This window comes from Chelonoidis abingdonii, chromosome 3 (genome assembly GCF_003597395.2).
Source record: "Chelonoidis abingdonii isolate Lonesome George chromosome 3, CheloAbing_2.0, whole genome shotgun sequence".
NCBI classification, from domain to species: domain Eukaryota; kingdom Metazoa; phylum Chordata; order Testudines; family Testudinidae; genus Chelonoidis; species Chelonoidis abingdonii.
In genome coordinates this window covers 10193012-10337190 of record NC_133771.1, presented here as the reverse complement: position 1 = coordinate 10337190, position 144179 = coordinate 10193012, and the positions used below count along the sequence as shown (strand labels likewise).

General features: G+C 46.5%; 1 protein-coding gene and 1 pseudogene across 4 annotated transcripts; both read right to left on the bottom strand.

Annotated features, from left to right (window-relative positions):
- Nucleotides 1-48046: 48046 nt before the first annotated feature.
- BLK (BLK proto-oncogene, Src family tyrosine kinase) lies at nt 48047-122758 on the bottom strand. Of its 4 annotated transcripts, none has more exons than XM_032763509.2 (13): nt 122569-122758; nt 91119-91236; nt 89223-89271; nt 82027-82120; nt 80616-80714; nt 78940-79043; nt 64391-64540; nt 63509-63661; nt 60051-60230; nt 59493-59569; nt 53259-53409; nt 49998-50129; nt 48047-48850 (listed from the first exon to the last, which is right to left on the bottom strand). In XM_032763509.2, the coding sequence occupies exons 2-13, from the start codon at nt 91233-91235 to the stop codon at nt 48642-48644; spliced, it is 1515 nt and encodes a 504-aa protein (XP_032619400.1). In that variant the 5' UTR covers nt 91236; nt 122569-122758; the 3' UTR covers nt 48047-48641. The 4 variants fall into 4 exon arrangements, with proteins under 4 accessions (XP_032619400.1, XP_032619401.1, XP_032619404.1 ...); XM_032763510.2 differs by lacking the exon at nt 122569-122758 and adding an exon at nt 105982-106310; XM_032763513.1 differs by lacking the exon at nt 122569-122758 and adding an exon at nt 102266-102301.
- Nucleotides 122759-132470: 9712 nt separating this feature from the next.
- Nucleotides 132471-136714, bottom strand: LOC116815289 (nucleolar MIF4G domain-containing protein 1 pseudogene; annotated as a pseudogene).
- Between the last annotated feature and the right edge of the window lie 7465 nt (nt 136715-144179).

Genomic DNA, 144179 nt, shown 5'->3' with positions numbered 1-144179 from the left:
CTCCAAGAATTCAGGCCTTTACCTCCTGGATGAAAGGAGTTACCACTGGTAATAGACTTCAATATCCTTTCCATGTGTAAGCCAATCGCAGACAGACAAGCTGGACAACAAGCTCACCATCCATCTATCCAGCCTTTTGATATTTATAAGCCAGACCTGGGTTCAGAGGATTTCTGTACACTCACATGGGTTGGTATGGGCTCACTGGGGACCAGAGCTGGGAGCAGTTGTCATCCTGGATGAGACCCCATGGCTTGCTCTGTACTGGTGTATTGCCACAAACACAGTCCACCAGGCTTCAAACAAAATGTCCGTGGAGCCACAGAAGTGCACAGACATGGATCAGACTCACTCCAGTGCCAATTCCAATGGCATTTGAGGTTTTAGTTGAATATTTCACACATTTCGGCAGCCAGGTCACTAGCTAGGAGCGCAACAGCCCCCAGTGTTTACCCAGCAGGGCGCTGAAATCATGGGCACTCAGCTGAAATTTCAAAAAAGGGATTTTTTTCCCGTGAGAAATTTTTGTAGGAAAAATATCTCTGTTGCAACTTGAAGGTGGAAAAATGTGAACTTCCCACAGGAAATTTCTAAACAAAAAATGTGTCATTTCAAAATGCCTTATGGAAAGTGAGGAAAAATTTTAGCTTTCCAGGTTCAATTTCGGGCCAGTGTTTAAAATAGACAGTTAATTTTTAAAAACATTTTGGGCCTCCCAGACATCTTTTCCCTCATTTCCTTTTCTCCTCCCCTACCCCCTGCCACTGGAGAAAGGGAGAGAAAAATGTGTGAAAAAATGGGAGGAAATCCACGTTCAGACCTTTTTACAATCTTCCTAATGGCAAAAGTTGGAAAATGGTCGGAGAGTGTGGGGAAAGAAACAGAGTTTTTTTGTTGTTTAATAAAAACAGCTAAAACATGAAAAAGTCCCCCCCCCTCTGTTTCACACACTTTGTTGCTGCATTCTGACTGGCAGAAGCTGGAAAACAGAAAATGGAGATAAACCTATATTTTCCCCACCTTCAGACCATTTCCCAACTTTAGACAGATGGAAAACAGTTCCAAAATTCATTTTAATTGAAAAAAATGTGAAAAACAAAGTATTTCTGTGAATTTTTTCATTTTTGTCCAACCCCAACTTTAAACAATGAACAAAAATGTGAAACATTTCAGGCAGGTCTAGTTCTCAAGTACTGGAAACTCAGTTTTTTCTCCCTTTATTAGACTAGCTGCTTTCCTTTTGCTCAGTGGTCTCCACTGCAACCTCCTTCCTATCCTAGCGATGAACGCAGTGGGCTGGCTCATGTGTAATGTCATATCCCATGCAGTGGTGGATACTGTAACCATATTGTATGGTCTACTCCAAAGCTCAGGCTTCTAGAAAATGAGCCACCACAGGATTCGAAGCAGCCCAAGTTCCACCAGGGGTAATGCAAGGACAAATGGATGGCAAACCAGAGGAAGTAACATTGGGGCCCTGACTATGGGTAGATGAGTTCATCCCTGAGCTAGGTTGGGGAAGGAAAGCAGAGAGGTCTCTGGCTGGCACAGAAAAGGTCTCTGGTGGGAAGCACTGGAATTGTGTATGTAAATATTACTCATGGAAACAAGTCTGCCAGGAAAGCAGCTGTTGTGAACCAGACTAGCGTAAACATGCCCTTTCCTTGGGATTTGGGCAGGCACTAATATCTCCCACCACGCCCAGCCAAATGGAAGTAAAAAATTACATTAAAAAAACCATCTAAAGCCAAGCCAGTGCCTCTGACTCCTAGGGAAAATGACATCATCATTTCACGCAATCTCTAGTTCTCCTTATTTGCATTAGCCTTGTCAGCGGGGCTGTGTGATGACAGATCAAAGGCAGCACAGGCAACAGAGCCCTTGTCTATATGGACCTGGGAAAAATTAAACAGCAAACTGTTGGCGACTAGAAATGCTTTCTACTCATGGGGACATAATCAGAGCTAGATATGGAGCTCAGTGGTTTCCATTCACAGGAGACTGCACTAACGTTCTCTTCTATTCCCATCCGCACAGGTACATGCCCAAAGAGTTTCGCTTGGAATGGATCCCGTGTTGTCATCTATATTAAAGTACCATCTAGAGGCCTCAACTAAGACCAACCTCTTGATGTGTAGGCACTGTACAAACGCATAGTAAGAGATGGTCTTTACCTCAAAGAACTTAGCATCTCACTAAGCAAGGCAGAATTATCATCATCAACCTCATTTTATCAGCTGGGGAACTGAGGCACAGATAATTTAGATACCCAACACCATATGTGAAACACATAGCAAAAAGAGGGATTGAATGCAGATCATCTGTATCCCAAGGTAGTGCTAAAACCACATGACCATCCTTCCCCTCCACATAAAGCCCTATACTTTGGTGAATTTGTCAAATTCTAATAATAATAATTAATTAATAGTGGGAGAATACTGAGAGGAATAGGTTTGGGGACAGTGTGATTCAGAAAATATGTGAGCTTCTCCAAAGCATTTAGATACGTCACTTGGAGTTTGTTTGCGTCACGATAACTTCGCTGTAATGGATATTCAGCCCTTGCTGGCAGGATCACAGGTGGGGGTGGTACAGAGGACACATCTTGGAAAAAATTAGATGTTAAGCTTTAAGCTGGTGCCCTCTGTGTCCACTAAACTAAGGGCATTTGGAATTGGAGGCTAAAATGTTAGGGTCTGATCATGCATTCTTTGCATTCCATAGGAATGCAGACCAATGGACACAGGATGGGGTTGTTAATTTGTACAGCACCATTCGTGCAAACTGTATCCCCAAACCCTTCACAGAGTTAAGCAACAGTGGCAGGATAGAGGGATTTAAAGGTACAAGCAAGAGAGGAAAGAACAGTTTCCAGATGGGATTTGAAAAGAGACGTGGCAACACAAGATGGAACCACTGTGGAGGAGAAGGTGCTTGCATGTAACAGAAGAGCCAGGGGTCACCCAATGAAATGAATAGGCAGCAGGTTTAAAACAAACCAAAAGGAAGGGGAAAAAACAAGGAAGGAAGGAAACAAAAGGAAACAAAAACTTCTTCACACAACACATAGTCAACCTGTGGAACTCATTGCCAGGGGATGTTGTGAAGGTGAAACGTATAACTGGATTCAAAAAATAATTAGATAAGTTCATGGAGAATAGGTCCATCAATGGCTATTAGCCAAGATGGTCAGGGATGGAACCCCATGCTCTGGGTTTCCCTAGACCGATGACTGCCAGATGCTGGGACTGGATGGCAAAGGATGGATCACTTGATGGTTGCCCTGGTCTGTTCATTCCCTTTGAAGCATTGGTCATTGGCCACTGTCATAAGACAGGATCCTGAGCTAGATGGGCCTTTGGTCTGACCCAGTACGGCTGTTCTTATGTTTATACATTTTTATGCACCAATATTCATTGTGGGAATGGGCAAAGAGGAGACTGGTGCTAGATGATCAGAGGCTACAAGGAAAGAGGAAAAAGGAGACAGTGCCCATGAGGATGGCTGGAGTGATAGGCCCACAGAAGGCTTGAAAAGCAAGGAGATCAACTTTGAACTGGATCCCAAAATGAATGGAGAAGGGGATGGTGTGGGAGCACTTCCCTGCAAACATCAGAAGGGTCCCTAAACTCAGTATGTGCGGGGCTGCAGGGGAATCTCACAAGCATATGGCATGGTCCATGGTGGAACCCCCAGGCACCCAACAGGGTGGAGTCAGGGATAGGTGAGTGAAATCCTGTGGCTTGTGCTATGCAAGAGATTAGACAAGGTGACCATAAAGGTCCTTTCTGGCCTTCCAGAATTTGAATGCACAGAACTTCAGCCTTACTTACAACACCTGTAGCAATGGAGAAGCCTGGCCTCCCACACCACCCAGCAGAATGTATGCCTCACTTGCCTAGTTGTTTCCCCTCTCTATGGAGAGCTTTCCATGGAGAGCAGTGTGGGCCAAAAAAACAATTTGTTTTAAGACTGGGCTGGATCAGTTTATGGAGGGGATGGTAAGATGAGGTTGCCTACGATGGCATGTGGCCCATCTGTGACTGCTATTACCAAATATCTCCAATGACTAGAGATGCGACACTAGATGGGGAGGACTCTGAGTTGCTACAGAGAATTCTTTCCCAGATGTCTGACTGATGGGTCTGAGTCACATGCTCAGAGTCTAACTGATCGCCGTCTTCGGGGTTGGGAAGGAATTTTTCCACCGCTCAGGTTGCCAGGGACCAGAGTGGATGTTTTTGCCTTCCTTTGCAGTGTGGGTCATGGGTCACTTGCTGGTTTGAACTAGTGTAAATGGTGCATTCTCTGAAACTTGAAGTCTTTAAATCAAGATCTGAGAACTTCAGTAACTCAGCCAGAGGTTAGGGGTCTATTACAGGAGTGGGTGGGCGAGGTTCTGTGGCCTGCTATGTGCAGGAGGTCAGACTAGCTGAACGTCATGGCCCCTTCTGGCCTTAAAGTCGATGAGTCTTTGCTTAGATTGCTCTACCCACAGCCTGCGTTTTGACCCCCAAATTGCCTGTTGGTGCTGGAATTCCCTATCACTTGGTGACTCAGCTGACAGAACGAGAGACAATGGCATTTTACATCAGCCCAGGCTATCAGGAGCCTGCCTTATCCGAGTTGTGTTTTTCTATTAGTCTAACACTCCATTGTGCATCCCCTTATCAGCTGAAATGTTGATGTAATGCCTGGCTTGGAAGTGGTTTCTGCATCCTCGCATTAGGACAGCTCGCTTTTATTTGGTGGGGGAGGGGAGGGAGCAAGAGGAGGTTTTATCAGGATTCTCATGAGATAGGAACCCTTCTTGGGTACTGTTAATGCTGAAGGGATAATAGCAAAGCTGAGTGAACTATTTGCAGCTAGTAATTTATTGGACAAATTTCTGTTTGCAAATTATCTTTGAAGGGTCCTAACTATTTTTAACCAGCTTGTTTGCTGTTCAATATAACTTTGGTTGGATCATCTAGGGAATTGTATCTGGGATCTCTGGATCAAAAAGCATAAGTTCCTAGCACTTCAGATAAGGGACCAGCTCCATTACTATAAGAGCCGTAGCAGATTTATAGGTCACTTTATGTGGTTCAGCCACTAGAGGGGGACAAAGACACACCTAGCCAATATTGGTCGTGTCAGAATTATCCAATGAATGGTTTACGTGAATGTATTTCAGCCTGTGTGAGGCTCATGGACTGTTTGCCACAAATATTGCTTTGAGTATTCGCTGTTGATAATTTGCAAAGTGTAGTTGCTCATCTGAGTCACATGAGATAGTTTCTGCTCCATGATTGGTTGATGACTATGCCCACAAAATGGTTTCAAATTGCCCAGGAGGTTGCTTCCAATCTGACTCCTCATGTGGACACATGGTCAGAGTATTGCATGCAAATACATATTCATGCCAGTGCACAAACTGTATCTGTCTGGGCTTTCACACGTCACAATGAACATTTTCAGGAGTCAATTAGCACTGTTCTACTATGACTGGGTTTCACTTCACATTCAGGTTCACACAAGCCCAGTATGTTGAAGATGAAACTGCAACCATGTCTTTATACTGTCTGTCTGTCTAGTGGACACTTGTGGGTGATATCAAACAACGAAAAAAATAACAATCACAGCTACTGTGTGTAATGCTCAGTCCCTCTACTAATGGTATCTAGGCTACAGCTGGATGGTGATGTAGCTACCACAAGATGGGCTAAGACAACTCTGTCTTTTAGTTCAGGCAGTAGAGCCTCAAAGTTTTCAATCCAGCGACCCAGGTTCAATACCTTCTGTTGATGACCTATCCAGGGGCACGGTGTTACATATAGCAAGATAGCTGTCTGTCTCACAACCCTCACTACAGTAGCTTAGCAGGTACCATGTCAGCTTGCAGTTTGTTTGATTCAGAGGATCTCACCATGTGACCAGCTGTCTCTAATTTTGTTACAAATGAACACCTAAAATTCTTCCTCCTGAAAAACAGATTTAACATCCAGCCAGAACAAACACTTCATGCTGAGAGTAGATGAGAAGTTCATGGGACTCCAGAAAGCTGCAACTCGGACTCACTGGTTTCATTTCAGAATTTGAACCCAGGACTAACTGAGTTCATACTGGCAGACAAGTACTAACCCTGGCACTGGCCCTCTGCACAGTGGTGAATTTAACCCCTAGGGAGTGGATGTAGCTCACTGAATACCAAAGAATCTTCTGTACCCTCATCCAGTCTTAGGAAGCATGAGAAGACTCACAAAAAAACCCCAAAACCCCAAACCACCTCTCACCAGAGTTGGTTGGTGATCTCTGGGCAATTCACAGCTATGAGTGTGTCTGATTTATAACTGGGAAGCCTGTGTTGTTTTGTATGATTTATTTGTATTATGGAAATGCCTGGAATGCTCAGTCAGGGATCAGGGCTCTATTATGCCAGATGTTGTACACACATATACTGAAAAAGACTGTCCCTGCCCACCAGTAACTTAACATCTGAACCTATGATGAGAGACAAACGAGTGGAGATAACCAGACATTGGGGAGAGATAAAGTAACTGGTTTCTACCCAATCATGAGCCAGAATTTATTATTCATTATTTACATCAGAGTAGTGCCTAGAAGCCCCAACCCAGCCAAGGGCCCCATTGTGCTAGGAGCTGTACAAAAGACAGAGCAAGAGAAAATCCTCCAAGAATTTATAATCCAAATGTGAAGTGAGTTGCCCAAGGGCACAAAGCAGTGCAGAGAGAGGGTGAGAGCCCAGGGGTCTAGTGGCCAGCGCTTGGGGTAAGCATCTATATTTACCTGGACCAAATATCTGAGCACATAACAATTCCCTCAGTAAGGACTTCAATGAACTCGGAGCTTCCTTTTGAACTTCTAGCAAGCCATAGGCTGGCCTGGCCATTCTGTCTGCATTGCGAGTAGTTGGGCTTTTGTCCCAGTCATCATTCCCATTGTTATCTGCACTCTATCTGATCCTCTCCCCAGCCAGACCAGGAAACTTGCTCCTGTCTCTGTCTTCGACGGCTTTCCATCCTCTTCCTCCATCAGGAAGACAAAAGCAAACCAAACTCTTAACAAATTGGACATTTCCCTTTCCCCTTTGCCTCTCATTTCCCCCTCTCATTTTTTGTTTGGACCAATTTTCTCTTTTTCCTTCTTGTTTATTGAGAATCTGCCCATAGAAGCCTGAACTGTTCTTCTTAATTCAGCATTCAGTGGGTCCCATCCTGCTCTGTTGGAATCAGTGGGAGTTTTGTTACCTTGTACTAGACCCTCAGCTGGTAGGAATCGGCATAGCTCCACTGGCTTCAGTGGAGCGTCACCATTTTCACCAGCTGAGGATCTGGCCTCCCGCAACATCAGTGGTGAGTAGAACCAAGCTCCGAGGTCTTAGTTCTTGTATGTCAAGCAGAGCTGTGCTAAATGTTCTCTGGGAAACCTATCACTTAAGAAAACTCACCTGTTTTGCGGCAGCGTTACAAGACTTGTCCAAAACAATGCAAGTAATTAACCATCAGAACAATTTGTCAAGGATCACGGTGGATTCTCCAGCACTGCCAATTTTAAAATCAAGATTGGATGTTTTTCTCTAGGAATTACTTTGGGGCAGGTATCCGGCCTGTGTTATGCAGGAGGACAGACTAGATAATCACAATATTCCTTTTTCGCCTTGGAATCTGTGAAAGTTTGCTGACTGATGTTGGGATGTTGAACCCAGATTAGCATGAACCTGGGGGCTCTGCATTGCCCAGTGGGATGCTGCCTAATATGCCGTGTAATTTGAGCAAAATGCCTCTCCAATGCTGTCCTACACCTTGGTCTGAACATTGGTCAGAAGTTCCACCTTTCCACTGGGGCAAGGAGGCTCTTAGTTTGCCTTGGACAGACAAAGATGGCGGATGCTTGCATGACGTTCTGATGGGATAAGTCGCTGCGATAAGGGGAAGAAGCTGCTGCTGCTGTGGATAGGGAATACCTGATCATACCACCAGTTAGATCTTATTTACTGGTAAAACTTTTAAAGCTCACCACTGTGGGGGAGGGCTAGCTCAATGATTTGAGCAGTGGCCTGCTAAACCCACAGTTGTGAGTGCAATCCTTGAGGGGGCCACTTAGGGGTCTGGGGCAAAAATCAGTACTTGACCCTGTTAGTGAAGGTAGGGGGCTGGACTCAATGACCTTTCAAGGTCCCTTCCAGTTCTAGGAGATAGGTATATCTCTTATTATCATGTAAGTAAAATTCCATCCAAGAATTTTTTTAAAGCAAGGAAACACAGCTAATTTGCCTTCTGTTTTATTGAAGTGCTAGATTCCACCAGAGAATGACATGGTTGTGATCTTGTGCAATCCAGTTATCTGACTCACTAAAGGACAAATGGTTTATCTTGATGGGATGAACAGGACAGAGAGAAACTGTTTCAGCAATAACAAAACAAAACATAACCACTTGCATGGGAGTCGGTGTGACGAGAAATGCTGAAAAGCACACTGTTGCGTGATAGTTGCTGGGTTAAACCTGCAGGATTCAGATCTGGATTGTGATACACATTTTCCAGACACCAGGCCTGTTAACTCCCTGTGGGAGTTAGATCAGGTCCATAGCTCAGTCCAGAACAGAGAGAGTTTTGAAATGCTGGGCCCCAAGACAGCAGCCTAGGTACTGCTGTCGCTGGAGGGTCATGTATGGATCAGGTCAGCATTTTGCATTTGAAAATATTTGTGATGGAAAATGGCTTTTTATCAAAATGGAATTTTTTTGTGGAAAATGTTCATTCCTTTTGAATTTTTCCAAAATGAAATGAAAACTGAGAACTAAAAAAAGTTCAGTTTTCAAAAACAACCAAAAATGGAAAAATGTGCAGGAGGGTGATTTTTCTTAAATACATTTTTTCCTAAATTTTGTGGGTTTTTTGAGGAAAAAAGTCAGTGAAAAATTTAGGGAAAAAACAGACAAAATTTCATTTTTTAGACATTTTTCATGGAAATATACTATTTTCCAACCAACTCTAACTACTCAGAATGGGAATTTGGGAGTTTTAGATCCACAAGTTCCTCAGCCAGTGCACAATGGGTCTGTAAAACATGTTAACTAGAAAAGTTTTCTTAATCTTTAGTGATGATTAGGAAGGGCATAGCTTGAATAGGGAGATGATATCACCTCTGTATTTGGCACGGGGGAGCCCCACACAGGAATACTGAGTACAGTTCTGGTGTCCGCATTTTAAAAAGGATGTTGAAAAATTGGAGAAGGTGCAGAAAAGAGCCACAAACATGATTGTCGACTTGAGAAAATGCCTTATGGTGGGAGACTTAAAGAGCTCAGTCTATTTAGGTTATCAGAAGGATTGAGAGGTGACTTGATTACAGCGGCTAAGTATCGTAATACGGAGAAAATACCAGGTACAAAAGGGCTCTTTTATATAATGGAGAAAGACAGAACAAGCATCAATGGTTGGAAGCGAAAGTCAATCAAATCTGAATTAGAAAAAAGGCATAAATTTTTAACAAGAAGGTTGATTAGTCATTGGAGCAAACTACTAAAGGAAGTGCTGGATTCTCCAACTATTGCTAGCTTCAGACGAATGTGAAGCCTCTATGTGATACTGTGGCCAAAAGAGCTAAAGATCCCAGGATGCATAAACAGGAGGATCTCGACTAGGAGTAGAGAGGTTATTTTACCTCTGTCCATGGCACTGATTTGACTCCTGCTGCAATATGTCCTGGTGCCGACAATTCAAGAAGGAAGTTGACAAATTGGAGAGGGCTCGGGGAAGAGCTGCAATAATGACTAAGGGATTAGAAAACATGCCTTAGAGAGAGAGATTCAGAGAGTTCAATCTATTTAGTTTAACAGAGACAAGGTTAAGGAGGGACTTGATTACAGTCTATAAGTATCTATCCGGGGAATAAATATTTATTAATGAGCTCTTCAGTCTAGCATGATCCAATGGCTAGAAGTTGCAGATGAACAAATTCAGACTGGAAATAAGGCGTACATTTTTAACAGTGAGAGTAATTAACCGTTGGAGCCATTTACCAAGGACCATGGTGGATTCTCCATCATTGACAGTTTTTAAATCAAGATTGGATGTTTTTCTGAAAGTTCTGCTCTAGGAATTATTGTGGGGAAATTATCTGGCCTTTTTACACAGGAGGTCAGACTAGATGATCAGAGTGGTTCCTTCTGGCCTTGCAACCTATGGATCTATGAAATCAAGACTGGGTTTCCTTCCAGAAGATTTGCTTTAATCAAACACGAGTTATTGGGCTCGCTACAGGGGTAAATGGGTGATCTTTAATTGCCTGTGATATATAGGAGATCAGCCTAAATGATCTAATGATCCCCCTTAAAACATATGGGTCTATGAAAAGTGGGTGTGGTGTGGCTTACAGGAGAGGTTATGAGTGGGGCCATGGGGTTTCTAGATGGCCTCTCCCTCAGCAAGAAAGGACGAGTGGAAGATATCCCTTAATAGCAGAACTAACAGAAACATTGGAGATAGTATTTAGAGCAGAATTCTAGCCTCCTGCAGTTTCAGAACATTGATCATGTGAGATATGACCGCCTGATTTGAAGAGGCAATTCCCTATTTGTTGCCCTGGAAGAAGGTGCATAGGATTGTTTTATACTTAGAGAAACTTTTAACAACTTAAGAAAATCAGGGAGATGAAGACACATGAGTAGGAATTTTTCCCAGAAGCAAAGAAACTCATTCTGAGGCAGGAAATGTATTATTGCAATTTTATTGCTGAAGTCAGAGTTACAATATCACTGAAGGGATTGCGATTCAGCATGGGCAACTCATCAGTGCTGATTCTGCATTTGTTTTCTTGCTGGAACTTGGAAAGGATACTCATTGGAAAACCACGGGAAGACAGGATTCTGGTGTCTGTGCTTCATGAGCAATAAGCGATTTTGGCAAGCAGAGTTGTGGGAAAGAGATGTGTATTGGTGGTCTTTATGCATAGAGGGCAGTGTTACATGCGGAGAGGCTGTGTTTGTCTAGTGGCAGTCTGGCCATCAGCTTACACCCCCTAAGCCCCCTGGTGCAACACTAAAATAAATCTTTCCTGAAACCTGACCCGCCTTCTTTAGTTCCATTTACCATACTATACTTTGGAATGCTCCCTTCAATCACGCAAAGAGTCCTGCTGCAAAAAACAAAATAGTCTCCCAAGACAGCTACCAAAAGAAGCAGGGAGTGCTCTGCTCTCCTACAGCAGGGCACAAAGGAGCTCCCAATGGAGGTCTCTCCTTGCCGCCAGTGTGTGAATCGAGTCCTGGATTTACACAGCCAGGTGTGATTCATTTAGAACACGCTTCCTGTGCTCCAGCAGGAGGTGCTGTGTTCCAGGCCCCGAGCCTGCACCATTGACATCTACTGAAGCAAACTTCAATGAGTGTAGGGTCAAGTGGATCGTGGTTAAATCAGGGGGCCGAGAGTCGAAATGAGTGGGTCCTTTTCCCAGCTCGTCTGTGCACTTGCAGTGTAGCAGTAAGTCATTTTGCCCTTCTTGTGTCTTTTGCTCTTTACAGTAGGATCCAAATAGCAGCGTTTACTGAATCTACACAACATGGAAGGCCTAGCTCCATACTCAGACTGCTACTCTGGTTGGGGCCTGGTGACTTCGAAAACACAGAACATGGTGGGTGCCACTCAAAGCCTCACAAATTATTTAAAGGGATACAAATCACTTCCTGTACACTACTCTTCTGTAAATGGACCTCTGTTTCCAGGCTGTAAAATGGATATAATACTTTCCTCCCTCACAGGGACCTGCTGAGGCTTGGTTACTATTTGAGATCCTTGAATGACTGGTTATAAGTGGAAGGGTGGTCTGGTGGCTAAGGCACTGCCACAGGCTTCCTTTATAAGCTTGGGAAAGTTGTATCTGGTTCAATGATCAGAGAGCTCCTATTGACATCCAGGGAAGCTGTGCATCCTAGAAGCTTTGCACATTGGGTCATTACCTTCTCTGCCCCTCACTTCCCTATCAGTGAAGTGGGGATGAACAACACTTCCCTTGTCTGTCATGTCTATTTAGACTGTAGCTCTTTGCGTAGAAAGTGTCTCTTACTATGTGTTTGTACAGCCCCTAGCACATGGAGGCCCCGATTCCAGCTGGGACCTCTAGCCACTTCTGTAAAGTAAGTAATATTAATAGCCCCTATAATAACTGCTTCAAGTGCTAAATGATTTAAAAAAGAAAGGCTCATCATTAAATCCTCCTGAATGCATTTTCCAGCCCCTCCTGCCTTGACCCCAATTGCTTATCAGCTGGGATATGTTTATCTCTCATCTTTCCTCCCCCCACTTCTTTTTTCTTTCTTCTTTCCTGCTTTCTCTCCAACTGTTTCTTTCGCCTGGGCCAGCCCACATATACTCCCTGTCTCCAAGGCCGGGCCTCAACGTGCAGAGGAGTCACAGGAGTGGAATTTCAGACTAAACTTTCCTTTTGAACACTATATTTTCAAGGGCATGAGACTTTCTTGGCTGTTGTTATGCTGCACAGTAGAACTGGAAGGTTCCAGTTTGGGCCACTGTGGATTCACGCAGAACCGGTACTAATACAGGACTCCCTCCTCACCCGCCCCCGTGGAATTTAATAAAGAACGGGCTCCTTTGACAGCATGAGTGGACCAACCTATAGAACGCTCCAGCAGGCATGATACTCTGTAGAATTCTACAGGTGTAAATAAAATCATGAGCGATGTGGAGAAAGTGAATAAGGAAAAGTTATTTTTACTTATTCCCATAATACAAGAACTAGGGGTCACCAAATTAAATTAATGGGCAGCAGGTTTAAAACAAATAAAAGGAAGTTCTTCTTCACCCAGCGCACAGTCAGCCTGTGGAACTCCTTACCTGAGGGGTTGTGAAGGCTAGGACTATAACAGCGTTTAAAAGAGAACTGGATAAATTCATGGAGGTTAAGTCCATAAATGGCTATTAGCCAGGATGGGTAAGGAATGGTGTCCCTAGCCTCTGTTTGTCAGAGGATGGAGATGGATGGCAGGAGAGAGATCACTTGATCATTGCCTGTTAGCTTCACTCCCTCTGGGGCACCTGGCATTGGCCACTGTTGGTAGACAGGATACTGGCCTAGATGGACCTTTGGTCTGACCCGGTACGGCCGTTCTTATGTTCTTATGTGTTACATGGACCATGATGGAGCTGCTTCTGGTTTCCACTGGCCTGAGGGGAGTATCAGGCCCTACTGAGCAATTGCTCGAGTACCTTATTGGGCTCTATAGGGCTTTCCCATGAAGATATATTCACCGCTCTGCTTTAGGTGGATATACCCTGCTCTGGTCTGCATTCTTCACCCGGTGACCTCAATCTCAGAATGCACACAGAGACGCTACCACGGAGGACTGGCTAGCTCAGGAGACTGGAGTATGGAGCCTTTCGCCTCTAGGTCACTACTAAGATTCCAGCTGAAAACAGTAGGAGCTGAAAGTTGTTACCGTACTACAGATATTCAGTGGCTCCCATGAAATAGTAATACTAATGCATAGCTCTTTTCAAAGGAGAACGATATCCCTATTTTACGGATGGGGAAACTGAGGCACGGAGCAGTGAAGCGACTTGCTCAAGGTCACCCAGCAGGCCAGTGGACACCCAGCAGAACCACCGACTCCTGAATCCTAGTTCAGTGCTCTAGCCACTGGACTGCATGATGCTTTTAGTCCGGGTCTTAGTGAACAAGTGTCTACACCATTAAAAACCATCACTGCAGTTGACGCCTATAGGCCCCACTCGAGGGGTGTGGAGAACGGAAAACTTTAGCAGATGGTCCCCTCCTGCTCAGGGATGAGGCGCAGAGGAGGTTGAAGCTTGCACTGTTGCTGCCCAAGAGAGAAACCTGCTCTCTGGATAAATAGAGGCCCTAGGTCCCAAACACTGTTAATCTACTGTCCTTCCCCAGGACTAAACTCAAAATCTTGTCACTCTTCCTTTCTCCAGAAGGGCAAATCAGCTCCCGTCCTCCTTAGAAATAAATAGGGAACAGGAAAAAAAACAAAGCCAAACCCAAGCTGTAAGCCAAAATCATGTGGAGCTGAATCACGCATGCAGCTCCCAGGCACTACGATAATACAAATAGGAAATAGCAACAATCATGATAACAACACACAGACTTACTTCGCTGTGTAGTCACAGGTCAGATGTTGCATTCTGTCCACCCTCTTCCTTGGTCTCTGGTTCCCAAAGCACTTGTTGTGGATCAGCAGACGGCTGGCTGGTGACAGGGCCTGACAGCTTCCCATTACTAAATGGCATTAGAGACCATTCAAACACATGCCCTGCATTCCTGTGGGTCTTTTCCACAGGGTTACCCTGCAAGTGTGAATGGGAGGGGAAGCATCCATAGGACTCTCATAGAATATCAGGGTTGGAAAGGACCTCAGGAGGTCAACTAGTCCAACCTCTGCTCAAAGCAGGACTAATCCCCAAACAGATTTTTGCCCCAGATCCCTAAATAGCCCTTTCAAGGAGGGAACTCACAACCCTGGGTTTAGCAGGCCAATGCTCAAATCACTGAGCTATCCCTCCCTGTTAATTATGAAGCTGTTCAAGGACCCCCTTGATCTCTCTTCTGTGTAGCTGCCAAGGCATTGCATTGCCAGGCACCCCACACTGCAGGGCAGGGGTGATGCAGCCCCTCACAGGTCTGGAGTGCACCCTGGAAGGTCACTGTTGGATTTGTCAAAAGTGCCTAAGAAGCTGAGGAGCGTAAGTTGCACTGAAAGTCTGTTGGCTTGGTGTTCTTATGTCATCAAGGTGCCTTTGAAAATCCCATCCCAAGCCCTTTGGGATGAAGCACATGTGAGGCATACATTGGCCTAGTGCGCTAATGGGAGACGTAGAAATAAGAGGCAGTGTGGCCTAGTGGATAGAGCTCCGATTGGGACCCAAGAAACCTGCCTTCTACCCCAGCTCTGCCACTGGCCTGCTGGACAACCTTGGGCACATGGCTGGGCGACTCTGTGCCTCAGTATCCCCAGGGGGACCAGGTAATGGATTGTGAAGTGGATGACAACAGCTAGATAGTAAGAGACTGTCTCATCCTGGGAGTGCTTGAGGTGGCCCATTGTGCCTGGGCTCACCGGCACCACTCTTGTGGAAAATCATCTGCCACCTGCTTCACCATTGACGCTGGAGGGCTCCCCTTTGGCAGGCAGGGGCCTGAGCCAGGTGCTAATCAAGCTGACTTTCAACTGAGGAGTTATGGATGCGTGCGCAAAGCAGGCCTGGTGAAGAACCTGCCTCATCCGACTTGATGGTATCTGACACTCACTCTGAGTAAGTACAAATGGATAGGCCAGGGGCCAGAGCCATGATGAATCCGGCCTGATACATCCAGCTACAGTATATCGGCCTCTATATTCTGCACAGGGACAAAGAGGGGCAAACCCCCAGTAGCGCAAATGATGCAAACCCTGTCTTGGCTTAATCTGCAGCTAATGGTCAGCAGTGGAGCAGCTGCACTGATGGCTAGCCACTGGCTGCCGCATCAGGCCTATTGCCTAGGGTGGGTGGAGTAAATCCGCGTAGCTCCAGACTGTGCCTTCCAATTTCAAATGGGCCAGGTGAGGTCAGGGCTGCAGCCCTCTGCTCTGATTTCCTCTCCCGAAGCCCCAGAGCACGGGCAAGTGAGGAAACCAGCTAACTTGCAGGGCCACTGCGCCCATTCAGTGTTGCAGAATGGCAGAGAAATTAGCCACTGGCTGCTGGCCGGCTACATTCTTCTGTCCTGCAGGGGGCACTCAGTACAGGGAAGCTTTTAATTGTTTTTACAGGCAGACATGAACTAATGACAAATGACTGCTTATTAGAACAGTAGTGAAATGATGGGCAAGTTGCGGGGGAGGTAGGATAGTCTGAGTTCTCACAGACCTGCAAAGGAGTGTGTGTGTTTATTGTATACCCAGATAGAAAAGCTACAGTATCAATATAGAATAGAATAGAATATCAGGGCTGGAAGGGACCTCAGGAGGTCATCTAGTCCAAGCCCCTGCTCAAAGCAGGACCAATCCCCAACTAAATCATCCCAGCCAGGGCTTTGTCAAGCCAGGCCTTAAAAACCTCCAAGGATGGAGATTCCACCACCTCCCTAGGTAACCCAGTGCAGTGCTTCACCACCATCCTAGTGAAATAGTGTTTCCTAATATCCAACCTAAACCTCCCCCACTGCAACTTGAGACCATTGCTCCTTGTTCTGTGTATCTAGGAGTGTGTACTGGGCTGCTGGCCCTTTGAGGTAGTGTCAGAGGCCAGTTACCCCATTCCAAGGGTCTAGAAGAAGCAACGCCGTCAGTGGGTGAGAGGAAGATGGTCCCAGGGAGTAGTTAGAGTGAGAGAGGGCAGTGGTCTGAGGGGAAACCCAGGCTATTTCTCCTTTAAAGGTCTGGGACCAGGAGCCTTGCAGAGTGTGTGGGCCCAGGCTCCCCGCTCTTTCCCAGACAGTGTAGACAGGAGTTTGGGGTTATTAGACCCACCTAGGAAGGATTGAGGGGGACTGGGCAAATGACTCAAAAGGCCTGTTGGGAAAAGAAGCCCCCCAGTGTACTAGCTGTGCAACCCCCAGATTTGATGGGTGAGTTGTGCACTAGGAAGCCATGGTTTCAGGAGGGAGGACTGTGAGATGGAAAACTTAAGGGATGAGCTACGGGCTGGGCAGGCCAGGACTGGAAGCAGAAAATGCAGCCCCAGGAAAGAAGACTGTGAAACTCCTGAACCTGCGGTGGGCTGAATCTACCGGCCACCCCAGCCTAGGAGAGCACAGGCCCCACAAAGGAGAAATTGAATTTAAAAGGAGAACAGTTTGCAAGCCAGGGGGCTGTGAAACCCTGAACTGAAAGTGGTGTGTGCAAAAGGGGCTCTCAGGGAGCCAGATGGTGTTTAGTAAGTTAGACCCCAGGAGAGGGGAATAGTATATTAAAGACTCTGGGGCTGGGTTAATTTTTGAATTTCAGGGAAAATGAGGCCTGGCTGGACAGCACCTGTCTCCACAGAGGCAGTGTTGTTCGTGTCCAGAGCTAGGCACCAGGATCCAGGCTTCTGGGGATGTGTTTATAAATGTAGGCAAGTCACTTCACTCCTCTGTGGTCAAAAGGTGCCGTATAAATTCCAGGTATTAAAACCTGAACCAAAACCCCAGAGCCCAAAATATTCTGGTGTCATGAGGGTCATAACCTGCCTTGAAATTTTGCTGCTTGATCTCCTCACTATTACGCTCACTGTTCCTCGTGCCTAGAGAAATGCCTGTGAACGCTTCATCTTATTTAGCTCAGGACAGTGCGGTATCTGTAATAAGCCAGAACGTACTGAAAATCGACTGGTTACCATGGATCCTTTTTCTTTCCATGCCCTGCCATTTGTTCAAACTCCTTTCAGCCAATCGGGGCAGTGATGGAGCTCCTGTTCATAACACGCAGGAAACGTAGCCAATGGCAGATGTAAAACACAGACTGGAAAATGCTCGAGTGACTTTTGCTGTGATTGTTTCACGCTGTAGTGTCCGAGGCTACACAGATCTCAGGGTTGGGTCCGGCTGGGTAGGGGGAGTTGTTTAGTCGTAAAACCGTTGCCTTGAATTTTTTATATAAAAGGTCTTCTTCCCCTCCCCCATGTAGTCGACTCTCTGGAGCCGTCGGAAGCAGGATGGGCGTGAGAGAGCCTCCATCCATCACAGACCTTGAAGAGTTCAGTGAGGCGCAGCAGTCCAAGAGGAGAAACATTCCTCCGAGAACTGTCTCTCGGGTGGGGTGGGAGGCAGGGGGGAGAAAGGAGGAAAAGATAAGGCCGCCTTAATTTGTCTTTTTTAATTGGCTCAGAATACTTGAACGAAAGCTGGTTTGTTATCCTTGGCTCTGGCCAAGATCCAGGGCAGCAGCGGAGGCTTCTGAAGAGTAAACCTCTTTTGAATATCCTATTAAGATTCACTCCAGTTCTTGAAAGGAAGATGTAAGTGGGAACAGAAGCGAGGGACTTCTTTCTTTTGAAGCTGGGTGTAAGGGAACAGCTGGGTGAAAAGGACACCAAGGACCATGTTTTTGTTTTCTTAGCGTCTGCCCCAGGGTTGGCTGAGTTTCTTTAATGCTGAATCGTGCACTGGTATTTCACTGATTCCTCAGTTTCCCTCTGGGGCCAAAGGACCCTTTCTGCCAGCCTTAGTCCTGGTGGGGAATATCTTACTCCACAGGCAGTTGTTTTAATGGGCCAGATCTCAGGCCTATGCAACCACATAGAGTGAGGAGTGGAAGTAAAACAATCCCCGCCCCCATCATACGCTCCTGGGCAGCTTCCCAGAATCTCTGCTGCAGGCACCATAGGATGTGGCCGTGAGGGCACGTCTCGAACTCCACCCCTGTACAGGTGGGCGGAGCCTTGGCTGGAAGACTATAAGCTCCTTTATATGTCTGGAAAGCACCAAGTCTGATTTTGACACTAATAACAGCAGGGGCGACTAGCTCCTGTAACCTGTCCTTGTAATCAGAGCATGTACGTTGGATGCAAAGGGCAATCCAGTGGCAAGGCACAAAAGCCTGGGACTCCAGAGATTCAGTTCCCTGCTCTGCTACAAACCTCCTGTGGGGTCTTTGGCAAGTCACTTAGTGTCCTGGGCCTCTGTCCTCCATCTGTAAACTGGAGATAGTAAAACTTCCCTGCATCAAAGACGGGTTGTGAGATGCTCAGATACTAGGGTAATGTGGGGCCAGATAAATCTCCTGGACTGTGCCGATTACTGTCTGATCTGTCCATGCTTGCATCCAGAGGCTTCTTCCATCTTTGCCGCTACCCGTGAAGCTGTTGAGGTAGTAACTATCTGAGTGCTCTAAATCTAAAACCTGAAGGGTAAAGGCGCATAAATATCTATCCAATTGTTTAGTCTCACCTGCTGTTTCAACCCAGGAAAAAAACCTGTTTTCCTTTCTGGAGGATCTGGGTAGTGCAGGGAGGGGAAGAAAAAACTTCCCATTAAAGTAATAATCAAGGAAGCTGGAGCAGCATGTACAGATAATGGGATATAATCCCGCTGTGTAGTGGGATAAACTAGAGCCACTGTCTTCCAGGAACTATGCAAGGACCATGTGTGAAACGATTGGAGGTCAGACTAGATGATCATACTGTTCCCTTCTGCTTTAAAATCAATGGGATAAGTTGAGTGGTCTTACTGGAGAACTGCCGACCTCACAAGCGCGACCCATTCCCTGTCCAACTGGCATCTTTGCTGGCAGTCTCAGCAGAGGTCAAGCGAGGAACCCAAACCCTGGCAGGGTGGCCCTGGGATCCTGCACTGCTGCTGTCCAGGCTGTGTCAGAGATAAGCGGAAGCCTTAATTCTCCAGGGTTACCAGCCTAACACCTCTGATGGGTGCCTGGTTTACACGAGCAAATTAAAAAGCAATTTGAAGCTAGCCGTTATGAGAGTATTGTCACGGCTCATAAAGGACCATACGCCCTCCCATCCCCTCCCCAGTGCACCACTCAAGAGTGCTTGTGCTAAGTTTCTGGGTAGGGATCTTAGAGCTCGTTCAATGCTCAGTTTTGGGATGTACAGAACCCTGCCAGTCCAAGCAAACCTAAAAATCATGAAACCTTTCAGGGTTCCGGAATGCCAACCTTAGGATATATGAGGTGAGATTAAAAAGGCTAGGACTTCTCAGCCTGGAAAAGAGGAGACTAAGGGGGAATATGATAGAGGTCTATAAAATCATGAGTGGTGTGGAGAAAGTGAATAAGGAAAAGTTATTTACTTGTTCCCATAATACAAGAACTAGGGGCCACCAAATGAAATTAATGGGCAGAAGGTTAAAACAAATAAAATGAAGTTCTTCTTCACACAGCACACAGTCAACCTGTTGAACTCCTTGCCTGAGGAGGTTGTGAAGGCTAGGACTATAACAGCGTTTAAAAGAGAACTGGATAAATTCATGGAGGTTAAGTCCATTAATGGCTATTAGCCAGGATGGGTAAGGATGTTGTCCCTAGCCTCTGTTCGTCAGGGGGTGGTGATGGACGACAGAAGAGAGATCACTTGATCATCACTCTTAGGTTCATGCCCTCTGGGGCACCTGGCATTGGCCACTGTCGGTAGACAGGATACTTGGCTGGATGGACCTTTGGTCTGAACCAGAATGACCATTCTTATCTTCTTATGTTCTTATAACATAGGCATTGCTGAGCTGGGCAAGTCCCAAGGGCCCTCTAGACAGGGGCCCACCTCTGACAGTGGGCAGCACCAGATACTTCAGAGAAAGGTATAAGAACCCCACAGCTAGTAGATGTGGGATAATCTGCCCTATGTGTTAGGTCTCTGCCTGATCTCTGATGGTTAGAGACTGACTTATGCCCTGAAGCATGCGATTCAGGAGCCCTTCCAAATTGCTTATCATTGATGATGGTAACTCTGGACATTCTCGTTAGCTATATAAATGTCCCATTCCTTTTTTTAATCTCATTTTTCTGTTGGCTGTCCCTGAGCACAGCATCTAGCTGTTGTTTCTCTTGCAGAAAAGGGCTGGCCTCAAACAGCTTGGGGCTTGGTGCAGAAAGCCCTAGAAGTTTGGAATCTTTTCTGAAGTCCTGAGGCCTGCACGCTGCAAGTGACACCTACAGAGCTAGAAAGGAAAAAGATTCCAGGCAAACGCAGTGAAGACGGGGATGCCACAGCCCAGCTCCCCCACTAGGGGCCCAGTCCAACGTCCAAGAGATTCCCATTGACCAGGCTTTGAAGAAGGCCCTGTCCCCCTGCTCAGACTGTGTAATTGGACTGTTTTACATGTTTCTTGTAAAGATGCACAAGTGGCATCTTGATGGCTAAGCACCAGCCTGGGAGTTGGGAGGCATGGGTCCGATTCCTGGCTGTGCCACAGAGTTCCTGAGAAACCTTGGACAAGTCCTTTAATCTCACCGGGCCTCAGTTTCCCCCTGTGCAAAATAGGGACAATGTGATGTACCTGCCCCATGGGCATTTTGTAAGATCCTCAGATGGAAGCTGCTAGGTACAAGCCAAGGCTTGCTGTACCAAAGCTGCCGGAATCCTAGCTACCCAGAGATGGCTTCAAAGCGCTCCCTACAGCTGAAATTTTCCAAGTTCCCTATGGGATTTGAATGCCCAGTTCCCCCTAGAAATTAATGGGGCTGAGGTGTCCAAATCTCCTAGGCAGCTCCATAGGATCCCCCTCACTGGCGCTCTTTTGAAATGTAGCATTCCCGCTTCCCGATGAGGCTCTGAGCCTGCAAACTCCTACTTATGTGCTTCACTTTACTTGCATGAGCAGTGCCATTGAGGGTATAGGGCGAACACTGTACTGCAGGTTAGCTCTGCCTCAGGTGCTTAAACAGCTCCCATTACCAGAGTTGCCGATCATCTCACAGCCTTCGATGTATTTACCCTCACAACACCCCTGGAAGGTCGGGAAGTGTTGTTATTCCCATTGTACAGATGGAAAATTGAGGCACAGAGAGATCCTCAAAGGTATTTTGGCTCCTAAGTTTCACTGATTTGACATACCTTTGAGGATCGGGCCTAAGTGACTTGCCTTCTAGACTACTAGACATCCTTCCCCCATGGCCTAGGTGTCTGTGTTTGTAGGATCAAGTCCTGAGCGAGCTGCCTTTTGTGAAGGCCAGAGGGCTGTGTGGACACCTCATCTAAAAATACCTCCCGGCCCTCCCCCCACTTATGAGCCCCTGACAGTAACCATGCCATGCCAGGCTGTCAGTCAAAGCAAACTTGGCCAATGTTCGCCACAGTTCACTGTAATCTCCACGGGGCTACGGCGGTGCCAGAAGTGACAGCTACCTTTATCCACATCTCTGGGATGTAAACAATATTGTGAAATACTGACAGGCAGAGCATTAGCATCTAATATCTTGCAGCCACTTCACCCCAGACTAAGTTACTGCAAAGCCTAGTTTCTTAATGCCCGAGGTTTCTGTACTTATTACCCTTATCTGTGGCAGCAAAGGACCTCAGTGAAAGACACATTTTGGAGCTGGTTTTGGAATGTTTTTTGTAAATCCTCTCATTTATAGGCAAAGACAAGGAGATCAAAGCCACCTGAGGTTTATAAAGCATGTCAGGCTGAAAGTTTGACATCAATTAAAGTGATATACACGTCATCCAGATTTATGAGCACACTGATATCCTCCACTCTCAACTGCCCCCCCTTCCAAAAAAATTAATGAGAGTCTTTCAAATGAATTACATTTCAAGGCATGTTGGGGGGACAGGAGAGATGGGGGCCAAAGAGCAGGAAAGGGATCAGCGATCTGATTGTCCTTCTGTTTGTGTCCAAGTCTCAGGACTGCATGAGCTGAGTTTAGTGGGCTCGTCTACACTCTTCCTGGATGGCTGCTTCCACTCAGGCCATTCCGTACGTCCGTCAAAGCTGAAATTAGGTCAGGCTGAAATTTTTTTCTGTCAACACTTCTTTTGGGCAGAAAATGGGGCTTCCACTAAACAATTTTTTTCACTGGAAGGGTCTGCTTTCTACTGCACGTTCTGATTTTCCATTGAAAACTGAAGGACTGGAGAATTTTTAGTGTTTTTGACTGAAAACGGCAATATTTTGATTCTGAAATTGTGCCTCACGGGAGTAGCGTTAGTGTCTATGGACTGAGCTCCTCAGTGGGCCTGCATCTCCCATTATGCACCATGGCCTATGACTCCTGTTATGGACCAGGTCCTCTCATCAATAAGGAGACTATGGTGCATCATGGGACATGTAGTCAGGCCTATAGGGGAGAATGGGAGCATAAGGCAGTGCAGCGGGATTTCCCAATCAAACTGCTTCAGTTCTTGGCTGAAATATTTTGTGGGGTTTTTAGTTTTGTTTTTGTTGTTTCTAAAAAGTCAAAAGTTTCCATGGAAATTTTGATAAAATAATTTTGTCAAAAATTTCCACAAGGATAAAATGTTTTCTAAGCCCAGGTCTACACTATGGGCTTAGGTAGAATTTAGCCGTGTTAGGTCGATGTAAAAATGACTGCGTCCACACAACCAACCCCGTTCCATCGACCTAAAGGGCTCTTAAAATTGACTTCTGTCCTCCTCCCCGGTGAGGGGCGTAGCACTAAAATCAACCTTGCTGGGTTGAATTTGGGGTAGTGTGGACACAAATCAATGGTATTGGTCTCTGGGAGCTATCCCAGAGTGCTCCAGTGTGTCCCCTCTGGACAGGGCCGGCTTTAGGAAGTGCGGGGCCCAATTCTAACCCTAACCTTTTAAATAGCCGCGGGAGCGCTGGGGAATGCATAGGGGAGGCGGGGCTCCGGGGACTATTTAAAGGACCGGGGTGGCAGAGGCAGCTGGAGCCCCGGGCCCTTTAAATAGGCTCTGGGGGCTATTTAAAGGGCCCAGAGCTCCAGCCGGGGTCGCGGGGCTTGCCGTGCTCTGGCCAGAGCGCTAGACGGGAGAGCCCCGTGACCCCACTCTCCCGTCCAGAAGAGCGGCAAAGCCCTGCCGCCACGTTCTCCCAGCTGGAGCCCCGGCCGGAACGCAGCAAAGCCCCGCTGCCCCGTTCTCCCGGCTGGAGCCCCGGCCAGAGTGCAGCAAGCCCCGCTGCCCCGCTCTCCCGGCCAGAAGAGGGGCAAAGCCCCGCTGCCCCGCTCTCCCGGCTGGAGCCCCGGCCGAGCATGGCAAGCCCCGCTGCCCAAGCTGGAGCTCTAGCTGGGAGAGCGAGGTTGCTCTGCTCTCCCTCGGGCGCTTCGCTCAAAGGAAGACCCCAGAGCACACCGCAGCCAGGGACCGGGGTAAGTGTAAAAAAAAAAAATTAAAAAGGTGCCTAAGGCACGTGGCCCTCTTAGGCACGTGGCCCGATTCCCCGGAATCGTGGAATCGGTCTAAAGCCGGCCCTGCCTCTAGACAGCACTTTGAACTCTAATGCACTAACCAGGTACACAGCAAAAGCCCCAAGAACTTTTGAATTGCATTTCCTGTTTGGTCAGTGTGGTGAACTTGGCAGCACTCAGCAGCACAGGTGACCATGCAGTCTCCCCAGAATCGTAGAGCATAGAATGTTTCTACACTCCCCGTATCATCTCCATCCCTGAGGTTATCACAGATTAGAAAGCAAAAAAATCACACTCATGATGACATGTTTTCTGAGCTCATACAGTCCTCCTGCACTGATAGGGCACAGCTTAATGCACGGAGGCATTCAGTGGCAGAGGCCAGGAAAAAGTTAAGTGAGGGTGAAGAGTGGAGACAGGACACGATGCTGAGGCTAATGGGGGAGCAAACAGACATGATGAAGTGTCTGTTGGGGGAGCAAATGGACACGATGAAGCGTCTGTTGGAGCTGCAGGAAAGCCAACAAGAGTCAACAGGAGCCTCACTCAGACACCCAAAAATGCGGGGGGTCAGGGAGAGGCTCCAGGCACCCAGCCACTCCACTCCAGAGGATGGCCCAAGCAACAGAAGACTGTCATTCAAACAGCTTGATTTTTAGTGTGGCTACAATAAGCAATGTGGCCTTGTCCTCCTCCACCCCACCTGGGCTACTTTGTCCGTTATCTAATTTTTTTAATTAATAAAGAAAGAATGCATGGTTTCAAAACAATAGTTACTTTATTTCGAAGGGGGGAGGGTGGTTGGCTTACAGGGAATTAAAATCAACGAAGGGGGCAGGTTAGCATCAAGGAGAAACACACACAACTGTCACACTGAAGCATGGCCAGTCATGAAACTGGTTTTCAAAGCCTCTCTGATGAGCAGCGCGCCTTGCAGTGGTCTTCTAATCGCCCTGGAGTCTGGCTGCTCAAAATTGGATGCCAGGTGATTTGCCTCCACCTCCCACCCCACCATAAACTTCTCCCCCTTACTCTCACAGATATTGTGGATCACACAGCAAATAACAACGACAATGGGAATATTGGTTGCGCTGAGGTCTGACCAACTGCACCAGCGAGCTTTTAAACGTCTAAAGGCACGTTCTACCACCATTCCGCATTTGCTCAGCCTACAGATTGTGAGCTTTCTGTGCTAGACTTCCAAGGCCCTCAAACAAAGAACAGAGGGCCTGATTCCTCACTGGGACCTTAGCAATCATTGAACCATGGTGCCTCTCAGTATAAATATTATTTTGTGAAAAGAATTATGTTCAAAGAAAACAAAGATTGCAAAATCAAGCACCCCAAAAGTTAAGAAAGAGTAGCATTGAGATGGTCTATGCCACTTAATCCAACTCCCTTGTGTGTATGCATTACGATAAAGTCTTTAATTACATGAGAAAATGCTATTTTTTCCACAGGGCCCCTGCCTCATTCCATGAATGAGTATCTGTTCAATATTTCTCTTTATCACCAGAATTCTACGTGTGGCCCATACATTATATACTGCACACCATTCAAACCCTGCACTGACTATTTATTCATTTCCTTGTTGGCTTTCTGATGGTGATTTTATGGCAGTATTTCAGTTCCTTACAAATATTAGTGACTTTATCCTCACAACAGCACTGTGAGGTTACGTACGGGGAAAGGAGGCACTGAGTTTAAAGCCAAAATTGTCAAGTGTTACCCAAGTTTGGGTGCCCTGTCTGGTCAGTCTAGGAGCTGGTTTTTCAAACTGCCTAGCATTATACATAGACTTGGAAGTCTAGTTTTTTATAGGTAAATGTTGCTCCATGTCAATTTCACAGTTCACACACAGACCAACAAAAACCTGTTTCCGCTGGCGACAATTGAAAATTGCAGAAAGAGAGGAAGTAAGGAAAATGCTGGTTGAGAACTTATTAGAGTTTGACTGAAGGGTATTTAATTTGTAAGTTTTGACATGGGATATCAACATTTTGTGTTTTAATGGTTTATAAAGCTATTATGTTTTGAATCTCAACATTTACCAGCATTAAATTGTTATTGTCTGGACCCTAATTTCCCGCAACTGTGAAAATTTAAATAAAACTAGACACAAAATGCTTAACAATAAACACGATTAGACACTGGAATTATATTAAAAAAATCAAATTTTGCCAAGCCTAATTATCCTGCACTTAATCACACTCCCATTGACGTCAGTTACAGCTGTGAGCGTTCAGCACTTCTGCAAATCTGACGTCAGGGCCTCAGCTTGGGTACCCAGAAAATGAGGAACACACAATAAGGGAACAACAAAAGGCACATCTCTGGCACCAAAGTAAACCCACAGCCAAAATTCAAGGCCTGTCTCCAAAACACGGTGAGACTAGAAATGAAACAATAGCAGGATTTTTTTTTTTAACATGTGCAGAACAATGTGTTTTTCCTCAACCCACTGGCTGGAAATGGCTGAGCCATTTTAATGGAAAATTTCCCAGAAAAATTCAGCTTGAGACACATACATGACATAGAAAATGTGAGCCCAAAATGTTTCCAGCTGGCAAAGCAACCAAAGCCAAGCTCTTAGAATGGAAAGTGTCGGGCAACCTTAACTCTAGGCTACTGTTACTCCCTTTGCCATTGATAACCAATATTTCTAACTTCGCCGTTCTGCTGGGAATACAGATCCCCTCCCCCCCAGTTAGGCTGCAGATAGTGGAGGCCACCAGAAAGTGTAATTATATTGCACTAAAAGATCTGCAGAGCCATTAGGTAGACAATGAGCCATAATCTATTAGTGTCACGGTCACAGCAGGTGAGGATTTACCAAAGGAAAAGGGGACTTTTTAATGAACTTCACCAACCCTGCTAGTATTCCCTCCCAACCTGCCCTTCCTACTCTGTCCCAGATGGCCGGATTTCCAGGGGGACTTAAATGCCTAGTGGGATTTTCAAAAGCAGCTAAATCCCACTGATTTCACCGGAAGTTGGGTGCCTAACCCGCTTAGCCATTTCGAAAACCCATCCAAGCCCCTAGCTGCATCTTTAAGCCCCTAAATCCCTTTGACAAACCAGCCCGGAGTGATGATTTCAATGGCATCTGCACTTGAGAAACTGGGCTTGAAATGTCAGCAGAACAAGTTGGATGCGGAGGCAATGAGACCTAGCGGTCTAAGCACAGTACTAGGCGCCAGGGGCCAGACCACTAAGCTCAGCGCTAGCCCCGTCTCTCCGTAGCCTTTGGCAAGTCCCAGTGGATTCATCTGTAAAATGGCGGGACAGCCACTCAGCTACTGAACAGGGGTTTTGTGAGGCTTGTTTATTTGAAGCCCTACAGCCGTGTTAAATGTCGTATTATCATTTCATGCACCTCCGAGTTCCGGCAGGGCTGTACATTCCCTGCGATCATTTTCCTCATGGTGTTTGGAGTAAATATAAACCAACATGAAATGTGTAAGACTCTAATAAAAGATCCCAGATCTAAAAATGGAGAGAGGATCACAGGGAACGCAAGGGTAAGGATAATGTATGAAAAGTAGATAACTCATCCTTAGCATAGAACCTGCCTTCGTCTGACTTCCCCTGCTGTGACTCAGTCAGATACCCCCAGCCTGTTCCTTGGCAGCTCCTTTGCATTTTTGCCAGCATAATTTTGTTCAGTTACTCCAGCGTTCAGTGCTCTTCCTGTGACTGACTGGGGACTGTAATGTAAAATATCTGCAAGGATATAATGGGAGCCAAGAGTGTCTTTAACCCTCTGGAGCCAAACTCGTTTGAAAACGAGGTCCAAAAAGGGTCCCCATCAGAGGCACCCGAGGTTGGTAGGGCCGGAGCTACTGCTCACTGCAAGGTACAGTTGGGAAAGGACAGGGAATGGGTGAGTTAAATGATACTTTGCTTCAGAAATGGTTCCATTGGGGCCACTTGTAAAGTAAGGTGCGGAATTTAAGAGACTTTAAGAGGTCAAATAGTCTGCTCTTTGAGATGAACAGGGGTATGATAGAACAAGGAGCAATGATCTCAAGTTGCAGTGTGGGAGGTCTAGGTTGAATATTAGGAAACACTATTTCACTAGGAGGATGGTAAAGCACTGGACTGGGTTATCTAGAGAGGTGGTGGAATCTCCATCCTAAGAGGTTTTTAAGGCCCAGCTTGACAAAGCCCTGGCTGGGATGGTTTAGTTGGTGTTGGTCCTGCTTTGAGCAGGGGGTTGGACTAGATGACCTCCTGAGGTCTCTTCCAACCCTGATATTCTATGATTCTATGAATCAGAACCTTTGTGGAGACATGGTCTCGTGACCCCACCTCTGCATGCATTCGCCTCTCCCATTGACAATTATCTAATGTCCCAGTGGCAACCTCAGCAAGTGCTTGGCTGCCGACTCTCAGGATTTCATCTCACAGTTTGGGGGTGCTGTTGTTGAAGACCCAACTCCTGGAGTGACATGATTCCTCAAAAGTCTCAGATTTCATCACAAAGTAAAAGTTTTTACTCCTCCATGGTTGTGGAGGAGACATGAATTCTCAATGCTCATATCGCAGAAGGAAAATAAACAGAACCCCCAAATATTTCCTTTTAAAATATCCTAATTTTTAAAGACAATTGTAATTTTTGGTGGGGGGAAAGGAGGGAGATTTTTGAAAGCTTGGGGTTGGCTGTGTGGCACATATAAGTAACCATATGGCTTATCTTCACCTGACAATGTGTTGTTTTTTTCTGTGATGTCCCAGGAACTTCTCAGGACATCTGAAACGTCCTGTTTTTCCATTGCATCAATCAAAATAAAACAAAACAAAACTAAACTAAAAGCAATCTGTCTGTTCGGGACAGATTGCCTCACCAAGCAGAAGTTGCATGTGTCCTGCAGAACTGCATTCAGAGCTAAAAGAAAAAATCATGTGAGTGTATTATTTGTATGAGCATAGACCCTAGAAGCCCCACTCCTGGGCCAGGAGTCAGTTGTGCTAGGAACTGTACAGATACAGCTTACAGCCGACATGATCAAAGCTGTTCTTTTGCTCAAAGTGAATGTTAACGACATTTGATCGACAAGAAAACTCATTCAGATGTTATGTTACTGGAAAAAATCCTCTGCCTTAAGAAATCTGCCAGTATGGCTGTAAAATCAAAAGCTGGCAGTACAGAGACCAGCAAGCACAAGAAACAGTGTTCTTTTCCCATTTGTGGACTATTTTGAATCCCTAAAAAATGTTGCCACAAAAGTCCCAGGTTTTTATTTTGAAAATACGATCACCCTTATGTATGTGGAGGAGGAACTTTGGGAAAGAACGGATGTATTTTTAGCTTTACAGCTGGAAAGAAATGGGACAAGCCAGTATCATCTGACCAGCCAGCTCTCCACAGACAAGTCCCAAACTCCTCTGGGGAGCACAATTTAGGAATTGCTGCTCTCTATATTAGCATCTTTTCTTTTTATGTCTTGCGCCGTTTATTTTTCAAAGACATAAGTTAAGTGTGGGGCACCATGGGCCAATAGATGGGGTGGGGAGATGGCTGGGGAGTCAGGAGGCATATTTTTTCCTTTGCTTTGAAGACAAAGTGAAGCAGAAGAAGGATGGGACAGTGGTTTGGGCACTAGCCCTGGAAGATGTGGAAGACCTGGTTTCAAGTCTCTGCTTTGCTACTGACTTTGCTGCGTGACAATGGGCAAGTCACTTTGTCTTCCAATGGCTCCATGAGGCAAAGCACTCCGAGAGGACAATGCAGCTGAATGACTCAAAATGAGATGTCTGTGATCCGTCCAACAAACCAAAGTATTTTCTTTCCATTTTGCTGTTGGAAAACAAACGAAAAAGAAATCCCCCAAATCAAAATTTCCATCTTCGCTCCTTTGCCTTGCTTCATTTTCGCTGAAAGAACAGTAGTTAGGTCCTCTCTTTGCCTTTCCCTTGACTTCTTCCAATATCCCTGTGAGCCAAAATTACTGTTGTCCCTACGAGACACAAGGTGATGAAGTGACTTGACCAAGATCAGTATAAATAACAAATTAAACCCTGTTCAATAGACGAAGCTGCCTCCAGGCACTGTAAATCCAGGAGGTTTATTTGGGACTCCTTTAATGGTTTTTGGGACATAGAATCATCCTTATGCAAATGGGAGACTCCCCAAAAGATGGAATGGGTGACATGTAACAGCCACATGCAGATGGGGCAGCTGATAAGTGGTCAAACCCAGTGTTTGGTCACATGCTGGCAGACACAAGCTGTCTGGCTGCGATATTCTGTGTCATGGCTCATAAGACAACAACTGTGAGGACCGTGGGAGCTGTGCAAAGTGGGGAGAAGCTCATGGCACCTCATCTGCTCTGTCCTTTGTGGGTGGCCCTGCCAAGCTAGTGTTTTAGTGGAGAAACCAGAGCCATCGGGGCTGAGGATCTTCAGGGAACCACGGCTGCAAAGTGCTCTTTGGACACCACCGCCTGCTTGGAGTTCAAGGGCTGAGAAAGCTCCTCAGCCAATTGCTGCATGGAGCATATGCCTTGATAGAGGTAATTGGTTACCATCTGGCACATGTTATGGACCACTTCTTTACCCAGCAAACTCTGTCTTCAGGGGGGAATGTGATGGAGTCCCTTAGAAGTCATGGGATAAACATTCTTCCCTGCCTGCCCCTGCCTTTTCTTTTCAAGTGCTGGCTAAAGGTGGCAGGCTGGCCAGCCTAGGGACTTCAGTCCTCTATGCATGGGACAGGTCCAACACACAGACCTACTAGAAATGTGAGCCAGAGGGGCCAGCCCTAGCAGGGAGAAGGTAATTCTATTTCCATTCCTGGTCAGTCCTTGACCTCTCTGAGATTGCTGGGGATGGTTCTGTGGAAGGAAAGGTGGGTATTGTGGCTATCCTGGCTTGGGAGTCTGGAAATATAGATTTGGTCCTTTGCCTTTGTCACAGACTCTCTTTGTGACCTGGGGCGAGTCTCTTCATCTCTCTGTGCCTCAGTTTCCTATCCCTACAATTGGGTAGGAAGAATTTCCTTGCCTCCCAAGGATGTGATGGGAATAGGTGCACTCTCATAAGTGCACTGTGGTGATGGTGAAGAATAGGAGAATGGATGGACTCAGTGCCAAAGAGCAATGGTATCTAATTTGTGATGTGGACACTGCTCCTCATCTTCAGATTACAGTCACTTGGCTGCAGCTGCACTAGCCTTTTTTCTGATGAATGTCCCACTACTGCTAGTATTGCCTGCCCCACTTGACCAACAATAGGGGTTGAACCTGGAACTCTCTTGCACGAAAGCGTGAATCTCTATGGCACTTGAGCCAAAGACCTAAATCCCCTACTTGGCTGTTGCGGCAGAGTTAATCTGCTGGGACCAGCCAGTAGAGGGAGCCAAAGACACACGTTCGCCCAGCATGGTTCTGTGCAGCTCTGCTGGTGGAAGTACCAGTGTAGACATGCTCCAGGCATTTGGACTGTGGACAGTGAAAGGCATGAGCAGTGACCATCCTCTGGATGGGGTACACCAGTTAAAGTGTAGTTCTGCTCCTTTGAGAAGCAACCCTTTGAGACTCTTGGCTGAAAGGGGCTATGTGGGTGCAATATATTCCTATATGTTTTAAACAGCAAGGACATCAAACAGATTATTCAGCAACGAGAGTGATTCACTTTGCCCAGCACTTTGTTTTGCTTAATTTAGGGCACAGGGGAGGGAATCTTTGGGCTCCTCCTCTCTTTTCCCCCATACATTCATTCAAGGTCAGCTGTAGTATGTCAGTATTGCTTTAAGCACTGCCTGGAGCAGGGTCACCTGAAAGCTGTTTGCATTGGGCCCACTGGCCTGTCTTCCTACCAAGGGTCTAAGCATGATGGGAGGAAGAAACCAACAGGGGAGAAAATGGGGAGGCGGGTGCTCCAAAAATGTATGTTTCAGCATTGCCCAATCGGCAGAGTGCAACCTATTTCCATGATGGGATTTTGTGCGCTCCCTATTGGACTTGTCCCTGCCAGAGAGCCAGAGAGCCAGAAACACCGGTGTTCCAATCCTCCTTCTAACACTACTTCCCCATGTCACCTAAGCCAAGTCACACTGCAGCCAAATTTTCAGAAAGGGGCCCCTGTTTTGGAGTGCCCAGCCTGGGACATCTCGGGCATGAGGTTTTCAGAAGGGTTGAGCACTCACAGCTCCCAGAGACTGCAGTGGGGAGCATATGGTACAGGCAGACAGCCTTCTCAAATGGCAGCCATTTTAGGAGCACATCCCTGGAATTTCTGTGCGGTTGTGGCCCTTTAAGGCAGGGCCCCCACTGACTTTAATAGCAGCAGAGGGCTCTGCATCTCAGAGAGCTCTCAGCAGTTCAAAGGAATGAACCTTCAGGCAGAAATATTTGTGTTTTCTTTTCATTATCTTACATTGCAGGAGAGAACAACTCTGTTACATTCATGGCCTGACAATGGAAAGGACAGGCCTGGTCCTACTCTGCATTGTAAATCAGAACCAGTTCAGGTCAATGAAATTCCTGTGAGAGTACGTAAAAGGAAATACTTGTTCACACCCTGCACTATTAGCCAGTGGAACTCATTGCCACAAGATATCATGGGAGTCTGGATCTTAGAGGGTTTAAAAAAAAGACTGGACCTTTATATGGATAATAAGAACATAGACACCAACTTTTCCTGGCACTGGTGGGTGCTCCCCCCCGGCGTGGCCCCAACTCTGCCCCTGCCCCACCCCCATTCCAATCCCTTCCCCAAAATCCCCACCCCAACTCCGCCCTCTCCCTGTCCTGGCCCCGCCTTTTCCCAGAGCGTGCCACATTTACCCTCCTCCCCTCTGCCTCCCAGTGCTTGCCACTGCAAAACAGCTGTTTTGCGGTGGCAAGTGCTGGGAGGTAGGGGGAGAAGCAGGGGCGCGGCGCACTCAGGGGAGGAGGTGAGATGGGGCAGGGGGGCGGGGAGCTGCCGGTGGTTGCAGAGCACCCACCAATGTGGCACCTATGAATAAGAATATCCAGAGTGATAATGGTAAGGATTAAAAATAATAGGCCAGAGCTTTGGAAGGGATATAAACCCTCATACTCCAAGGGATGCTCCAACCTCTAACTAATGGTGGTCTGGAAGAAACATTCCCAGAGGCATTTATTCCAGAACGTCCCATTAGAGGGAGTCTGGAACCTTTCTCTAAAGCACCTGGTGCTAGTTACTTCTGGAGACAACATGCCAGACCCAACCCAGAACAGCAATTGCTAGGTTCCTATGAGTTACAGCAGCACGTAGCTGTAGTTAGCAAGAGGAGAACCAGGTCAGAGCATTTTGTGACTGAGTGTTGTTGTTTGTGACTCATATATTAATTTTAACGCACAGCCCCTGCCTGTCCTTCTCACTCCCCTGCAGAAGTCAAGGCCCCTCAGCTGGTGCTGTCTGACGCAGGTTGTATCCCTCTTGGCATTACTGCTGGCCGGGTACAGAACATTCTCGCCAGAGGGGAGGGGAGGGCAGAGATGGGAACCCAGCACAGCTGCTAGCCGCTGTTACCTTGAGCTCTGGGGAACTTTAAAAAAAATATTTTGGATGGAGTCAGCTTGTTTTGTGTCAGAGACACACAGGAGTGTTCCAAGAGCAGGAGGGGGAGGAGGGAGGGATTGGATGGGAGAATTCTTTGGTAACGCCATGCACAGATGGCTCCATCCCATGACCTTCACCTTGCACATTGGCTAGAGGAGGATCCCTCGGATTTCTTCTACATTCATTTTCCAGTCTCTTCCCAGGTGAAAGCTAACCAGCTTTTGAACCAAAGCAGCAGACAGGCCAGGAGAATCCTCAGGCCATTAGCCTCCACCCAGGAGCCTTGTGTTATTGACAAAAGCAGCAGAGAATCCTGTGGCACCTTATAGACTAACAGAGGTTTTGGAGCATGAGCTTTCTTGGGTGAATACCCAGTTCGTCAGATGCATGACATCTGACGAAGTGGGTATTCACCCACGAAAGCTCATGCTCCAAATCCTCTGTTAGTCTATAAGGTGCCACAGGATTCTCTGCTGCTTTTACAGAGCCAGACTAACATGGCTACCCCTCTGATACGTGTTATTGACAGTTTTGCAGTAGCATTTAAATGTCCCAAGCAAAATCAGCACCCTATTGAGCTAGACACTGGTCAGATATAGTACCTGCTGTCTAAATGCAGGCAAAGTGGCTTGTCCTAGGGCATAAAGCAGAGTTTGGAAGAGGACCCAAGTTACCTGAGTCCCACTCAAATGATTTATCCATTAACCACACAGCCTCCCTCGTGCCTAATCACCACCAGGTGCAGCTGAGACTGTAGCATTTGTCACCTGTTGCTCCTCACTGAGCCAATGGATGCTCAGCAGTGGTGACAATCGGGCCAGGAGTTATTGCATCAAAGACAGGCTGTACTACGGGCTGCACACAGTAATGGTTCAGTGTCCTGAGCATTCAAATAGCATCCAGCGTGGTTTTTGTTTCCTTCACTCACGTCTGGGGAACAGGGACTGAGAATAGGAGAGGTCACTGCACCGTAGTCTGACAGATTGTTATTTTCTTATACTGTGTGGTGCCATCAGTGTGCACCTCGCTCTGCAGGTGAGAGTAAGGTGGAAGATCTTTCTGTGAGGGGCTTGTGGTCTTAGATCAAGGGCTGACAGGACAGACTGAGGGACCAGTGAAAGGCAGCCCGCAGGGACAGGATGGGAGGACAAAGGTGAACAGAGCCTTGCTTTCTTCAGAGCTTATTCCAAAGCTCAATGTAGTCCTGGGAAGCTTCCCATTGACTCAAATGGGCTTGGGACCAGGGCCCCGAAGTGCCAGGCAGCGAAGGAAGCAGCATTCTACTCCCTGAGCCACAAGGAAATCAAATTTTGAACAGCTGCCTCATTCACTGAGCACCCACCAGGGCAGGGGTCGGCTGAGGGAACATCTGGGATCAGGTGTGATCATGGAATTGAAGACTGTTGTAGTGCTCCACTTTGCAGCTGTCCTGTTCTTTTTAAGGGAGTTATTTTTCATCTCTGTGTATAAAATGTGCGATTGGAATCTCTTGTCCCATGCACATGCGGGTGCATGGTTGAACACACCCAGGGTATTTTTAATTCTTTCACACTGTCCTGACTATCCCATTTTAACCTCCAAGCCTCCTACGTGACAGATCAATGTCACAGATCAATAGGTAACTCTGGAAATCTTTGTCCGTGGCTCCACCTTGTGGGTTCTTCTTAGGAACTGATATCGTGGAGATGCTAAAGGGGGGTCTTGAACTATGCACTGAAGACACTATCACAACAAGCCCAGTGTTTACACACTGCTGCCAGGTTATTGAAGATCAGAGAGTAACTACCCCTAAACATAGCTACTCCTGGAGTGGAGCGTGTCTCAGGTGGTTGATACATGCTTAGCTGCTGACCTGAAGCTGACCTTTAAGACCCCTGAGCTATCAGGGGGAAGCAGCCATGCGGTAGGGCTGAGGACCACCTAGCATGCAGCATGAAGGGCCTAATGATTGAATGCAACTTGATGAAGAAGATATCGACCGGCATAGGGGCATATCTATAGACCCTGTGCTGGTGTCAATCAACATAGTGCCATAGACTGCAACAGAGTTTTGTCGACATGTGCATGGCCATCCATGGAGCTCAGATAGCCTCTGATGCTCTAGCCTATGAACACTTACAGGCCAAATTCTGCTCTGGTGTAAGAAAGCACAAATGCCATTGAATTTAGGGGACGTTGCGCCCAAGTAAACCCGGGCAGAATTGCGTCTAATGTGCCCCCAAAGATTCATTTACAAAGCCTTCTGCAGCTTCAGGTCGTCTTTCAGATTCACCAGGGCGTTAATGCTGCTGAGATCCTCAAAGTCAAAGGTCACTAGGCAGGGGTGAGTCTAGCCGCAGGAGGATGGGGCATGAGCTCTCTGCCAGAGAAAACTCTTGCTGCAGGTTGGAAGTCATAGACTCATGGATTGCCAGGCCAACAGGGAGCGTCATGACTAGGCATCCTAATTTCCCGTGATAAAAACTCCAAAATTCTCTGATAAAAACCCTATAAAAATCCCATTTTTCCACAATGAAAATGAAATGCTGGACTGTAGTTTCCCTAGCCACAGTATATATAGGGATCCATTGAACACAATGTTTTATTGATATATTTACAATTTTTAAGCTGACAGCCTGAGCCCTGCCACCTGGGACTGACAGCCCAAATGCCACCCATCCTCCTGATTAGCCGAATTTTTGATTATCCGATCTCGCCCTGGTCCCAAGTAGGTCAGCTAATCGGGGATCCACTGCCTTTTTTCTATGGCTGATGGATTTCTAGGCTCCCTGGTCATGACCATCTAGATGATCCTCAGCAGCAGACAGGCCAGAAAATCCACCCTGCAGCCCCTCACTGCAGCTGCTGTTTGACCTATCCATCGGTTGTGTCAGTGTGGCAGGCAATCTAATGCCTGGCAGTTATCCCCATCCTGAGAGGGAATGGTGCATACAGCCACCCCACTCTCCTCTTATCAAAGTGGGTCTGCTCAGCCGTATGTATTTAAATGCCCTGAAGTGACACCTGGGTTCTCTACAAAGAAGTGGAAAATGACAGACTAGACTTTGCTCTGGCTGTTCTGAGTGGTGCATGGGGGAGAAGGGTAATGGAGCGGCTGGGGCAGGAGGGACAGGGCGCCAAGGAGCACCGAGGCATGGCCCTCCCAATACCAGCTGCTGATGGCAGTTTCCTTGCTGGTGGGGGAGTTAGAGATCCGGCTGTATGCCCATCCCGGCAGATCGCTGGGGCCATGGAGCGCGGAACAGCTGCCCTTGATTCCAATGCATTTGGAAATGCTGGCAAAGGCACCTGGAGCCCAAGCCCAGCTCTTCCTTGTATGTCTATGTCATAAGTCAAAACTGAGGAGCGCAGCCCTCAGCCGGGAGTGCTGGGGAGTGCTTGCTTGGGGTCATGTTGGGAGAGACTCCCGTACCTTCTCCTCTGCCCTGTGATGCCCCCTTGGGCTGAGCAGACGTTCAGCCTTGCAGGGACGGATAACACCTAATGACATCTCAGCGCTGCTGACTGCAGTATTTGGGGGTTATCTGGGCCAGGTCCCCAGTAGGTTCTGACCAGGCCTGTCCCTGCTGAGATTGGGGGATGACGATTATTCCTCGTATAGCACAGTACATTCGCCCAGCACTGAGTCACACGCCTCTCTCCATTACACTGCCCTACCTTCAGAGGAGCCCCTTTGCGTCTCACATGGCTGTCTGGTGTCCACTGGTGTGAGTAGGAGGAGAGCCTGGGCCTGAGAAATTCGGAGCATCCTGGTGAAGGGGTGAGTCCTTTGCGATCAACACTTTGTTCTCAGGAATGCCCCAATGAGCCATGCTCCCTGCTACCGTAGGCTTATAGCCTGAGGGTGTATGTAGGGCTGGAGTTAGGGACCAGCGACCCAAATGACCACCTGGGGTGCTGGGCTCAGGGTGTGCTGGGCTTGGGGTGCTCTTTTTGTGGTTAGCATGAATAAACACGGATTTACAGATCCTAGTGTGCAAATGTATCGTCTTCTATGACAGGGATAAGTCATGCATGCAAATTGGGCTGCAAAGTTGGGAAATGGGCTACAAATGCTATAAAAAATAAGGTATTCACAAGTTTCACAAATGGAGGGAAGGCACCAAAGACGCTTTGCACCTGGGGTGCCATTTGGTCTAGGGACGGCCCTGGGTGTACGGCTGCAGGATTTAGATCTGTTCATATTTAGGTCAGACACAATGAAATGATGAGTGGACTTAAAATCCACAGGGCGATCTGAGAGTGTGTCTACACTGCAATCAAAAACCCACACCTGGCCCGGGCCAGCTGCTTTGGGCTTATGGGGTTCGGGCTGTGGGGTTGTTCAGTTGTGATGTAGATATTCAGGCTCGGGCTGGAGCCTGGAATCTAGGACCCTGCGAGGTGAGAGGGTCCCAGAGCTCGGGCTGCAGCCCACCCAAACATCTACACCCCAATTAAACAGCCCCTTAACCTGAGTCAGCTGGTACAGGCCAGCCGCGGATGTCTAACTGCAGCGTAGACACTCTCAGAAGAAACCCTTTGTTTTAGATCACTATGGTCACCACAGTGATTTCTGGGGATGTTCCCCAGTATATATACAGTTACAGAAGTCACCCGTACAACTGCAGATGTTAATGATCAAATCCTCCACTGGTGAAAAACAGCATAATCCCACTGTCTGTGCTGATTTACACCAGCCTAAGGGCTTGCCCACACTTGGGAATTCACCGACATAGCTATGCTGGAATAATTACTCTAGAATAGTCATTTTGGTGTAAGCCCTCATGTGGACACCCTTATTCTGTATTCATACAGGGAGGTGTTCCCGGATCACTATTTCGGTGAATTGCCAAGAGCTGACAAACCCGAACTCTGTAGATTCTTATGGTGCAAAGTTTCTGGGGCATTTAGTGGGCACCTTTTCCCAACGTGAAAGTCTGCAATTCCATCGAATCTGTTGATAGCCCAGCATTGAGCCGAGGGAATTTCTTTATGCGTTGGGACCAATGATGGGGTGAGGTGGAAGGACCTGAGTGTGAATTGTATGAAATAGAGCCAACCACTGTACTATCGCCCGCATGCTCTGCTATCTCCAGTCTTAGCATGAGCAGGACCAGGTGACTGGTGTTTACACCGATAGACAAATTGCTGGTGCAGCTGCAGCCACACGAGGAGTATGTTGTTAGTACAGCGTATCAGTATAGCGACACAGGTAAAGCGCTTCTCGGGTAGGCGTGGCCTGTGGTCCATGACATTGTTTGTGTTCCCTGGGTGGATGACTCCCAACGCTCAAACCCACATAGAGATTTCAGGCTGATCCTACTGTCATTTCCAAAGTCCGATCGCACACCATTAGCCAACGGAAGCTTTCCCGACTTCCCCATCTCTGGGTTTCCCAGTGTGGAAACTGGTGTGCTATGCAGCCAGATGAGTGGTTGTGACATGCTCATTTTCCATGAACCCCTCAGGGGGCAAACAATCACTCCACACAAACGTTTATGAAAAGGAAAGAAAAAGGCCGCAAATACCAATGTAGGGAAATGATGGCGTATAGTCCGAAGGACACTCACAACCTCTTCTTATTGGTTCATCCAGCTCTAGAAATGTTCGTATCGGTCATAAAATTATCCAGCTCGTGCCTATGTCTAGCTGCAACGTTTGAATCCTGTTTGTTTCAGCACAAATGAGTCACATTTTTCTGTTCAATAATATGGAAAATGTGTAGAATGAATGCGTCATGCTGAGCAGCTCTGCCAGATATATTTATGTGTAATATATTATCCAGCCACTAGATGTCTGTGTGCTGTATAGAATCATAGGACTGGAAGGGACCTCCAGAAGTCATCTAGTCCAGTCCCCTGCACTCATGGCAGGACTAAGCATTATCTAGCCCATCCCTGGCAGGTGTTTTTCCAACCTGCTCTTAAACATCTCCAACGATGGAGATTCCACAACCTCCCCAGGCAATTTATGCCAGTGCTCAACCACCCTGACAGTTAGGAAGTTTTTCCTAATGTCCAACCTAAACTTCCTTTGCTGCAATTTAAGCCCATTGCTTCTTGTCCTATCCTCAGAGGTTAGGAAGAACAATTTTTCTTGCTAACAACCTTTTGTGTACTTGAAAACTGTTATCATGTCCCCGTTCAGTCTTCTCTTCTCCAGACTAAACCCAATTTTTTCAGTCTTCCCTCATAGGCCATGTTTTGTAGGCCTTTAATCCTTTTTGTTGCTCTTCTCTGGACTTTCTCCAATTTGTCCCCATCTTTCCTGAAATGTGGCACCCAGAACTGGACACAATACTCCAGGTGAGGCCTAAGCAGCGCAGAGTAGAGCGGAAGAATGACTTCTCGTGTCTTGTTCACAACACTCTTGCTAATACATCCCAGAATGAGGTTTGCTTTTTTTGCAACAGCATCACACTGTTGACTCATATGTAGCTTGTGTTCACAATGACTGAGGTACAGGGAGACTAAGACCCAGATCCCACTGAAAGCAGTGGGAGTTAGGCGCCTAACTACTTTAGAGGATCTGGTCCTAAATGACTTGCCCATGGTTACACAGGAATCCTGTGGCAAAGCTGGGGCACATGCCCCAAGTCCTAGGCTAGTGTCCTAACCACCGGATCATCCTTCCTCTCCACTGCAGCTTCCTTTGTCTGGGTCTGAGCTCTGAGGCCATAAAACAAAATGGGACAACTCTGAATATTAGATTCTGGCTTTTATTTTTACCACGTCCCTGCCTCAGTTTGGCCTGTGAGAACTGTGAGGGGAGAGAGGGAGAGAGAAGGGCTTAACCCCTTAGAGGGGCAAGAATCTATTTTTAGTCTGTATTCAGTAGCTTCAGAAACAGTAGATCAAGCTCAGAGGTGTCCTGTATTGCATAGGTCATTTGGGCCGCTGCCATGGCAGTAGCTCAGGGAAGGCAAACCAGCACCACCTAGGGGACTAAACGAATAGCAGGGGAAGGTACTGATGGCCCACAATTGTTACATTGGACGCTGGTCATTCTTTGCAGCTGTTTTCCTCGCACAATGATTATCTTGACCGAATTAAAACAGAGAATTAGCTCTAAGATCTTGCGCCTTCTGACCATCCTCACATTGAACGCCTGAATCAGGACTTCACATGTTCACTTTTCCCCATGATTTATTATTGGATTGCTGAAATACCTAGGAGCCCCAGTCACGGACCACAACCCCGTTGTGCTAGGCACTGTACAAAGACAGCACAAAAAGTCAGTTGCTGCTACAAAGAGTTTATAGTCTAATTAAGTGGCTCTCACAAACTAAGTAATCATTAAGTGGATTTTCCCTATGTGGGGTGGACAGCTCCAAAGGCTGAAGTGTATTCTCTGTCTCCAAGGCAAGTGTATTATCTATCCCTAGTACCAATGCAAATTTCCCTCAGACAACCCTGTGATAAATGAAGGGGGAGGGGGAAGTAGCTCCCTTTGATGGACACCCACCCACGCCAGTTAGCTATAAAGTGCCTCTTGGTGGCTGTTCTCTGCTTGCTTTACTTGTAAAGGGTTAAAAAAAGGCCCCCAGGTAAAGGAAGGGAGTGGGCATCTGACCCAAAGAGCCAGTGGGAAGTCTAGAACTCTTTACAATGGGAAAAAAGCTTTCCCTTTGTCTCTCTGTCGTTCTCTCTGGGCTGAAAAGACAGGGCAGCAGGAATGCTCTGCAAAGTTTGGACCAGGTATGAAAAATCATCTTCCATCCCTAGAAGGATTCACTGGGACAGGGAATGTTTAGATAGACGCGATCAGGTTTATTTCTTTGTTTTGGTTTGTGGATTTCCTCTGGGCTAAGCTCAGATGTTTTTGTTTTCTTTTGTAACTTTAAGCTGAGCCCCAGGGAACCATTCCTGGTGTTTAACCCCTTTTCAGTTGTTTTATAACATCTAGCAATAGCCTGGTTTTCAAGATGTGTTTCTTTTTCTTTAATAAAAGTTACCTCTTTGTGTCTTTAAAGGTCTGGGCATATGTTTCTCAATTAGTTGGTGGCAACAGCTGGGTTTCTCTTTTGTTTCTCGGCTTCCCTGAGGGAGGGGTGGAAAAGGCAAGGGGCCTCAGGGAAAACTTCCCAAGGGAGTTTTCCCAGGATTTACAAGAGGCAGTTTTTCACTTGGGTGGTGGCAGCGTTTACCAAGCAAACGTCAGAGAAAAGCTGTAACCTTCGGAGTTCAATACCAGCCTGGAGTGGCCAGTATTAATTTTTAGAATCCTTGTGGGCCCCCACCTTCTGCACTTGAAGTGCCAGAGCGGGGAATTGGCCTTGACATGGTGGCAGAGCGTGGGATCATTTTGAACCAGAAGCACAGACCTCAGGATTTTTTAAGGACGCATTTTTCCTTTTGGCTGCTTGATTTGAAACCCAGGGAGGTTTTATTCTCTCTTTCTTTTCTTTGCTGCCTGAGGGAGAACCATGGAGTCCATCAAGTATTTTTTTTTCTTTTCTATCTTCATGGCAATGAAATAGTTAGGCTAGTGTAAGGTGATCTGTGCATGAGGTTGAGGTCGGGCACTGAAATCCCAATGCAGCACACCATAGAGAAGACAGACTCAGATCAAGCCCAGACATCCTGCTGCATGATGGAAATGCTGGGAGGGGATGGGGGAACGGGGACTTTCCAGGAGGGAACCGAGATTCCAGTGCCAGAATGGAGGGATATCCTTAACATAGGCCAAGTTCTAACTGAGGGAGAAAGGAATTTCTTCCTAGAGACAAAGCACTTGGAGGCGGAAGATGAAGCGCTCAGAAGCAGAGCTGAAGTGCTGGGTGGCGGAAGCGGAAATCCAGGCAAAGCGCTTGGAAGTGGAGTTAGAGCTGAAACGCATAGAGCTGGAAAGACCTAAGCTGGATCCACCAGGTAACCCTAACAATCCTTCTCCAGGGACTGCTCCCCATTCCAAGAAATTCCCCATTTACAAGGTAGGTGATGATACCAAGGCCTTCTTAGAAAATTTCGAAAGGGCCTGCCTTGGGTACAACACCCCTGCAGACCAGTATATGGAGGAGCTGACACTATAGGCGCTGACTTCCCCACTTTCCCCTGGGTGCTCGACCCCCCTCTGCTCCCAGCCCTGCCCCCACTCCACCCCTTCCATGTGGCATGAGCCCAGGACAGCAGTCATCCCAGTACTCATGGCTCCCAGTGCTGGGTCCCAGAGTGCCCCCCTGAATCGAATGTCTGCAAGGTTTTTTAACGATATGATTCTCCTTAAACACGAACCCCTTACAGTGGCTGTTTTCTTGCACGCGCTTCCTCTGTGTCTGTGAGTCGCTGCTTAGGTTAATAGCAAAAGTACGTTTTTAACCCTCTCTGCGCTGCAGGGCTAGCGCAGCTTTGGGAGATCATCCTTATGCATCCCCCACAACACTGCAGGATTGTTCTCAAGGCCGATGGTGAACACTGAAGGCAGAAAGAAAATGGCTTGGCTTGCAGAGGCCAGGTGGGGCTCCCAGCAATTGCAGCTGGGGAATCTCTTGCTGTGCAAACGCAGCAAACGGGAGCTGTAAGCCGTTCAGGGAAAGTAAGGCTGGAAAGCCCTTTGCCCGGATACCACTGCGCTCCACACGCTGCCTCTGGGGCCGGCTTTGCTTCAAGACTCAGCCTGGGATTTGTGAGGAGGGAGAGACACCTTGTGGCAACACCGAGGAACAGCATCTTTGGCACAGTCTATGTTTGAATAGAGACAGCTGAACTCGAATTAATATGCAAATTAGATACAATTAACTCATGCCTAAACAGAGACTGGGACTGGTTGGGTCATTACACTAATTGAATCTATTTCCCTGTGTTAAGCTCTCCTCACACCTTCTATGGGTCATCTTAAGTATCACTTCAAAAGTTTTTTTTCTCCTGCTGATGATAGCTCATCTCAGTTGATTAGACTCTTCCTGTTGGTACGCATGCTTCCACCTTTTCATGTTCTCTGTATGTATAAATATCTCCTGTCTGTGCGTTCCATTCGATGCATCCGAAGAAGCGAGCTGTAGCTCACAAAAGCTCATGCTGAAATAAATTTGTTAGTCTTTATGGTGCCACAAGCACTCCTGTTCTGTCTGCTTTAGAATACTCTTGGGCCAACTTAATAACGATCATTTACATCATCTCCACAGTCCGTGTGCTTCTTTCATGCCACAGCTCTTTACAAACCACGGTGTCTGCTCACAAGAATGGCTCTGCTTATCAGCTACAACTACAATGCAGCTACCTCTGGGGTGGAACATGACAACCATTTAATAGCATACAACACTCCCACACAACAATATAGGGCCACAGTTTAGAAAAGCACTTAATCATTTGCTTGAAGTTAAGCATACAGGTGTATGCTTTGCTGAATAGGGATGCTAGCTTGAATTAGGTGGTAGAGACGAAGGAAAGAAGATTTAAACTTCAGGGGAATATTTAAGAAGGCAGAATATACTAACCCATCTGAAATCTGGCCTGGATACAAAATACCAAAATATCATGGGAAGTTCAATTAAAATAAATCGTCAAGATCTTGGTTTTTTAAACATTAGAATCAGCCAGAGGGAAGGGCGCCCTCTACTGGATCATCAGAACACATCATAGAATCATAGACTAAGGTCAGAAGGGACCATTATGATCATCTAGTCTGACCTCCTGCACAACGCAGGCCATAGAATCTCACCCACCCACTCCTGTAACAACCCCCTACCCTCTGTCTGAGTTATTGAAGTCCTCAAATCGTGGTTTAAAGACCTCAAGGTGCAGAGAATCCTCCAGCAAGTGACTGCATCACCCTAGCGTGAGTCTCGCTGAGTGTCTCTGAATGAAACTTTTTTCTCCAAACCTCCAGGTTCATGTGAACCGAAACATTTCTGAGAACTTGTGTCAAATTCCCAAACAAACAAAAAATTCCAAACAAGTAAAAAGGTTTTGTTTTAACTTTTTCAAAACAAAATATTTGGGCTGTTTGATTGGAAATGACTTTTTGTTTCAAAATTTACTTCAATTTTTTAAAAAGTTTTCAAAAATACGTAAATACTAAACTTGACACCTCAACAATTTCCCCTCGACTTTTTTGATCTCCAAATCAAACCAAAGCTAGTAATAATAAGATGATGATGCAGTAGTTTGCATTGAACAAGCGCATAAACCCAACCCAGGAGAACTGGAACAGTAACTTGCTCTCAACCTTCCCAGACCTTAGAGGGAGGTTTGTGTCTTTATTTGCAGAGCTATTGGAATCTCATTAGCATATTCTGAATTCCTGATGAGACAAGCTCATCACTGCACTCCCAGCAGAGGTGCTGGGGGCTGCTTTATTTATGTATTTGCAGGGCCTTTCTGTTTGCAGAGTCACCTTGTCATGCGGACTCATCCGCCTAATTGGGAATCCAGGGTGACTATGTTCGTGCTAAGCCTATTGGGTGATCTGGCGATCCTTTCTGGCCTTAAAGTCTATTACCTAGAAATCATCAAGCAGATACTATGCAAAGCAGACAGAGCCCAAGGGATCATAGAGGCTCAGCCCACTCCTGAAGATAAGGAATAAAAGGTTAATTCTTAGCTTTATTATTCCTTTCTCAGTATTGTTCAGGGCCCTACCTATGATCTTATATGACCCTCATCATCATCAGACTGGGCAACGGGGGATGCATCGCTTGACGATTTCCTGTTCTGTTCATTCCCTTTGAAGCACCTGGCACTGGCCACTGTTGGAAGACAGGATACTGGGCTAGATGGGTCAAACCAAAGGCCCAGTATGGATGTTCTTAAGTTCATATTATCTCAGTATGTCACAGTCATTCATGAATTAGTATCATCCTTATTTTGTAGATGGGGAACTGAGGCACAGTGTAGATAGAATCATCGACTTTAAGGTCAGAAGGGACCATTATGATCATCTAGTCTGACCTCCTGCACAATGCAGGCCACAGAATCTCACCCACTCATTCCCGTGTCAAACCTGTGTCTGAGCTATTGAAGTCCTCAAATCATGGTTTAAAGACTTCAAGGCACAGAGAATCTTCCAGCAAGTGACCCCATGGCCCACGCTACAGAGGAAGGTGAAACCCCCCAGGGCCTCTGCCAATCTGCCCTGGAGGAAAATTCCTTCCCGACCCCAAATATGGCGATCAGCTAAACCCTGAGCATGTGGGCAAGACTCACCAGCCAGCACCCAGGAAAGAATTCTCTGTAGTAACTCAGATCACATCCCACCTAACATCCCATCACAGACCATTGGGCATATTTACTGCTAGTAATCAAAGACAAATTAATTGCCAAAATTAGGCTATGCCATCATACCATCCCCTCCATAAGCATATCAAGCTTAGTCTTAAAGCCAGATATGTGTTTTGCCCCCACTACTCCCCTTGGAAGGCCGTTCCAGAACTTCACTCCTCTGATAGTTAGAAACCTTAGTCTAATTTCAAGTCTAAACTTCCTAATGTCCAGTTTGTACCCATTTGTTCTACTGTTCACATTGGTAGTGAGCTTAAATAATTCCTCTCTCTCCCTGGTATTTATTCCTCTGATATATTTAGAGAAGGCAATCGTATCTCCCCTCAGCCTTCTTTTGGTTAGGCTAAACAACCCAAGAGAAAAAGTGACTTGCCCAGGGTCACACAGGAAGCTTGTGTCTGAGCCTGGAGTGGACCCCATGTCTGCTAGTCCCAGTCTAATGCCTTATACACTAAACTCTCCTTCCTACCCACGTCATTGCTTCCCTGGGCCTGCCTTTGAGACTGTAAGCTCTTCAGGGCAGGGAATGCTTTGTGAGGGCTCAGATTTGCCCCTAGGCACCAGCAGAAGTCCTATGCACCTCATATGAAAATGGGCCCTTTCCTTTCAAAGATGGCAGAGCTGGTCAAAAAATGCTGAAAATAATTTACAACTTTTTTAAGTTTTTCATGAAAAAAAGTCAAAGTTTTGAATTTTTTGAAAAATGTCAACCTGTTCGACAACAGGGTGTGATTGTAGGACCTGGGCTGGCCGACACTTATACACATGAGCTTTAATTTTTTGGTTTGCCTTCAAAACCAAAAATCAGTGATTTGCATAGTCCTTATCCCCAGCACCCATCCTGCACAGACTCCTCCTAGCACCCCTGGGTGGGAGGAATGTAAATAAGTCCTGTTATTCTGACAGGTGGTGAAACTAAGGATAAGTGCGATAGTCAAATATGAAATTGCAGAACTATTAACTGTGGTATGTAATCCATCGATTAAATCAGCCTCTGCACCAGATGGTTGGAGGGTAGCTAATGTAACACTTTTATAGTTTTTAAAAAGGGTTCTAGAGGTGATCCTGGGAACTACAGGCAGACAAACTTAACTTTAGGACCAAGCAGACTGGTTGAAACTATACTAAAGAACAAATTAATCAGACACATTGATAAACATGATTTGTTTGGGAAAAGTCAACACAGCTTTTGTAAAGGGAAATCATGCCTCACCAATCTATTACAATTCTTTGAGGGGGTCAACAAGCATGTGGACAAGGAAGATCCTGTCAATATAGTGTTCTTGAACTTTCAGAAAGCCTTTGACAAGGTCACTCTTAAACAAAGTAAGCAGTCATGGGATAAAAGGGAAGATCCTCTCACGGATCAGTAACAGGTTAAAAGACAGGAAACAAAGGGTAGGAATACACAGTCAGTTTTCTCAATGGAGAGAGATAAATATTGGAGTCCCCCAAGGGTCTGTGCTGGAACCTGTGCTATTCAAGATATTCACAAATGATCTGGAAAAGGGAGTGACCAGTGAGGTGGCAAATTTCTTGATGATAAAACATTACTCAAGATAGGTAAGTCCAAAGCTGACTGTGAAAAGTGACAAAGAGATCTCACAAAAGGATGGGACCTAAACTAGCTGTTACCACTCAAGAAAGAGATCTTGGCATCATCATGGATAGTTCTCTGAAAACATCCACTCAATGTGCAGCGACCATCAAAAAAGCGAAAAGAATGTTGGGAACTATTAGGGAAGGGATAGAAAATAGGACAGAACATATCATATTGCCACTATATAAATCCATGGTACACCCACACCTTGAATACTATGTGCAGTTCTGATTGCCCCACCTCAAAAAAAGATATATTAGAACTGGAAAAAGTACAGACAAGGAAAACTAAAATGATCAGAGGTATGGAACAGCTTTTATATGAGGAGAGATTAAAAAGACTGGAACTGTTCACTTTAGGAAAGAAACAACTAAGGAGGGATATGATAGAGGTCTATAAAATCATGACTGGTGTGGAGATAGTGAATACGGAAGTGTTTTTTACCCCTTCACATAACACAAGAACCAGGGCTCACCCAATGAAATGAATAGGCAGGAGATTAAAAACAAACAGAAGGCAGTACTTCTTCACACAACACACAGTCAACCTGTGGAACTCATTGCCAGGGGATGTTATGAGGCCAAAAGTGTAAGTGGGATTAAAAAAAAATTAGATAAGTTCCTGGAGGATAGCTCCACCAGTGGCTATTAGCCAAGATGATCAGGGACGCAACCCCTGCGCTCTGGGTGTCCTGAACCTCTGAATGCCAGAAGCTGGGAATGGATGACAGGGGATGGATCACGCGATAATTGCCCTGTTCTCTTCATTCCCACTGCAGCACCTGGCACTGGCCACTGTCGAAGACAAGATCCTGGGCTAGCTGGACCACTGGTCTGAGCCAGTATGGCCGTTCCTACATTCTTGTGTCACATGATTATCATGATGCCAAATGAGAGTTTAATAATGAAGGTAGAAAAGTGCTTGGATAACAAAGTTCTTTATTTGCTGGCCGGCAATAGGTGCTGCATGGACTGGCAATCCTGGACGTTAAAGGCCCAGCCAAACCAGTGCAGCACTGACAGAGACAGGGCCAGCTTCTCCCTTGATGCCCTGCCAACCCCCTGACAGGAAGGACCCAGCTCCAGGGGCAGGGAGTACATCGTTCTCCATGGTGGGTCAGCCCTTGGCTTCTCTTATCCCACAAGGGAGTCCACTGGCCCCTACTGTGACGCCAATGACTGTGATGCAGATACCGGCTCCCTAGGCTCAGACTCCCATGCAAGGGACGAATGAGCTCTGCCAACTTCTGATTACGCTTCTCTTTGCATCTCCATAGGCTTGCAGAGTCCCACCCCCACCCTCCCAGAAGCCTCCAAAATGCATCATTTCCTAGCATAATCCAGAGCTGATCCGCATACACCAAACAAGGGGGAGGGGAAAGCCTGTATTAGATGTCCACAGGATACCCAAGCTAAGTGGCTGAAGAAGGCTTAGTGGAGGATCTCCCCCAGCCAGCACTCCATGCTGTCATCTGTCTCCTGCAACGCTGTCCCACAGAGGGTGGCGAGGTTCCTGGCTACAGCAGAGGCTCTGGCTCATACTGCTTTTCTGTTGCTGTGTAAAAATCCTCGAGGACGGACTGCAGGTACTCAAAGGTGGGCCTGTCTTCTGGCTTACTCCTCCAGCACCTCAGTATGACGGTGTAGAGTTCTCCAGGGCAATCGTCCGGGCATGGCATGCGATAGCCCCGCTCCAGGTTCCGAATGACCTCAGGGTTGGTCATGCCTAGAACAAAACACACACCCCAACCCTGAGCGTGAGTTCACCATGCATGGACGTCTATGTGCCAGGAGAGGAGAGCATAGCTTTAAAGCTGCAGAGCATCATGGCAGCTGCTGAGGCCACCCCCCAGGACAGAACTCAGCGACTACTTATTATTATTGACATGGTGGTAGCTCCTAGAAGTCCCAGCCAAGATCAGGACTACATGGCATTAGGCACAGAAGTTGCCCCAGTAAACTCACAGTCAGGGGTAAAAATCTGGGAATTAGTCCCGCTTTGAGCAGGGGGCTGGACTAGATGACCTCCTGAGGTCCCTTCCAACCCTGATATTCTATGATTCTATGACCTACCCTAGCCTGTTTAAGCCCTGTGTGCCTGATCAAGACCCCAGAGGGAGGTCTGCCTAGAAAACCAATAAGGACCTTCCCCCTTAACAGAGGGGAGGAGGCAAAAGAACCCTGGAATCAACAAAATAAACAAACCAGGAAGGGGAAGCTGGTTAAAGGTCAAAACAAGGGCCCCAGAGGGGGAGGCTGAGCAGAGAACCCTGGACAGTGCCCACTGCTCCAAGGAGGCAGAGGAACTCTGCTTGGAGGCATGAAAGAGCAAGGAATGGTCCCAGAGAACTGCTTCCTGCTCTTGGAGCAATGCCAGGCAGCTTTCCCTCTCCGCTTCCAGCACCATTTCTTGGAGCCTGAGAGCCATCTGGATTCCATGGACCAGTCCCAGCCCTTAGCTTCCCTACAGAGTTTGCCAGCAAGGACACACCTAGGCTAAGCTGGCTGGCTTTGTGCCATAGACTGCTGCCTAGTGGGAACTGGATTGGCAACTACCAGACACATTTCACATAGGCCACCAAACAGCCTACACTTTTGCAATGACTTTGTGGCTCTGATTCAGCAAAGCACTCAAGGACCTGAGTAGTTCCATCCATGGGGACTTAAATTTAAGCACATGCTTAAGTGCTTCGCTGACTTGGGGCCTTGGCAGGAGTCAAGCAATTAACCTACTAGAGAGGTAAAAGGTTCCATATCTCATGGCTGATCCCCTGAGCAATAGTCCTCGTAACTTCAGAGTAGCAGTTTCAGCGGGAATTGTGATGCACTCCACAGTAAATGGGAGGGAAGGCTGTATTCTTGAGGGACTGTACCTGGATAAGGGGTCCTGCCATAGGTTATAATTTCTGTTAGAAGAATCCCAAATGACCAGACATCAGATTTGATTGTGAAAACCCCAAAATTAATTGCCTCTGGCGCTGTCCATTTAATAGGGAATTTGGCACCTGTCAGGAAGAAAGAAATTTGAAAAAGGACATTAATGTGGAGTGTCTTCCTGGATTCATACTCCGCACACTCTGCTCAAGCATGTTGGTCTTCAGAAGGTCTTATCCGGATGTTGGGGCTGATACAATGTTTGTTTAAAGTACAATTGAATCAAAATAATTCATCATAGAATGGACCAGTTCCTGGCTTTCCCCTTCACTATCAGCATCCTGGCCTGTGTAATTTTATTTTGCTCTCTCTGGTTCTACTTTATAAAACAATGAATGGTTTATAACCTTAAAAAGCAGGTGCAAATTAAGATAAAAAGGTATCCAAATACATCATAAATCACATGCAGCATGCAAACCACATATGCATGATATGAACATTACAGAAAATGAGTGACGGCCAACAGAAGAAAAGAACAGCTTGTAATTACACTAATAAAGTGAACAGTTAAAAGGATCAAAAGGCTTAGAAGACCATTTTTTGTATCATCCATGGATTTAATAGATTTTGGCTTTGGAAGGAGGGATAGCTCAGTGGCTTGAGCGTTGGCCTGGTAAACCCAGGGTTATGAGCTCAATCCTTGAGGGGGCCATTTGGGGATTGGTCCTGCTTTGAGCAGGGGGTTGGACTAGATGATCTCCTGAGGTCTCTAATAACCTATGATTCTACAAAAATACTTGCCATAAGTATCACTTCCAACAATAATATTTTAGAGATACAGCCCAGGATTTTCAGGACCAAAGCACAGGCTGCAAACACTTGTGCTAAAGGAATGTTATAAACTCATAGCACATGTAGGTTTTTACCTTCTATATGGCCTAAGCATGAGTGGAGGGCATGGTACATTCAGACAGTGATTAATATCTTTGTAATGATCTCCCTACCATGAGTAGTCAGTGGAGCAAGAATCCATAGGTGACACATAAGTGAGGCTTTGAGAGGCTAAGCCATGGGGAGGGGGGAAGGGAGGGGCACTGAGAGCAGTGAGTGGGGGCATGGACACTGCCAGGAGCTCCAGGGCAGGGGGCTAGCCTCCCCAGGGGGAAGCTTCACTCACGACCTATGCTAGAATCCAAGATCTTTATCACAAAAACACAAGCCTCTGTCACTTAAGGTGAAGGAGTAACTCCATTAGAGGCCAGCGGTAGTAGGATTGATCTTTTATGCAGATCAGCCACTAGAGAGGGACACAGTATTTAGCCAGTGTGCTACAGAGGGTGTGGAGAAATGTAAATATATGTAAATTAAAAATATATATTTGAAAATCTGTCCCACCTTTATTTACCTGGAAAAACCTAAGTTCAGGGTTCTGTGGCTCTGCTAGTATCAGATCAGGATAAGCCCACAATTCAGGTTTTATTAAGGACAAAACAACCCTAATATAAACTAAATATTATAACAATTTTGATGAAAACAGCATTTTGATTTAAACACCTCCCTGAAATCCTGCAAACCCAAACACAACGGGTACAGTATCAGAAATCAAACCCAACACAAAACATTTCAGTTGAAGTGAAACATTTTGTGGAGGTGGGGCGGGGGGCGGCTTTTGAAATGTTCATGTTTTGTTGCAAATCAAAAGACATCTCGAAGTCTCAAAATCCTTTGCTAAACAGAATCGCCATCCTCCAGCCAGCTCTACGGGAGACCTAATGAAACTTAAAAAATGGTCTGTTTTGTTTCACATATGCTTTATAAAACCTCGTAGCAAACTGAATGAATCTCTCTCATAACCAACATCTGGGTAGCTGAAGAATACTATAGCTGAGTAAACTGTATTTTGCTGTGTGCCAGTCGGGTGTGGCTAGACAAATGAGTGAATTGAACCACCTAGCTCAATACCCTTTTGGTGCCCACATTCTCTTAGTCCCACATATTACCATAGCAGAAACTCAAACTGGGAGCTTTGTTCAGGGCACTGGCTCTATCAGCTGATTCAAAAAGCAGCTTCATATGAACGGAGTCAGCTAGAAGTTGCTCCTTGCGTATCTTTTTATAGAGCTACTTCCCCCCTCACAAGAACCACTAACAGAACCACAGCGCTAGACAGATATGTCTCCAAACTTGGGGGGATGGAAGTTAAAAATCCAAATTGTGTCCATTGTCCTTGGCTTTTACACCTGGCCACACCAAAACCCTGGATCAGAATGGAGGCCGTGTTTCAAATCTGGATCCACACCCAAATTAGCCCCTTTCTTACAGTTTCATTGTATATTGCATCACTACGGTATGCAGATATAGGTAAAAAAAGTGTTCATTTCCCTGCAAAGACCTCAATTCAGGAGTCAGTTTTTCCCCTAGCATCAGGGAGGTTGAGTTTATCCACTAGCAGAACCAGAGATCTTAGCATGAATCTGTAGGATGCCCCTGTATCCAGGGCCGGCGCTTTCATTTAGGCGACTTAGGCAGTTGCCTAGGGCGCCAGCATTATGGGGGGGCGGTATTTTGCCGGTGGGGCGGCAGGCGGCTCCGGTGGAGCTGCCGCAGTCGTGCCTGCGGAGGGTCTGCTGGTCTTGCGGCTCTGGTGGACCTGCCGCAGGCATTTCTGCGGACGGTTCGCTGGTCCCGTGGCTCAGGTGGACCTGCCGCAGGCATGCCTGCGGCAGCTCCACCGGAACCACGGACCAGCGGACCCTCTGCGGGAATGCCTGCGGCAGGTCCACCGGAGCTGCGAGACCCACGTGCGGGGCGGCGAAATGGCCCAGCGCCTAGGGCGCCAGAAACCCTGGCGCCGGTCCTGCCTGTATCTATGGTATTCTACTCCATAAGGACATAAGAACGGCCAAACTGGGTCAGACCAAAGGTCCAGCTAGCCTAGTATCCTTTTTCCAACCATGGACAGTGCCCCAGAGGGAACGAACAGAACAAGTAATCATCAAGTGATCCATCCCCTATCACCCGTTCCCAGCTTCTGGCAAACAGCGGCTAGGGACACCATCCCTGCCCATCCTGGCTAATAGCCATTGATGGATCTATCCTCCATGAATCTATCTAGTTCTTTTTTGAACCCTGTTTTAGTCTCCAACGTTATATTCACTCTGTGTGGACGTGGAATTGTGTGAAGGAGAAACGAAAGCTGCAAATGTAATTGGTACTTCTTCAGCTAGGTTCTTCCGTACAATGCCATGAGTGGAACCTACCTTCTTGGGCCAGGTACTCATTTTCTATTATCCTGGCCAGGCCAAAATCAGCAATTTTACAGCAGAGCGTCTCAGAGACGAGGATGTTGGCTGCTCTCAGGTCTCGGTGGATAGAGTTCATTCTCTCGATGTATGCCATTCCTTCTGCAACCTAGGAGAGCAGACATGGCCACAGCGTTTACCACAAGAATATTCAAATAAGCCTCCTGGTCCTAGACATTAAAGATGGAAAAGACTTTGTCCATCCCCTCCCTGACACAAGATTGTGCTGTTATTCCATGTATTATGGTAGCACCTACCAGCTGCAGATGACATTAGGGTTGGACTGCCCTCAGTGTACATAGTAAGAGACAATCCCTGCCTCAAAGAGTTTAGACAAAGTGTGGCAGAAAGGAAGGATTGTTCTTGCCATTTTACAGATGGGGAACAGAGGCACAGACAGATGAATAGACTTGGCCACAGGACATCTGTGGGGGAATCAGAGACTAAGCCTAGATCTTCTGATTCCAAGGCTCAGCCACAAGACCATCTTTAATCCCCTATATCTTGGAATTTAGTTGAAAACATAGAAGATTAAATAAAAAAAACCCTCTTCCCGTTTTTCAGTCACAGCCAGAATAGTTTAAATCTAAGACGATCAACAGGAAATGATCATTAATAATCTCATCCATTCACCTCTTCTGTACAGTGTGGCATGGACAGCCAAGCAGTATAGGTAAGTATACAATCATCACTCACTGAGAGACCAATGGAAGCTGTATCCTAGAGCGTTAATATGATGGAAATGTGTTAGCATTCTGAGCCAAGCCCCTGACCCTGCTCACGTCCCTCTTAGAAACACTCCCTGAACTGAGCTAACTTCTATATAATTCGATTATTATTGTTTTTGGTCTCTGTAGATGCCGAGCTCCTTAGAGCAAGAGACCAGGGTTTGGGAAGCGTCGAACGCATGATAAACTCTCCTGTAAATAAGAGTAATAGCAAGTTTTAGGGTTTGCGGGCTTTCAAAGAATCATAGATTCATAGATTTTAAGGTCATAAGGGACCATTATGATCGTCTGGTCTGACCTCCTGCACAACATAGGCCACAGAATCTCACCCACCCACTCCTGTATCAACCCCCTAACCCAGTGGTTCTCAAACTTTTTTACTGGTGATCCCTTTTACACAGCAAGCCTCTGTGTGCACCCCGCCCCCCACTTTTACATTAAAAACACCTCTTTACATATTTAATACCATTATAAATGCTGGAGTCAAAGTTGGGTTTAGGGTGGAGGCTGACAACTCATGACCTGCCATGTAATAACCTCACGACCCCCTGAGGGCTCCCGACCCCCCAGTTTGAGAACTCCTGCCCCAACCTGTGTCCGAGCTATTGAAGTCCTCAATTAGTGGTTTAAAACTTCAAAGGGCAGCGAATCCTCCAGCAAGTGACCCATGCCCCACACTGCAGAGGAAGGCAAAAAACAGCCAGGGCTTCTGCCAATCTGCCCTGGAGGAAAATTCCTTCCCGACCCCAAATATAGTGATCAGTTAAACCCTGAGCATGTGGGCAAGACTAACCAGCCAGACACCCAGGAAAGAATTCTCTGTAGTAACCCCAAATATGGTGGTCAGTTAAACCCTGAGCATGTGGGCAAGACTCACCAGCCAGACACCCAGGAAAGAATTCTCTACAGTAACTCAGATCTCACCCCATCTAACAACCCATCACAGGCCATTGGGCCTATTTACCGCTAATAGTCATAGATCAATGAATTGCCAAATTTGGCTTTGCAGAAGCAGGGAGCTTTGAAGGGGGATTTGAAAAGCGACAGGTCCAGCTTTAGCCCGAACACTTATCAGGGCAATGGGTGGATGAGTATAAGCCCTGGCAAGAAGGCCTAGTACCAATTTGGGTTTTCACACACCCTGAGGTTAGGGCATTACGATTTTCCACCCACTAAGATTCTCATCAGCTTCTTGCTTACATGTGGTTTTAAACAGGATACTAACATGTACTTTCCAAATATGTATTTCACCCTCTATCAACACCCTTCAAGCTTGAGTGCTGCTTGCCTCAGTGGAAAATGGAAGAATTGATGTCACTTCCTGTCCTGATGTTAATGAGATAGCACTAGACTAGATGGTTTCCTTTCAGCATGTGTGTGCATCCGAGTGTGTGTGAGAGAGACTGACCACAGGATGAATTCAGTGCACCCAAAACTTTCTAATTTTAACTACAGCTGATGCTACTGCTGCAAATTGCGTCTGAAGGGTCAAGTTGCCTTGGGACATGACGTATTCAAAATACCACGAGTAAACATGTTGTGAAAGAACATGACTAGCTTTACATCACCCCAGCCAGCAACAGTTAGTGATTGACTGAAGCTCAGCACTTGGGGTTCGGAAAGCTCAGGCTCTGCACCAGGCCTGCAATGGCACAGATTTGCACAGCGTGAAGAGATGCAAAAAATCCCTATGTAGCTCCTGCACTGGCTTGGCTAGCTGAAGTCTCCTTTAGAATCACAGAATATTAGGGTTGGAAGGGACCTCAGGAGGTCATCTAGTCCAACCCCCTGCTCAAAGCAGGACCAATTCCCAACTAAATCATCCCATCATTAGGTGCATATGATAGATTCATTGTCTTCAGGCTGCAAGATCCCAGCATTCTGTGGCCTGCGCTGAAATCTTCTGGTCCGTGTTATGCAGGAGACTAGACTAGATGATCATAGTGGTCCCTTCTGGTCTTATAATCTACCTGTCTCTGCTATGCTGGGCACACACACAGCAAGTCCAGCCATTGGAATGCGTTTTGTCAGCCCTTGTGCCTGGCAGGAGATATTCTCCGTTTTATACATGGGCCGTAGGAGGGACCCGACTGTAGGAACTTTAATGGGGATTTATGACGCTAGCAGTGCATGCCCCCTACTTCCCTCTATTTGAAGATTAAACCAAAGATTCAATAGCTTGAGATTTCTCTGCTTAATAAAGAACAGGGCCTGTGAATAGAAACAGATAGCATTGCCCACTTGGGTGGGATTTTCAGAGAAAGCATCCCTAAGCATTCCTTCAGAAGCATCCCTAAGTGCTTCAGAGACACACGTGTGTAGTGGCGTGTCTCAGTGTCATGCCTTTGGGCAGCGAGGAAAGGGTTAACACAGGCCCAACTGGGTTGAATGCCACCTCCGCTGCAAAGAGGTTTGGAGCCCAGAGCACTGGAGTTCTGAGAGCGGCTGGACAGATGCTCTACCTGCAGGAAAGGGCCCATGACTCCCATGCTAAGTGGCTAGGCCAGGAGTAGGAGGATGATCAGCATAAATGTGCTGATTTGGAGGCAATTGGTTTGTTTCTTTGGAGAGGACTGACTAGAACAAGCCACTGTCACATTCCTTTGGGCTGGGCTACAGAGAACCCCAACGGTCTCTTGTTAAACTAAGAATCCTTTCATTAGAGGGCAGTTTTAGATGACCTGGGCCTCTTGAACTTGCTTAGGGAGGGCTCCAGCAGAAGGTAGGCCAGTCTGGAGGTCATGAGATCCCCTTTCACTCCAGACTCTCAAAGTGCTTGGTAAGTGTTCTGCTGAGGTCAAGCATGGACGGAATAATACATGCTGGGCCCTGGGGTCACTACAGCCCGCACCACCCCAATGAAGATTACAGGGGCTAATGGCTTCACTGTGGAATTCTCTAGTCCATATTTGACCTGGGGCTGCACTTTGGTCACTCCAGATTAGAGCTGGCTGAAATTTTTTGGATTAATAGTTTATTAGCAGAAAAATGCAGTTTCAGGTTGACCAAAACTATTTATGAATTCCGGTCAAATCTGATGGATAGCTTTGGCTGTTTTTTTTGTTTATTTTTCCTGAAAAAGTTGAAATGTTTTGAAGTTTTCTAAATGAAACGTTTCAACTTTTTGTTTTGAAACATTTCCTTTAGATATTTAGCTAGCTTTATTTGTAAAAAACAAAGAAAACAAACAAATGAAAGGGTAAAAAACTCCCGGAAAAGAAACATAATAGAATGGGAAAAAAAACCCCCAACAATAACAAAACATTTTGTTCAACCTGAAATAAATTTTTTTTCATATGTTTGTTTCAATAAGACAAACCAAAAATTTTTGGGTTTGGGTCCACCAGAAACAATTTCCCCCTCCCCACCACCTGCCCTAATATTTTGATTTGGTGGCTAATCTGAAAAAAAAAAAAAAAAGATCAATTATTTCATAGACTATCAGGGTTGGAAGGGACCTCAGACGGTCATCTGCTGCTCAAAGCTCAAAGCTCAAAGCTGCTCAAAGCTCAAAGCAGGACCAATCCCCAGACAGATTTTTACCCCAGTTCCCTAAATTTGCTCAGCTTTGCTCCTGATATGGCATTTTTCTCTCTATTCCCTACAAACTCATTGGGCCAAATTCCCTGGTGTAACCCACAACTGAAGGAGTTACCTGAGGATTAAATTTGGTCGGTTGTGTTTCTCTTCGGGAATTTCAAACTAACCGCTGATTATTTCCTTCAAGTTATAAAAACCAGAAACAACTTCTAACCACTAAGTCTGCAGCTGCTCCCCTTAATCTATTACGGATATCAAAGGTAGGGCAGCAGACCAGGTTTTATCACTAGTGAACAGGAAAAGAATTGTTACACCATTCACGGGAGGGATAAAAATAGCTAATGGGGCGGCTTCTTAAAGATATTTCAGTATTTTTGCTTCTGGGTAAAATGAAAAGCAGATGCTTCTGCTGTGTCAGATAGCATCTCCTCAGAAATACACATTTCCAGGTATTTTATTCATTTAAAAACAAATATGAATTGTGGCTGGATGCCGTAGTACCTTGAAAAAGAGACTTGTTAAAAATAACATAACTGACAATCACTGTGAAGTTAGCTCATCGCCACCAAAGAGCGGAATGGTGGCCATGTGGCTAATGAATTGCATTGGGTGCCAAGAGCACTGGGTTCTCATGTCAGCTCTGACCTTGGATGGGTCCTCAGTCAGGCTTTCTAAAATACTCAATGCCAGCCTAGCCCTTCTCCTGTTGAAATCAATGACAAAGCTCATATTGATTCCACCAGGAGCAGTGTTAAGCCAGAGTTAAGTGCTTCTGAAAATCCCCAGCTTTGTGGGCAAGACCCTGCAGCTCAGTTTCCCCACCCATATAAGGTGGTTAATATGCTTACGTACCTCCAAAGAAGTTGTGAAGTTACATTGGTTAATGTTTGCAAAAAAACACCTTGAGATCCTCAGACAGAGGACATAGTGGTCATATTACAAGAATAAGTGCTGCCTAATGTTAGGCACCTCAGTGCACATTAATCCTCCCTACTATGTTGCCTCAACTTCAGAGGGGCTAAGCACCCATTACTCCCAATCAAGTCAACTAGAACTGGAGATGCTCAGCATCTCTGAAAACCAGATTCTCGTCTTGCCTGTGTCCCTACACATAGTAGATCACTGTCACTCCAGAGCAGGACCTTCTCTTACTAAGGCTGTCTGGAGAAAAGAGAAAAGACTTTTCTGCTCACTAAGCCAGGAAAGACTCTGCCTTCCATATTACGCAGAGTGCTAAGAAAAGGGTCCCCATGTGAGGTGTCCAACGGTGCTGCTGATGCGCTGGCATTCCCATCAATACTGCAGGTGAAAGGAGGAACCCTTGGCTATTACCTCGAAGTTCAGAGTCATAGATTTTAAGGCCAGAAGGGACCATTTTGATCATCTTGTCTGATGTCCTGCATAGCAGAGACCATAGAACTTTTCTGAATTAATTCCAGCTTCAAGTCCAATAACTGTTACAAAGCTTTTAGAAAATATTCAATCTTGATTTAAAAATGACTGGTCCTGGAGAATCCACCCCCCAGGCCTTGGTAAGTTGCTCCACTGGGCAATTATGCTCAATGTTAAAAAATGCACATTATTTCTAGTCTGAATTTGTCTAACCTCAACTTCCAGCCATTGGTGGTTGTTATACCTTTATCTGATAATTGAAGAGCTCTCTGTTATCAAATTTCAGTTCCCAGTATAAATATGTATACACTGTGATCAAGTCACCCCTCAGCCTTCTCTTGGATAAGCTAAATAGATTGAGCTCTTTGAGTCCATCACCATCAGGAATATTTTCCATTTTTTTAATCGTGTTCATAACTCTTCTCTGAACCCTCTCCAATAATATGTACCCCCTTTGCGCCTGCAGACATGTCATCTTGGATAACATTGCACCGTCTTTCAAACACTTATCCTGGTGTCTTTGACTACAGACCTGGGCTGACATGTCAATGAGTTTCGGGAGAGTTAGTTGGCTTCCATCTTCTGTCTTCAAAAAGTCCAGCAAGCACCCTGTGAAAGAGGAGACACACGGTGTTCTCTGGACGATGTGATTTGAATGAAAGTTACACATTTGGTCCCCGTCCTTCTTTAGCCATTGCTATCCAACCTGTCTACAGCTTTGTTACTTCTGGGAAGATCCTAGTAACTTCATTGCCTCTATCAAGTGCACCAGGATTCTTTACGCCACCCACTGATCAGCTGTTCGGTGGCAGGCAGGAAGCACTGGGGGTGGAGTGAGAGCAGGGTGTGCTCAGGGGAGGAGCGGGGCAGGAAGAGGCAGAGCAAGGGGCAGGACCTTGGGGAGGGGGTGGAGCCTCAGGGCAGAGGAGAGCTGGAGCACTCATCCAGAAAAATGAAAGTCAACACCTGGGGCATCATCCCCTACATTACCGATAGCAGGCACAGGATTTTAACAAATCCTAAGCACTGGCCTAACCTTTGAAACTCAGCCAAAAAGGTCTAAAGAATAAAGCCTGGGGAGTCTCTTTACCGTTGGCCATGTACTCTGTCACAATGTAGATTGGCTTTTTGGTGACTACTGCATGGAGCCGGACCAGCTTGTCATGCTGGAGCATCTTCATCAAGTTTGCCTCAGCCAGGAAGGCATCGGGAGGCATGGATCCCTCCTTTAGGGTCTTCACAGCCACCTTCACATTGTTCTTATAATAGCCTGCAGCAAAAAAGACAGGAGGGTCCAATGGTTAAGGTGCTAGCCTGGGACTTAGGAGAACTAGGTTCAATTCCTTTCTCTGCCACAGTTTTCATCTTAATGGAAGTTGGAGCCTCGCTACCGCTGAAGCTCCGTGGCTCAGTTTCCCCATCTGTACAATGGGATAATAGGCCTTCCCTATCTCACCAGAGTGTTATGAGAGTAAATACGTTAAAGATTACGAGATGCTCAGTTACTTCATAGACTTTAAGGTCAGAACAAACCATCATGGTCATCTGGTCTCACCTCCTGAACATTGCAGGCCACAGAACCTCACCCACCCACTCCTGTAATAGACCCCTAACCTCTGGCTCAGCTACTGAAGTCCTCAAATCATGGTTTAAAGACTTCAAGTTACAGAGAATCCATCATTTACATTAGTTTAAATCTGCAAGTGACCCAGGCCCCATGCTGCAGACATGTTGCACAGGAAGGCGAAAACCCCCCACAGGGTCTCAGCCAATCTGACCTGGGAGAAAATTCCTTCCTGATCAGTAAGACCCTGAGCATATAGGCAAGACCTACCAGGCAGATACCTGGGAAAGAATTATCTGTAGTTACTCAGAGACCTCCCCATCTAGTGTCCCATTTTCAGTGATGTGGGGGGAGGGTCACCTACCTAAGATAGAAAACTAACAGCAAGAAGCCCTTTGATGTGATGGTCTGGTCTTCCTGTTATCGTGTGAAATAGCTAAACATACCATCCATGTGCTAAGTACTAGGGTATCTACCATGGGGAACAATCCTTCCAAGATGGCAGAAGCCTCAGAAGGAAGTGGAAAGGACCCATCTCCTCTCAGAGGGTCTCCGTGTAGTAGGGTTGCCAACTTTGGTTGGATAAATTCCTGGAGGTTTCATCACATGACAGTATCTTTAATTCAAGATTAATCTTTAATTCCTGGAGACTGTCGTCAGGACAATCCTGAAGGCATTGGCAACCCTACTGTGTAGAGGTTCCAGGAAGGTGTGGTGGAGAGTGGAGGCAGCTGGGTACACACTAGGAATTGGGGAAACAGACTGCAGTGCACTGGTGGGGGATGCTGGAGTGATGGAGAGGATGGCCCATATAAGCACTGTTTTAAGCCAGTCTGTAAGAGATCTTGGGGAATTCATGCCTCCGGGAAGTAGGTAACCTTGGAAGATGTTTGGAGGCTATTCCAGAGGGTGGTGTCCCCAGAATGAAAGAGGCAGGGGATCCAGGCCAAATTTTGGTGGCTCCCTTTTCCATGCTTGGGATGGGGAGGGAAGGAGCCCTTAAGGATTCTGTTCTGAAGGAGCTGAGCAGTAAAGCACAGGGTGGTGTGAGGTTATTGAGTTCCTGGTGAGAGGAATTATGAATGTTCCACAGGAGGAAGACAGACCAGGGCCTCCAGTCTACTCCCTTTTCCCCACCAATGCGGGATCATCCCCATGGCAGTGGTTCTCAACCAGGTGTTAGGTTTCAGGGGGCCGCCAAGCCAGGCCAGCATTAGACTCACTAGGGCCCAGGGTAGAAAGCTGAAGCCCACTGCATGAGGCTGAAGCCGAGGGCCCTGAGCCCAGCCTTCCTGGGGTTGAAGCTGAAGCCTGAGCATTGTAGCTTCATGGGGGCCCCAGTGGCATGGAGCCCTGGACAACTGCCCTGCTTGCTACCCTCTATCGCTGGCCCTGGCTTTTATATGCGGAAAAACAGTTGTTGTGGCACAGGTGGGCTGTGGAGTTTTTATAGCATGTTGGGATGAGCCTCAGAAAGAAAAAGGTTGAGAACCCCTGCCCTATGGCATATTCTCAGGACCTTTCTGAGGTCTGTCTGGTTTTAAGTCCCTTGAACAATGTGGCTTCCACCACTTCCCTTGAGATGGCTTCCTTGCTTCCCAGACCCCCACTGCTAGGACATGTTCTCCTCATATACGGCCTTCATGTCCTTTGCCGTGTCATCCCATTTCTCAGCTATCTAGCTATGCCCCTCACCGTGGTATCTGACTCCATAATGACTGTGTGCGCAAAGTCCCAGCTCCTTTCAAGTCTTCTGCACTGTGCTGGCCACAACTGCAATTCCTACACTCTCCTGGGAACAATCAACCACAGAGGGGTGGAAGAAGAGGAGAAGTTAAGCTCCAGCTCCTTCCCACCCTGACCAGACGTGTAGGAGCACAAGCTGCATCCTTTGAAGGGGGATGCATGGTCCCTGTGTCATAGGTAGGTATAGTGTCCCTCAAGGCACACAGCCTCCCACTACTCACCTCCCCCCGGCTCCCCAAGCTGGGCTGTAACAGATGGTAATTTCCTGCAATATCCGGAATGAACTTTCCTGAATTAGATTTAATCTTATTTCCTACCTTTGGCGTCCATTGTATTAAACATGCAATTGTTTGTGTGTTATTGTAGGACTGTAATGTAAATGTTAGGAATGTCAAAGAACTGTCTGGGACAATACGTGTTAAGTGGGATTCCTAGGAAGTACCTGGGAGGCCTTTTGAAGCTACACCTTGGGAAGAAAAATGACCTGCTCCTGGAAATTCCAGATCAAAGACCCCTGAACTGTATCAAGCGAAGAGTAAACTTTTCAAGAGGGGGCTAGTTCTAGGCTCAGGCTATTTGGAACCTGTTTTCTGGGTGGTTTGAAGGATTCTCCTGCCAGAACCCATGTTGGAGACAGCTGGGGCAGGCCAGAGGGATCTCTGATAAGCTTATTAGCATACACATAGGTTCTTTTATTGTTTTATGTTTTCTCTGGAATTTGTTTATCTTAAGAATAAAATAGGCTTGTATAGGAAGTGGTGGGTGGCAACCTATAACTGTTGACAATCACTCTGTTATTAGTCTCTGAAAAGAAAGCATGCAGGCCTGTTTCGGCAGCCAGTCTTTTGCTGGGAATAACACGGGGAAGGCAGGAACTCTTCAGGGTGGACATTTCCCAGTCAGGAGGGACAGAGATGTCTCCCCCTAGGAAAGGCAATGGCTAGAGGGCCAGAAGCTTGGGAGGAGGTGCCCTTGCTGAAACACTAAGGGAAAACACAGGTGCAATTGTCTTACCCCTGTGGCAAAAGCTGTGCTTTAAAGCCCCATTACAGCCCTAAAGAAGCACAGTTGAATGGGCTGCATAATTCCCAGCCCTCCCCCACCACGAGCAGCAGGCTAGGTCCTAGCAAGGTCCCGCATTCGTGACAATTCTGAGAAAACAAGGTTTTCCCTTTTCCTGTGGGCCATGTGTAGTGACCGGGGCTGACCCTGCTGGGCCTGGAGAGCACTGCACTTACCCATCCATACTTCTCCAAACTGTCCTGCACCAAGTTTCTTCACAAGCTTCAGAGACTCCCGTGGGATTTCCCATTCGTCCTGTGCCCAGGGCCTCTGGGGAACCAGGGATATGCATGGAGTGGTCAGCCTCTGGCACAGACCATCCCCTTTGTCTGGGTATTGAAAGAACACTTGTCAGCTCATTGGTAAAGGGTCCAGCCCTCCACCCAGCCTCCAGCCTGAGTCGCTGGGCTGGAGACGTGCAGAGGGTAATTCTCCTCCTCTTCCTCAGCATGTGGAATGGCCACTCCACACAGGTTGCTTCAGCCCCACTGCTCTGAACGCCCCAGGAGCGTGGTCTGGAGGACCCATGCAATGGCAGATCCCCTAATGCTGCCCTTCCCCAGCCGGTTCGTGCCCCAGTGCATCACAGTGATTGCAACCTCCCCCTGACTGCCTCTCTCCGGAATCCAGTCTCTACACACATCCCTTCCCCCGGGGATCCTCCATGGTCCCTTCCGTGCCTCGTGAAGCTCGCTGTGCCCCTGGAAGGGGTGGTTTTGCTCGTGCACACGTTCGATTTGGGGTAGTCACTTTGCTTATGGCTGTGGGGGGAGTGACCAGCAGGGGCTGCCAGACTTGCTCCATATACCTGCATTCCGCTGCACCCCCACCCAGTGCTAGCTACAGTAGGTGTTTCATGCCCACCCTTTGTCCACCTCCCCATTCCCTATATTGCTACCTATTACAGGCATTGCTCCACATGCAGTCGCTGCTCAATGGGCGTGCAACTGATTGATAACCCCCGACTGGCCATAAGGCACCAGAGCATGTGGCCTCCTCATTCCAGCAATCTCAAATGCTATGAGAGACGGCCCTGTACGGGGACACAGGCAGCTTACTGCTGTAATGCTGGACTAGCTGGTGCAGTGAGGAAAAGGTGATCCTGGGGGAGATGTAGTATCCCCCGCCGTCTAAGGAGCGGATCCTGTAGTGTTTGATGATGTCGCCTTGAGCAGAGGTGCTGTCTCTCACGGACAGTGAAAAGGCATCTGGGGAATAAGCAGAAGAAACCACACTTACTGGCCTGACTGGAACTGTCTAAGACAGACCTGATGGCTTTCATCTTCCTTCAGTAGCCCCATGTCTGCAATGGGATACAGCCCCTCTCACAGACAGGTGAGTCTGTGCTGGGAATATTCAGGTGCAGGGCACGCTACACTACTGCCCCACATCCATCTTCCATCTTGGTGAGATCCGGGCACTTGTCCTTTTAGCCATATCACATTTCATAGGGACATAGCATTTACCAGTTTGGATCTAGCTTTTGGTCCATGAGGTCCAGCAACCCCATGGAGAACACTAGATGCTTCCGAGCATGTATGTCTGTGGGGACAAAGTTGATATTCACCCATGAAAGCTCATGCTCCAATACTTTTGTTAGTCTATAAGGTGCCACAGGACTCTGTTGCTTTGTACAGATCCAGATGAACACGGTTACCCCTCTGAGACTTCACACACTGGTGATGACCATCTCAGTATCTGGCAAAGCACCTCAGTCCTGACATAGAACCATAGAATAATAGAATATCAGGGTGGAAGGGACTTCAGGAGGCCATCTAGTCCAATCCCCTGCCCAAAGCAGGATCAATCCCCAACTAATTCAACATCCTTATTATTTAAATCCTGGGATTTCATGCAGGTCTGAAAATACACCTCTATTCTGCTCTTCTTAGTTCCCTGCTAGTCCAGTCCAATATGTGTTGCCAGCAGCCAGTACATTTATGGAATGATAGTTTAAAATGTACATCAGTAAAAATTGCAAGACAGTGTAGAGACAGTATTTCCTTTGTCTGCACTATGTTTCCGGACTAGGATTATGCCAGATTAATCTGGATTTATGTGATTTTTTTTTTATGTTTGAAGTACTGGATTCTATAGAAGAAAATCTGTCATACAGGACCATAAACAAAAGTCGTGTGCATCCAAAATTGCTTTGAAATCCTAGTATTCCAGACACGGGAGGACTTTTAAAAATGTGTAATACCGACCCATTGGCCTTTTTTGTATTTTGTTTTGTGTCAGTAAAAAATGTAGAAGGTCAGTATGAATATGGTTAAGTGCTAGTTGTCTTGTCTGCATAAGTATTCCTGGTCCATCCCTCCCCCCCGGCCATGCAATATTCTTTGCTATTCCAGTCTTGAGCCCCCATCACTCTGTCAATGCACTTCAGCCTGGTCTGCAATACTCCCTACTAGTTCACTCTTGCATTGCGATGCAACCCTGAGCCCTGACCAACAGCATTCCCTGCTATTCCAGTCCTGACTGTTCTGCCAACTCACCTTGTTCCCACCCTGCAGCCATACTCATTCCTGCTGCAGCCCTGAGTCGCTCCTAAGCGGTGACTGGCAACCAGGCCCAATTGTGCTTGTCTTTTACATAAAATTCTTCTGGATATATTCACCCTGACGCAGATTCAGCTTCTGGGGAATGAGGATTCAGGAGGTCTTTGGGCCAATGCTTTCAAAAGTGGCCAGTAATTTTGGGATGCCTCTGTTTTTGGGTTACCAGCCTGAGACTACTTGGGTCTGATTTTCAGAGTGTGCCGAGCAATCAGTTTTTAACTGAAAACTACTGGACTCTTAGCGACTGGAACAAACGCTGAAGGGCAGTGGTGAAGTCTCCATCTCTTGCGATCCTCAGCTCAAGACTGGATGCCTTTCTGGAAGAGATGTTTGTGATGCAGATCAGATTAGGTGATCGGATGGGCCCTTGTAGCCTTAACATCAATGACTCAGTCATATGAATAGAAGCGATGGCGCTTGACACCTCTGCAAGTCAGCTCAAGTTGGCCAACCAAAAATGGAGGCAGGCAAAACTAGGGGACACTTGGTGGAAATCCAGATCCTGATTATCCAAGTATCCTCTTCTCCAGCACTTCTGTTTGCTTGAGATTAACTTGCTTTTCTCAGCGAAGTGTCCCACCCTAATAAGAGCTTTGCCTGATGATTAGTATCTAGCAGTTCTACAGGCAAATCAATTAGCTGTCTAATGCTAGCCTTAATATTTACCCTGCCATTTATGTTAATGAATGGCTGTATCATTCTTGGCAGTGTAGAATGCACTTCTACTGGCACGGGAGTTTAGTCTGTTTCTTGAACTTCGTCAGGGCACTTTTTTTCCTAAGCAGCTCCGGTTTATTTCAGGGGAGCGGAAGAAAAGATTTTTTTCACAGTGGTTTCCATCACTGTTCATCTAAAATACGAGACCGCCAGGGTCTGGTTCCTTTCAAAGTCATTTACCCATTCAGGGTTGATTACAGAACAGAGCCGGACGCCTGCTGCTAGTGGAAAGGGAAAGTGTCAAGGCTGGAAAGCTTCAATTCTCTCTTCTCTTAACAACAATAATAACTAAAAATTGACACAAAAATCGCCAACACTAGTAGCCTCAGTGACTCCCAGTAATAAAGCTGCATGCAGAGCTTAGTACTAATAAGGAACATTGTAATAATAAGCCAGTGAGTAAAGCCAGCTAGCTCAATCAGCCCGACAATAATAATTCAGTGTACACATCCTAGCGTGCAGATGCATCCCTGCAGTAAGAATCTGGGGGAGCAGGGGGACCAACCCTCCAGTCACTATGTGCATGAGATCTGTGGTCAAAAGGAAGGGGTGAATTTTACTCTTCCAAGGGCTAATTATTATTTGTGTGTTGGAACTAATCATGATCATCTCACTGTTATTTGTTTCCCTCACCCTGTACGGGGAGACTTTAGCAAGCCAGTACAGTGCTTGAAACCACTATGGCTTATTGTTAAAGGCGGCCTATCAGCAAGCTGTAAATTAGCCATTCAGCAAACTCAGCTGGACCAAGGCAGGAGGGGAGAGGGTTTAGGATGCCACTCCGGATAACAACCCCTCATGTCATTGGTTTGTTGTATCCACCTCTTGTTGTTCATCATAAGAGAAGCCTTTGAACTCCAGGACCGTCTTTTTGTTCTGTGAGTGAATAGCATGCAGCACAGTGAGGCCCTGATTCAATTCCCTTGAGTGCTACCACAAGACAAATACAGATCATAATAATGACCAAGCAAACGTGAGCAAGAAAATGGCATGAAATCATGAAGACTACCTTGAAACAATGTACGTGTCTGAGTGGACTGGCAATTCTGTTACAATAAGCAGATGTTTCTCTGAACTATTCAGATGTATTGTACAAAATTCTGAGCTCATGCACACAGGCCCCAATCCAGCCTAACACTACTGAAGTCAGTGTATTAACCGTCTATCTAGGTCAGAGGTGGGCAAACTTTTTGGCCAGAGGCCACATCTGGGTATGGAAATTGTATGGCAGGCCATGATTGCTCATGAAATTGGGGGTTGGGGTGCAGGAGGGGGATCAGGACTTGGCGCAGGGGACTGGGGCATGGGAGCATGTCAGGGGTGCAGGCTCTGGATGGCGTTTACCTCAAGCAGCTCCCGGAAGCAGCGGCATGTCCGTCCTCCAGCTCCTACATTGAGGCATGGCCAGGCAGCTCTGCACGCTGTCCTGTCCACAGGCACCGGCTCCGCAGCTCCCAGAAGCAGTGGCATAGTGGGCATGTCTCTTCTCTGGCTGCTATGCAGAGGTGCGGCCAGGTTGTTCTACCCTGTCTGCAGGTTCTGTCCCTGAAGCTCCCATTGGCCACAGTTCCCAGCCAATGGGAGCTGCGAAGCCAGCGCTTGGGGTGGGGGTAGCGTGTGGAGCTCCCAGGTTTCCCCTATGCATAGGAGCCAGAGGAGGGACATGCCCGCCATGCTCCTACCTCTGGGAGCTTCGCAGAGCCACAGCATGCCCGGAACAGGGCAAGCCCCCAGCTCTGCTCCCCAGCTGGAGCGCTGGAGCAGAGCAAGCTCTCAACCCCTCTCCCTGGCTGGAGTGCCGGAGCGGGGCAAGCCCCCGACCCTGCTCCCTGGCTGGAGCGCCAGAGCAGGTTAAGCCCCTGACCCCTCTCCCCAGCTGAAGTGCCGGAGTGGGGCAAGTTCCCAATCCCTCTCCCTGGTGGAAGCTCGAGGGCTGGAATAAAAGGTCTGACGGACTGGATGCGGCCCGAGGGGCCGTAGTTTACCCACCTCTGATCTAGCTACTTCTATGTAATATCAGGCAGCTGCCCCTAGAATTCCCCAGCTCTGCTCGCCCCCTGTTCGGGGCCCTTTAAGAACTCACTCAGTTCAAAAAGTAGTTAAAATAAATCCCCTCTTGAGGTCCAATTTATTGCATCCCCGAGGACACAGTGACCCTCGAGCCCAGTTCAGTGCCCCTCCGCTGATTAATCCAAAATAACACAGAACAGAACACAAACTCACACAGACTTCATCCCAGCTGGCCCTTACAGTCTCTCCCCTGTTCAGACAGGGTCTCTCCCCAGCATCTCTGCCTACAGATGCTTTCCACCACTCAGGGCCAGCCCTGGACCAAATGGCACCCCAGGCAAGGAGCATCTTCAGCCCTGCCCCCTCGCTATTTGTTAAATGTTTGAATATCTCATTTTTCATTGCATTTGTAGCCCATTTCACGACTATGATGCACAATTTGCATGCATGATTAATACCTGTTATGTAAAATGATACATTTGCATGCTGGGATCTGTAAATCCGTATTTATTCAAGCAAATTAAAAAAAATGAGTTTCTGCTAAAGCTTACAGAAGCTTTTTAATTTTAAGAAAAACTAAAATGTACTAACACCAAGAAATAGAACCACGCACCAACACTGGGTGGACTAGAATTAAATCGTATATCAGTAGGTGCCAGCCTCAGAACGTTAACTCAAGTTTTTTAGTTCAAAAGATCACTTTTTTTGCCCTTACCATGAACTGAAGCCTGGCATGGCCCCAAGCCTGGCACCCCGGGTGGGCCTATGGGTCACCTGCCCCGAAACCCAGCCCTGCTCCCCCTCTCTCCTGCTTCTTTAGCTTTTACCTTGTTGACTCACAGCCTTGCAGGAACTTCCTTGCTCCTTGCGGTACCTACAGAGGCTGCCGTAATCGCCTGGGCTTTCCCCTATTCTCTGCACTTTCCTACTCTTTTTTATACTGGGTTCACCTGATTCAGCCTGGTTTTGGCTCATTCTGTAATCAGGGCTGTCTTAGCCTCAGGCTTTCCACCCTCATACTTCCCCCATTCCTGTAGTATCTGAGAACCTCACAAGCTGTATTGCATTTATTCCCACACACGATCTGTTTTACAGACGGGGAACCAAGCAGAGGGAGATTAAATGATGTGCCCCAAGGGCACGCAGTGAATCTGTGGCAGAACCTGGGAACGTAACCCAGATTTCACAAGTCCTACACCACTGCCTTGCCCACAAGTCTAGCCTTCCTCTCTGTGGAGTTACACCAGGATAACTGAGATCAGAATTGGCCCACTGAGTCTGCAAAATTAGATGAGAAACTTCTGATTCTCTTACGGGATATTTACTCCACTGTGACTGGAATGTGCGAAGAAAACAGCCCTCATCATAGTTACATAGCCCCAGAGCACTGGTCTGCTCATCTTTAGCAAAAATTACAAGTGGTGCCTTAAGAAAGACGCAAAGACCCAATCAGCTTCAGTGGGATCAGTAACTGCACGGATAATATTTTCTTAGCCCTTCCAACATTCAAACTTCAGTGATCGTGAGAAAAAAAAGTGAGATATTGTGGGTAAACTCTTCCTTCCTCCCCCACACTGGAGAAGTTCATTTTCTGTTAGTCTGAGGTTAGTGAGGCACAGCTGTTTCCACAAGTTTCAGAACAATTATTATTTTTGGAAGGTTTGTTTATTTTCTCCAGCTTAGGCAGATTTGCTCTCTGGTATCTGTTTTATTAGTGACTCACTTATCAGGTTGTCTTGACAAACGCCCCACCTTAATGTGCTCTTGAATATACCCCTAGTGTCCTCTATAAAATTTAAACTTAAAGGGAAATTGCCAGCATTATAATACTTTAGAAAATTAATCATAGACAAAATTAAATTACTGAAACTGTAAATACCTGCATCACTACAATGGTAAGGATGAATTTTGAACATGTAATACACTAGCAAAGTGTGTTGTGTCCCAATCTAGTGCCTGTGACAGTCATGGATAACAGCCTATTACTGGTACCAGTTAATGGAGTTACTCCTTTAGCTCAGAAGGTAGAGGCCAGTGCTGAAGATCAGGAGTATAAACTTTGCTGATGACCCACAATGGAAGGTGAATGTAAATAAATATGTAACTAAAGAACAAAAAACCTTTAAGGTTCAAAGAGCAACATGAATTCAACCACACTGTACAGTGTGTATTAATGTATAGCTTTGCACATCTGTGTGTGGATCCCAAGGTGCTGTACATTGGTGAATTCAGCCTCACAGTACCCTTTGAGGGACAGCTTTTCTCCTTTTACAGACTGGGAAACCAAGGTTGAGAGAGATTAAGTAGCTTGACCAAGCTGATTCAGGAAGCCTGTGGCAGAGGACATCAGTCAAACAGAAGTCAAGAACTTAGTAAGATTAAAAGAGGGATTGACCTCTTATCTGGATAAAGACAGCCAGAGGCAGAATAACAAATACCAAAATAACAGAGTGTGTCAGATTGAAGATAAAAGCTCACACTTTCAGGTATAAGATAATCACTGACTATTACGAGTCAGGAGGAATTTGTCATGGAGTAGATTGTAGTTGGAAGAGAGCCTGAGATATAAGCCCTTACATGGGGCCCTGGTATGAGGCCTGAGCTAAAGTGGTGGGCAAGATTTGCTGATATAAAGCAAAGTTAGCAAAAATCAGGCTGTGAGCAAACATCAGGCTCTGCCTGCTCGCAAGTCTGCCGAATCTGGCAAGAACAGGGCTGATACTACAGAAACACACATTCCTAAGAAGTGCTAGGCACAGAGCACTCACACAAACACATTCCAGAAAAGTGGTACCAGAACAACCTGATAGCAAGGATGGTACAAAACATTCCCCAAGGATAACAGGAAAACGCTGACCCCTCCTAAAAGATAAGGTCAGGATGACATTATGATGAATAGAGATGTTGGACTGAACCACCATGTACAAGTTGATGTGTGATAACTAGCCATGTCCTGGGGCAGTAACTAACTTATGTCAGAGGGGCAGTATGTAACTTGTTTGTATCAGGGTATAAAGAGGTATTTCTGAGAGAGTGTTTTGGTTCAGCCAAGGTGAGAATGGAAAGTCCCGCCATACACAGACTTGCGTCCATTGTCACAGACATATATGTCTTAGTATCCTTGGAGGGTCTGCCGGGGGCTATTACCGTGCTTTGTCGACAACAAACCTGGCCTGGTGCCTTCGTACCATAACAGATCTTGTGGTCATTGGGCAGTTCACTGAAGGTCTGCTACGCTGGCTGTCTGCCCAGAACTGGGGCAGCACACAGGGAGAACACACACACAGAGCCAAACCTTTAACCACACAGATTGTGCTGACACATCTACCTCCTTCAAGAAGTCTCACACTTTTCTCTGCTCCTGTGCAACTTCTTCTGACCACAATACTGAAGATGATAGCTCTGATCCAGCCTTGTCATGCCTGTGTTCATATGTCTCCTGAGTCCAAGTCGTATATTTTATTCACAAGATCCTACTTCCACCCCTTGTATCAATCTAATCAGGGATAGAAAATACCATGTGGGGTAGATTCACCCATTCTCCATAGCACTGACAAATATAGAGTTTATTCATGATTATTTATTTATTTGCCACAGGTCCCAATCAGGATCAGACCCTCACTGTTCCAGAGGCGGTGCATGTGTATGGAAAGAAATGGTCCCTGCCACCAAGTATTTACAATCCAGACCTTAGACACTATAGAGACTAGGAATATGTATGGGCAAAGGGCCTCACCGAGTTGCGTTAATGAGTTGTGTTACTGAGTTGCCTCACTGAGTTTGATTGGATGAATTCCTGGAGCTTTCATTACATGCCATAATCTTTAATTAAAGATCAATATTTTAATTCCTGGAGACACTAGGACAATCCTGGAGGGTTGGCAACCCTACCTCACTCCCTTTCCAGCCCTTCATTTGACAGCACAGGGTAGACTGCTGGGCCTGCACGGAGTCCCACTGAATGTGACTGTCCCAGCCACTCCAGAGCCCCACTGAAGTCAGTTACCCAGGCTTAAATCAAAGCATAAGGTTGGACAACTGTTCCCAAAGAGTAGTTATCAGAGGTTCACAGTCAAGCTGGAACGGCATAACGAGTGGAGTCCCACAGGGTGTGGGTCTGTTCATTGATTTAGATAATGGCATACAGGATACACTTATAAAGTTTGCAGATAATACCAAGCTGGGAGGGGTTGCAAGTGCTTTGGACGACAGTATTAACATTCAAAATGATTTAGAGAAACTGGAGAAATGGTCTGAGGTAAATAGGATGAAATTCTCTAAGGACAAATGCAAAGTCCTCCACTTAGGAAGGAACAACCAGTTGTACACCAGAAGATGGGAAATGACTGCCTAGGAAGGAGTACTGCAGAAAGGGATCTGGGGGTCATAGTGGATCACAAACTAAATATGAGTTAACAGTGTAACGCTGTTGCAAAAAAAGCAAACATCATTCTGGGATGTATTAGCATGAGTTGTAAGCAACACATGAGAAGTAATTCTTCCGCTCTACTTCGCGTTGATTAGGCCTCAGCTGGAGTATTGTGTCCATTTCTGGGCACCACATTTCAGGAAAGATGTGGAGAAATTGGAAAAAGTCCAGAGAAGAGCATGAAAATGATTAAGGTCCTAGAAAACATGACCTCTAAGGGAAGACTGAAAAATTGGGTTTGTTTAATCCAGAGAAAAGAAGACTGGGGGGGACATGATAACAGTTTTCAAGTACATAAAAGGTTGCTACAAGAAGGAGGAAGAAAAATTGTTCTCTTTAACCTCTGTGGATAGGACAAGAAGCAACGGGCTTAAATTACAGCAAGGGAGGTTTAAGTTGGACATTAGGAAAAACTTCTTAACTGTCAGGGTAGTTAAGGATTGGCGTAAATTGCCTAGAGAGGTTGTGGAATCAGGGCCGTCTGTACCCATACAAAGGACGCAGCTGCGTAGGGCACCAGGAAATTTGGGGCACCACATTTCCTGGTGCCCTGTGCAGCTGTGTGCTGCTCTAGCCCTTGCTCTGCCTCTTCCCCATAGCCTCTGCCCCTGTTCTGCCCCAGCCCTGTCTCTTCCCACCCCTGCGCCGCCCCAGCCACACCACCACTCCACCCCTTCCCCAAAGTCCCTGCCCTACTCTGCCCCATCCCACCCCTTACTGCCCCTGCTCTGCCCCAGTCATGCCCCTACTCTACCCCTTCCCCAAAGTCCCCACCCTGCTCTGTCCCCACCCCGCCCCTGAGGACTGCAGCAGGGCCGGGTCTGCACTCACCAGCAGCGGAAAGTGCAGTGACCTGGTTCCAGCCGCACCTCCAATGAGTGCTGGGGGGGTGGTTTTCCCCTGCCCCCCAAGCCAGCTTCCCGCCTTCCCCCCCCATGGAGGCCTGCCCCCCAACCACATCAGGGTGCTGCGTAGGGCCCCCGAATAGCTAGGGAAGGCCTGTGTGGAATCTCCATTATTGGAGATTTTTAAGAGCAGATCAGACAAATACCTGTCAGGGATGGTCTAGATAATCCTTAGTCCTGCCATGAGGGCAGGGAAGTTGACTAGGTGACCTCTCAAGGTCCCTTCCAGTCCTGTGATTCTATAATAATGGGTATAAAAAACAAAAGGAAAGAGTGGGCAAGAGAGGACGGAAGTAACAGTGATCAAGGCATGTGGCTACATCGCTAGTCTATTCCTGGCTTGCTTAAAGGGACCACATCCTGCTAGCCGCAGAATCAATATTAATGTTACTGAGTGGCTCTCTGAGGTGAAACTCTTAAGCGCTTTTTTTCAGATTTTCCTGTCTCAGAACTTGCCCTCGATAAGCCTGAAGTTCTGGATGTCACAGATCTATGTACAAAGAAACCACCTAGCTAGAGCCAACTCAGTGAGTCCCCACTGGGTGGGGAAAGGCGGGGTTTTATGTTTAGAAAAAAAAGTTTGTCACTCTGCTTCAAACACAGGGGTTTGGGAATAGTTACAGAGAATCATAGAAATGGAAAGGATCTCAACAAGTCACCCAGTTCACTTCTCCATGCAAAGACAGTGGTTTTCAACCTGTGGTCCACTACAGACTATGTCTAAGATTTCCGAAGGGGTCTGCACTTCCATTTGAAATTTTTTAAGGGTCCGCATATGGAAAAAGGTTGAAAGCCACTGACCTAGACCACCCCTGAAAGGTATTTCTCCAACCTGTTCTTAAAAACCTCCATTGATGGAGATTCCACAGCCTACCTTGGAAGCTTGTTCCAGAGCTTAACTGCCCTTCTGGTTAGGAAGTTTTTCTTAATATGTAACCCAAATCTCCCTTGCTGCAAATTAAGCCTATTTCTTGACCAACATTCAGTGGACATGGAGAACAATTGGTCGTATTCCTCTTTATAACAGCCCTTACGCTATTTGAAAACCTGTTATCAGGTCCCCTCCTAGTCTTCTTGTCTCAAGTAACTTGCTCTCCCTGCTTAGCACGGTAAGATCTTCTTTGCCTGAGATGGCACATCTAATCAACTAAGGCTCCTCTCAGTGTTGTGAGCTGGAAAGAGAGCTTGTCACCCAAACAATTGTTATGTATTGGTGGGGACCACAATATGTCTAGGGACTGGTCACACAGAGAAAGGGACAGTCCCTGTTTGAAGTGTTTCCTTGCTAAAGGTACAAGAGAACATGATACAAGAGAAAAAGTACATGTTATGGGGGAAGGATAGCTCAGTGGTTTGAGCATTGGCCTGCTAAACCTGGGGCTGTGAGCTCAATCCTTGAGGGGACCATTTAGGGATCCAGAGCAAAATCACTACTTGGTCCTGCTAGTGAAGGCAAGGGGGTGGACTCAAGGTCCCTTCCAGTTCCATGAGATAGGTGTGTCTCTTATATTATTAGAGGAAACACATGATAGTTGGTGAAAGCTGCGATCACGTACAAGCACTTTAAAAAAAATTAAGCATCTAGACCAGCTGCCCCTCCCTCAACCTTTTATTAGCTGGCTCAAAAAAGAATTAGATAAGTTCATAGAGCATAGGTCCATCAACTGCTCTGAGCCAAGATGGTCCAGGATGGAAACCCATACTTCAGGTGCCCCTAAGCCTCTAACTGCCAGAAGCTGGGACTGGACGACAGGGGATGGATCACCCAATAATTGCCTTGTGCTGCTCATTCCCTTTGAAGCCTCTGGCACTGGCCACTGTCAGAGACAGGATACTGAGCTTGATGGACCATTGGTCTGAACCAATGTGGCCGTTCTTAGAGATAATACATTGTAGAAGTGGGCATTTAAGAGGGATTTCAATGAGAAGAGGTTAGTAGCTTTTCATATCATTGCAGGAGACACTCCAAATCTCTATCTGCCTATCTAAGATACTTCTATGGTCCCCAATACTGTATTATCTGAGTGCCTCACAATTTTTAATGAATTTAGCCTCACAACACCACTGGGAGGTAAGGAAATGCCCCTGTCCCCATTTTACAGATGAGGAACTGAGGAGCACAGAGAAACTAAATGATGTGTTTAAAGCAACACCGGCAGACATGTGTCTGATGAAGTGGGTATTCACCCACGAAAGCTTATGCTCTAATACATCTGTGAGTCTGTAAGGTGCCACAGGACTCTGTCACTTTTTACAGATCCAGACTAACATGACTAACCCTCTGATACCTGACTGGCAGTTTGTGTGGATCAAGGACACGAACCACCTCTCCCAAACCCTAAGCTAGAGCCTAAACCACAGAACCACCTTTCCTCTATGACCAAGTAGACTTCCATCTTCTATGCTGATGGATGCAAGAACCATAAAACAAGAAAGAACAAAAACAAAGTCCCCTTTGGAGAAGCCAGTCTGCAACTTCCTGGTAATCCTCTGTCCCGAAGTGAACACAAAATGGCTGCTGGACTTTGCAGACAGCACACTGCCTAAATTGTAAAGGCGTATGTGATGGGGCAGAGAACCTCCCCCCACCCACACACATACCAGTCAAGAAGGGCTTAAAGAACTCTGTGGCCAGCTGCATGGCTTGTCAGGCCTGGGGGTGGGCCCTTAAGGGGAGGTGCACAGCCCAGTTGAGTTTACAAGCTGAAACAAGCAGAGCTAGAGCTCCCAGACCAGGGCTACGTCTACATTACATCTTTTCTAGCACCGCAGCTGCACCAATGCAGCTGTGCTTCTGTAGAGCTTATAGTGAAAACATTCTTAAATCGACGGGAGAGAGCTCTCCCATCAGCTTAATAATTCCTGCCTCTGCAAGAGGCGGTCGCTATGTCAGCAGCAGAAGTTCACCTGCCAACATAGTGCTTAGGTCTGTGTAATTTATGCCGCTCAGGGTGTGGATTATTCACATCCCCGAGTGATGTAAATTATACTGAATTAATCTGTAGTGTAGACAAGGGCTAGGGTGTGGGGTTCTTTGCTGAGGAACAGCTTGGCAGCACCGCCAGCCTGCTTCCTCTGAGAAAAGAAGACAGGCTGGTGTGTTTCTTTTATTGACATCCCCAGGACTATCTCCTGGCCTGTAGCCATGGAGGAGAATGGGAGCTGGGATTTCCTGTGGAGCCAGAGAGAGAGCTGCCCCTCCTTTGTGTGAGGGAGGCGTCTGGGTCCTTGTGGGCCTTGGGACGAGTTGTCTTTTTATTTGGACTGTTTTATATTCTCCTGGAAGGGGGTGGACTTGCTAAGAGATATACAGCTGGAGGGCCGTACCTCAGGACTGGCCCACAGGAATGTTGTCACCCAGGGAACGTTGTATAACCTTTATCCCAAAGGGGCAACCTCTAACAGTGCAGCATAAAGAAACAAGATCTTAACAGTTACATACACACAAAAAATTATGTAACACTGACAGACCACGATCGGGACCGAACCTGGGACTTCTAGAGCTAAATACATGAGCCTGGAGCTAGGTGGCCCTTAGCTAAGGCTGTAGCAAACTCATTAATCTCTAAGTGGTCTTGGTGCTACTAGAGGGGACAGAATACCACACCCAGGACGTGTGTGGGTTACAATTGTTTACTTCAGCGATTCCTCCCTTCTATCTATATCTGATTGAGGCCTCAACACGTGTGTGCGTTGGTGTGTATGTGAAAATTAATAACTAGGGGTGGATGAATCAGTTCAGAAAGCTCGCGAATTACCCTTTCTCCCCCGGCCAAAATGTACATCCATGCACAGAATCCAGCCTTTCAGAGGCTCTGAAACATTTGGATCAATCCCCCCCATTAAAGGTAACAGGGAAAAGATTTTTTCCTCCTGTGAAAAATGTCCACAAAAATGAAAGTATTTTCATCAAAATGTTCTTCAAAATGTATTAAGTTTTGGTTGAAAACCCAAATGCTCTATGAAAAACATTGACAAAAGTGTCCATTTTGCCAAAAAAGCCATTTCCATCAGAGAAAAACGATTCTGTGAAAAAAAATTTGACCAGCACTCCCCCTTGCACTACCCACATCTTTGGCACTGTGACAAAGTTCTTCCTCTACCTTGGTGGGTTCTGCGCATATTGGCAGATTTGTTCACCTCAGTGATCTTCCCCTCTGGTGGAGCCCACAGTCTGGATCAACTCCTCCTGTGTCTGATCAGGAGTTGGGAGGTTTGGGGGGAACCCGTGCCCGCCCGCTACTCCGGGTTCCTGCCCAGGGCCCTGTGGATTGCAGCTGTCTATAGTGCCTCCTGTAACAGCTGCATGACAGCTACAACTCCCTGGGCTACTTCCCCATGGCCTCCTCCAAACACCTTCTTTATCCTCACCACAGGACCTTCCTCCTGGTGTCTGATAACACTTGTACTCAGTCCTCCAGCTCCTCACACACCCACCATAACCTGAAGTGAGCTCCTTTTTAAACCGAGGTGCCCTGATTAGCCTGCCTTAATTGATTCTAGCAGCTTCTTGATTGGCTGCAGGTGTTCTAATCAGCCTGTCTGACTTAACTGTTTCCAGAAAGTTCGTGATTGTTCTGGAAACTTCGCTGTTACCTTACCCAGGGAAAGTGGACTCACTTAACCTGGGGCTAATATATGTGCCTTCTGTCACTCTCCTGTAGCCATCTGGCCTGACCCCGTCACACACAAAATATGACAGGGGCTGTTCTGCCGGTAGCCATCATTTCCACACCCACACCCAGGCACCGGAACTGGAAATGCAAGAAATCTTGTGAGAAAATCTGGTCTCATGAAATTAGAGCCCAGTTTTGTAGATGTGGTGTATCTAATCTAATCTGTCTAAGTTGGTACAGTTCCAGTACATTTCAAGAGTATAAAACCATAGGAGAAGGAGCCACATTTGCGGGCGTTTCAATTTGAAATCTTAGGAGATTTGTCCAGCAATGGCAATAATCAGAGGCCACCCACCTCCTAAATCTTACCTTTATTTGTTTCACTCTCTCTTACAAGGAAAGACCCAACTTTGTTGCCAGGAGCCATCAACAACCGTTCGGCATCTTTTCTACTGAGAGCTTTAAAAAACCATCTGAGGGAGAAAAGTCATGAAATAGTTATAAAGAGCTCCAAGAAGAGGCAAATCCTACCCAGCCGTTCAATTTTTGTGCCGTTAAAATGCTGAATGTTGTGTTTAGTCTAGCAAAATGAAGGCTATGAGGAGACATGATTGCTCTTTAGAAATACATTGGGTTAGCGAGACGAGCTATTTAAGTGAAAGGACAATGGGGATAAACTGGGCATGATTAAATTCAGGCTGGAAATTAGAAGAAGCTCTCAAACCATCAGAGGAGTGAGGTTCTGGAATAGCCTTCCTATAGGAGTAGTGAGTGCAAACAGCCTCACTAATTTTAAGATGAAGCTGATAGGTTGATGAACAGGATTAGGTGAGGTGATTGTCTGTGACAGCAGGGGACTGGACTCAACCCAAGCAGTCGCTTTCACTTCTAGGTTGGCTGTTCCTCTGTCTAAGACTGACTACATTTCAGGATGGTTTTAGGTTGGGAAGGGTCCCCTAACATAACATTTTCAAGAGATTAAGATCAGACTTCTGTTTGCTTTGTGTCCAAATATCAGTGTGAATGTATATCCCAGGGATAAGCCTGTATAGATTCATTTGAGGTTCAGCTGGATATGTCTTCATTTCTCTAGCTTACTAAGTCACATGGCGCTGGGGTGTTAAAGTGCTGTCATGTTCTGCCCCAGGAAAAGGTTTTTCAGTGGTGAGCAGAGTGATGGCTGTATATGCAAGTGCTCTTCCTCAGTGAAGACACTTTAAAAGTTCATTTTAGTTCTAGCGATGTTGCTAGTTCTACTTGTATTCCCTGTTTTACAAATAGATAGCATATCACTGGAATCAGGAATATCTTTGAAACTGGAGTAGGGTGACCAGATGTCCTGATTTCATATGGATAGTCCCAATATTTGGGGCTCTGACTCATATAGGTGCCTATTGTCCCCCACATCTCCATCCCAATTTTTCACAGTTACTATCCAGTCACCCTAAACTGGAATGACCTTTTTTTTTTTTTAACTGCACTCACTGTAGTCTCCTTTGGAATTCTTTGGGACCAAAGCTGCTATATAATCATATGGCATTATATTACAGGGTGTATCCCTTTTAAGCTATTACTGTTTGCAGACATGTTAAGGGACTGGATTCCTCCCAAATTGAAATTGAATGCTGCCTTTTACCTTTCTCTTACACTAGAAACTCCATTTGCACCTTCTCTGAGCCCTTTAATTCACTGGTATTTAAAAGATATGAAGATATTAGGAATTCAATCTTCCCATTAGAAAGACAGGGAACAGTATCAGTGTTTTTATTAGTCTTCTGGCCAAATTCTTCTTGGCAATTCCAATCTCATAAAACACTCTGCATTTTAAACTCCACATCCTCTCCTAAATTAATGTGTAGTGTTACTGTGGGCTGTAAAACAGCTGTCACCTTCCAGCACAGCTGTGGCTGCATTTTGGTGATGGTTGAAACAATTCCCATGGTCAGCCCTCCCTGCTCCAAATTTATAAGAGCTCTTGGAGGGGCTATTATAAATATAAAGGGTTGATATTAGCGTTAATGTTTCATATAAGCTTGTGCACCTACTTTTCAACTTCCAAGGTATCCATTTGTGCGACGAAGTTACTGGGCACATACCCCTTTTTTCCAGTGGTGAGAGACTTTGCCAGCCACCAGTCCCCATCTCTACAAACCAAACAGGACAAGAAGCATGAACATTGAAAGGAGCTTCGACATGGATCCCGCCTAAGACGACTCATGGATTTGGAGGCTTCATGAATCTTGCAAAGTAGGAAGCACATTCTGAAGCCCTCTCTCATGTAGGTAGCCCTGTACTCTACAGGTAGCACCATGGGGCGTGTCTACACTGCAGCTGGGGGGTGAGCAAGCTAGCATGCTAAAAATAGCAGTATGCCTGCAGCCGCACTGGCGGTGACTTGGGCCAGCTGCCCAAGTACAACCCGGTCTGAGGTCGTAGGTACATGCTGCTGTGGGGCCACCCTAATATTTTTAGCACACTAGCTTGATCAGAATTGGTGCAAGTATGTCTACCCAAGCTGGGAATTACACGTCCCAGCTCCAGTGTTGGCAGACCCACAGACACCCATTTCTATAGGCCACCTCCAGTTTGAAGGCACTCTAGAAAGGCAACCTTTAAAGACACTGGTTTATTCAACCCTGAACAAGTGGGTGTTTTTTACTTCCCATCTTCAGTCCCAAGCTCCCAGACAGAGACCGGAGCACTGTCTTCAATTCCCCATCTGCCCCTCACTGCTGTTTCCTTTATCACATGAGGCAGCTCTCTGCTTTTGGCACTCCGAGTGCCTCCAGAAACCACAGCACTACCAGGGTAGTAACTGAAAACTGTTCTCATCTGCTGGATGTTCAGGAGCCCACATGTAACCAGCTGAGTGGTCTCAGCCCAGGGGACAGGTGTCTGAATCAGAAATATCCACCAGCATCACTTACCCCATTTGTGAGAGCCTCAAAGAAAGGTTATGGACTAACACTTAATGAATAGCTCTCTCACTGCAAATCCCTGGGCAAGAGAGTGGAAAGCCACATGGTAGGGCAATGCGAGGCAAGCCTGCAATGTTATTCTCATCTGGATGAACACATGGTGCCTGTTTCAGGCCTGTCTCTCTTTCACCAGGACTATGGTCACACAAAAGTTTTTAAAATAAACTAAACCAAACCCACATCCTTTTTAAGGCAAAGATCAGCCTACGTGCTGACAAGTCATTGTTTATACTACTTCAGCACCTATGAGCATCAACTCACAGCAAAGCCACATTGCTGGGTGCTGTCCATACAAACTCAATTGACCAAAGATGTGTTACCATCCCTGTTCTACAGATAGGGAACCAAGTGACTTCTCAAGATCACAGAGTAGGCCTGGCAGAACCAAGCACTGAACCCAGATCTCCAGATCTCCACAGAATTTTGGAAAGACTTCTCCAGCAGGGGCTGGCAAGTGCTGTGGAGGGGGATCCCTTACCTAGATAGGATTTGAAGCTTCTCTCCCTTGGTCAGCTCCAAGTCGCGGTCACTCGTGGAGGCGAAATCATACAGTACAATCATAAAGTCCTCACCTGCGGCAAGAGAAAGTGACACTATTGGGTTTAGCTGGTCTGCCATTGATTGGGGAATTAAATATGTGGTGCATGGATTTTAGTGAACCTCAAACCCCACCTCCTCCCTCCTCCCTTGGTCATAGTAGACGACATCACCATCCTCTCAAGTGCGTATTCTGGGCCTTCCCTTTTAATTCAATATCTCTCTAGACCCGCACATCTAGGCCACATTTAAATCTTGTCGCTACTTTCTACACAACATCTCTGAGCCTTGTCTACGCTGGCAGCAGTGTGTAGGGTATGAGAAGCCACCGTGAAAAGAAGGCTGCATCTACAGTGTGACATGTCGCTACCTGCAGCAGTGAAAGGCTCTGGCAACGGAGAGGAAGAAAGGAAAGGTTCCTGCAGCTCCCCCCTGCCAGGGCCTTTTCCTGCTACTGAGCCTTTCCCTGCATCGGGGAAAGGCTCCTGCACAGGAAGGACACGGGGACACTACGCTTAAAAATAGCAGTGGAGATGGGGGAGGCATTGTTTGGCCATCTAGAGAGCCATGTAGGGTAAATACCTTAAGGTTTTAGTGTGTCTTTACTCACCTAAACAGTGCCTCAGTGTCTACACTGCTATTTATACCCGTGCTAAGGGGTCATGCAGTGCCTGTACTCTACATATCACTGTGAAGTGTAGACATAGCCTGAAACCCAGCCTGTCCTCTCAGTCGACTCAGATAAATTTCTCCTTCAGGCCCCCATCCTCTTATATCTCAACTACTGCTTCCTCCTTGCTGGCCTTTCCCCACTCAAGACCATTCAGAGTACTGGTGCTGCTGCTGTCAATTTCCATCGGCTTTGGATCAGGTCCTTAGATTGTAAACACTTCAGGGTTGAGGCTCCGGGCCTGATTCTCTGTCCACACACACCAACTTTACACCAGCGGTGTTGCATCGGTGTAAACAAGGTGCCATGAAACGTAGCCTCGGGCTCTGTATACTACTCTAAAATGCTGGCCGCACCCAGCATACTGTGGACACTGTCAGAGTATGACTAACATAATAATCCACTCCAGTGTGAACCTTTTGTCACTGAAACACTTAGTGATGTTGTTTCACTGCTACATTTCCATGACCTGTGCCTATGGCCCGGCTGCATCTCTCTGAACAAGTATGTAACTATCCACGTGCTCTGTGTGGTTACGGCTACTGAAGCAGAAAAGACCTCTGCTCTCCTGACATTCTGGGGCAAATCAAACCCCACTAGGAGCTTAAGTAAAAACCCCATCTGATGTGGAAAGATTTTGTGTGCGCGTAGCCTAATTAATGCAGCAGGGGTGATAAACATTCTATATATAGAATGTCTCAAGACAGACAGTCAAGTCACATTCTCTCTTTGACCTTTGCAAATAATGCCATCAGCAAGCAGCCGAGACTACCCCTTTTCACTGAGAAATAATACATCTCCGGAACAACATGAGCTTTGTGTGTGCCAGGCCTGCCTATTGGTTTGGGATTTATTGGCAATGTCGCATGATCAAAGGGGGAAATCGTAAGGCTCTGGAAACCAAAGCCTCCTCCAGCTTTTAGGGAGGAACTTGAAGGTCAACTTGGCAGATTCAAGTGTGTCAGTCGGAGGCTTCCTGATATGAGGTAGAAGCAGCTCCAGTGAGAGAGAAAACTTGGAAATATAATAATGTTTTGCATTACTGTGACGCTTTCCATCTGAGGATCTCAGAGCATGTCACACAGGTTAATGTGCTAACCCCCCACATCATCCCGTTGTGGCAGTTAATATTTTAGTCACAATGAGATTGTGAGGAGAAGAGAGGTTAATATTTTAGTCACAATGAGATTGTGAGGAGAAGAGAGGTCAAATGCCCAATGTTTTCTAAAGAAAGGTGAATTGTCATTGACTGATACCATCACTAAAACGTGTTGATTTACAACTAAATAGTGCCTTTACACTAGATTTGCTACATCTTTTTGCTATCTAGGAGAGTACACTATAACAATATATATTTATTTAATCAATTATATATTATATTATATTTTCATACTCATATTAATTGTACATTTTTATTATGTCAGAAAATGGTCTATGACATATTGCTTATTTACTAGATAATTAACTTTTTGCTCATGATTTATGTCAAGTTGAATTAGGATGGTAGAATTTAATTCAACACACAAACCAGCATATTATTTTTTATTTAAATGTTTTAAGAGATTATGTTTGCAGTGTTGTTGTAGCTGCCTCAATCCCAGGATATTAGAGAGACAAGCTGGGTGAGGTAATATCTTTTACAGGACCACTTTCTGTTGGTGAAAAAGACAAGTTTTTGAGCTTACACAGAGCTCTTCTTCGATATAAGCTCAAAATCTTATCTTTCTCCACAGAAGTTCATTCAATAAAAGATATTACCTCACCCACCTTGTGTTTTAAGAGATTATGATAAGTTTAGGCCTTAACATATTTTGTATTAAATTCAGATTTCATTATAAACAGAAAAGAAACATTTAAGAAGAAAAACCTGTAATTTAAATAACAAAAATCAACAAAATCCAATTTAAATTTAAAAAAAAAATCTAAATGTTTGGATTTTTTTTTAAATGTCATCGATTTTTATCCACCCTGGTCAATGGCAGTTTCTCTCTTGATTGCAGTGGCCTTTGGATTAGGCTAAAAACAGCAGTGTAGGTGTTCCAGCTCAGGTTGGATCCTGGCCTCTAAGACCCTTCCCCTTAGCCAGGTTTCAGAGCCCAGAATATCTGCACTGCTACTTTCGCTCCACAGCCTGAGCCCAAACCCTGACTCAGCACCACAGGTCTTTGTTTGTGGTGTAGATGCACCCTAAATGACTTACCCCAAGGCCACATAAGTACCGTATGGTACAAACAGAACCCACACCTCCTTACTCTCAGTCCTGGTTTTAGTCACAAGAGTACTGATGACAGCGGGACTTACCCCACACTGGCTGTTTTTTTAAACCAGGCACCAGAACAGACTTTGCTGACTAACTAGTGGATTTTTCCCCCACTGTAAAATAAGGATAATACCACTTTATGAGCTCTTCTGTACAGCACCTTGCACAGTGAAGCCCTGACCTCGGAAGGGGCCACTATATGCTGCTGTAGTATAAAACCAACAACCCGCATACTTTAATTACAGCCCAATGACTGCTTGGATGAGCCTTGCTTTCAACACCAGCATAGTTTGCACAGGTTTAGGGCCTATTAGTTCAAACAATTCTCCCACTGCTGTCCCCTCATGCACTGGTAGAGGTTACAGATGTCCCAGAATCCACTGCTTCAGAGAGCTGGGTCCTTGCGGATAGTTCTTCAGAGGGCGTTGTGCCCGAAATGGTTTACGATAGTGCTAAGAGGAGGTGGGGGCAAAATAGCCACAGTTCAGAATGTGGGTTGGCCGTGCTAGTGTGCGCACACCAAACCGTCTGTGCTTTCTCTGGTCCTGTGCTCCCAGGTCAGCTAGGAATGGCCCTGTTCTCTAGAGCTGGTGGCCTTAAGACATGGCTGTAAGCGGCTCAGCGCAGGTTAGACAACACTTTCATAAAAACACCAGTGGCCTGTTTATGCAATGGCTTCCATTGCTGCTACCACTGGGTGTAACGTAATGCCAGGGGCCTCTCAGGCTCAGGCTGCTCAAACATTTTCCATCAAAACTTTTTTTCTGTGCAAATTTGGGTGAAAATTTTCATGAGAAGTGTCAAAATTTGTGGGTGGGTTTTTTGTTTGTATTGCAGGTTTGTTTTTGTTTTGTTTTTTCCAGAAAGCTGAACATTTTTGGTCACAAATGTTTTAGTTTTAGGTTGAAAGTTTTTCAGAAGTTGGTCAAAAATGTTCATTTTTCATTTTTTCAATATTTCCAAAATTTCCAGTGGCAGAACTCCTCTCCACTCCATGCTTTAGTCCATGTGTCTGGTGGGACAAGCATTAGGACAAATATTTTGAAAAGTGACGAATGATGTGGGCGGCGGGTGGGGGAGGCGCGATTTTCAGAAAGCACTCAGCACCTTCTCTGTGAAAAACCAGGCACCAGGTTGGTGACCCCAAAATGAAGGCACCCAAAAACTATTGGTGTTCTCTGAAAATTCAGGCTGTGATGTGGATAGCAAGAGAGAGGAAAAGGGAATTCCCTTTACCAAACACTTTTACAAAACCACCATATCTTCCCCCTACCAAATGCTAGATGCTGTACAAACAGAACAAAAAGATAATCCCCACCCTTAAGAGCTCAGGGAAGATGTAGGCCTTTTCGGCAATGACAACTTTCAAATCCTCATGGTCACCACTGGGGACTTAACCCATGTGGCATGAAATGAGCAAAGACTCACCAAGAAGACAGGTTTGTATTTTTAAAAATCTCTAACTATAGAGCCTATAGGTCTAACTGAAATAGATACCATACAGTGCTGCCAATTCTTGTGAGTTTATCTGGATCCTATTGAATTTTGGTATTTTTCTTAAAGCTTCAGCCTCTGGAGTCAAGTGACTACCTAAGAGTCTAAGCTTTCATTTAAAAAAAAAAAAAGTCAGTTTGTAGCAATCATAGTTGCAGAGAAGAGATTGAAAATGTGAAGCAAGTTCACCCTAAAGTTTCACAAGCCAGAAGGTAAAGAAAAAGAACCCAATATTTATTCTTTCAACAACAACAAAAGCACCTTGTGATTTTTAAAGCAATTCTCATGATTTTTTTGTGCCTTCAATCATGGGTTTTGAATGTGTGAGGTTGGCAATACTGAAGAAAACACATCTCAGGTCTTATTTCTTAGGTTTTTTTGATGGCTGAACTGCCTAGATTTTGAGTTTCCTCAGTCAATTCACATTAAATTGTCTTGTCTTAATGGAATAAACTAATTATTCCAAAACTGTTCATAAAACTGTGTTGTAGCAAAAAAGCACTTTTGAAAATCCTTCCTCAGAATGGAAAAAATAAGAACCTCACTACTCTGTTTCTTTGAACCTTCCCCCAAAACTAGAACTGATCCCAACCCCAAACCGAGCCTTTTTGGTTGTGTGTGTGTGTGAGTGCACGCGTGTGCGTGCATGTGTGTGTGTTTTGAGATGGAATGGAAAATGTTCCTGTAATATATTGTTGAAGTATTTTTCATTTTCACTGAGCACCTTTGTACTTCTGCCTTCTAGCCGGAAGCAGAAGTGAAAGCTCTGATTCTGAGGGAAGCTGCTGTCATTGTGTTTCTGGCTAGACTGGAAACAAGAGATGACAAATCCCCTCAAAAGCCCGCATTTGAGATTTCCAGACTGATTTTGAAGACTTGAGAATAAAGCTGGTTGGGAATTTTCTGTCAAAACATTGCTTTTTCCGTTCTGGAAAATGCAATTTCTGCAAAATCTTTCCACAGGAAAACACTCAGACTCCCGAGGCAGTCAAATTACAGCTCCCATGAGGCTCCACAGGAGTTCTTGGGAACACCAATTAAAGTTGAACCAGCCCGAAACAAAACATTTCAACATTTCTGAATTGATATTTTTAGCAATGTTCCGATCTGGGAAAAGTTTTGACATTTCGACTTTTCATCCAAAATCATATAGCAAAATATCGGAATTTCCCATGGGGATGGAAATTCCAATTTTAACCAGCCCAGTTTAAGAGACTTTAATAAACTTTAGTTTAATCATTTAAATGTCTGGATCCTTGTCTGGGCAGACGCTTAGTTCCATACCTTGAGGTTCTTTTGTTAATAGCAATTAGGCTAGGAAGAATTTGATGCTTATTTGTATGGGTTTCTATGGATAGTCCTGCATTTTTGCATTATTTTTATTGGCTGAAATTTTTGCACAAACGGGAAATAAAAATAGCTTAACTCTCAGTTTCTGAATAATTGTTACTTAATCAATATGTAGCAGTGGTAGGTCCAGAGCTCATAGGACATAGAATTGTGAGGGACCTCCTGGGCCATCCACTCCAGTCCTCTGCTTTTGCAGGCAACCTTGTCATGGAAGAGATTCTGATATAATAGCACCATAATCCTTAATATTAATTGTAACATTTTCCCTTTAAATTGATAAAAAACATCCTGGGACAATAAACTATGAGCACTGATGAGACCCTCCCCAACTTAAATTGGGGCCCCAATGTGCTAGGCACTGTACGTTGTGAGCTTTCCAGGCCAGGAATTTTTTCTTGCTATGTTTGTACAAGACTACTAGGCGCTACCACAGTCGGAATATAAAATAATGAGAATAGGACATAGTCTTCTGCATTAAGAGTTTATGATCTACATAGACAGGACAGTAAAAGGTTGGCATAAAAGAAGAATTGTTAGCCCATTTTTCAGATGAGGAACAGAGGCACAGAGACATGAAATGGCTGCTTGGAGTTACCCAGAATGTCTGGAGTAGAGCCAGGAAATGAACACAGCTCTTCTGAGTCTCGGCTTTGCTCACCCACAAAAAATGTGCCAATTTAATTCTATCAATGCAACACCTTTATGTGGACACGCTAACATTGGTTGAAGAATGCTTAAGGATGATTTAGTTTATTCCTTATTAAATGTAAGCACTCAATATATTCTTCAGTTTCAGAAGGGCCAGCATCAATTTAACTAAACTGATTTAGTGAAATTTGTGTGCGTGTAACTCAGTACTGAATGAACGTTACATTGCCTACTCACTGCTCTGTCCATAGAGGATATGAGTCTGTTATAGCCAGGGAGAACACAGATTAGCTCTTTAGATCAAGTTCTACCAGCTCCTAATTTTAGTTTTGGAGGGTCCTGGTTCAATCCCCTGTGTATAGACCTTGCTCCACTTGGCCAATTAACAGAGAAAGTTTTTTCCCTTGTGGTTGTTGACCGGAGAGAGAAATTGATGACTATCAATATTTACATCAACTCCTTCTAACAACTTGTCTACTTTCACACCCTTGAGCCACGCAGCTAAGATGGCCTAAATTTTAGATGTAGACCAGGCCTAGATGTACTAATAAGGAGCTAACAGTGCATCTGCATGAAAACTGTAAAAAAAAAAGCAACCTCCCACACAAATGAATTGATGATATTAGAACTGGTTCACCCAGTCACAACACATTATCTTCAGAAACCCCAGAGGAGGAGAAGGAAACAGTAAAGTGGTTAAATGTAAAAATCTTACCTTGCTGTGATGGTTGGTTTAGAGGCGAGGTACTAACATGTTGTCTGAACTTTGGGAGAAACAAAAAAAGTCCATTTGTTACTAGGGGAAGGACCTGCTTTGTGACACAAAAGTCACACAAGGCCTAAAGTCATTGAATTCAATAGGAGTTTTTCAATTGCTTTAAATATGCTTAGGAACAGGCTCTTTATGTATTTTCATGGTGTTAGCATATTTTACTATGACACATTCAGAGCTTGCTTGTGCATGTCCTTAAAAACTCACTGGTCTCCTCTCAATTGATTTGGATGATTATAGTGGAGTTAACTAGATTTCAAACGTTGCCATACTATGTAATGCAGTTCATTGTTGCAAGATCTCTGTTAAATGATGCATGATGCAATCAACGAACCCCCTGAAGGAATTTACAAAGCAGTGTTACTTCAGGCAGAAAACCAGGAATATCCCATAATTGTCTCCAGCTCATAGAATGTTGGTTGCTCAAGAATATCAGGGTTAATTATTTACAACTAAATACACAGATTTAACTTTAGATGCCTACATTTAATACCCAAGTTTTAGGGGTTTAATCTTTCTGCACCTCAGTTTTCCATGTGGAAAAATTATGCCATTTAGAATCTCTCCAGGTTTTCTCAGCGAGACAACAGAAAACAGCAAAGGCTGGGTGGTTATTCACCTAGCTAGCTGTATTCTTCCCAGATCCAGTCCATTCTCCACTTCAATACCATGCACAGTGTCAGCACATGATCGTGCCAGACATCCATCTGGTCTCAACCCCTCTCATGTCTACAGCAGTGGTCTCCAACCTTTTTATACCCCAGATCACTTTTTGAATTTAAGGGGAAGCAGGATCTGTGCTGCCCCTTCCACGAGGCCCCACCCTGCTCACTCCATCCTCTCCTCTCTCCATCGCTTGCTCTCCCACACCCTCACTCACTTTCACCAGGCTGGGGTAAGTGAGGGAGAGCTCTGGGCTGGGGCTGAGGGGTTCACGGTGTGGGAGGGGGCTCTGGGCTGAGCCTGGAGTAGGGGTTTGGGGTGCAGGAGGGGATGCGGGGTGCTGGCTCTGGGAGAGGGGTCAGGGCTGGGGCAGGGGGTTGGGGTGCAGGAGGGGGCACAGGGTGCAGGCTCTGGGAGGGGGCTCAGGGCTGGGGTGCCGGCCTCCCACCAGGCAGAACTTACCTTGAGCGGCTCCTGGTCGGCAGTGCAGCGAGGCTAAGGCAGGCTACCTGCCTGCTCCAACCCCATGCCACTCCCGGAAGGGGGCAACATGGCCCTGCAGCCCCGGGGGTGGGGAAAGCGGGGAGGACTTTGCTCCGCGTGCTGCACCACTCTGCAGACACCACCCCCACAGCTCCCATTGGTCACAGATCCCCATTCCCAGCTAATGGGAGGTTCGGGGCAGTCCCGCTGCACCGCCGGAGATCGCAATTGACAGGGAGATTCTCTGGGATCAATCAGTCAATCTCGACTGACCGAGTAATGACCACTGGTCTACAGAATCTACCCAGGTGGATGTTTCCAGGGCCTCTGAGCACCTCAGAGTCCTGAAGAGGTTTTATCCTCACACCACCCTTATGAGGGAGGGGAGCATTAACCTCATTTTACAGATAGGATCTGAGGCACAGAGTAGAGGCAGCAAGTTATCAAACCTAAGGAAGTCTGAGGCTCAGCCAGAAATAGCATCAAAGTCCCTCAAGGCCCAGTGCAGCACTCTAGCCACTGGACCATCCTCCCTCACCTTTACAGAGAAGGTGGCCCAAGTTGAAGGGAACTAAAGGGCTCGAGTTACCACTGGCATACACAAGTGCTGCCCTATGGATTTCAGAACTATCTGTGCCGCTGCGGCTACGCTACCACAGGACACAGAAAGGAAGTCACAAGCTGCTTACTTACTGGGGGCGGGGGTGGAGGAGGTTTCTTCCTGGAGAATATCTGAGGTTTTTGCCTATTCGCAGCCTCACACTGCTTTTGTGGTGTGGACTGGTGGCGTTTGCTCCCATACAGTCCCATCCTGTGAGAGAGAACACAAATGAGCATGTGATGGGGGCGACTCGTGGAGTCAGGTGCTATTCAGTACAAGCAAGGGTGGTGCAAGCAGGTCCCAAACTAAGGTAAGGACAAACGGTAGGGAGGAGTGAGAGGTACTAAAAGCCCCCCATTATTGTAATACCTGAGTGCCTCACAACAGGCCTGCAGGATTCAGAAGCACTGTTCTCTGCATCTGACAGATGAGTGACTTGTCTAAGGTCACACAGGCAGTCTCAGTGGTTTGAGCATTGGCCTGCTAAAGCCAGGGATGTGAGTTCAATCCTTGAGGGGGCCATTTGGGGATTCATTTGGGGAATGGTCCTGCTTGGAGCAGGGGGTTGGACTAGATGAGGTCCCTTCCAATCCTAATAATCTATGATTCTAAGTCTGTGGCAGAGCAAGGCACTGGGCGTGCATCTCTGAGGCTAACACCCTAACCCCTGGACCATCCTGGCTTTTCAATGCCCTGAGTGTATATGGGAACTCGGAATCTGAGCCTTTGGAAGATAGCAGAAGTTTTGAATAGAGATGGTTGAAAAGTTTGTGTCAAAACATCTTTGTCAAAAAATGGCTTTCTGACCACAACCTACTTCTTTGCTTCAGTCGAAATGTTCTGCTTTGCCAATGACGGGAGAAAAGAAATCAGGTTTAGGAAACCCAAATGTTTCTACTGAGAAATAAATTGTTTCACTTTTCAGTTTTCAGATACCCCAAAGATTTGTCAGTGACTGGTTTTTAAACACCTCCCCTTCCTTATACATATATTTGAGGGGAAAAGGGGGGAGAAAGCCGGCAAAAATTGGCATTTTTCGACTGGCTCTAATTTTTTAGTTTAATGCAAAATCATCTCTCACTCTACAGGTCTAGGCAGGAGAATAAGGGAGCGTAGATGCCTTTACAACCCTGCACGGGCTATGCAACCTGACAGGGGTGGGAGAATAGCTTCCATAGCACTGCTGCTCCCCCTCTGATAGGCGTGGGCGGGCAGGAATGGGAAACGGGGGCTGCCCTGAGTTTGCTTGTTCCCCCCTTGCTGAGCCTGCATGGAAGAGGAAGTATTCTGCTCCTTGTCTAAATCAGTAGCAGACTGAATCTTTACCCTGGATCCGGGGGGACAAGCCAGGAAATGAACTCTGACTCTGAGCGTCTGCTTCAATGGCAGGGTAGCTACTGCTGCCTGTAACTCAGGGCAGCTTATCAAGCCCCACACACTTAGCGTGACAGCACCAGGCTCCTACGTTGTAAGATCTTTCGCTCAAGGAATCCATCTCTATTTCCATTGTGGAGCATTATACCCACATATGACGCTGATGTGATGACTGACTTCTTGGATGACACACCAGAGATTGACCAGCTAATAGCATGAGATGCCTCTTGAGATAAAGCTCCCTAGCTGGAAGCTATAACTTCTCATAGCCTCTGTGGATTGGCACAGAGGGGGACCTGGAACACACACTCCTCAGTGGGTTACACTAAGCAGGGTAAAACATCTGTAAATTATAAGCCGATTTTGATTTCCCCATTGGCAACTGCCACTCAGCTCTTCAATGGAAACAACAGGAAGAGGGTAAAAGAGACAAGTCATCTGATTAACAAGAAGAGGAAAGCTCCTTCATGTGATATTGGGAAAAGAGCTCAATAACCTGTGGAAATCCAGGGTGCACAGACAGTGGGCAGTGTTTCTAGTTACATGATGGTCATTGACTTGTACTTCTGGGGTCAGATGCTGAGACACGTGAAGAGTAAGTTATGCTCTCCGTGAGTAAGGATATCAGAAGCTGACCTAGGCAGTCCTTTTTATACACATGGTTCCCAAAGGGCTTCACCAGTTTTAGGACAGATTCTGATACCTGACTCCAGCTGAGCAGCACATTTTCCATGAATAGGGTGACCAGAAAGCAAGTGTGAAAAATCGGGACGGGGTGGGGGGTAAACGGAGCCTATATAAGAAAAAGACCCAAAATTCGGGACTGTCCCTATAAAATTGGGACATCTGGTCACCCTATCCACGAATCTCCCCAGTATTGCCAACTTCCAAAGTTCAAATGGCATGTACCAGACCCCAAAAAATCACTAAACCAACTCAAACATCATGTGTATCAAAAAGCCATCTCCTGTGGTTTTGGTCTCTCTTTGAGCTCCCCTCACCACCCAGCACCTGTGAGACATACCATGCTGCCCATTCTCCTGAAATGGATGATTTGGGCCCTGCTCCAGAAGCTTTGGTGGCAGGACCCAGTTGAGAGCAAATCACACAGCTTTACCTAACGTGCTGACTGCTGCGCTACCAGCTCCCCCTCACTTCCAAAAGTCTAATGACTTCTGTGCCCACCCAACCCCACATCTGCCCATCCCAGCTGTAATTATGCACCCCCAGGCCCACATCAATACTGCCCACTACTGCCCCTTGCTCCTCAGCACATCCCTGCTTCAGGGGTTCTTCACCCCAGTCTCCCAGGCCTGGGGGAGCCGCTGCACCAAATCCTCCTTCCCCCTGTTCTCAGGTCTGGTGTTGAAGGGATGGCGAGAGAGGAGCAGAGAGCAGACTGACTCATTCACCACAGGAGAAAATGGGGGAGCAGAGCCACCCAGCACTGCTGGGCTAATTTGGCTTCCCTTCCCTGTCTGCCCCATGGGAATGGTACCGGCTAATCCCCCACCCCTACCAAAAAGCCCATTAGGCTCCCACGTGGAGTGGGGAGAGCTCTGCCCACGTCCTGCTGCATCCATGATTGGCTGCTTTCCCCCAGGAGGCAGGTAAGCCGAAGGCAGGCAATCAGAGGGGGGTTTCCTTGGGCAGAGCTGAAATGCCTGAGAGGGTGGAAGTTTCTCCCATCACTCTCAGAGAATGGCACCATTGGCATTACTTGCAATGAACTCGCGAGAGCTGGCGGCACCGAATTCCCATTGACTTCACAGGGCCTGCTGTGAGGAATGGCTCACCAGCTTGCACTAGAATGGCACAGTCTAGCTGTATATATATAGAAATCACTACACCATTGATATGCAGCCATCTCTGGGGTGGAATCTGGTGGCAACTGAAAGCAGGAAGGGGACGTCACAGCATAAAGGCTTTCAGCAAGAAGGGGAGTTTCAGGTACACCAAATGTGAAAGACAGAATTTGCCTGATGGGGCAGAGCTTCCAGCTTCCCCCCTTTTGGCAAGATGCCCTGCTCTTGCAAAACGTGACTTGGAATTTTTCAATGCACTCAGGTAGTCAGGACCTGAGTTTTTGGATGATCTATGTGGCAGTACAAAGCCCCCTAACACCACTGACTCAGAAGAGAAAGCCTCACTTACTCAGGCTTGGTCTACACTACACGTTTATACCGATTTTAGCAGCGTTAAACGATTTAACGCTGCCCCCGTCCACACAACGAGGCCCTCTATATCGATATAAAGGTCTCTTTAAACTGGTTTCTGTACTCCTCCCCGACGAGAGGAGTAGCACTGAAATTGATATTACCATATCGGATTAGGGTCAGTGTGGCCGCAAATCGATGGTATTGGTCTCCGGGCGGTATCCCACAGTGCACCATTGTGACCGCTCTGGACAGCAATCTGAACTCGGAGGCACTGGCCAGATAGACAGGAAAAGCCCCGCAAACTTTTGAATTTTCATTTCCTGTTTGGCCAGCGTGGAGAGTCACCAGCACAGGTGACCACGCACAGAGCTCATCAGCACAGGTAACAATGCAGTCTCCTGAGAATCGAAAAAGAGCTCCAGCATGGACCGCATGGGAGGTACTGGATCTGATCGCTATATGGGGAGAGGATTCTGTGCTAACAGAACTCGTTCCAAAAGATGAAATGAAAAAACATTTGAAAAAATTTCCAAAGGCCATGATGGAGAAAGGCCACACCAGGGACTCAGTGCAGTGCAGAGTGAAAGTTAAGGAGCTCAGACAAGCCTACCAGAAAACCAAAGAAGCAAACGGAAGGTCCGGGCAGGGCCGAAAACATGCCGCTTCTACGCTGAGCTGCATGCAATTCTAGGGGGGTCCGCCACCACTACCCCACCCCTGTCCGTGGATTCCGAGGTGGGGGTGGTAATCTCAGCCATGGCTGAGGATTCTGCGGATGGGGAAGATGAGGAGGAGGAAGAGGAGGACGAGCTTGCAGAGAGCACACAGCACTCCTTTCTCCCCAACAGCCAGGAGCTTTTTCTCACCCAGACGGAATTACCCTCCTCCCAGCCCTCCCAAGCCACTAGCCCAGACAATGAAGCCATGGAAGCGACCTCTGGTGAGTGTACCTTTTGTAAATATAAAACATGGTTTAAAAGCAAGTTTTTTTAATGATTAATTTGCCCTGAGGACTTGGGATGCATTCGCGGCCAGTACAGTTATTGGAAAAGTTTGTTAACATGTCTGGGGATGGAGCGGAAATCCTCCAGGGACATCTCCATGAAGCTCTCCTGGAGGTACTCCAAAAGCCTTTGCAGAAGGTTTCTGGGCAGGCAGCCTTATTCCGTCCACCATGGTAGGACACTTGACCACGCCATGCATGTAGCAAGTAATCTGGTATCATTGCATGACAAAGCCTAGCTGCGTATGGTCCCGGTGATTGCTGGCATTCAAGCAACATCCATTCTTTATCTCGCTGTGTTATCCTCAGGAGAGTGATATCGTTCATGGTAACCTGGTTGAAATTCAGGAATTTAATTAAGGGGACAGAGATGGCCATTCCTACTGGGCTGTTTGCCTGTTGCTTAAAAGAAATCCTTCCTTGCAGGTAGCCAAGTGGGGGGGGAGGGAAGGGGGGGAATGGCGCTGAGCTTTTTCGCGTTTGGCTAGCAGGGATCTTCCCTGCTACCAGCCAGCGCAGGGTGGGGGGAGAAGGGGGTTTAGCAGTGATCTTCCATGATACCAGCCACGCGGTGGGGGGAGGGGTAAAGCGATCATCCCAGAGAATTGGATGGGGGGGGTGGTTTCTGCTGCTGCATGTTAACAGGAAAGAAGCAGCACTGAACGGGCTTTGCTTGGTATTTGGGAAAGGAGGGCACTGTGTATATGAAGGCTGCAGAAGCCGAAAGACAATGGCTTACCATGGCCGCATGCAAGCTGAATTCTGCTGCCCGGACCTGCGTCTGTGAGATCTCTAACACCAGAGCCGCAGGCACTCAATATTAAGATGCAAAATGTGACCTTGTAGTGAAATCAAATGTGCTATGTAAGGTGAATAGTGTTGTTCACTGTGAAAGAGTATAACCATTGTTCTGTAAAATGTATCTTTTTAAATACTTCTCTCCCTTTTTTTCCCTCCCTCATGCAGCTGCAATTTTTCAAGCCTCCCTACTCCATCCTGAAGGCTATCTCAGATAAGGCGGAAAAAAAAGACGCGAGACGAAATGTTCTCGGAAATCATGGAAGTGACCCGCAATGAAAGAGCTCATCTGAATGAGTGGAAGGACGTGGTATCAAATTACAGGAAAGATGCCAGTGAACGTGAGGACAGGAGGACCAACATGATGACTCAGAGATGAGAGGTCAGATGAGAGGTGTAGGCAGGAAGATCAGCGGTGGCGGGATGCAACGCTGGGGCTGCTGCGTGATCAAACTGACATCCTCCGACGTCTGGTGGAGCTTCAGGAACAGCAGCAGGGTCACAGAGTGCCGCTGCAGCCCCTGTGTAACCACCCTCACCACTCACCATGTTCCATATCTCCTCACCCAGACGTGTAAGAACGCGTGGGGAAGGCTTCGTGCACCCTGCCCACTCCACCCCGTGGACAGCCCAACCAAAAGGCTGTCATTACTTTGAAAATTTTTTAGTGGCCTTTTCCTTCCCTCCTATCCTCCTCCAAACCACACCCGGGCTACCTTGTCAGTTCTCTCCCCTCTTTTTATAATGACTTTTAAATAAAGAATACATGATTTTTAAACGATAGTGACTTTATTTCCTTAAGCAAGCTGTAATCGAAGGGGGAGGGTGGGTTGCTTACAGGGAATGAGTCAATCAAGGGGGGGTTCATCAAGGGGAAACAAACACAACAGTCACACCGTACCCTGGCCCGTGATGAAACTCGTTTTCAAAGCTTCTCTGATGCGCACCGCTTCGTGGTGTGCTCTTCTAATCGCCCTGGTGTCTGGCTGCGCGTAATCAGCGGCCAGTGATTTGCCTCAGCCTCCCACCCGCCATAAAGGTCTCCCCCTTACTCTCACAGAGATTGTGGAGCACACAGCAAGCAGCAATAACAATTGGGGACATTGGTTTGGCTGAGGTCTGAGCGAGTCAGTAATGTGCGCCAGCGCGCCTTTAAATGGCCAAATGCACATTCTACCACCATCTGCACTTGCTCAGCCTGTAGTTGAACAGCTCCTGACTACTGTCCAGGCTGCCTGTGTATGGCTTCATGAGCCATGGCATCAAGGGGTAGGCTGGGTCCCCAGGATAACTACAGGCATTTCAACATCCCCAACTGTTATTTTCTGGTCTGGGAAGTAATTCCCTTGCTGCAGCCGTTTTAAACAGAGTAGTGTTCCTGAAGACGCGAGCGTCATGAACCCTTCCTGGCCATCCCACGTGGATGTTGGTGAAACGTCCCTTGTGATCCACCAGTGCTTGCAGCACCTTGAAAAGTACCCCTTGCGGTTTACGTACTGGGTGCCCTGGTGCTCCAGTGCAAGAAGGGATATGGTTCCATCTATCGCCCCACCACAGTTAGGGAATCCCATTGCAGCAAAGCCATCCACTATGACCTGCATTTCCCAGAGTCACTACCTTTCGTAGCAGCAGCTTAATGATTGCTTGCTACTTGCATCACAGCACCCCCACAGTAGATTTTCCCACTCCAAATTGATTCCCGACTGACCGGGTAGCTGTCTGGCGTTGCAAGCTTCCAGAGGCTATTGCCACTCGCTTCTCAACTGTGAGGGCTGCTCTCATCTTGGTATTATGGTGTTTCAGGGCAGGGGAAAGCAAGTCACAAAGTTCCATGAAAGTGCCTTATGCATGCGAAAGTTTCGCAGCCACTGGAATTGTCCCAAACCTGCAAAACTATGCGGTCCCACCAGTCTGTGCTTTGTTTCCCAGGCCAAAATCGGCGTTCAAGTGGCTAGAACCTGCCCCCATTACAGCAGGATCTCCAAAGCGCAGGGCCCGCGGTTGAGAGAATTCTGTGTCCATGTCCTCATCACTCTCACGCTCTGCCGTAGCCGCCGCCTCCTCCTCGCCTGGCTTTGCAGGTCCCTGGTTCAGCATAGACTGCACGAGAATGCCGAAGTGTTTACAACGTCCACGATTGCGGTCTTGATCTGAGCGGGGTCCATGCTTGCTGTGCTATGGCGTTTGCACAGTTCAGCCAGGAAAAAAGGCGCAAAATGATTGTCTGCTGCTTTCAGAGAGGGAGGGGTGAGCTGTACCCAGAACCACTGCTTTCAGAGAGGGAGGGGTGAGCTGTACCCAGAACCACCCACCACAATGTTTTTTGCCCCATCAGGCACTGGGATCTCAACCCAGAATTCCAAGGGGCGAAGGAGACTGCAGGAACTATGGGATAGCTACGGGATAGCTACCCACAGTGCAACGCTCTGGAAATCGACGCTAGGCTCGGTACATGGATGCACACTGCCAAATTAATGTGCTTAGTCTGGCCGCGTGCACTCGCCTTTATGCAATCTGTTTTACAAAACCGATTTATATAAAATCAGAATAACCCCATAGTGTAGATATACCCTCAGACACCTACTCCACTTCCTTCAGCAGCTTGGGCTTTCCTTGGCAGCCTCTCATCCAAGTATTGACAGGGCCTGACCCTGCTTAGCAGAGCTAGGTGATTATTAGGAGCAAATGTGATCTATTTACTGAACTTGCCCCATTCTTTCCACTTGTGAACTGTCCATTAACAGATCATGACTCTAATGAATTTGCTCATTATCTGAAGTTCTTGAACACTTTGTGCAACTATATTTCAGCCTGTGTGTTGAACTACTTGCCACTTGTGGTCATTTGAGTATTGGATATTCAGAATTTGCTCTTCAAGTCGTGTTACTGGTCCAGTAAGCCACTGAGGCATTGCTGCTGATCCTTGATTGGATCATAGACAAGTTGCTTGGCTTAAAACTAGGGTGACCAGAGGTCCTGTTTTTAAAGGGACAGTTCCATTTTTGGGGACTTTTCCTTATATAGGCACCTATTACCTCTCACCCCCTGTCCCGTTTTTTTCACAGTTGCTATCTGGTCACCCTACTTAAAACCATTCACTTTCCTTCTGCACTGTCTAGCTACTGTCAGCCTCATTCTAGGTGTGTATCTAGCTATGGTCTCCACCCCTGTGGCATCTGAGCACCTCACCATCTTTTAATGTATTTCTCCTCAACACACCTTTGTGAGGTACTGCAAGTGTTATTAACCCCATTTTACAGATAGGGAAACTGAGACACAGAAAGACTAAGTGACTCATCCAACATCACACACAAAGTCTGTGACAAAGGACAGAATTAAACCCAGGTCTCCATGTCCTCGCTTAGTGCCCTAACCACTGGACCATCCTTCCACTCAACATGGAGGATATCCAGACAAGAGTAAGTGGAATTGCAGACAACCAGGTGCATTTGCACAAATATAAGTTTCTCCCAAAACAGAAAAGGCTGCACTGAACACTACTCGGAGACGGAAAGTTTATGGGTCTTAACAACACAAGAGGACCTACAAAGAGAGCCCCAGGATAAACAGAGATGGTGGCGCCTGGTTCGTCTGATGGCATAGGAAGGTTTCACATTTAGAAATGGTTCTCGCAAAACTACACAGAAAAAGTCAAGAAATGGGGCTCTGCCTAGATAGGAATTGGAATTTGTGAAATAATTGCGAATAATTTCCCCCGCTCATCGTCCTGCCCTATTTTTTTAAGAGATGTAAGAAGACCAGAGCTGCAGGCATTTATAATATACATTAGCCCCTTTCTGACCTGATTCATACATTCTGGAAACACTCTATTTATATCCTTGATTTGCGGATATGCCAGTCCTACATGCAGATAACTGTTGTGCAAAACCCGTAGATAGATAGATAAGAGAGAGTCTGCCAGGCCTCCTGTGAGGTGCTGAGCCTCCAAAGATGGTCAAAATGTCTTTGCTTTTTTTTCTCCCCCCCGAGAAAAATAAGTGTTTTGTTCAACCAATAGAGTTGAATTTTTTTTTTTGACAAAAAATTGTTTTTGACGAAATTGAGTTTTTTAATTTTGGAAAAAAAAACATTTGACAAGAGGTTTGAGAAGTTTTGTATCAAAACAGCTGGAAAATGCTCCCCTCTCAATTTTTTTAGCCTCCCTCCCGCTCCCCTTTATTTTCCTCTGAAAAAGAGGGGAAGGAGGTAAAAAGATGAGATAAAGTGTGTGTGGAGGGAATATTCTGATTTATTTATTAGGGTCGTAGAAAAACAGCCAAAATATTTATAACACATTTAAATTGATATTCTATTATTAACAGCGCAATTAAAACTGATTAATTGCAATTAAGATTTTGAATTGAATTAATTTGTTTTGAGCTAATGGCATGAGTTAACTGCGATTAATTAACAGCCCTCTTATTTACCTTTTCCCCCTTGAAAAGGCTGGAATTTTTTTTTTAAAAAAGTGAGAGAAATGGCAGGGGAGACCCACTTTCCCATACCTTAATCACGAGATTAAAAAAACAACAATTAATTGCAGTTTTAGTCACACTGTTAATAAGAGAATACCAACTGAAAGGTATTATAAATATTTTTGGATGTTCTTCTAAATTTTAAAACATATTGATTTCAATTACAATACAGAATACAAAGTGTACAGTGCTCACTTTATATTATTATTTTGTATTGCAAATATTTGCACTGTAAAAAAGATAAACAGAGAAATAGTATTTTTCAATTCACCTCGTACAAGTACTGTAATTCAATCTGTTTATCATGAAAATGCAACTTACAAATGTAAATTTTTTTTTACACAACTGCACTCAAAAAACAAAAGAATGTAAAACTTAGAGCCTACAAGTCCACTCAGTCCTACTTCTTCTTCGGCCAATCGCTAAGACAAACAAGTTTGTTTACATTTGCAGGAGATAATGTTGAATGTCACCTGAAAGTGAGAACCGGTGTTCACATTGCACTGTTGTAATATAAAGTGAGCACTGTGCACTTTGTATTCTGGGTTGTAATTGAAATCAATATATTTGAAAATGTAGAAAACATCCAAAAATATTTATAATAAATTTAAATTGGTATTCCATTATTGTTTAGCAGTGCAGTTAATTAATTGCAGTTAATTACTTAACTGTTTGAGTTATCAGTTAACGCAAAATAAATGAACTAGATTAAAAAATAGTCACAGTTAATTAAGCAACTAAGCAATCAATTAAACTGTTAATTGATTGGTGGTAAAATAATTTATTGGTTAATTGATTAACATTCAATCTGCCAATTAATTGCAACACTTTTTTAATCTAGCTAATTTGTTTTATGTTAACCGCTTGAGTTGTCAGTTAATTAATTAACTGCAAATGTTACTCTGTCACCACCATAATATCAAATAAATGTCTTTCCCTACTTTCTTTCCCTTTTTGGCTTATTTCCCTCATATGCCACCCCATTCCAGAAAGTAAATAAGTTAAAAAACAGTAAAAAATACATTTTTGGAAATCAAACTGTTTTTGGTATTCGGAACCAAAAATGAAACACAAATTGCAATCTGAAATCAAAAGTTTCATTTAGTTTGGAAGCTTTTTGCAAAAGAATCAAAATTTAGCATCAGAGAGTTTTGAGCCAAAACATTTCGTTTGAAATTGCTCACAGGGAAAATAACAGGTTTTTTGACCCGCTCTACCCACTTGGGTCCATGGGAGTTGAGGGAAATCAGCACGGCATAGGATTGTTACGTTCATGGCATACACACAGAGCTGTTAGATAGAAACATAAATATTCTTTCTGGAAGGTTGCATGTAGCATGACTTTATTTTTTTAGAATTCAGAACACACAAAACCCCCAAAACAGAGAGAAAAAGAAGGTTACTCCCCAAAACAGAGTGGTGTAACTCACCCGGCCTTACACTAGGCTGACTCTCTGCTGGCTGACTGATGCTACTAGGTGGGATGCAGATAACACACTTCCCCTTAGACCCCCGCCCCCAGCCAAAACCCCCTGAAATTTAAAGTGACAGCCTACAATTTTAACACAGATTTTAATATACCCCAAGGATCAGGCTCATACTGTATGTCAGAAAAAACACAAAGGCTACAGACACACTGATTATTTGTACAGCACCTCCAAAATATGCCATGTGCTTCACAGAGTAACACAGAGTATATCTACTCTGCAAGAAGAGACCCATGGCAGCTGGCTAAGGTAGCTGACTCAGGTTTGTGGGGCTCAAAGCCCAGGCTCCAGCCTAGCCCTAACATCAACATTATTATTTTATAGGCCTGCTGCCTGCACCCTGCGAGTCCAAGTCAGCTGAGCCGAGCTCTGAGACTTGCTCCCTCGGGCTTTTTAATCGCAGCGTAGATACACCCGAAAGGATGGCAGCCCTCTGAAAGACCATATACCTCTTGGTGCATTGACCAGTGCAGATTTTCGCCCTTGAATCCCACCTCATTCCCAGCCCAAATGAAGGGAAATATCTGCGCCACTCTTGCTGCAAAAAGTATCCTCCACCCTGCAGCTTTTGAGACCCATTTTACAGCACATGTCGGTAGAGTGAGGTCAGAAGGACAGGCACATCTTGGGAAGCTCAACACAGTGTAATTCTGTGCACAGCAAAGCCTCTGTTTACTTTTAGAGACACAAAAGACTATTTAAGTTAGCCCTCAAATACCTCTTCCAGCTGACAGATATTTAAGCCTCATTGCTGCTGGGCATTCAGGCACCAGTGCAAAGCCCCATAGGTGTAGATATGATTGACATCAGTTTACCTTACCCTGGGGTGAGCTGCATGCACTGATCTTGCTGCACTGATGTAAAATGGTGTCTACACTGATATGGCTAATGTGGTAGCTAAATACTCAGGGCCAGATCACATTGATTCTAGATTCCATGACTAAGAGGGACCATTCTGATCAGCTGGTCTGGCTTCCAGTATAACACACGCCAAAGAACTTCCCTAAAATATTTCCTAGAGCCGTTCTTTTAGAAAAACATTGGGGGGAGACAGAGTAAATAAAGGTCAATGAAGCCACACCGATCCAACCTTCATTGTAGATACATGTATCGCACAGCAAGCTTGATGAGGACAAGAATGAAAACAAAGCACTTTTATACCTAGTTAAAGCCCACAAACCATTTGGGGACCAAGTCCTTAAGGGTGAGAATTTTCAAAGTGCAAGGGACTTTGGTATACTCAACTTTCACTAGCCATCAATGAGAACTAGAACCTAACTCTGCTTAGACCCTTTTGAAAACCCCACTCTTGTCCTTACTCAGTTTTTATTCAGGGAAAGCTCCCATTGATTCAACTGAATCAAAACTATGGGGTTCACCCTGTTGCTTTTCTGGATCTCCATGATTATAAGATGGAGCTGGCCTTGGACTTCAAATCCAGGCAATGACTTCCACACTAAAGAAACCTAATCTCCTTCTCACAAGGAGAGCTAGGCAAACAATGGATTTTTCAGCTCACTGGCAATTTCAAAAAATAAAAAGGAAACTTTTGGTAAATCAAAAATTAAGAAAAAAGTTTTGAGTCAAACAAAGTTCAAATTTTATATCAGTTTTTAGCATTTAAAACATTTTTGATCGTTTAAAAATAAAACGAAAGGTATTTTTTAAAAGAAATCTTGTTTCAAAAAGAAAAATCAAAATGTTTTGACTTTCTTAAAATTTTGTTAGTTTTTTTTTGGACTGATCGATTTGGCAAAACTGACCCCAATTCACAATATGTTTCGGTGTTGAGAAAGCTGCATTTTTTGCCCCCCAAAAGTTTTGTGCAAAAAGCACATCTATTCATAATGGGTCAGTCTCGGGCTGCTCCACCACTCAACCAGGAACATGCTGATCTGCCCACCCTTCGTGGCATGTTCCTGTAACCCCCATTCACCCCAGTGCTCGTGAGACTGTCTGCATTGACTTTTGCACCTTCTTGTTTGTCAGCACGTGATTTTCAGTAAGGCTGATGTTTTGATACAAGAACATCAAGTGAGAAGTTGAAAGGAAGTGGCTAAATCACATGAATCATATGATGTCTTTAAAATGAGACTGGAAACTGAGTCAGCAGGTGTGCCCTTGTTGCCAAGAAGGCCAGTGGCATATTGGGCTGTAGGAGCATTGCCAGCAGATCGAGGAAAGTGATTATTCCCCTCTATTCGGCACTGGTTAGACCACACCTGGAGTATTACGTCCAGTTTTGGTCCCCCCACACAGAAGGGATGTGGACAAATTGGAGAGAGCCCAGCTGAGGGCAACAAAAATGAATAGGGGACTGGGGCACATGACTTATGAGGAGAGGCCGAGGGAACTGGGCTTATTTAGTCTGCAGAAGAGAAGAGTGAGGGGGGATTTGATAGCAGCCTTCAACTACCTGAAGAGGGGTTCCAAAGAGGATGGAGCTCGACTGTCTTCAGTGGTGGCAGATGACAGAACAAGGTGCAATGGTCTCAAGTTGCAGTGTGGGAGGTCTAGGCTGGATATTAGGAAAAACTATTTTCTTAGGGGAGTGGTGAAACACTGGAATGAGTTACCTAGGGAGGGGTGGAATCTCCCTCCTTAGAGGTTTTTAAGGCTTGACAAAAAACTCTGGCTGGGATGATTTAGTTGGTGTTGGTCCTGCTTTGAGCAGGAAATTGGACTAGATGATCTCTTGAGATTCCTTCCAACCCTAATATTCTATGCAAACTGGAGACACATACTATGTGTCTGAGGTCTGTGTAAGGTTGTCATTACCATAGAACAGTGGTTTTCAGCCTGTGGTCTGCAGACCCCTGGAGGTCTGCAGATTGTCTAAGATTTCACAAGGGATGTGCAACTCTGTTCAAAATTTTTTCAGGGCTACAAATGAAAAAAGGTTGAAAACCACTGCTGTAGAGGAACAAACAATCTACTGCTCCCACTGAAGATCACTGAAGTTTTTGACATTGACTTCAGTGTGAGCAAGCTCAGCCTTCAACAGAACCATGAAGGTGGACAGGAAGGTCAACCAAATAGGTCTTCTCCATCTCTGACTTCTGTGTGCTAGATTCACGAATCCACTCCAGCTGCTTGGAGCTTCCAGAGCAGCACAAAGCAGCTGGGACAGCCTCCCTCTGGACCGACACCCTGGGGACCAAAATGGGGCTACACGTGTAAGCGGTTTGAGCTGAAGAGGCAAACTTTGTCTCCGGGGCTGCACCAACATAGATCCTCATGGATTGGCCCAGAGGGGACCTGTAACACACACTCACCAGTGCATTGTGCAACCAGACCCTAGGATTCAATTATATTATTCCTGTTCCAATTGTGCTTTGGATTGGGCTCCCTTGCACTAGACCTTGCACAGGCCAATGACAAAGGAGACAATCCTCGCCTCTCAGAGCTTACAGCCCAGGTGCCAGCCAGGACAAAACATGTGGATGAAAGAGACAAAGGGAGGTTTCTTGGGATCACCAGGTAACAATAAAATTAGAGTGACCAGATGTCCCGACTTTATAGGGACAATCCTGATTTTTGGGTCTTTTTCATATATAGGATCCTATTATCCCCAACCCCCTGTCCTGATTTTTCACACTTGCTGTCTGGTCACCCTAAATAAAACAGAGTTTAGCCAAAAAGCAGACGTCTCAGCTCACCTGTCTACCTCACTCTCGTGAAACTGTGTTGAGGCAAATCAGACCCCCGCCGCATTAAACACTCCAGAGTCTCTTCTGTTGCTTGCAGAGTTGTCGGCGTGGTTGCATTTTATGGACCAGATGCACTGGTCCTCTCCAGTTCTTTTGCACGAGTAGGACAACACAGAGCAGCTGAAAAACTAGCCCATTAAACCAGGGATGAATTGCATCACTAGAGCTGTGCAGAGTAGCTGCACCATACAGGGGAATCCTGCCCTATATTGTTTATCTTCTGCCTCTGAAAAAGAAAATCCCACTTATTTACAGATATTCACATAGAACGTAACTGGCTTCCATCCCTTTGCTGTTTTTTTGAGTTGCTAAATGATTAGTTACCTAGGTTAAGGGCAAGAAAGAGATGTAAGATAACACAACCGTAGTGTACTATAAACAGTCCCCATCAGATACAAGGTCTAGCTCAGGCAGAGAAGGTGGAGTGCGTGACTATCTTCCTGTATGTAGCAGGATGCAGTGGCTGATGTGGTCAGGGCCTAATTTAAACTTTCCCATCTCACAGGCATTGGCATCTGCTTTGCTTTCCTAATGCTGCGACATTGGCCAGCAAATGCTTTGGGGGGTAGCCTGGGGAAATCCATCCCTGGTTTTACAGGAGCCCTTAGGGTGTTTGGGAACGGGGAATTAGTTCTAATCAAGGCTCCAGCTCTGCCGGTTGTCGCCAAAAAAGCTGCCGGTTCTTCACCGTTAATGGTGGCTCCTCAAGCCTATCGCTGCCTCTACTGGTAGGAGCCAGGCTGGGTGTGGGGCAAATGGAGCAGCGCTGTCCTGCTGGTGCAGGATAGCCCAGAGCAGACACCTGCCTCCTACAAGCAGCACTGCTTGGTCTTTTGCAAAGGAGCAGGGTGGGGCTTGGGTACTGGTCCTATCCTATTAGCAACGCTCTGGTCCTATCTAGTCTCCGCTTTGCCATATAAAGATATTAGGCCTGATTTGCAGTTTCGTGTACCCCCCTTTATGTCATTTTGGCAGTGCAAGGGCTCGTAAAGTGTGTGGCTACATTTCATATTAAGCCAGGGCTCTGACTCAGCTTTGGGCCCAAGCCCCCCTTTCATCCACACACAAATCAGTCTGATGTGGGTCAGGGAGCTCTCAGGATCTGGATCCTCCACCTGTGAGGTAGGTGGGTCACACCCTGACTTCTGCTGTGACTCTGGTCCAAGCCCTGCCATTTTGCAGTGTGTGGATCCATGTCGAACTGCAGACCTGAGTCAGAAGGTCTGTGTGGTGCAGTACAGAAGTGCTAACACGGCTGTGAGATGCAGATCCAGCAATTGTAAATCCAGCTTTGCAGTGCAGTGTATAGGCTTGGAAACCCCAAGTCCACAAGCCCAGGTTTCCCACCTCTGGTTTTACATTACAGCGCAGCTACACTGCCTCTCGGTGGCTGAGTCATTGAGGTGCTTGATCACAGTCCTAAAGGGCATGGATTTGAGTCTTGCACAATCTCATACTGAAAGGTTGGCTCTGGTTCCCCCAGCTGCAGAATGAGTACTGAGTTCAGACAGTCAAGGATGGGCAGACATGATGCTGACCACATCACCCCCTTGTGCACCGTTGTGCACCATCGCTCCCTTATGCACCATATAAAACTGATGTGCCTTAACTGCGTCAGCCTAGTGAGCCATTGAATATGGGGGGATCTTTGGCTTGACTTTGCAGATATATCCCCAGAAAGTAGAACTGATCCCCCCTGAGAATCTGGAGGTGCCCCTGTTCCCATCTCTGGGGCAGATCAGAGGTGTGGCTGAACATACCACACAAGGGTTAGAAGCAGAGCATCAGTCAGAGCAGCCCAGAGGCTTCTCTGATTTACACATGGGGCCAGACAGGATCCTGCATGGATCCATAACCCAGGGAGAAAAATAATGCTTCAAAGCCACCTTAACCTGTGCTCCAAGTGCATGAATGGAGTAACTACGATATGGGTTAATTTTTGGGATCTCTCAAATCACATCAGGCTGGCTTGTTACTTCCATCCAAACAAAGGCTGGTTCAGAATCACCTGTCTCTCAGAGTCTTCCAGCTTTCTTGCTCCAGCAGGTGAATCCAGCCAGAAAAAAACAGATTCACCGGTTCATTAAAGCCTGCTCCAAAAGGTGGTGCCTTCTAGCAGGAAGCCGGCTGGGATGATAGACCACACTGTGTTTGGGGGGTTAGGGGCTCCAGTCTGAGCAGATGCAAACACTTTATGACAAGGGAGGGGAAAAATAAACTCTCTCTCTCTCCAGAAGCAGAAAATCTCCATATGATGCCGGCATGCTTATTTGCTGATCAAAACCCCTGTCTGCAGGAAAAATTGCTGATTTCACAGAGAACAGCAACGGGCTGAATCCTGCCAGCTGCTTTGCTGAGCAGTAAGAGGCTTTACACAGGCAAGCTCAGCTGGTTCTTGGAGCTTTATTTACTCTAGATTGTGCCTCTAGGGATGTAGGTTTTATTTTTTATCATCTATTTATTACTAATTAACATGATCTATTCATTCCGTACTGGGAATTTACTCTGTGCTTTCCCAACAAAGGACTAGATTGCGCATTTGGCCGACTCTACACGGCTGGGAGGTGGGGGAGGGGGTGAAGTGCCCCAGCAAGAAGGGAGATACAAGCAGAATGCCCCAGGAGGCAGTATTCGCATTGCTTAAGGTAATCAAGAGTGTGTACTCTTGTCCATGTCTGTCTTTGCAAGCCAGCAGGTGGGCTATGTGGTTTAGGGCCTTGGCCATGCCCCCTGGTGTCTGTCTGGCCATACCCCTTTTGGACAAGGATGACTTCCAGGTGTAGCGGCTGGCTCAGGGGTGCAGTGAGTCTGAATTCTGGCTGTTTCTTTTACGGTGGTGTTGGGACAGGGAGGAGTAACTGTCCATCCTGGCACATCCACTCAGGGGACAGCCACAATTTACCCCCGAGTGCGTGACACCACCTCCCCAGTCCCAAAGGGCTCACAGACAAGGCGAACAAAGACACAGCAGGATCTAACAGCTCAGAGGAGTAAAAAGTGCCTACCAGGCATAAGGAGACAAGGGACTGCAGATGCCGTTTGCCACCTCCCCAGAGTGGCAATAAAAGGACTGGTTTGAGAGAACCCAGAAGTTCAAAGCTGGCAAAGAGCCTCATCCTGCTAGCCCACTTGGGGCCAGATTCTCAGCTGGTGTAAATCACCATCCATGGAGGTACATCAGTTTACATCAGTGAAGGTTCTGATTCTGCTTGTGTGAGCAGAAATCTCCCATCCTGGGCCCTAAGCGCTTTGATAAATCCTGTGCAACAGCAGCAGTCCCAAACAACAACTCCGACAACACAACCAGAGCCACCCAGCCACCATTCCCTGACAGGTGCTGTATATGCTCCATCTTTCCCCAAACAAATCACCTTGCCCCCTGTGCCCCCAACGGCTAAGCAAATAGCTGGGCCTGACACCTGCTCTGAAGGCCTGAGTTATTTCAAACCTGGGGAAGGACGTGAATGCCAAGAACGCCCTTCCTGCAGCCCCACTCTTCTGTGCGCATCCAGCAGGATGGGAGAGAAGTGGTTTGAGGGGCAGCTTGGCACACTGTTGCCCCTTCTCAGGTTTTGCTGTCTGCTGGGTTAGTAAAAACCAAGTGCCCAGTTATCCAGAGATTAAAGACTTTGGCAAAATCATGCACCAAACCCTAGTAGCTGAGCTTGGTGCAGAGGGATTCTGCAGGTTGAGGGAAGGGGTGAATCAATGGGGGTTAAAGATAGCTGTGCTCCACCCTCTACCCTCCCCCCTTGTCCCTCGAGAGCAGGCATGGAGGGTGGATTTGCAGAGAAGACAACGCTGGCTCCCTTCCTGCTCCTCTGACCATTGATCCAACACTTGAAGGCCTTACTAAGCTCAAAGGTTCAGTGAAGTCAACAGAGACTCCAGATTGGTGGCTGCACCTTTTTTAAAGAGCATCTGATGCTTATCATACCTATTTTAGATACTCTTCCTCTTTGTCATGGAGACTTGAGTAACTGCGTTTCCATTACACGAAAACCCACAAACAACTCAATGAAAATATATTTGGAAGTAAAATAAACAGGCTAATATTTTTTGTCAAAACTTTCCATAGAAAAAAGTTGAAAAACAAAACATTTGGGGAACAAAAAATTAGATCATGGACTCATAGAATATCAGGGTTGGAAGGCACCATAGGCAGTCATCTAGTCCAAACCCCTGCTCAAAGCAGGACCAATCCCCAGACAGATTTTTATCCCATTGGTTTTGCAATAATTTGCACTTTTTGATAAAAAGGCCTGTCACAGGGTCTGCACAGGTTACTGCCCTTTTGTCCCTGTGCACGATCTGGTCAAAGTAAGAGTCCAACACCTCCTTCGGGGGGGTCACCAGAGTCTTTTTATTTACAGTGCTTAATACAAAGTCCCAATTCACACAACACCAACCCCACTCTGACCCTTCTCTGGGTCTACCGACCCCTGAGGCTTTCTGGAGCCATTAGTGACAGAGCTGCAGTCTGCCTGTCTTTCCCTGGCTCACCGGTTTCCCCCTAGTGAGCCTGGGCTTATATCTCCTCCCAGCCCCCAGCACAGCTGGCTCCGCTCAACTCAGCTGATTCCTCTGAGCCTGCCATCGCTAGAGCCTGCAGCTGGGCTCTTTGCTGAGTGTCTGGGCCCCTGCACTTGGCCCTTCTACCGGGAAGCCGGAGAGGAGCTACCCCTTTGGCAGGGCATCTAAGCGGTTTATACCCCAGCCCTACCACAAGGCCATTTTCAATGAAAATTGGTTCCAAAAATTTCAACCCAGCTCTAATTGGCCATAAATTAATTCAGCTACAGTATTCGGGAAGGCAGTGTATTCCAGGGGCTAACACATGGGAGTGGTGCTCATAAGACTTCTGTTCTATTCCTGGCTCTGCCATTGGCCGGCTGGGTGACCTGGGATAAGTCATTTTCCCCTCTCTGTGCCTCAGTTTACCCTTCTGTTAAATTTGACAATGAAATTTACCACTTTGAGGTGCACTGATGAAAAGCACCCTGTAGGAGGTAGCTGGGTTGATTATTTAATAGAACCTGCTGGGGCTTTGCCTGTAGGCTTGTAGAGGTGCATAGACTCACCCTTGCAGTGCCTCCTGCTGGTCTCTCAGGGAATTAGCTTGATTTCCAACCTCTGGAGTGCCCTCTGCAGGCCAGTGATCCACCTGTCTCTTGGCCCCCCTGTGTCCCTCCCAGGACCTGGTGCCCTTTTATCTGGGGTGCTGCCCCCCAGAAGTAACCCCTTTCTCTTTGGGTCTCCCCTCCCCAGGTAACCCCCACCCTCTATCCTCACCTTGCCTCGGTATATGGCTACTGCCAGTCATTGTCTAGCCCCACGCCCTGTGCCAGGCTGCAGTATCAGCCTACTCATCACTGGCAAGGTTGGGTTTGGACCTGCTGCCTTTGCCTACCCCTGAGTTGCCCTCTGCAACCCCCAGTACCTGCTGGCCTCATGCTAGACCACAGACTGGGGCTTTCCAGGCTAGAGGTCCCCAGCCTTTCCCCAGCCCTGCTCCACTCAGGTGCCCTGTCTCTAGCTCCCTGCAGCCAGGCTCTTCTCCCTCTGAACATAGGGAGAGGCTGTCTGGGCCACTGGCTCACAGCCTTTTATAGGAGCCAGCTGGGCCTGGTTGGGGCATGGCCCCAGTTGAGCCTACCCTCCCTAATCAGCCCAGGCTTCTTGCCCCAGCTACAGTCCTCTCCTGGGCTGTTTTAAGCCCTGAAGGGCAGGAGCGGGTAACCACCCCGCTACAAGGCTGCATAAAGAACTGTTTCCTTTTAACTGAGGGACCCTGGTTCCTGGATTATGAGACAGTATAAAAGGAAGGAGGTGTCAGTTTTCATCAGGCCCTTCATGAAAATTCAATCTATGCAAGTCACTGAGGCATTGATTCTGCAACAAACCCTGCGTAGGTGGACCCCTTACCGTGGGGAAACCCGCTGAATTCGATGGGGCTGTACATGGGCACAAAAGTCTGCTCTCTGATGCAGTTGCAGGATGGGGCTTAGGTTGGTTAATCCCCCCATACGTATGCTACTTTTACTAACACTCAGGGAAGGTATGGCCCTGTTTCTGCAACTGACTACGTGTGGGTGGATGCCTGGGGACTGCACGGAGCCTCATTGACCCCGGTGTAGGGCGGGTTTCCCTAAGCAAAGCCACTTGCAGGCTCAAGCCCTGTGTTTCATAGATTCCATGGCCAGAAGGGACCCTTGCACTAATCTAGTCTGACCTCCTGTATAGCACAGGCCACAGGATGCCAAAGGAGGAGACTCCACCACTACCCATGGTAAATTGTCCCAGTGGTTAATTGGCCTCACAGTTAAACATTTACACCATTATGTTTGCATGCCCAGGAGACAGCTAAATGAGGAAGCCCTGAGGGCAGACGTTTGCTGAACTTCTCCCTCCTGAACTTTCATTTTATCGGTTCCACTTAGCTGAAGCCGGGGATGCAGTTTCAGGATAAACCAACAAAAGGTGCCTCACTTGAACACAGACAAGATTCACCCAGGGTGGGGGGGTCTCCTTCACAGCCAGAGAAAGCACCTGAGTTCTTTGCTCTCACCACAGCTTCACTTCATACTCCTATGAAAAGGGAAGTTGATTGTTCAGAACTTATTCTTCACTGCTTAGGTAGGACGGAGTGGCTGTGACCAGATACAGCTGAGAGGTATAAATAGTCTAGTATCAACCTAAGTCCTCTCAGTAGATCTGGGAAATGAGTCGAGAGTTCACTCAAAAACTTTCTTCTGTTTTGAGACAAGCTCTCTATACTTAAAATGAGAAAGCCCAGTGGAACTCGCAAAAACCTCTCAAGCGAGCAGAAATATTTTAAAAGCTCCCACTGCTAGAAGACTGCAAGAACATGGGGTGCTAGAGAACAGCAGCCATGAATGCAGCATGGTCTAGTAGCAAGACCACTCACGTTAGAGTCAGGAGAGCTGGGTTCTCTGCCTTACAGTCCCTGGGTGATCTTGGACAAGTTTGGAAACGTCTCTGTCTTGCCTCCCACGCTTGGTCTGTTTAGAGTAGGGAGTGCCGCTTCTGATGTCTGTACATGGCAGAGCATAATTGAGCTCTGATCTTGGTTGTGGCTTCTGGGGCCGCTGTCGTATTAATAAGAATAAATCTTGCTCCTCAGGGAACTCCTCCTCCCAAGAAACCCAACAAGCTAGACTGAGGCTATTTCAGGACAGGCAGAAGGGAGTTCCAGGCCCTCACAGACAATTACCACCTGCAGCTCTCTCTCTTATAACCAGGAGAACTCCAGCTTGGGTGCCTCTGCTGGTCTCATGTATGGGGAGAACTCTAAAAGAGAGAGGCCCATGTTATTTAGGGGTTTAAGGATTGGTACTTGGTACCAATCCCTTAAACTCCACCTGGAGTCCTGCAGGCAGGCAGCGCAGTCATGAAGCACCCAGCTCATGGCAAGAGATCTCATTTAGCAAGCAGGCTGTCTCATTCTGCTCCAATTTCAGCTTCCGAATGGATGTAGGAATGTAGCCCGAAGTAGAGCACGTGGCAATCCCCTTTGGTAGTGACACAGGCATGAATCATAGCAATGAGGTCTGTGCTGGAAAGAAAAGATCGCAACCTCCTGGCCTGCTGCGATGGGTTGACAATTCAACTGCAGACTCCATGTAACATGGAGGGACTGGGTAAGGGTGTAGGAAGATGATGAGCAGAATTTAAGGTCAGAAGAGACAATTAGATCATCCAATGTGACCTCTTGCTTATCACAGGCCATTGAGTTTCAACTAGTTACCTCGTCCCATAAATAATTAAATAACTGTTGGACTTGGGACTCTCACATCTCTGACCCGGTGACTATTCGCGTATTTTATACAAAGTGAAACAGTGTCAATAGGAGAAACTGAAAGAGACTCACACCCGGATACCCGATAGCGAGGCTTGGAAGGATGAGATTTTTATCAGTCAATGTCAGTAAACGTTGATCTTATCACACACATCCCCAACAGATGCAGAAGCATTTCCAGTCGATCATCCAAATGTGCAGATTGGCAAAATAAGGAAAATGCTGCTTGAGGACTTCTATTAGAGATGGATCAAAGGACGCTGACTTTGTAGATGTTGACGTGTGATGTTGACAATTTGTGTTTTCATGGCTATAATTTGAACCTCAGTATGTATTATCAGTGAATAATGATGGTCTGACACCACACCATTGTCTGACCACCCGTAATTTCTTACGACTGTGAAAATTTAAATAGATCAAAGCAGAAAAAATGCTTAAAAATAAACATCAACATCCATCAAAATTAGGAAAGAATAAAACTGGAATTCTGCCAAGTCTAGCTATAGCTTGTTGTTAGGGCACTCCACAGCCTTCAAGAGGGAACCTTGAGTTCAGGTACCCCACTTGCCAGATGAGTGCCCTAATCACTGGGCCCTGGCCTGAAAAAGGAGACAACCATGGCACCACCTCACCTTCTAGTTGCTTGAATCTAACCCATCATTTTCTTTGCTTTTATTTAAAAAAAAAGCTGCACAGAAATTCAATGAAAGTTTCATTTCAAGGCACTGCCGCGTTTCTGTTGATCCAAAAGGAAATGTTTGTTTACTTTTCTGATTTGCTGAAAATTTCAAAAAAATTCAGTTGCACGTCGTGCCAAACCAAAAAAATTTTTTTTTCCTGGCATTGCCAGCAAACCAAAAAAAAATCAACTCTACTCGCTATTCGTCTGCTTATACATGCCAGGATCCCTCTTTGCCACGGCATTGCACTGTCTGTTCATGCTCAATTGTTTGCTCACTATGACCCCTAACTTCTTTTCACAGTCAGCGCTTTCCAGGATACTGTCCTCCTTTCTGGAGGCTTAGCCCAGTGTTCTTTGTTCCTACATGTCTAACTGCGCGTACTAAAACTCATTTTGTTTGAATGGACCCAGCTTGCCAGCTTAGTCTGCAGAAGAGAAGAGTGGTGGGTGGGGAGGGGGTTGATAGTAGCCTTCAACTACCTGAAGGGGACAAAGGACAAGTATCAGAGGGTAGCTGTGTTTAGTCGGATCTGTAAAGCAGCAGAGAATCCTGTGGCACCTATAGACTAAACAGACGTTTTGGAGCATGAGCATTCTGGGTGAATACCACTTCATCAGATGCATGTAGTGGAATTCCAGGGGCAGTTATATATGCATAGTTATATGCTTGCCAACTGGACAGTCTCTACGGAAAGGATAATGACACAAAGCAGATATTAGAATAGCAATATAAAAACTAGCAGAGCACTTAACCTCCTGGTCACACTATAGCAGACCTGAAGGTGGCCATCTGCAACAAAAAACTTCAGGACCGACTTCAAAGAAAATGCTAGCTCAGTTCTCGCAATTTGACACCATCAGCTCAGGACTGAACAGGACTGTGAATGCTAGCCAACTACAAACCAGTTTCCTCTCTTGTTTTCACACTCATGCTAGAACAGGCATCATCCTCCTGATTGAACTAACTCATTATACTCTGCTTGCTTGCCGCCATATATATACCTGCCCCTGGAAATAATACATGCATACTGACGAAGTGTGATTCACCCACAAAAGCTCATGCTCCAAAGTCTGTTAGTCATAAGGTGCCACAGATTCTTTGCTGCTTTTACTGAAGGGGATTCCAAGAGATGGATCTGATTGTTCTCAGTGGTAGCGGATGAAGAACAAGGAGCAATGTCTCAAGTTGCGTGGGGGTTAGGTTGGATATGGGCAAAAACTATTCATAGGTAGGTTGAAGCACTGAATGGGTTACCTAGGGAGGTGGTGGAATCTCCTTCCTTAGAGGTTTTTAAGTTCAGGCTTGACAAAGCCCCAGCTGGGATGCTTTAATTGGGGATTGGTCCTGCTTTGGGCAGAGGTTGGACTAGATGACCTCCTGAGGTCCCTTCCAACCTTGATATTCTATGATTCTATGATTTCCAAACTATCCATATTGCAATACTGAGTGCCCGGTTCTCGTCATTATTTACTCATCCTCCTCTTCACGTCGTCATCTGCAGATCTATAGAAACACGCTGACAGGATTGTTCTGTTCGGACAGGCGCATGTCTAGATGGCCCGGCAAAGTATTTTTTGTAATGATTTATGATGATGACTTATTATTGACTCGCTTCTTGTGGACATCGCAGAAGAAAGGAGCTCTGAGGAGGGGGTTGACTGAAGAGAGGACAGTGGCCGGCCAATGGGAACTGGGAGGGAGTTTTGGTTATATGGGAGGTATAGAGAATTTTGGAAACTGTATATGGAAATTTTGCTCAAATATGGGATGGGGGAGGGGAGAGGGATGCTTTCTGCGGAGACAATCATGTTTAATTTTTTCTGCGAAACTGACGTGAGAGGGGTTTTTTACTCCCACCACCCAAATCACCTTTTTTCTGGCTGCACAAAAACTGCAGCTAGATTTTCAGCTGATGTAAACTAGCGTAATCAGCCAAACTGGGCCACTTTATGTGAGCTGGGCCATTTAGACCCAGCTGAGGAGCTGACTAATGATTTTTCCTTCACAAGCATTGTGGTTTTCCCTCCCACCGCTCTAGGAGGACCGTGCAAGTTTACCAGGACATGCTGGGCTGTATCTAGGGAAGAGCCTCACTTGTGAAACTCAGAACTGAATCCATACTTCCCCAAAGTTTTGGTGTGTTCAGTTGCGGGATTTGGGGCTAGACTCATCTGTAGTTCCCATCAGCTGAAGGTAAGTCTGAATGTAGAGGAGGCCAGATGCTCAGCTGGTATAGATCAGTTCAGCTCCTCTGAAGTTAGTGGAGCTGTGCTGATTTAGGCTGGCCAAGGATTTGACTCAGAAGGAGCTAAGGACTGGCCTTACAACTGTAATATTTTTGCTGTACCTGAGGGAAAGGCAGCTGAGACAGGGCTGAATGAGTCAGGCAATTACGCACATATGAAAAGACCAATCAAGAATTTGTGTGTCCTCTTCGAGTCTCCATTTCACTGATAGTCTCACACAAGAGGGACTATCCAAAAAATAAATTGGTTCCTGAACAGTTTTAATGGGGTCAAGAAGTATATCACAGTCTCGATTATATTAACATTAACATTTCCCTTCCAACCAGGATCAGTGAGTTGGAAGGATCTGAGTAAGGGAATTTCTAAGGTCCTTGGAATGCTTTTCTCTGTCTGTTCCGGCAAGTCACTACCTTTCTAATTCTCACCTGAACATAAGTATCTCCCTTGCCCATAGCTCTTTATTTCTCTCTCCCTCTGCTATTGTTCCTCATCTAAATGTCATTTCATTATTTCTCTCGTCAGGATCCACTTTACATGAAAGACACTGAACCAAATTAGGGGCAGACCCTGCAACCTTCACAGCAGCAACACCTGACTGAAATCAGTGTGGAGTCTGGGTGTACAAGGGATGAGACCAGGGCCAAAGGTTGTGTGTTATAGAAATTCACTTATTTACAGCTTAGTAATGCAGACTATAAGCCTGATACATCACGGGGCTACTCCAGTTTCATGGTAGTGTAAATTTATCTTATTGACCATGGGAACATCTCTTAAGTCTGTATCCTTCTCCCTTTGAGGTCAATATTAAAACTCCCATTAACTTCAGTGGTATCAATGGATTTACACGGGTATAAAACTGGAATAACGCATACTTCAGATCAGGCCCAGAATTTCCAGCCTCTAGCTCCGCCTCACTTAAACCCGTCTTGTAAATGCAGGACGCTCTGGCTATTACTGTTCTCGTCAATTATTTAGAACTACCAGAAAAAAAAATCTATCAAATTTTTTTTTTTACAAAGTAAAATTTTTGTGAAAAATGTCCACTTCCACAGATTTCCCCCTTGGTTTTCAATAAATGTATATATATTTATATATATATATATATATATATTTTCAGTGTTTACCAAAAACTGAAATTATTTTTCAATGATAACTACAAAAATTTAAACTAAAAATATCCTCAAAAATGGAAAACAGTGTTCGTCAAAATAGTGTTTTTTTTCAAAATGTTTCCCAAGAAAAAGCAATTTCCCAATGAGTTATATTTGCATTATGTTATCCCATCTGAAGACAGACATTTCTCTTTCAATACTTCTCATTCACTGAGAGTGAAATCTATGATAGAAAAAAGAGAAGAGACGAGGCAGAAATCAAGGTGTATCTTTTAGTCAAGTTTCTCTGTTAATCTAGCATGGCTTTATTCTCAATCCTTCCATTCATACATACCTCATATGTCTTTGATTTTCCCATACATCTTATCTAGCTTTTACTATTGCCCATGGCCCATTTCTTAAGCATCCTCCTCCTAAGTATCCCATTTTGAGAGATATCATTTCTCTTGTCCCAAGATTGCTTCCAAATTTACACACAAATCAGGTGTCCCTTACTTTTATTGTTGAAAATTATTTGTACCAGACACCCATAATCATTGTTGGAGAGAGCACTGTATGTGCTGGTGGAAGGAATCTCACTGCATTTCAACTTTCCTGCAAGAAAACTTTTGCTGTCTCCTATTTTGCCCATTACCCTAGTTTGGGTCTTGACAGTTGGAGAGGTATTATCTCAAGTTGCAGGGCTGCCTTTTGTGTGCTGAGTGGCCCGTAACCATGTGCTCAATGGGTTAGTGCTGCAATAACACGGTAGCGGAGGAGCCGCAAGGACTCTTAGCTGGGATTGTGCAGTGGGATGAAAAATACGAATAGATTAGTCCATGAACCTTCTTAATCAATTAGCAAATAGATTATTCATCATTAATAAAGCTTTTAATTTGTCCACCAGCCATATAGATGATGTGGTCATATTGGACAAATCAATTATTCACTGTTCTTTTCCCCAACATCAGTCGGCACATAAATCATTCCCAAACCATTGCTTTTCATTCTTTGGTCAGCTCTGCTGCATCTTACAGTGGGCCGGCTGGGAGGTTGAGCGCTACATTTCCAGTACAGCACCTCTGCATGGAGAGAATGAAATGTACAGGCTTGGATTGCTATTCCTGTTTATGCGGGTTAGATGTTACTGCTCATTAAAAAAAATAACGACTGTGTGGCCCTCTAATATCCCATCAAACCGCATTTAGGCACATTCATTAATCCATGGCTCAGAGCTGCACGTCGAGGGATGGTCACTATCTCCACCACACTTAATATCGATGATCAGAGACTGTAAACTTTTGTCAAGGGTAGCGGAAGTTACATATACATCGCTTTAGATTAGTGGTGGGCAACCTGAGGCCCATGCCACTTCCCACAGCCTCCATTGGCCAGGAACGGCAAACCGTGGCCACTGGGAACTGCGGGCGGCCGTGCCTGCGGATAGTCAATGCAAACAAACTGTCTCATCTGCCAGCAGATTACCCTGAAAGGCCACATGTGGCTCACAGGTTGTGCATCACTGCTTTAGATGCTAATTTCATCTCACTCTAACTAGATCTATTTTTTACTGCTCCTACAACAGGACACAGATTTGAGACATTGACGACAAATGCTGGAGCATTAAATAAAAAGCTGATCACCCAGCACTGATGTCAATGAATGAGAGTTTAGACACTGACATCGACTGGAGCAGGATTTAGCTCTAGGATCTGGATCTTGCACATTTATACCAGCAAGTAGACATCGATGGCTGCCCAGAGCCTTATTGGTGTCAGTGGGGAATAGGGTTCACTCCCAAGTAAACTGCAGAATCATGGCCTAAGGGATCCTTGAGCAACAAATGTGCCTTTCTTCTGTCTCGTGAGGTGTAAAAAAGGAAAGAAAAAGTGTCCTTCTGAAGCGTCTTTTAATTTTGCTAGAGAAATGGAACGAGAAAAGGGCGAGGATGTTTTGTTAAACAAGTTGCAAAGAATGGTGCAGCAGCATAGGATCCATGCATTCCGACTTTGTTCATCTCTAGACTGCCTGGCCTTCTTTTAACTCCGTGGTGATATTTAACAGTAGTTCTACACCTTTCAAAAGCCATCATGAGGTACCGGGCTGGGGGAGGGAATCTCCTTTCTTACACTATCCTTTATTAAATACAAACCCAGGAATTCCGTGGACCTACGAACAGGAAGATTTTTGTGGGCACCATGGGCGACTTAAAAAAGCCTCCTGGGTGAAGGAAGAGCTCCACAGCAGTAAAAAAGGGAGCCCAGAACCCTGTCTGAAATGGACAGTATGGCTCAAGTTTTCAAAAAGCTGCCAGTGATTTTGGGTGCTCAATTGGAGACATCGTGGGCTTGATTTTCAGAGATGATGAGCAGCCCCCAACACCAGCTGCAACGGGAGCTGCAGCTAAAAATAAAAAGACGAGGGATGTCTCAAGTTGAGAGTTTTGGTCCAAATATTTTCGATTTTTTGGCCTCCTCGAGTCTCAAGGCTATTCAGATATCAGATTTTAGCCTCCTTAACCCATGCACAGCAAAGTCTTGTTTTTGCAGAATAAAACTAGAACTGATACCATTGAAAAGTCATTTTGAAAACTGTGTCCTGGGTATGAAATAACCACATCAGGACCCTACTAAAAATATATGATTGCTACAATCACATACCCTCCAGCCGGGGTCTGCAGCCCTCAAAGGTCCATGCAAAACCTTCTGTTAAAGTCATTTAATACTCTGATGCAACTATTTCAGCTGGTACCACAGCATTTGTAAATGTAGATCCAGTATTAACCCGGGTGCCTTTCCTTCTGTGAAACTGTCCATTTTTCTTGTTGATTTATTGCAACATACTCCTGTCCAACATACACAGCAGCTATGAGAGGTCAATGCACACAGTGAGTGTTGAGTATGCACTAGGAATCCATGCAGATAAGGATAATACTTTTCATGTATACTGCATGTCTGATCTGAAGACCTCAAAGCACTTGATGATTTTTAATTGATTAAGCCTCACAGCAACTCTGGGAGGTAGCTATAAATAGTCCCACTTCACAGGTGAGGCACAGAGGGATTAAGCAGCTTGCTTAAGGTGGCACAAAAAGTCAGTGGCAGAGATGGATGTAAAAGAACCCAGGAGTCCTGACTCCCAGTGCAGATTGGCTAGGAAAAATTTGCCTTTCGTTTGTAAGTGTTACGGCACACAGCTAGGGTGACCAGATGTCCCAGTTTTATAGGGACAGTCCCGATTTTTGGGTCTTTTTCTTATATAGGCTCCAATTACCCCTCACCCCCTGTCCTGATTTTTCACACTTGCTCTCTGGTCACCCTACACACAGCCAGCTCCTCAAAGATATTGAGGTGCCAAACTCTCCGAGCTCCTCTGTATTTTGGACAGGGGTATGTTGATTTCAGTGGGAGTTAGGAACCTAAATATCTTTGAGGATCTGGGCCAATGCCCATGACATGAATGGTTGAGATACAAACACAGGACTCAATACTGCAACCACGCAATGCACTCAATGCACAGAACCCCGACTGACATCAAACATACCCATAAGATGACAGGGCTGCAAGGTAGAGCTCTTCTGTAGAGAATTTGAAGATTTGGGGTACAGACAACTGAAAGCTAGAGAGGTTTAGCCAGAAGATTCCAGATGTGTGGGTGATGAAGTCTTCTGGGAGCGAAGCAATTACACCCCAGCTCACTCTGTTCGAGATCACCAGCATCCCAGAAGCTCCATCCACAATTAAACAAAACCCTTTGTCTGGCTTAACCAGGTTAAATAACGAGCTACAAAGTTCAGGGTTTAAATAAAAAAAAAAGAGAGAGAAAGTAGAAAATATTTCCCAAGAGGAGAGAAACGTCATTGAATCACAAAACCCGTTGAGGGGCAAAGCGGAGGAAGGTGCCTTCTTCTTACAGTGTCTTCTCTGCCCATCATGCCATGCTTTGGTTTAAACCCCACACAGTGCCTTCAGGAGGTCAATACAACAAGCATCATTTATCTATTAAGCACCCCGTCCTGCAACTCCCATTAACTTCAGGATTGGGCCCTGCTTTCACAAAAAACACATGGAGAAGCAGCTAATGGTACATTTATGTTTCAATGGATTTAATTCTTTCAAGAAAAAGAAGGTGACCAATGCCCAAGAAGGAAGTTGCCAGAGCGGATTTTGACGGTTAATTGCAATAGTACCACAGTAAATAAATCGGATTGCCGTTAGCTACCCAGCAAATTTCCAGCTCAACATTAATTAACAAGCAGCCTTGCTCACATCAATGGGAGTTCAGTGTCTAACTCCCGTGGGCACTCTGGAAAGTGTCACTAGGTGCCTATCTGCATCTTCAGGCACCTAAATACCTTAACCACCTGGCCGCTCGGCAATGAACATTAACGGACCAGATCCTCAAGTGGTGTGAATTAGCATCGTTCCACTGAAGTCAATGGAGATATGCCAGTTTACGTCAGCGGAGGATCTGACACCCCCCCCCCCAAAAAAAACAAACCAAAAAGCACAGAATCACAGAAACGTAGGACTGGAAGGGGTCTCAAGAGGTTGTTTAGTCCATGTAATATTTTTTTCATAAGACAGGTAGTCAGGGTACTATGTAACCAGTGAAAGAATAATCCTCATGATAAACAGCAATCATTCAATAAGTGGGGCTAATGGAAAAGTGGGGCTAATGGAAAAGCAGGCACTTACTTTGGTGTGTCTCTTGACTGGACTACAGCATCACTCTTTAACTCCTAGTCATCCTCCGGCATGAAAAAGTCCTTTGCAGGGTGTGTGTTGAGGAACATAAGCCAGGCTTGATAAGTTTTAATTCTTAAAACACACACCGAGAGAAACCCCAATTCTTCTTGGCTCTGTCAGTTGAGTGCTGTTAGTGGTTTCCTGCCGAGAGCAGCTGAATGACAAATCTAGCTGGTTTGTTTCACTTATAGTAATCAGGGGCTGGTAGCACCACTGCACCGCACACCTCGAGCTAATGTTAGAACAGTGACCAGCTCATTAGTGCTCTTCCCAGCTCCCACCCCCCCACATGCACACTGTGCAAAGACTCACCAGGCTATATGAAAAGCAGTGTCTGGGTGCAGATAGTGCCCACTTCCCCTCTAACCCACACTGATGCAATTTGAATGTAGCTCCACTCAAGGGTGTCAGATAGATGTATCAATGAGAGAAGACGCAAACCCTGAAAGTTTTTGGCTACATGCCTTCAGGATTCTACATAATGGCTCACAAGTAAGTACCCTCTGGCCAGCCAGGGTGGGGTGTGTAGCGGGGAACTGAGCTATGTACTGGGTAAACTGAACGTGAGAGGATTTACCTCTGGCCAGATTCCAGTGCAAATGATTAGACATCCTGCCTAACTAAAATTCCCCCTGTGTATTCATCTAGGTTATTGTACTGTTTTCTAGTTCACTTTCTGTTCAGGACTGTAGTGCAGCTGACGTGCGTGCTTAAATAACAGTTATAGAATATCAGCATTGGAAGGGACCTCAGGAGTTCATCTAGATCCCTAAATGGCCCCCTGAAGGATTGGACTCACAACCCTGGGGGTAGCAGGCCAATGTGCAAACCACCAAGCTATCCCTGCCCCCCATAGTCCATGGTAGAGCTGGCTGCATTTAGGGGTGAAGGAAGGATTAGCCTGAGCGACAGGAAAGCCGTTGGGGATGGAAGGTGCAGAAGATGGTAATTCATGCTGCCCAGTCTCTCCCTATCGCTGGGGCATGTGGAGATTTGCATTTCTCCCATGAGCTTTCCTACCTTTTGTACAATTAGGCTCTGATATTGCAATCAGCTTTGCGTGGGCAGAGCCTGTGCCCCCTCCTGGAGCTCTATGGAAGTCAACAGTGTTGTGCTGGGACAAGAGTGTGTCCACACAGAGCTCATGGCAGCACTGAGGCCTTTAGTTTGTGGTACTTCTGTGGGTGTTATTGCTATGAATGGGGCTGAATGCCAAGACTATTGTTTATCTAGGATTGTGTAATTCTGTATATTTCTGGACACTTCAACCCAACCATCTTCATTGACAAGAACTGGGCAAATAATTGATTTTTTCTGTTCACTGGCAATGCTGCAAAATTGGGCAAAATTTCTGGTCAAATGAAACATCTGATTTTGAGTCATTTAAGTTTTCCAAGTTTTTTTAAATAAAATCAGTATCGAACTCGAGTCATTTTGAATGGAAAAATTGAAATGTTTTCTTTAGAAAAGGTCAAAATGAAACACTGAAATCTTTTCAAACCTTGAATTTGATTTTGGTTTTTACAGACCTAAACACTTTGCCAGAACTGATATGAATTTGTGAAACAGTTCAATTGTCCCAAATCTGAATTTCTAACAGGAAAAGTTTGCAGTTGAAAAATTTCACTCTGCTCTACAGCTGACCCCTGTTTTCATTGGATCCAGACGGTGCCTTTTCCACCTCTTGCCCGGCGCATGAGCCAAAACCCAGCAAAGCCAAGGAATCTTTCCACTGACTTCAATGGCTTTTAAATGAGGCGTGGATGAAGGCAAGCTGGCTGGAGCTTCATCAGCCGAGACAGAGATGATGCTGGGGGATGCCAGGATGAATTTTGTCAGCTCCCTCCAGAGAAACATGTGCCAACCTTTCATCAAAAGAGTTTGCTGCCTAGGAGCATGGTTTGGGCCTCTTTCTGCCCCTGCAACGCCAGGTAGCAACTCTGGCTAAGAACACGCCATCTCTTGGCTAAACACAGAGGGGAGAGTCTCTTTCTCTGGGAAAGGGGCCTCTCTGGAATGCTGACACTTGCCAAGTGACCGGGCACAACCCTTAGAAGCACTTGTGTGTGTCACATGACCTCCTTACTACACTCTTCTTTGGTCACCTCAATGCTGGATCATTGTATTGTCCTCTAGTTAGGGCTCCCCATGGAGACCCCTCCCACCCAGGACAAGGCTGCCCTGAGTGAACCTGCCATGCTTGTGCTCCAGACTGCTCTGCTGTTTGTAATTCAGAGGATTTGTGTTAATCCAGAAAGCTATATATGCCCTGAAACCTGGCTACTGTGGGGAATGCAGCCATGGAAATGTGGTGGAGATATTCTGTTTTCTTTGGTCTGTTCCTTTAAAAGCAAGAAGCTCTCCCCAGTCTCTGGGGGCTAGGGATATAGGCCATTCTTGGTGAAGAGCCCCCAGATCCCCGGATTTTTTCTTTATTAGACGTGGTTTGTGACAGGTGGAGTGTATTGACGTTTAAGAACAAGGCAATCCAGTCTGAAAGGCTGTTCAGCAACCTCCACACCACTGATAAAATATCAGACGGAAGCTGAAGAGGATCGAGATAAAAGAACTCGGGAAGAGACACTAAGGTCCTGCCCTAAACTAAATGGATGAAATCCAGCTGGTAACTAACCCCATTGAGCTCAGTGATTTTGTACCAGGGACGTGACCCTGCATGTTGGAACATTGGCTGACCTTGTATTTTGGATTTGTGCTGACAATTTATTATCCCTCTGTCAATGGGGAAACTGTGGCACAGAGGGGATAAGTGACTTGCCCAAGGCCACACGCAGAGTCAGTGGCAGTCATGGGACACAGAACTCCTAACTCTCTGCTTTGTGTTCTAACCTTTGAACTGCTCCCGCCCTTATCATCCTCCTTGGTCTGGAATCAGACTGGCCACTCTTTTTTTTTATATTTCCAAAGCCTAAATCACAGCATCTCGCCCTGCCCACCACCCCTCTCTGTCCTATAACAAAGATGGGCTGAAATTATTTTCCCATGCTGCTTTCGTCTCATTTTCACGAGGGATCTGATAGAAGCCCATTTCTAGAGCCATTAACTAGACAAGCGATTAAATATTGTTATGAGCTGAATGAAACCTGTAATGGGTTGGGTTAAAGCTGTGTATTGTTTTGGGTGGGACTGAGAGAACACACAGATACCAAGGACATTGAAAGAACAGAGAAAGAGGAAGGCCAGGTCTACTATAAACTTACATTGATCTAACTACATCTTTCAGGGGTGGGAAAAATCGTCCCCCCGAGCCACACAGTTACACCGATCTAACCTCCAGTGTAGACTGTGCTAGGTCAATGGGACAGCTTCTCCCATCAAATTAGCTACTGCCGCTCATGGAGGTGGATTAACTACGCCGACGGGAGAAGCTCTCCCATTGGTTTAGCAGCATCTTTACTGAAGTGCTACAGCAGCACAGCTGCACCAGTGCAGTGTTTTAAGCATAAGCGTGGGAGCCAGTGCAGGGGGTACTGCAGCACCGCCAGGTTTTATGTGGGGCCCTGCTCCTGGCCACACAGTTAGGGTTCTGGCTGCCTGCCTCATGCTCAGGGCTCCACTTCTGGCCCCACACCTGGGGCTCTGCCCCAGCTGTGGTCCCAGCCTCAGCCTTCTTACCCCTATCCACAAGCTCACTCTCCTGGACCCATGGGCCTGCTCCTGCCCCAGATCTAGGGGGCGACAGGGACACGGACAGGAATAAGGGAGACTGTTGCTCCCCCACTATACAAAGTGTTCCAGCGCCCCTAGTTTTAGTGTAGACCTGCCCGAAAAAAGGCAAGCGAAGCCAAGGAGGGGCCTGTAACCACAGTGCAACTGACCCTGGAAGGAAAACCTAGACAGCTTTTGGATCTGTTGTTGGCTAAAAGGATTTGAGTGGCTGGTCAGCTCAGAAACTGCTCCTTTTTGGTCTTGGTTCCAGCTGTGTTCAGAGACCCAGAACTTTGCAAATGGAACAAGACTATATGAAAAATATCTGGCTGTGACCAATTTCTACCCCCAGCTGGGACACCCACAGAGCCCCAAACACTGACTAGCCACTTAGGTCAAAAAGTGGCATCACTGGTGCTTGCTGTGGGATTTAGTTTCCAAGGAGAGGGCATGTGAGTGGAGATTCCTGGTGGACCAAGATGGAACAAACAGTGGAGGTGCCCGAAGAAACCCAAAGTAGCCAGCAGGCTTTAAAGCAGGAGCTAGAGACTTTGCAAAAGGATTTAAGCCAAACCTAGAACAAGAGCTGGAGGTTTCCCGGAAAGGCCTCAGGGACTTCCAGGCTGAGAAGTGATCCCTGTTGGAGCAGCAACTACAAAGTGCCCAGAAAGGCTGGGAAACCCCACTGCAGCACAGCTAGACTGGAAGGGTAAAACAGACTGATGAGGTGACCAGCAATCACACTGCCATACACTAGAGGTTTTTCCACCAGATAATGCAGATCAAACAAATTTTAGCCAATCTGGAACTCGCCAACTGCAATGAGATGCAGCAAGGACTTAGGAAGCAAAAACCTCAGCTAAAGAAGGAAATCAAAAGGTCACTGCCCGCAGTGGAAAGCAGCCATTTGGATAAGGAATTGAGAGAGAACCAGAGGACTTGAGTAAGACGGGACACTGACAACAGTTTTCTAGGGGCCCAGAAGGAAGAGGTCAGGTGGTCACAACTCAAACAATATAAAAGCACTGAGAGAAAAACTCCCCTTGTCTCAGTTCAAAATTATAGCCAGCTCAGGGTATGTCCACACTTAAAACATTACAGCGGTGGCACAGCTGCCCTGCTGTAGCTCCTAGGTAAAGACGCATCCAACAGCAACGGGGCGGGTTACCTACGCTGACAGGAGAACGCCTCCCATTGCTGTAGGTGTGGAATTTGGATCTTTTCTTGCAGCAGCGCACCAGAAAAGGAAGCAGCTGTGAGTGAGGAAGGTGGAAGCTGATCACCATTAGTCCTGTAAGTACAGCTCCATGTCCAATATGCGTGAACAAAGAAGGGATTCTAATCTGGTCCGTTATGTACTGAACAAATGATCAATTTGGTTTGTAAAACAAGGGAAATTGGCAATAATTCAAGAATTAAAGGAAAAAGTTCAGTTAAATCATAGCAATCTAGGACTGGAAGGGACCTCGATAGTTCATCTAATCCAGTCCCCTGCACTGAGGCAGGACTAAGTATTATCTAGAGCGTTCCCGACAGGTGTTTGTCTAATCTATTCACAAAACCTCCAGTGATAGAAATTCCACAACCTCCCTATAGAATTTGTTCCAGTGCTTAACTGCCTTTATAGTTAGCAAGTTTTTCCTAATGTCTAGTCTAAATCTCCCTTATTGCAATTTAAGCCCATTACTTCTCGTAATGTTCTCAGTGAATAAGGAGAACAATTTATCATCCTCCTTTTTATAACAACCTTTTACGTACTTGAAGACTGTTGTCAAGTTACCCCTCAGCCTTCTGTTGTCCACACTAAACAAACCCAATTTTTTCAATCCTCCCTCATAGGTCATGTTTTCTAGACCTTTAATCATGTTCGTTGCTTTTCTCTGGACTGTCTCCAATTTGTCCACGTTTCCAGAAGTGTAGTGCCCAGAACTGGACACCATACTCCAATTGAGGCCTTATCAGTGCTGAGTGGAGTGGAAGAATTATGTTTTGTGTTTTGCTTACAACGCTCCTGCTAATACATCTTAAAAAGGATGCTTGGGGTTTTTCTGCAACGGTATTACGCTGCTGATGTGTGATCCACTATAACCCCCCAGTTCCTTTTCTGCTGGTACTGTGAAAAAATTGGATGATTGTTATAAATTTAAGGCAGGCCAAGAGAGACTGTTGCAAGCACCTAGTGAAAGCTTCTCTCCCAGTTTAGAAAATGGGGGGGACCCTAAGCTGAGGGGGGGAAAATTTGGAGGTACAAGTGTCAGTCCCACCATTTTGTTTAGATCTGGGTGATTACACAACCGTAATAAGAGTCTCGCTATTGAGTGTGTTTCAAGATCTGTGTTGTGTGACATGGGCTCAAGCATGACAGTTATTAGACTGGACATACTAAAAAGGCTAGGGAATTGTGAATCCAAAACTGAGCCACCTCATTGACTCACATGAAGATAGTGACGAGGGGAAGTGCGCCTGTCCAAAGACTGGGAAAACTGGGTTTCAAGATTGCACCTCTGAAATGTGAGCAAGACATCTGGGTGGCTGAAACAGTGGATGAACTAATAATTGGCTTGGATTTCAAGAGGGCCAATAACTGTCAATCAATGTCAGGAAAGAAGTCTGACAAATTCAGTCGGTGGAAATTCCCTTTAAAGACATGGCCCAAGCAAGATGAATGGTTTGTAGGCAATTGGTTTGCAGTAGGGAAGTTGTCCTGCCCCTGCGGATAGAAACCATTAGAACTGCTACACGCTGTGTAGCTTTCCAGCAAGGGACAGCTAGGGAGTGGTTGAAACCTGTCGAGACTCGGGCATTCAGGGGAATCTTAGTTGCTAGCACTCTTGTGGATCTGAAAGGAGAACTGAGCGCTGTTCATTTGCGGAACCTTTCTGACAAAGAGAATAGTAAAAAAAAAAAAAAAAAAAAAAAAAAATGCAGGGGTGGAGGGGAAGGGGAGCTGCTGTTGCAAAATGTGAAATAGCAGATCAGTTAAATACCAGTCTAGAAGAAAACTACAAGAGGAAAGATTGAGAGGGGGAAAGACGAGCTCCCAGAGTTTCTATTGGTCTTCCGGTGCAATGCTGTACTTTTCAATGGGGAACAGCAGATCGGCTTGAGACCCTTTCTGGTTAGCAATCAGGAGTTGTTTTCCTGACCTAACAGTCATAGGCTGTACTGCACTGGTCCAGCAGTCAGCTGAATCTGAGGCAAGCCAACCCTTTTAAAAGCCGCCTCACTAGTTGCCAGTAGCAAACAGGGAAGAGGCACTATCAGCCATTGAGGAAATGTAGCAGGAAGGCATAAGCGAACCTTCAACCAGCCCTTGATTCTCACCCAGAGCTCTGGCCAGTTCCAGGTTCTGTGGGAGTAATAGAGCATTAAATGAAGACACCTAAGTGATTATTGTCCATTACCATGAATAGATGATACCCTGATGCTGTAGTAGGTTTAATCTGGTTTTCCACACTGGGTCTTAAAGGTGGGTATTGACAAGTGGAAGTGAAAAACCTGCTTTCACAACAGGTCCAGGCTTGGGGCAGTTTAAGAGCTGTCTTCTGGCTTGTGCAATGCACCAGCCACATTTGAGAGATGAATGGAGAGGGTCTGATATGCAGTGCCCCTTTCAGCCTGGCTGTTACGCCTCAATGATATTCTGGTGCATTTGCTAAACCATTTGTACAAATGGTCGGTGGTAAACTGAAGGTGACCACTTTGAAACTGAGCCCAAAGAATTGTGAGTGGTTCCAAAAGGAGGTGCCTTTCCGAGTACAAAATATACTCCCGCACTCCTTGTGTTCAGGCGCTAGCTAAGAACCTCTTGTATGGAGTTCTTGAAGAGGGACTTGGACTATGGAGAAACTCTTCCATGAAAAGTGGGAAAACTTCAGCATTTTGCTAGGGAAAATGGGATGCTAGCCTCTGATACCATGCAGAGACTCAAGGATAGCCATGTGTGCTGACCCTCCAAGCTTCATACAACAATATTCTGACATTCGAGAGCTGGGGCATGCTGGCCGGGGCTTCAGTCCTGCTTCTGTTGGAGCCCCAAGCCACTGCAGGAGCCCCTCGTGGGGCTGAAGCTCCAAGACCCCCCCCCCCTTTGGGCAGAATACGGAGGCAACGTGGAGGGAGCACATGGGGTCATATTCCCCCCCACTTTTCCCAGGGTTTGCTGGCCCCGCTCAGTCACATGGTGCTGCAGGGGCCCCTCTCTGCATGGCAGCTGCTGAAGCCGGCAAGCTGGGAGCTGCAGGGAGAGCCACTGCTTTTGCTGCTGCCTCTGCACACGGGGCTAACGCAGTGGCCTCTCCCTGCAGCTCCCGGCTGTTGGCGGCTGCCTCTCCGTGCAGTGCTACTGTAACCCACACACCTCCTGGGTCAGGACCGGCTCCAGGCACCAGCGCAGGAAGCAGCTGCTTGGGGCGGCCAATGGAAAGGGGCGGCACGTCCAGGTCTTTGATGGCAATTTGGCAGCAGGTCCCTCCATCCTTCCTGGAGCAAAGGACCCGCTGCTGAATTGCGGCTGAAGAATGAAGCGGTACGGTCGAGCTGCTGCCAAAGTGCTGCCAATCGCGGTTTTATCTCCCCCCTCCCCGCTTCGCCACTTGGGGTGGCAAAAAAGCTGGAATTGACCCTGTCTGCTCTACAACCTTAGCTAGCAGCCAGTTGACTTTTAGCTCAAGGGGGAGAGCCTCATGCACTGACGTCCCAGGTTCGATCCCATCGCTGTCTGTCGGTGTCATGTGAACACCTGGGAGCTGCAGGAAGGGGCTGCTGAGGGTAAAGAAGGTGTGCCTGAGGGGGCATGACTCAAGCTATTGGGAGGGAGGGACCTTTAAATTGTGGGGGCCCCCACTCTCAGCAGGCATCAGTTGTCTCTGACAGACACCCCCAGTCCCATCATGCTGCTGCAGGGCAGAAACCCAGAGCTCCCTCCACAAGTCTGGTAAGTGGTCGGGGTGGGAGAGGTCTACAAGCTGCACTTTCTCTGTAAAAGAGCTACATGCAGCTCATGAGCTGCAGTTTGGCCTCCCGCACTCTATGACATGCAGTCACGTGAGGCAATGTTTACAAGAGGGGACCTGGGCTGGTTCCACAGTCCTAGGAGAAAGGAGGCAGGAGCCCCAAATTGTATATACCTTGGGAGAGATGCTACTCAGAAGTGGCTCTGCTAAACAAAGTGGTGTACGGGACACAGTTGGGTCCCAGGACTAAACCCCGAGTTCTCCAGAAGGACCTTTTAAAGCAATATCAGGGGGATAGGATTTCTGCATGGCTGCCCCCGCCCCCAATCTGAGACTGGAACTGTGGGCGCTGAGAAAGTTGTGACAGCAATGAGCCCTTCTCCCCCCCACCTCTGCCCCCATTTGAACAGAATGGGCAGTGTCTGGCTCAGCCAGCAAATTCCACAGAAACAATAGGCATTCCTCGGGGGCTGTCTGAAAGGGGCCCTTCTCTTGCAGATAAAAGGAAAGAGCAGAGACAAGCCTCAAAGAAAATTGGGAGGGAATAAAATTATTTTGGGTTGGGCTTTTTTCCTAAGGCAATCAGTTGAATTTTATTTAAAACTGGAGAGTAGTTACAAAACTTACCAGTGACTGCACCATCTAGTGGCCTGTTTTACAACTAACAATACTCTTGTGCTATTAAAAAGCTTTCCAGTTAAAATCAGACATAGACTATTATAGGTCAGAGTACAGCATAGAAACACATTGTGTTTTGTTTAAAATAATACCTGTAAAAAAGTAAACAGCTCTGAGTATCAACCTCAGTCTTAACTCAGGAGCTTGCAGGAATCAGGACGGCTAGAAGCTTGGGGTTGCTGAAATCTTCTGCTTGCTGATTGATAAGTGCAATTAACTAAACTTTAAAGGAAACTCAGCTATCTCCTCTGATGATAATTGGCAACGGGAGGTATACAGAGTGCAGGTCGATGGGAAAGACAATACTTTTTTAAAACAATGCACACTAATGTATAAATATCTGTACTTTTTTTCTTCTTCCGTGTTCTATTTTTCTGTTTCTATTTTCTCCCATATAACCACGTTTTGGGTATATACAGTGCTACAGAACCCCAAAACATGGAGTCCTTTGCAGCATTACAGCCCTGCTCAGCATCTCAAGTCTTTGGTCTGTGAAAAATGTCAAGGTCAGGTTTTGTGCGTTCTTATTTTCCATGCAAGTTTATTTGAAGACTAAAACTCTAGTTTTAATCTATATTCTTTGTCTTGCAAAGTCCTGCCCCCTAGTTCAATTCTTTCTTTTAGTAAGCTGGCTTGTTCAGTGCTTGTGTATGCTTTACATTCTTCAGGAAAAAGTGGGAAGGGAAAAGCTTCAAACCTTCACGCTACATTCCTAATTTTGGGTTGCCAGTTAACCTTCCAAGTCTGTTTTTATTAATAGCATATACAACACTTGTTGCAAGAAGTGGATTTCGGATTTATCTAGTTCACTGAATTCAACTACAGTTGGGCTTGGTGCATTAGCACCCAGGACCTTGAAGACCGATAGTGATTTTGTCTTTAGCAAGTGGGCCAAAAGAGAAACCAGGTTAAAGAAATTGGTAGCCAACAGGTTTCCCAAATCTTGGATTTTGTCCCACATATTGAACTGGAATGTTGTCTGAAATCATCTATCATATTGACAAGACTAGTGAGCCTAATATGCATAAAAGGGGTTATATGTCTTCTGCTGTAGGCAGCAGTCTATGAGAACATGAACAATCTCTCTAGCTGATCTTTAAGTCCAAGCTTCAGAAGTTTTTCAAATGCATCCAACAAGTCCTCACTACTCATCAAGACACAACAAATATTTCTCCTGATGTCCCTGTTCATTCTCTGCTTACGAGCAAGCTCCAGTATCTTTGAACTCATCTTTCCTACAGCAGTTTGTGATGAGTCTTGCTGTTGGTAACACCAGTCATTGGTACTCCACTCTAGGATGACCCTAGTATCCACTAACGGCCAACCCGGTCAGCATTGAGGGGAGATTCCAAGGACACACAAAGTTGAGTTTCTCTTCCAGAACCACTATGGTGGACCTGTGTTCTCTGCAGCTTGCCCAGCTTCTCAACTGGCTCAGAGTCGTAACCTGGGATTTTCTGCATATCATTGTTTTTTAATGCCAGCATAGTAGTGTAAGCAGAGTCAGGATGAGCTCTACCCTGACATCTGGTGGTGAACTGTGGCGAGTTGTGGAAAAGAACTTCAAGGGCTGGTCTTGTTTGCATAGTGTGGCAAAGTACCTGCCTCTCCGTTTGTTAGCTCAGTCCCTTTTAGCCCCAGAGACACAGGCTTGGGCAAAAGAAAAAGAAAAGAAAAAAAAAACCCTTCCCAATCTCACAGGGTCTGGCTGATCACTTCTCAGCCAGCCCCTTGTTCTAGTTTCCTCTCCTTCTGGGGAGAATGCAATCTGCCTTCCAAGGAGAGTCTCAGAGTTTAGCTGCCCCTACTTGCTGACAGCTACTCTTCTACTCCTTCCTTCCTTCCCTCCCTCCCTGCCAGGGAGGTTTTAAAAAGGTCTCCAGCAATTGGAGCCAGCTGAACCTGATTAGTCCCCTGCTAACCCCTGTCCCAGCTGAACCTTATTCCTCTAGGGCTAAGCCTTCCGGGACCAATTACTACCCCTCTCCTGGTAGCTAATTAATTGTCCTGAGTTTGCCACAATAGGCACACTCACTCTGCCTAGCATGAGCCCACAGCTGCCCAAAAGGTAATTTTGACTGCTGTGGGATCCCCAGTTTCTCTGTTATTGGGGCAGGAAGAATAAAGTGTTATTACCCTGATTATGTGAATCAAGGCCAATGGAACTGTTTTCTGACAGAGGGACTCACCATCAACTAAGTAGCACTCGCTAGACAAGAGACATGGGTTCCAACCCCCCCAGTGAATGGTGTGTGAGTGAGTGAGTGAGATTTGTATATCTGATGGTATAGGTTCCCCCTTTGAGGGCCTGAAATACCAGTTGCACCTTCTCCAGTCTCTGCTGTTGAATAGCACAGCTAATTTTGATTCTATTAAGAATTTAGTTACAGGCTGCTGTGCTGAATTCACTTTGGGCTAATGGTGCACCAGATCTGGGGTTTCCCTACTATAAGCTGAAATCACTAAAAAGCTAAAATTATTTAAGAGCTGAGATCACTGAGTGCTGTGTTAACTAGTGGGAAAGCTGAAGATATATTGCTAAGCAGCTGGCAAGTGGAGCAGTTTGTGGGATGGCTGGCACGGCTCATGGAATAGCTGGTGGAGTGGAGCGGCTCATAGTGGAGGCTGCAGCAGAACCCCATAGAGAGGTGGGACAGTTGGCCTTGGATCATGTAAGGTGCCCCTTAACACCCTGCGTGCCCCTTTCCACCTCCCCAATTTCCACCCAGGCTGGGGGGGTGTAAAACTCGGCAGATAAACTTTTGAATCTGGGGCTGCACTGATGAGGGACAGAGACTTTTGGGCTGTTGGACTTTTGGGTGATTTTTGGGTTGCTGGACTCAAGAGACTTTTGGGACTTGGGGGTGGTCTTTTGGGTTGTTGGACTTAAGACCCTGAGGGGGAAAGGATACTGCCAAACTTACTTGGGGGTGGGTCTTTTGCTCATTGTTTGTGTCATGAATCCTGTTTGTGGTGTTTCCCCAACATGATGCAGCATTGTTTCCCTCCTTTATTAAAAGGATTTTGCTACACTCAGACAACGTGCTTGCAAGAGGAGAAGTATTGCTTCTTAGAGGTGCCCAGAGGGTGGTATGTAATTGTCCCAGGTCACTGGGTGGGGGCTCGAGCTGGTTTTGCATTGTGTTATTGAAACAGAACCCCTAGATACTGAACCTGGCCCTTGTTGCTGCCAACTCAGACGGGCAGAAGGGTTATAGTAGTATAAAGTGAACCCTAGACTGGTCCTGAAATTTCTTCCCCACAGCATGTGCTTTGTTCCAGGCCAGCTCCTTCAGGGCCAAAGCATTATCTTTTCTCAAGGAAAAACTCACATTTTCCAGGTGGAGCAGAATCAGTTCAAAGCCCTGTTCTGTAAAACTACTAATGAGCAACTTCAGAATATTAGAGATCAGCAGCAAATGCACTACGTGAAACTTATACAGACGGCAAACAGGTTATCCCATTCTTTCCTTTCAGCATCACTTTGATAGATTTCTTCAAATTTCCTTACTACCACTTCCAAAAAGTGAGCACCAGCCTCAGTTCCCACGGGATGATGAAGAATGCTATCCCAAATGACACGTGCCATCATCCATCTATCCAGCATGCATCATGACTGCAGTAACACAAGCATTCATAAGAACATCTGTTAGCATTTATTCCTGTCCTTTGCTACTGTTAGCCACGTATATCTCTTCCATCTGTCCACTTATGGAGGCCAAATTTGGTTCACTCAACCTGCTAATTAGACCTTTCACTGTTTTCTTCAGTCTTCCCAGTTCTTCCTTCTTCTTTTCATCCACTGTCTCATCAGCTGTTCTCACTGGAGGGGGAACACACTTTGGCGCCTTATGGCGAAAGCTCGTCTCCTCTCTGGAGGTGTTGGCTTCGTTGGGTTTATTTATGCCACCAACCTCTGCGGACATGGAAAGATTTCTGCTTCCTTTCCTCTCATGCTCCCAGTTCCTTTCCACCTCTGCCTCTTCTGAGGTTTCTAAAGTATCCTCACCTCCTCATCTCTGTCTAACTTCCCCTCCTCCCCATTAGCTTCCTCCTCCCCATCTAGTTCCCCCCCTCCTCATCTAGTGACTCCATATTGATATCCTCCCTATCATCTTCTTCCCCTCATTCAGATCTAGGTGCCCCTCATCTGCATCCTTTTCCTCTTTGGCTCTAGATCCTCCTTGCTGCTCTCCTCATAGAGGTTGGAGAGGGTGGTCTCAGGCCCCAGGGCTTCCAGCATATAGCCCAGCCCATTCTGCGTGAAGCTGTGCAGGATGGAGGAGATGCCCCCCTCTTCCTGCACTTGCTGAGCCCCAGACGCCGCTCCAGCTGCCGGATCCCCTTCTCCATGTTGGCCACCAGCAAGGGCTGTTTCTATACAGAGGCCGCAGCAGAGGTGCCGGGTCCGTGCTGGAAAAGCTGCTTAGCTTTCTCCTGGGAAAGCTGCCGGTGCTGGTCTCCAGGGGGTGATGAGGCCAGAACTGCAGCAGAGGAGGGGCATCTCTCTGGGCCTCTATCCGGGCCCTCTGGTTACTCACTCCAGCTAGCTCCTGCCTTGCTCAGCTCCTGGTGGTGCAGGCAGCACTGGCAGCTCCACTTGAGCCTGCACTTTTCCTTCCTCAGCTCATGGTGGCTCTTCCTGCCCCAGCCCCATGTGGGTTGGGCTCCCGGCCTCCCAGGGGAGGAGAAGGGTGGCTCCCAGCCACCTGCACGAACTCCTGCACCACCAGCCATAGCTTCTGCAGCTGCCTGCTCCCAACGCGGCCTCCTCGGACTCCTGCTGCCCGCATCATGCTCCTCACAGTGGGGCCACAGTGACATAGCACACTACCTGGGTGCCACCATCTTGGGTTGGTGATGTGAAGATATCTGGGCCGTTGTAAAGTTATTTCTATAGGGCATGGGTTTCAGGCCTCCTCTGGATGATGAATGAAGCTGAGGTGAGGGAGTGTTTTTATGGTCTGGATTAAAACCCCATTAGATTCAGAGGTGAGAAACTTGCCCTTCAGTTAACATTCCTGCAAACATAAGCCCCACCTAAAACAAAAGGTGTGTGTGTGAACTGGCCCAGGAGCTTTTGGGCTGAGGACTGTCAAGTTTTGGGTGTGGGAGTGTGAGCAAACCCACATAATGAGGTGACAGACAAGAACAGAGAGAGGCAGTGGAAAAGAGGTAAGAAAAAGCCAAGCAGGAGCCTGTTACCATAAAGAGCTTGGTCGGATCTACACTAAACACTTACTTTGGTATAACGATGTCGCTCAGAGGTGTGAAAAATCCACACCCCAGAGCAGTGCAGTTATACCGACCTTAACTCCTCATGTAGAGAGAGGGAGAGCTTCTCCTGCCGCTTTAGCTACTGCCTAAGCCAATGAGCGAGTTCTCTCCCGTCGGCTTAGAGCATCTGCATCAGAGCACTACAGCGGTGCAGTTGCATTGGTGCAGCTGTGTGGATGCAGCATTTGTAGTGTTGACCTGCCCTGTGTCTATGCTGCAGTGGCTGGCCCATGTCAGCTGATGACAGCTTCTGGGGCTCAGGCTGCAGGGCAATCTAACTGCAGTGTGGACATCTGAGCTCAGGCTGGAGCCCAGGCTCTAGGACCCCACGAGGGAGCATGGACATCTACACTGCAATTTTATAGCCCCAGAGTCTGATCCCCTGTGAGCCTGTGTCAAATGACACAGACCAGCCAGGGGAGTTTTAGTGCAGTGTAGACACATCCTGCGTGACTCTGGAAAAAGCTAGAGAGAGCTTTCGAGTCTGGTGTTGACTACATGGGTTTATGGGGGCTGGTAAGTTGGTTCCTTATGTGGTCAGAGACACAGGACTTTGTACATTCTTTGTAACTACACAAGGTTGCATCCAAGAAATACTTGGCTACCACCAGTTTCTACTCCCAACCAGAACATTTACAGGTCCCCAAATTCAGCCCTTTCAAGCACCAGGCAGCAAGCCAGCCTGTAAGGTAAAGAAATGAGTACAGTTCACACCACTCCCTCCTACTCACTATTGCCACATTGGCCATGCTGTCCCTGAGAACTAAGTACATTGCTCCCGATACGCGCGCAGTGAATCCTTGTTCTCCGCTGCCTTCCCCTCCTGCAGTCACTGCAGTGCCAAGTGACTATGGAAAGCAACCCAGTCACTCACTTTGCATTCGTTTGGTGCAGGGATCAGCGACAGCACAAGGATGGAGAACTGTGCCTAGTCTGCCTCCGCTGGCTGTGGGAGGGATCCTCTCTAGGTTCATCTCTAAATTGGCTCTTCCTTATAACACTGCTGGGGGCCCTTGTAGCAATCCTGCACCCAGCTCGCAAAGCTCTCTAAGGGCTTCATCCTGCTCCCAACAGCAAGTCCCCCAGACTCCAGCGGAGATGTGGGCAGCCCCTGAGGTTTCCAAATATTTGAGAGGTGACACACCAGCTTCATATGCCTTTGCAGCTCTCCACTGGATGATCTGTATCTAGAATGAATGCAACTGCTCATCTCCCTCATCTGATTTGTTCCCAGGGAATTATAGTTACCAGAGAGTGTCTTTGCTTTGTAGGATTCCCGCTGGAACCAACCATCCAGCATCTCCGGGGATGGGAGAACCTTACAGCCTCTGTCAGTGATTCCAGTTCCACAGACGCCTCGGCTGTATCGTACAGTCACTCAGCTATTGGCAAGTGACACAGGCAGATTATATATATATCTATATTCCCTTCACTAGCTGTGTGACAGCTACTGTCTGCATTAGCTACACATTTGCTTCCCCTATTGTGGGCTGTCATAAACAGATAGCTAAGGGATAATGTTTCTTTTACCTGTAAAGGGTTAACAAAGAGAACCAACACACACTGATCCACCGCCAGTGAGCCATATCAGGGAAACTGGATTTTTTCCAAGCTAGGGAGGGGATGTTTGGTTGTGTCTCTTTGTTGGCTCTCACTATGGGGGATCTTTTTATCTTCCAGCTTCTAATCTTCAGTTTCCAGTTGTTGAGGTACAAAGTAGAAAACAATGAAGCTGTTATTGTTTTTTTTTTTGTTATTACATGTGTGAGTTTGCTGAGAATGTTTTAAAGTGGATTCTTTTGGATAAGGCTGTTTATTCATATTTTTCTTTTAGTAATTGACCCGTATTGCCAATTGATGCAAAGAATATTTTTATGTCTTTTCTTTCTTTTTATCTAAACTTCCTTTTTAAGACTTGTTTTGAGGTTTTTTTCTCTCTGGGTAGGCTAAGGAACGAGGGGAGGGAATTCTCTTTGTGTTAGATCTATGGAGGGTAATCTCTGCAGCACCATGGAATTGGTGGTGAGGGAGGACGGGGAAGGGACTGCATCTTTTTTTCACCTTGTATTGGTTGTCTCTTTGTGGAAGAGAGGAGACATGCTTCTTGGTATTGTGATGTAAAGAGGTTGCATCAGTAACTCTCAGGTTAGCCCAGAGAGGAAATTCTGGGTGGGAGAGAGGTGGTGGGGGGGAATGGTTTATTTCCCTTTGTTAGGAGACTGAGGGCATCTGAGTTTGGGGTTTCCCCAGGGAAGGTTTGGGGAGACCACAGTGAGCCAAACACTGGAAATTTTGGCTGGTGGCAGCGATATTAGATCTAAGCTGGTAATTAAGCTTAGAGGCTTTCATGCTGGTACCCAATCTTTTGGACGCTAAGGTCCAGATTTGGGAATTATATCATGATAGGGGCTCTGACATATTTTCTGGGTGACTTGCAACCATGTGTCACACTTCACATTCCAGGATCTCAAAGCACTTCCCACGCTTTGATCCGCAACTCCTGGTGCGGTGCACACTGGCCTGTATGTGGCTGTTGCACTCCAATGCCTGGGAAGATTGAGGTGACACGGGCACCTCTCCTCCCTGCTTCCTCCTTGCTCAGAGTGCGCAGTGCTGCTAATAAGCCACACTAGGTGATTCACCAGAGAAGTGGAGCCTTGGCTCCACCCACTGCCTGTCCACTTGCTCTGGGGGAAGAGTCATGGGTATGAGTCACCCACATGCCACTTGCCAGATCCAAGATCCAGGGAGCTCACTCAGCAGTATGAGGGAGTCTTACTTCCTCTCATGCCCCTGGATGGGTGCATATGTGCTGACTCCATGGGTGCTCTAGGGCTGGAGCACCCTCAGGGAAAAATTAGTGGGTGCTCTGCACTCACTGGCAGCCAAACTCCCCATACCTCCCCCTCCACCTCCTCCTCTGCCCCTGAGTGCACCGCGTCCCCGCTTCTCTGCCTACCTCCCAGAGTGTCCTGCCTGGCTGCTGCCAAACAGCTGTTTGGTGACGTTAGCAGGCTCTGGTAGGGTGGGGGAGGAGCGGAATGTGGCGTGCTCAGGGAAGGAGGTGGGGCCGGGGTGGGGATTTGGGGAAGGAGTTGGAATAGGGGCAGGGAGGGGGCGGAGTTGTGGCAGGGATTTTGGAGAAGGGGTTGGAATGGGGGAAGGGAGGAGGCAGGGCCTCATGGAAGGAGTGGAGTGGGGGCAGAGCCAGGGGCGGCAGGGGCTCAAGCACCCTCAGGAAAGCAGGGAAGTCGGCACCTATGGATGAGTGTGCAGTCTAAGTCACAATTTTACCCAAACTTATTAGGTTCGGCCATTCTTAAGTTAAAATCCCTAATTAGAACATACCCTAGAGAATTTTCCACCACTCACGCACTGGAATAACTCAACAATAACTGGATTCAGTTTGCTCAGCCTTCCCAGAGCAATTCACCTTGGGGCTGAGACAAAGCATGGAGAATTTCACCTCAAAAGGGGTTTGTTTGGAAGAGCCATGAACAACTGGAACAGTGGTGGCACCCCGGAAGTTCAAACTCAACCTTATCTAGAAGCCAGTGTTACATGAATGCACTGAAATAGACCCATTGCTGGTCCATATGAAAGTCACTCCTGTACAGATATTCTAACCCCATTACCATAGGATATCACAATTTGTAATTGATTTATTCTCACAGCACCCCTGTGAGGTAGTAGGATAGTGCTCTCATCTCCATCTTGCAGATGGAGAATCAGGGTACAGAAGGATAAGGTGACGTCTTCAAGGGAGTCTGTAGTAGAGCAGGGACTTGAACCCAGGCCAGTGCTCAAGCCACCGCCCATACTTCCTATTACTCTTGAACTTTGGACTTAAGAGGCTTGTAGGCCTTGTGTAGGCCTTTTGCATAGGAGTGAATTTCACCGGGTTCTAAGGTGACCAGACAGCAAATGTGAAAAACTGGGACGGGGCTGGGGGGTAATAGGAGCCTATATAAGAAAAAGATCCAAACATCGAGACTGTTCCTATAAAATCGGGACATCTGGTCACCCTACCGGGTTCCTTAGGTGGTTCTTACCATTGCCTGGCTCCAGCTTCAGGCCTGGCGAGAAGGTGGGGTCTTGCGGGGAAGATGAGGTGCAGGGGGCGGGGCCACAGAGAGGGGTGGGTACTCATGCCCCCCACACTTCTACCAAGGTTCCAGCACTCCTGCTCCCACCGACATAGCACTATCTACACAGGAGGTTAAAGTCAGCATAACTGCATTGCTCAGGGGCGTGGATTTTTCACACCCATGAGTGACATAATTATATCAAAGTAAGTGTGTAATGTAGACCCAACTGTTAGGGTGGTTAAACACTGGAACAAATTGCCTAGGGAGGTTGTGGAGGATTTTAAGAACAAGTTAGACAAACACTTGTCAAGAATAGTCTCGTTATTACGTAGTCCTGCCTTGGGTGCAGGGGACTGGACTAGATGACCTCTCGAGGTCCCTTCCAGTCCTATCACACTTCTGTGATTCTATCATTCCATAAGCAGGTAAGGTTTCCCCATCTAGCTGGCATTTATAACACTTCCTGGGTTCATTCTGCTGGAGAATGGACTGGATACTGCACTCTAATTACTTTAAAATGTCAATGAATGCCCCCGAGTATTTGGAGATATGATTTGGTAATGAAGTCATTTAGCAGGCTAGCTAAACATGACACTCCATCTGTGAGTTCGCGTGAGCCTCTCACTAGCAGACTGCACTAGCCAATAAGGGCTCAATCCAGTCTGGACGCTGAGTACATCCTGCAATTTACAAGAGGTGCTCAGTGCCTTAGCAGGATTGAGCCATTATCGCTCATGCTGCCGGAACAAGGACTGTATTTAGACTGAGTAACTCTCAGCTCCTCCGGACAACAATGGGAGCTGAGGGCACTCAGCTTCTCACAGGAGGGAATCCTCCAGGATTTGTCAGGCTGGGCCTGTGGCTCACAAGGCTATTGCCTTTCAGATCCTCTAACACAACTGTCAGGGCCCCTCTGTCAGAAAATAAACCGGCACACGCTCAGCGATAGCAGTAGCCTGGCATTGCCCAAGTCTATTGCGGCACAGTGAAGTGCATTATGGGAAACCTACACCTTCTTCCGAAGCATCAGCTGTAAGCATAGATTTGTGATAATTAATAAAAGTTTGTCCTTGAACTGTACTTTTTATTCTAAGATTTCCAAGCGCTGAGTACGTACAGTTGTCTCCGTGTGACAGATGAGGAAACTAAGCATGGAGCAGGTTAGTGACTTGTCCATGCCCACACAACAAGATAGATGAGGGAAACTCTGTGGGTGAAGCAAGTTTGATCATCAGGTGACCTCATTGTTATCCTACAAAACGTAACCCACTAAGCCCTCTTTCTAGCCTATCACTGCAGGAGTGTTAACAGACCACTTCACCTTGAAGGGCCCTTAGAATATGTGCTAACGTCTTTTGATAAACTATCTGTTCCACCTTGTATTTAGCTGTGACACTTTGAGTACCTCTCCCAGTGTAGACATGATACATCGCTGAACTCCAGCAGTCAAGAGGTGGAAGCAAAGTCGATGGGGTAGCCGAAGCCATCAATCCAGTGCCGCAAGACGCGAAGTAAGTAATTTTAATTCAATCTAAGATATGTCGACTTCAGCTATGCTATTCTTGTAGCTGAAGTTGCATAGCTTAGATCGATCCCTCCCCTTCCCCACCACACTGTTGACCAGGCCCCAGACCTGGAGAAGAGCTTTATGTAGCTTGTGACCCTCTCTCAGAAGTTGGTGAGAAGTTCTCCCTAGAGGTGGTAGCTAGGCTGGCAGAAGAATTCTTCCATAACCTTAGGGCATAGGAGTCGACTTCCCCGCTTTCCCATGGGTGCTTGACACTCCTGCTCTGCCCCTGGCCCCTCCCCTGCTCCGCCCCTTCCCCAAAGCCCCAGCTCCAACTTCTTCCCCAAATCCCCACCCAGGCCCTGCCTCTTCCCCTGAGTGTGCCACATTCTTGCTCCCCTACTCCCTACTGGAGCATGCTAATGCTGCCAAACAGCTGTTTGGCAGCAGCCAGGCAGGAAGTGCTGGGAGGTAGGCAGAGGAGCAGGTACGTGGTGTGCTCAGGGGAGGAGGAGGAAGAGAAGATGGGGTGGGGGGTGAGGGGAGCTTGGCTGCCAGTGGGTGCAAAGTACCCACTAATTTCTCCCCGTGGGTGCTCCAGTCCCAGAACACCCACGGAGTTGGCGCCTATGCCTTAGGGCCATCTACACGGGTGTTAGGTCGGCTTAACTACACATGTGAATTTTTCCCACCCCTGAGCGACACTGGATCAACCTAACTTTTTAGCACAGACCTGGCCTAGGTGTGGATCGACATACCAAGAGAGGAGCGCCAATGTCGCATATGCCCAGTCCACTCCTCCTTTTGCACATTCGCACTGGACTAGACATAATTTGGCACCCAATCCATTGTTCGGAGATGCATTCTGCAGGGCAAGTGCTCCATAAAAGCAGTGACTGACAGATAAATAAACATCAAGATTGGGCTATCAATGGTTCTTTTTTGTACTAAAGCGATTTAGTTACTGATGTAAGGCCTGCTTCCAAGCCTATTGAAGTCAATTCCTGTGTATTCCTGGCAACTTTGAATGTGCCGAGTTGAAATCAGTTACACAAATATGAATAGAATATGAACAGGGGGTCAGCGCCAGCTTCATTTTTGTGGTAATGCAGTTCTCCAGCCTTCATTTGTGTGTGTATTGATTTTATTGTGCAAGTAAATGACTCATTTATTTGCTGGTTAGAACAAAATTTCTTATTAATGTTTAAACTCAGCTGCATGCCATTCTAACATGCAGGGGTCTGGGTGCTTTTCTTGTGTAACTTGCAGGTCTTCCTCCTGGGCCCGCCTGGCTTGAACTCAGTGCGGGACTGAGACCTAAATGTGCATTTTGTAATGATTATTTTATACTGTTGCCAGGAAGGGCAACACCCGCATGGAAGTGTAGGA

What these genes read in the sequence shown, in the direction of transcription:
- BLK (XM_032763509.2), bottom strand. Translation starts at nt 91,235, where the DNA reads ATGGGACTGTATGGGAGCAAACGCCACCAGTCCACACCACAAAAGCAG. An exon ending in AAACCAACCATCACAGCAAG is followed by an intron (nt 82,121 to 89,222) that starts GTAAGATTTTTA and finishes CTCTTGCCGCAG; the next exon opens with GTGAGGACTTTATGATTGTA. An exon ending in GATACCTTGGAAGTTGAAAA is followed by an intron (nt 79,044 to 80,615) that starts GTAGGTGCACAA and finishes TTTCTCCCTCAG; the next exon opens with ATGGTTTTTTAAAGCTCTCA.